Source organism: Ochotona curzoniae, unplaced genomic scaffold (assembly GCF_017591425.1).
Source record: "Ochotona curzoniae isolate NIBS_2020 unplaced genomic scaffold, NIBS_Ocur_1.0 patch154, whole genome shotgun sequence".
NCBI classification, from domain to species: domain Eukaryota; kingdom Metazoa; phylum Chordata; class Mammalia; order Lagomorpha; family Ochotonidae; genus Ochotona; species Ochotona curzoniae.
The window spans coordinates 29,316-159,033 of NW_024466700.1; the positions used below are offsets into that span (position 1 = coordinate 29,316).

Genomic DNA, 129,718 nt, shown 5'->3' on the forward strand with positions numbered 1-129,718 from the left:
AGCTAATTCACAGAGGTCCTATGCCTGTCTGGTCCTGTGGGAGGCCACTATATCCCTGCCCAGCTAGGAAGAATGGCTGAGCTGAAGGCAGCGTGGGGATGCAGTGGCAGGAAAACCTGGTACCTCCATCCTTCCACCAAAAAGCAGACATAAACATACAAGAGGAAAAGTATCCTGACACCCACCACCAGGGAGAAGAAGGGTTCTCTTCGGCACACAGTTGGGCTCTGTGCTGTCTGGATGATGCTGCAGGAGTCCTCATTACAAGCCTTGCTAATCAGCCTCTATCTGCCAGTTATCCCAACTCCCCAAAACCATCGCACATATTCCAAGTTAGTCTCTTCTGTCTTGTAGCTACTCTAAAAACGTTTTATTTTTTGTTTAAGGTGCTATATACACTGAAATTAGCCATTCACTGTGTGAATGTCTTTCATCTTCATATATAATGTATAGATTTTTAAAACTCTGTTTACTTTTTCTTATCAATCACCTGTTGAAATAAGTGTCCATTCTAACTGGGAGTCTAACCCAGTTACATATTTCCCCTGCAACTCATTTTTCAACCCAGAAGCCAACACTGATAAACACATTGCTATTTCCTAACTAAACTCTAGACTTTCTTCCAGTTTCAACCCTTCTCCATTCCAGGTTCCAACGCAGGCTATAATACTACATTTGGTTATCATGTGTCCTCAGCCCCTTCCATTTGGTGACAGTTTCTGAGTGGTCTTGAGAGTCTCAGGGAATATTGGCTGGATATCCTATAGACGGGCCAGCAATCTGTGTTCACTGCTTTTTTCTCACGACTATCCAGCAGCGACAGGAAAATTGTGCATGTGAATTAACCTCCTTGGGTAAGACCAGCAGGCTCATTGCTATTCGCATGATGTCACTAGTGATGCTGTCATCACCTGGCCAAAGCAGTGCGTGTCGATTCTGCCCCTGCTGTCCTGTGAAAGCGGTCACCAAGTGCAGCTCACTCCCAAAGATGGGGCTTGAATTCTCCGTAGGAACTATCTACGGGTGTTATCTGTAATGTGCATTTGCTAGCCTTCTGCTGCGTGTGGTCTATCTGATTCAATTGCTCGGCTTTGATCACTTGCCAGTGATGTCACCAGTTAGCTGATACCAGCAGGAAAGGCACACTGTTAAATTTTCATAAATTTTACATGTTGCATGATGCCATGTTGGTACTTTGGAATCAACTATCATGGGAATATTTACTCCACAAAAAGAGGAAAACCCTGCAAATCAGCATTGTGTTTCCTAAGCGGGTTGGTTCTGAGTTGCCAGTTCATCCCTGCGTTTGACATGTACCAAATGAGTATGAATTGCCCCCCCAAAAGGCAAAGGAAAGCAATGATGAGATATTGCAGTGGGTACTTTATTTTTTTCCACGAGAGAAGAAGTTAGAACATTGCCCTGCTCTCCACGTCACGCCTACATCAGCCACTACAACACTGAAGGTGAAGAAGGCTTGTTAAGACAAAGCAATCCCCTGCTGTTGTCCCCGCCCATGGGTAAAACAGCCCTCGCTGCAGGCTGACACTCTGAAGACTCCCAGCTGCCAAGTTTTAACATCTTCATTTATGGGTGTGAGTGCAAACATGAGGATTCTGGATCGGGGCAATCGCTCTTACTAACGGCAGCAGCTGTGCCCAGCCTCGATTCCCACCGCTCCCCGACTGGAAAGCTGGACTAAGAACAACTCCTGCAGAAACAAGGAACGTGCCCAACCTCTGAGAAGCCCCAGAGATGCAAACCACTGGGTCTGCAGAGACCTGTCCCCCTCCGCCCAGACCTGCTCTCCTTCCTGTGCATGTAGTGAGAGCGAAAGAAAATGGGAAAATCCCTGGCTTCTTATGCTTCACAATGTACAAGGCTCATTTTGGAGGCTCCATCAGACAAGCTGGAGTTTACAATCGGGGCTTTTGTCTCCCGTTTTGAAATGTAAACCCAGAAAGAGAAAGAAATCTTAACCCTTGTAATGTTGCCTCTTGGCTTTAATTCATCCTTAACTTGCTGCTTGTTTCTTTAACCCAAATCCCACATTCCTTTGCTCAGAAAGCTTAACCACACAGAAACATGAAAACCTTTCCTTCAGGGTGTCACATCACACAGTGGAAGCACAAAGTAGGTGCCTGGGGTGTGAGTGATGGCCCCCGCAGGACAACGCTGCTGCTGCGTCCCTGTCACCAGGCATCACCCACCACAGTCCTCCTCGGCTGGAGTCCAGAAGTCTGTTGTTTTACGTTTTCCTCGGGCAAAGGGGCACGCTGGTTGTTACCTGCTGCTTCAAGTTTCCTCCCAGCACCAAGATGGCATGCTTCTGGGAGAGGTTGCAGCGCCATCTGCAGGTGATGCTTGGTTTTACAGCAACGCTACCTGCGCCTGGAGATGTGCAGGTGAAATAACGGATTCGGTTTTCCAGGGTGATGCAAACGTAAAAGCCAGAAGCGCTTTCTTGTCTACAACTGCTGCCATCTGTTGAACTTGTCAGGTTGTCCTTTCAAATTTCTGAGGGATATGCTGGGAAGAATTCATAACTTTCCAGACACATTCAGCTTCTCAAAGTCCAAATCAGTTTAAAACTGACTCACTAAACCTCATGTCCTACAACACTGCCGAGTTTGAGCCGGTGGCGGCGTAAAGGATTCCAACAGAAGTCTGAGGCATGACCTACGGTATCCTCACCCACCTCGGACCGTCCCTAGTGCAATCAGGGAACAGTCATTGGGAAGCATAACCCTCCCGCTCTTCCTCATCTCACTTTGGCTTTCTTGTTGGCAAGAAGCTGAGGTGGGAGGGGAGCACGTTTCCTGGAGTGAGTGGTCTGTGGAAGACACCTCCCTGTGTAACTACTAATGTTGTGATGTGGCAGGTTAGACAGACTTTCTCAATGGCAGGACCTGCCTTTGTCCTGACAGCCCACATCAGCGAGGCCTTATCAGGGAGCTACCCACCTGCCACCCCGGTGCTGCCCAGGCATCTCTCTATTGCCTCCTTTCAGAGCCAGAGACCTCCAGGGGAGCTCCCCCGACCCCCGCTCCGCTCCTCCTGTCCCTGGAGGGAGCCATGAGGGCTTGGGGCGGACAGGAGATACTCTCATTCCGTGCTCCCCACCGTGTGCTAAGCACTGTCTGTCCCACTTGTCTCGCTGGCACAGAGGGGTCTAGGCAACTGAAGGCTCTGTGACAGCTTGGCAAGCCTCCAGGAGGGAGCGGGCTGGCAGTCTGTCCTCTGCACTGACACCTGCAATCCCCACACATCTCCTCTCCCATTGCCTTGGCCACCTCCCACTGTAATTGTTGGAAAGTAAAATACAGAACTGCTTTTGTAGCCTCTCTAACAGCTAACAGTAGTTGTGGGACAGGACAAGCTTTCTAGACTGGAGGGAAGCCTCTGGGAACGTTTCACTCCCCCAACTCAAAAAGAAGCAAAAAACAAAGAACTGGTGCCAGCCCTCCTCCTGCCCCCTGCCAACCCTCCTCCTGCCCCCTGCCCCCTGCCAACCCTCCTCCTGCCCCCTGCCCACCCTCCTCCTGCCCCCTGCCTTGGGTGTGGACGTAATGGCTGAAGCTGTGAGCAACCTTTCTACAACCACGAGGAAAAGGCCAAAATACCTGCAGATTGTTACTCCCCAGTGTCACAGTATGCATCTCTATTCCCAAATAAAAGGAGGACTCCCAATAAAACTGCTAAATATATCTTGACAATAGGATACTAGACTCGCTGCCATTGTCTACCCCTGCAAAGCCATGATGCACTTAAATAGCAGAATAATGGACTTGTGACTGTTGCTGAAGGACCGTACTATTGTAATAATATGGGGGGAGACAGAGGGAATCACTGTGCCTACAAAATCATATCATGAAAAACAAATACACACACATATATATATCTTGACATGTTGACATCCTCAGTGAATACAAAACTCTGTATGAAATTGTTAGTTTCATTCCCGGCAATCAGTTCTTCAGGGTTTTACAGTTAAACATGTTTGCAAATGAAACTTTCAATTGCATAACTGTAATGATTAGTATGTGTTAATTATGTATATATAATAGAGAGAGAAACTCATTAATGTTTAGGAATCTTGGAAGAATTAAACAACATCCAAAATTGAAATCACTTGGAAGGCAATAGTCAAGCCAACAATCACATTGGCCATCGTAGTTTTCCATTCCTGTGGTTCCCACTAACAGCCCAGCAGCTAGAAGTGATCGCAGAATGGAGAAGACACAGACTTCAAGCTGCCAATTTGGTTTGAAATCCCATGTCTGAATTTATTGATCCAGGACAAGTTAATTAATCACCCATTAGCCTTGGTTTCCTTATCTGCCACATAACATCAGCATCAGAGTCCAAAGGAAATCTTTATAAAAGTCCTTTGCTTAACACTGTGCCTATCACATAATAAGCAGTTAACTGATGGCTGATAGTATTCTAATATGTTAGTGTCAAGAGAACTGGGGCCATGTCTACCTTCTTGACTCACTGGGTCCCCAGCACCTGACACAGAGGAAGTGTCCAGTCTGAACGGGCTCCATGAACACACAAATGAGGGGAGGCTGTTGGGAAGTGAATACCACTTTTCCTGTTGACTCTTGTAGCCCCGCATTTGAAACTGAACCCAGAAAATGGTGGAAAGCCAGAAATTCATTTGTTGAGTAAAGTTTGGTCTTTAATCAAAATGAGTCTCCAATTAAATAATGAAAAGCACTGAAAGATATGATTCAATATGAGAAATTTGGTCTGAGGGGCAATTCAGGAATGCGTGTATTCCTTTTATTTGGAGGTATTCGATTTTGATATGCCTTCCTTAGAAATTTATACGAGACGAAAACTGTCCCATGAAGCTGGTGGTGTCAGTCGTCTGCACTTGCTCTTAGCCAATAGGCTGAGAAGTGATTTGTGAAACTCATGTCAGTCAGCCACATCATGTTCTCTCCCTCCTTTGCCAGATAAATGACCCCATGGGATGGCCTGAATGTTTAGACTTACACTTAAAAACTTGTTTCTCAACTTATTTAACTGCATTATACTCTGCGTTCTATAACACAATCCTGTACAAAAGACTTTCCAGATTCAGTAGAACCACCTGTGAAGAAGGAATGACCTATCACTAACATCTCTGTTCACTATTTATTTGAACTGAGTTATTGCTGATGGCTTTTAAAATATACCAAGTTTTTCATGATGTTGAATTTTCCCAAAATTGTGTCTTTGTTTTAACATAACCGATTTTTCTTCCTAATTTTCCAGTTCCCAGATAAGCATATTTTGTTGTCTTTCAATTGTTCTGAATTTAAAATATTAATGATTTTCCATAAAATACCCTGAGAATAATTAAGAATAACTTTATAGCTTTCTGCCTGAATAAGTGACTATTTTATTTAAGAAAGACTTCTGTTATCGTCACTTCTAAGAGGTCAAGATATTTGTTACTAAAAAGAGAGAACACGAAAAATCTGGAACTTAGAGTTTGTCATTAAATTCTTAATAATCAATATCATAGTTATACCCACATTTATATTATTATTTGAGTTTAGAAAAAATAGCTCTCCCATTCATCATCAAATCTCATCAGCAGTACCACTCTGTGAAGTGAGCAGTGAGTCACCAGTTGGGATAGGAGGGAGGCGAGGCTCAAAGAGGGTGAACCAAGCCAATTCCAGCACCAGCTCTGGAACTCAGCCTGTAGGCTCAGACTCTGCATGGATACCAACGAATGGAGGGACGTTAGAGATAAGGTGATAAAGGGAAATAAAATTGTCACTGGAGTGAAGAGACTTGGGGTTGAAGTTCACTTACTTATTCCACAAGAACTGACAAGATGCATGCTAGGTTTCATGCCATGGTACTCAAGTTGAGATACAAGGGTGGACAAATGTGGCCTCTGCCTCCAAGGAATTCACTCTCAAGGTAAAAAGAGAAACTATTAGATAAGCTTTCTCGGTTGGAGTTCAAGGTGCCATGTAAGAGGAAACACATTGTGCTTTGGGAATCCTTGGAAGAAAGGGGTGAGCCATGTTTGGAACTCTTTTCAAATGAGGCACAGGGTTAGGGTTGGGTAGAACATCCAAGAGCTCTAAGAGGTGCAAAAACGAATTAATCTGGGGACCTGTTCTGGAGAAGAGACATGAAAGACTGCGTTGCCTGGCTGAGTAGCAGGGCTCTAATGCGAGTGCAATGGTGGGCCCAAGACTCTGAGGAGGGCAGTGGTAGGATGACAAGCTGCATTGCAAAAAGCACTAGCACTTACTGTGTGGCTTTTGCCTGATCCTTTCAGACAAGGCCTCAGAAACAAGCCTGACATGGATGGGTGATTCATAATTTGTAGTTTTGTCCACCACCTCTGCCTCACAGGCCAGCTTTTCCTTTCACTTTTATCCTCATACCTAACATCAAGACTAAATGAGATATTCTTAAAACACAAAAGTGTCCTTGACTGTTTGAGAGGAAACTTCCAGAGGTTTGTGGGAAATGAAATTAAAAGGTGCATGTATTTTGCAAAAGCTTCTGGAATCCTTGCCTAAGTTTATCGTAATATGCATTTTCCACACACTTATTGAAGGTCCTTCATATTAATTAGAGTTCTTCAAAAAAATAATATATTTTATAGAGAGAAAAGCTTTATGCTGAAGAATGAGCTCACCTGATTCTGGCAGCTATCCCAAGGTCCACCGGAGTGTTGCCACCAAGCTGGAGACCCAGGAAAGCCTACCGGGCAGTCCCCGTGTGAAGGCTCAGGCCTGGGACTCAAATGCTTCCCTCTGAGTGCAAAAGCAGGTGGAAAACAAGCAAGTCCTGTGTCCAGGCAGTCTCACAAGAGGAATCAACTTCTACCTAAAGGAGTGTCAGCCTTGTTCTATTCATATTTCCAGCTGATTGCTTAGCATGACACATCCTGCAAAGGGCCAGCCATTCAATTCATCTATTGACTCACATCCCCCTACCCAGAGACTCACGCTTGACACACCCAGCACAATGGCTCAACAAATGCCCAGTGCCTCATGGCTCAATCAAGCTGAAGTAGAATTAACCATCAAAAGATTAAGAAAAAAGCTTTCAACTTGGTTTGATTTTGTTTAAGATTTACTTATTGTTTGTGAAAGGCAGAACAATAGAGAAGGAGAAGGGAAGGGGGGGGTGAGGGAAGAGAGAGAGAGAGAACAAGATCTTAATATGACTGAAACAGCTAGGTCCAGGCCAGACCAGAGCTAAGTCAGAACTTTATAATCTGTGGGTGGGTTTCTGCATTCAGTCACATTGGCAGGGAGCTAGTTTGACAGTGGGACAACCAGGACTCCACGTGGTGCTCCGATTGGAGATGCTAGCATTGCAAGTGACAGCTTAACTTCCTGCACTAGCCACTTAACTTTCTTTGAAAGAGACAGACATTAAAATACTCACATGCATACGTATATTGTATTGCCTTTTTTATTCTTTATTTTTGCTACATGCCCATGGACGATGCACTGTGGCCTGTCTTTGATACAGCGACAGATGCAGCAGACCCCGGCGATGTCATCATGTCGGCTACATCTACACGGGATTAGAACCGGCACCCATATGGGACCCTGGCGCGTTGAAGGCGAGGACTTTAACCACTGCACTATTGCGCCAGGCCCATCAAATAAAATATATATAAAAAAAAAATAAGAAGAAACACTTGACATGGCCCAATTCCCTGCTAACAGAAGCCCTTCTCATGGTGGTGTCTGGACTGGGCTCTTCTTACCAACAAGCACCTTGGATTCCAATCAACCACATGGATTTCACAGAAACACAATGGAATCATGTTACTAGAGACTGGGAAGGGAAAGGAAGAGGGGAAAGGAAAGAAGTCCGACTAGGAACACCAGAAGGACCAGTGTTGTGGCCCAGAGGATTGGCCAGCAGCACATGGCATTGATTCAGTCGGAAGTGCCAGTTCAAGTCCCAGCTGCTTTGCCACAACCCAGCTCCCTGCTAGTGCACCTAGGAAGGCAGTGGCTGAGGCCCAAGCACATGGGCCCCAGACTCCCATGTGGGAGACCAGGGTAGAGTTCCTGGCTACTGGTTTCAGCCTGGTCCAGGCACAGCTTTGCCAGCATTTGGGGAATGAACCAGCAGATGGAAACTGTCTACCTCTGTGTCACTCTGTCTTTCAAAAAAATATATTTTAAAGAAGAGAGAGCACCGAAACTCAGGTAAAAGAAGCTGGCTTCAGTGTTTGCTGGTCTTGTAGGCTAACTACAGTCCACAATCTAGGATATAGTTCAAAATATCTAGAAAAGAACATGAAGGTCCCCGACACAGAAATGATTAACGTATGAGGATATGGAAACGCTGATGGTCCTGACTTGCTCGTTACACACTGTAGACATGAATGCAGTTGCATACTGTAGCATATAAATATGCATATGCTTGAGTCTATAGGAAGGTGTTTGGCTAGGGAGCCATTCCTCTTGCTGCTCCAGGGGTGACCTCAGCTGGCTTGGCCATCTGCCCCCAGGACAGTCATGACACTTCTCTTCCGTTCCTAAAGGCTTTTCCACCAAGATCTTGTGAAGAGCTAAAGGTAGTACTCATTTTCCACAACCCAGATCAACTGCCTCCTCTTGGGAACTAAACCAGCCCGGTTCCCTCAGCTCACGGTGATCATCCTACCCAGGACCTTCTGCGTCCTCTCCCTCTGACCCAGACTCATGGCTACCTGCTGAGGGCTGAGCACCAGGCACAACATGACTGGGACCATCTGCCTGTCTCGTCCAGGACCCCTGGCCTTCTGTGATCACTTGGAATAACCTCTCCACTCAGTCTACAGACGAAGTTCTTCTAGCCCACTTCAAAGAATCTGTCCAAAGTCCCCATATCTTTTGTAGCTTTTCTGGGGCCGTGGCTCAACAGGCTAATCCTTCACCTTCAGGTGCCATCATCCCATATGGGCACCAATTTGGGTCTTGGTTGCTACATGCCCGATCCAGCTCCCTGTTTTTATGGCCTGGGGAAGCAGCAGAGGATGCCATAAGTTTTTGCATCCCTGCACCTGTTTGAGAGACCTGGAAGATGCTTCAGGCTCCTGGCTTCAGATTCGCTGTTGTAACCATTTGCAAAGTGAACCAGTGGATAGAAGAGCTTTCTCTCTGTCTCTCTTTGTTTCTGTAAACACATTTTCCAATAGAAATAAGTAAATCTTTAGAAATAAATAAAAATTTCTATTCCTGACAATTCTATACACTCTTATTCTTTTCTCTTACAGCAAACTAAAAATTTGTGTGGCACCAAGTCTTTCTCTAATTAACAATACAAACTTCTCCAGTTCTCAAACTTCTTCAGTAAGTTACTTTCTTTTATTTTCTCCATGATGTTCTCAGCTTTCCCATATTCTTCAACCCATGGTCACGTGGCAGCGTCCACAACACTCCATGGAAACAGTTGTTGCTCAGACTGCCAATAGTCTGTGTATCACCTGTCTTTAGACCCTTGTAATTGCTGGCCTTTCTGGATCTCTTGGCTGCTCTTCCCACACTTTGAGGACTGCGCTCTTGAAACTTTCTTCCTATGGCTCCTGTGATACTGTACTCTTCTTTTTTTACTTTAATGAATTTATTTATTATTCCATGAAACAGTTTAGTAGGCTCTTGGATTTCCCTTACCCTCCCCCCAAATCCCCACACCTTCCCCCTGCTAGTTTCCCCCATGTCATTATAATAGTATAGTTCTTCACAATCAGTCCTAAGTCCTTCATTCTGCTATTTGAGTGCATCCTGACATTGTAGGCATGGATAACGGGCTGAGTCCAATATCCTATTGTCAATAGGCATTTAACAGTTTCATTGGGAGTCCATCTTTGATTTGGAAGTAAAGATGCACACTGTACTGCATCCTTACGTCTGTATGCGATGGTCTCTACTGCACAGTTACTTTACATTTCCTTAGATGAAAAGCCATGAGACAAAATCAACCACACGCAGAAAAACAGAAAATGTACAACATAAAGTTAAATGGCATGCTACTGAATAACTAATGTGTCGCTGAAGAAATGAAAAAGAAAATCAAAGACCATCCTGAAGCAAATTATGCAATTGTGTGACCTATGAGTTTGGGGGGAGATATTAATAAGAAAAACAAAAACTTTTTTGAATGAATGAAAATATAAACAAAAATATTGATCCCCTTGAGATGCAGGTAAAACAGTCTTGAAAGGGCTATTGCTCTCATATTTTGCATGAAGGTTGTCTTGGGTCAGAAAGAACATATGATATTGTCCTTTTGGAATTGACTTGATTCACTGAGCATCCATCCCCCTCCTGGGTTTATAGTCAAAATAAATGAAATCTGAAACGAGAAAGGGTTCCATAAGCCAATATTTAGAGCTGCACAATTTACAACAGCAAAGACATGGAAACAACCCAGATGCCCGTCAAAGAGGAGCAGATAAAGAAACTATGGTACATTTACTCCGCAGAATACTACTCAACCATTAAAAAGAATGAAATTCTACCATTTGCAACCAAATGATACCCCACTCTTCTGGTTTCTCTCCCTCTCTTGCTCTCACTCTTCTGGATCCTTCTGCCATTTATTTAAACATTTTAAGTATTCATCTCCTCTCCGATCATTCATCCTGGGTTCATAGCGTCCTCACTTCCCAGGGCTTTAATTTCCCTCTGGATTTCTAGGCCATATAGGCAGTACTGATCTTCAAGCCCACATATACAACTATGCAACGACAACTACATGATCAATTTTTCATTTTGGCAATTTTTCAGTCTCAGAACACCATCTTTTCTCAAAATCTGATGCTCCTTAAGTGTTTCTTCCTCCCAGCAAGTGACTCAATTGTATTCATCTCCTCCGATCAGAAACATAAGTCATCCTTGTTTCTGCATCTCCCTGTTCACAGCCGGTCATCAGTCAGGGTGGTCACCCCTCCACACTTCCCCTCATCCCCGCCATCATCCCCTAGTCCAAGTCACCACCATTTTCCTTGAGAACCCTGACTTTCCTTGAGAACTTCCTGGAACAACTTTTCAAGGTGGTCATCAACGACCCACACACATGGAGTGATTTTGAACAATAGAAATTGGTTCCGTCACAGTTGTGTGGGCCAGAAGGCTGTCGTCAAGGTGATGGTAGGATTGTGTGTGCTCGCTCTGAATCATCTAGAGAGCAGTCCTTCCTTCCCTCTCGCAGCTCCTGTAGCCCTGTGTACTCCTTGGCTTGGGGCTGCATTGCTCCCGTCCCTGCCTCCTTCTCTGGAAGGCAGTTTTTGTTTTGCTCCTCTGTGTTACTGTGGCTGTACATAGTGTCTCTGTCTTCTTTGCTTATAAAGCCACCAGTCATCTCAGACTAGGGCCCACTCTTGCTGAATACTGCCTCATCCTACCTGAATTACACCTGCCAAGACTGTTTCCAAGTCACATTCACAGGTACTAAAGGTCTAGGAATTTGACATAGTCTTTCAGGGGAAACAGTTCCACCCACAATATTTCCCTTCACGTTCTCACCAGAGTCAGCTTAGCACTGGGAAGTTGTGTTTCTATAGTTTCGTTCTTGCTTCTCATTTCTGTTGCTGAACATGACAGGGAAGATAGTCTGGCACAAATAAGGTCGAGTGTTTTTGCTTCCTGCAATTTTCCACAGGACTTTTCATTTTTCAACTGAAAAGAGTTCCTTAGAGAGCACTGAACTGCTTATCTGCCAGTAATGGGGACTTGTACAACTTGCCTGGATTCAGTGATATTTCAGTGGGTTGGGATTTTTCCAGTGAGTTACACACCTCTACACTGAGAAGAGGATGTCTTGACAGCTGCCCTGCACAATACCCCAGGAGGTTTAAAGCATTGTTGTAATTATTTTCTTGGAATTTTGGGTTATTGGCTATTAAAGTTTGACTTTTTCATTTATTTTCAATTAAAGGATTTGTTTTTAAATCCATGTTCGCATAATTGGGTTGATCATGTTTGGTTCACAAGACACTAGCATCATTGGTCTGCCCATATCTTCCATTTACTTATTTATATTTATCTATTAACTCCATTCTCCTAACATGTGATTAATCCCTAAACACTCATCCTCCACAAGAACTGACCTCTTGCCTGTTGATTCAGATCTACCCAGGCATTCTTCTTCTAACATAAATTAATTATGCTCTCTTAAGAAGCACAACCAGGAATGGAGCTGTAGAGTCTCTTGAAACTCATTCATTTCATAGGTAAGCAAACTGAGGCCCTCAGACATGGAAAGTGTCCTCCAAGAACATCCAGACAGATTTTCAGAAGTCTAAATGAAGAATTTAAGATTATGGGCCTAGCATAATAGTCTAGTGGCTAACTCCTTGCTTTGCATATACCAGATCCCATATGGGTTCCAGTTCATGCCCCAGTTGCTCCACTTCCCTTCCAGCTCCCTGCTTGTGGCCTGTGTTGTAGAGGACAACACAAAGCCTTGGGATCCTGCACCAGCATGGAAAACTCAGAAGAAGCTCCTGGCTCCTGACTTCAAATTGGTTCAACTCCAGCCATTGCAGCCACTTAGGAAGTGAACCAGCAGACAGATCTTTCTCTCTGTATCTGCTTCTCTCTGTATATCTGTCTTTCTAATATAACAAATAAATCTTTTTAAAAAATGAATTCAAGATTACTAACTTCTAGCATTTAATTAGCAATGCATAAATGCCATTTCAGAATCATCCAATCATAGAGCAAAGAAAAGAGAGACTCAAAGAACATTGGAAACTGGCATTGTGACACAGTAAATTAAGCTATGGCCTGAAACAATAACATTCCATATGGGTACCAGTTTGAGTTGCAGCTGTTCCACTTCCAATCTGGTTTCCTGTTAATGTAGCAAAACTTGGAAAAGTAGCAAAAGTTGGCCCAAGTAATTGGGCCTTTGCGCCTAAGTGGGAGACCTGGGTAGAGTTCCAGGCTCCTGGTTTGGGACTGGCCCAGTCTCAGCTATTGCAGCCATGTGCAAAGCAAACCAGAGGATAGAATATTAATCTAGCCTTCTTCCCTCTCTATGTAGCTTCACATTTTGAATAAATACATAAATGCTTTTTAAAAATAGAAGTAGAATTCCTATTTCATCTTCAAGACATATAAGGATACAGCACACCCTACCTATTATCACAGCTATCCTCATTACAAGGGCAGAATTCAACTGTGACAGCAGCTTATGGCCTGCAAGACCCCAGAGGCTTATTGACTTGAAAACTTTTCATGACAGTTTTTACTTAACACGTCTCCCTCCTATGTAGTGGTGAAAGAAATCACAGGTTGGAGTCGGAAAAGAGTAATTTTAGTCCCATTCCTGTCTCTTATTAACTATCAGCTGTATCCTCGAGATAGTTCTCACCTACCCTATATTCATGCTCTGATCTTTCCAATAAACTATCCATGTGCCATTTCATCGGGTAAGTTCTCTAGGATATGATGATTACATCTCTTAGGAAGAGTGTAACTGCAGCTTCTGAGTCCTAACGAGGACTGTTCTAAACACAAGCCTATGAGCAGCCCATGTCCAGTGCAATGATGTGCTTAAAGAACCAGGGATCCTCTCCTTCAGGTTTTAGCAAATCTTAATGCCTATTCCTTTTGTGCTCAATAGATGCTGTCCCCTTTTGTTGCAGGAACCAACCCTTTCTGCCTAAGATGCTTTATCTGGAAGTGCTTTATAAACTGAAGCGTCATACAAATGTACAGTTATACTGTTGTCATTGTTTGGTAAACTTCCTTTAAATAAGCATGTTTAAAATCATACTGGGGATAAAGAATAAATACAATGCCCTGATTTCTTGGATATTTGAGGTGGTTATTATTTATGCATCACACAACGGTATCTTCAATCATGCAGTTCAAACACTGTGCCGTGGGCTGGGATGCTGTCAGGACAAGGAGATTGCAGAATGAGTCACTGATAAAAGCACATTTACTGATTTCTCTTTAAGTAGTTCCACCCACTTCTAAAATTCCTCTAAAAGTATTTATATTGAATTTAGAAATTAAGTGAAGTTAACTGAAATTAAGAATCCCATGAGTTAAAATAAATAAATAAATAAATAAATAAATAAATAAATCCCATGTGTTAAGGTAAACCATATGACCATTTCATTGGCTCAAACTGTGTTATAAATACTAGACTTTTCCACATAATGATCCAGAATTTTGCCCACTGTGCTAGGCACTGGTCTGGATTCAAGCAATGGCTCTGTCCTTAGATGTGTCTTCTTCCATCCTTGGGTTATAGCATGAACTCTTCAAGACGCCTCCAACACTGCTTTCCACCTCCTGGCCTGTATACTTCATTCATTTACAGCCCTTTGCCGGCCCCAAGGGACATCACAGGACTGGTGCTATCAGGTCAAAGCGAATTGGATCACCATGTGTTCAATGAGCTTGTCATTGGGCATTAGTGGCTTTTACCCTCCTGAAAAACAGAACTCAATTTCATATTTTGATGGTAGAACTAAAAATGTGCGTAACACGAAAGTTGACAGGATTTGGAACAAAGGCTCAATGACTAAATCCTCACCTTGGAAGAACTAGGATCCCAGATAGGTGCCAGTTCATGTCCCAGCTGCTTCATTTTCCTTCCAGTTCCCTGCTTATTGCCTTGGAATGCAGAGAAGGATGGCTGAAAGCCTTGGGATCCTGCATCAAAATTGGAAACCTAGAAGAAGCTACTTGGATCCTGGCTTTGGACTGGCGCAACTTCAACTGTTGCAGCCATTTGGGGAGTAAACCAGCAGACGGAAGATCTTTCTTTATCGCTCCTATCTGTAAATCTACCTTTCCAATAAAAATGTATAACTCGTTTTTAAAAGAAAAAGCTGATATGCAATTTTAGAGTGTTTCATGAACCCCCAGGTAAAATTCCTTTGGTGTGACAGCTGTATCACTTGGAAGGGTTTTGACAGGCAGGAAATCCACCTGGAAGTCCACTTGGGCCTTTTGTGATTGGCTGACTTGCTCTTCTCACCCACCCCAGATATAAAAGTGCAACTTCTGACTTCTTCCCTCCTCTACCCCCAAAGTGACCGAAGTGACATGGCCTTGAGACATAATTATAATTAAATGAGGTCATAAGAATGAAACCCTAATCTGATAGGACTGGTTTAACTCTGTAACGAGAGGCAGGAATGTCCAATCTATTTCTCTCTTCATGTACATACAGAGAGCAGGTCATGTGAGGACATCGGGAAAGGCTGCACGGCACTGCAGTAGCCCCCACCTGAAACGAAGCCTGCCTCCAGAAAGGGAAAGAAATGAAATGCCCTACACCTAAGTCACCCAGTGTATGCTCTGCTGGGTAGCTCCAGCTGACCATTGTATCTCCAATATTGGCAGGTTTCCTGTGGCCCGGGATGTGTAAACCAAGCATGACGTTACTATGGCCCTGATTTGGACAGTGACAGGAAGTTGAGATGTCCATTAATAATAACATTGCCACTGATGCACACTGAGAACTGGTACATCCCAAGGAACACACATCGTGCCTTCAGTTACTCACACTAGCACAAATGGCTGTCCTTGGCTGGAAGAAAAAGGAAGCATAAGCTATTTACACAAAAGGCTGTTCTCTTTCCCTTATACAGGGTACAGTAGGACCCTGAAGTATCCTCAAAGATTGCATGAAGGGATCCTAAATGTATAGTCATCTTTGATCTCATATTAAAGCAACTTCTTGGGGTGTTTACAGCAGATTAGGCTGGTGCTTGGGACACCTGCAAATCGTACCATAACACTTTGATTCAAATCATGCCTCTATTTCTTGTCCAGGTTCCTGCTAATGTGTCTGGGCCATAACGGCTCATGGCCCATGTATTCAGGTTCCTGCCACACACACGGGGCTTAGGGATGAAGTTCCTGGCTCCTGGCTTTGGTCTGGCCTACCCTTGCTTGTTGTGGGCATCTGGAAAGAGAATCTGTGGATAAAAGATCCCTCATTCTTTCCGTTTGACTCCCTCTCTCTGTTCATCCACCATTCAAGTAAACAAATCTCAGGGGAAAAAAATCCTGGATCAGAAGCAGAATAGCCAGAACAGCTAGTTTTCATGGATTCTAGTACCACAGGTGATGGCGTAACCTATTGCACTACAACTCTTTTATAAAAGTTCTCTTATAAAATAAGGCTAAGTCTCTGGCTGTTGGCTGATTTGTCCACCGCAAATTCAAATATTTTCTATAATGCATTTACAGTGGATTACAGAGAGAGAGATTTACATTTCTTTGTCAGCATGTGTTGTCTGTTTGCAGGCTTCAAGTATCAGATTAAAGGAGGAGGAAATGCTGAGGGGGTGAGGAGCATGAGACGGATCACTTGTGCTGTTGAGTTTTTAAATAAAGCATGCCTGGACCAATCACAGCTGGAGTTTATATTATTTTTCTATTGCCCCAGTGGCTTCACAACCATAACGCCATCCAAAGGAAGGATATGGAACAAACTGAATCTCTGGTTTCGAGCCTCGACGTGAGTGGGAGGCATGTTACTACCGGTCCTTAGTGCTGCCATCTGGCCAGGGCTTCCGTGTGATTAATGAGCCACCACTGCACAGCATTACCAGAAGGCAAACAGCTCCAATTACCATAGAGCTAAACCATAATTACCATGCAAATGATCTCAATAATGTAATAGGATGGAATAGCTGATCATTATGGGACAAACAATCCACAACGTTAATTGAGGTTAGTCTGTTTTTGGAGAGTAAATAATATTAATGGTCAAATAACCCCCAACTCATATTAGATTAGACTTTGTAATCAAGGGGAAGAGTGTACTTGGGAAATTATATTTACATTACCAGGCCAAGCCCTACTTGTCCAGTCTCCATTACAAATAAAATGATTTGCAGTGTAAATATTGGGGAAACGAATGACAGCAAGCTGAGTTATAGGACAGGAGAAGAGTGGTCAACAATTAACATCCGTAAGCCACAACAGAGACAACCTCTAGTTCACAGAGAGCCCAAATAGTCTAGGGCAAGGGGTTATGGTTATGAACTCATAAATAAAGGAGGGACCAACACTGAGGGGCAGCAGGTGAAGTTGCCACTTGAGAAGCCAACATTCCATATCCCAGGACCAGCTCAAATCTTTGGTGCCCTGCTTCCAATCTGGCTACCTGCTGATATACCTGAAAAGGCAATAAAAATGGCCAAAATACTTAGCCCCCAGCTACCCATGAGGGCAACCTAGGGAGAGTTTCTGGCTCTCAGTTTTGGCCAAGCCCAGCCCCAGCCATTGCAGCCATTTGGGGAGTGAACTAGCAGATGGAAGATGCTGTCTTTCTCTTTCTATTTCTGTCACTTTCCCTTTCGAATAAATAAATCTTTTTTAGAAGTGAGAATAAAGAGAAAGAAAATTGCTGATAAGTCATCCTCTTGAGTCCTATTTTCCCTTCCCATTCTTGCCTCCCTAACCCAAGTGTAAATTGGGTATCCCCACCTCATAGTATAAGACTTTCTAAGTGATCTCCTCCTCACTCACTCACATTGCCCTACCTCCAATCTGTGCCATTCCAGCCATGAACCATGACTTTTGCCATTGTTGTTCCTAAAGTCTACTGCTATCAGGGGCTCGGGCCACCAGAGGCTTCCTCTTACTGCTCTGCAGCCAGATAAGGATGCATGATCTCGCCTTGGCCATTTCCATTCCTATTCCTATTCCCAGAATTCTTTGCAGTAACAGCACTGGGATTTTCAGGAGCTCCTATGCAGACACAGTAGACCCCACCTCTGTTCCTGATTCCTCCCATCTGATTCTCCTTTTTCCGAGATTAGACGAGATCGGGCACGTTCAGGGTGGTATGGCCGCAGACTGATTCTCCTTTTTAAGCTTTATTTCATTTTTATTGAAAGCTGAGACAATCCAACTCCATCTTAGCCACAGGTCAAGATCCATAACTTCTCCAATTTTGCCCTGTAATGACTCCTCACCAAATCATGCTGCAGTTAAAGTTGGTTGTCTTAGTTTTCCGCTCTCTGCTTTTGGGAGTTTTGCATTTTTACTTAATTATATATACATATGATTGATTATTGGAAAACAGGGTGACAGAGAGAGACACAGAGATTATCTGTCCACTGAGTCACTCCCCCAGATGGTCACAACAACTGGGGTTGGGCCAGGCCAGGAGTCAGGAGCCTCATCTGGGTCTCCCAGGGAGGGCCCCAGACTTGGGCCATACACTGCTACTTTTGAAGGTGCATTAGCAAGAAATTGGATCCCAGGTGGTGAAGACAGGACTCAAACTGATGCCCATAGGGAATGCCAACGCTGCAGACCACAGATTAGCATGTCCTGCTGCAGCAATGGCCCGGGGTTTTTACGTTTTTAAATAATACAAAAAAAATGTAAAAGCAGAAATACAGAAGCACGCAAAGTAAAAATTGGAAAGTTCTCTTACTTCAAGTACTGTTTGTATTTGTTTCACAAAGAACTTTACTTTCCTTTTTACTGCAATATTTTAAATGTTTGTCTTGTTACCTCCTCCAACTGTTAGGACCCATTAGGCCACTGAGACATGAATAGTGAACCGCAAGCCCTCTGAAACCGGGAGCAGATAGATCATTTAAAGGCCAACAGAATGTTAATTACCTGGCAAAGCCCCTCACCTGGAACATTACAAACTGCTAATATGTTGTAAAGGAGCCTTCGCACATCCCCACCCACCTTAGCGGGATCCATGTGGCACTCTGGACATTGCCCTGACCATGCAACAGGCAATTTAAGAAGGGACCCCTCCTACTGCCTAAATAAGATGAGGCCCGATTTCCAGCTCTCTGCCCTCTGACACCTGGCTGAACCCCTACCCTCTGTATTGACTGTTCTGTCCCTCCAAAACATGTAGTCCTTCTGGCTTGATTGCTCATCTCTGCATTGAACATCAACTACTTACAAGTTCATGGGGAAAAAAACACATAATGTATCATACTGACGTATGGTCTACTTCAGTTATGGGAAAACTTGAGACTTAATTTGAGCTTTGAAGAATGAGTAGGTTTTAACAGATGGAGAGGACACAGAAGACATTCAGGGCTAACATGGTGAGTGACATGTAGTGACATGTAGGGTAAAGATCATAAATAGTTGATGAATGAATGCAAGGTTCAACTTCTGTGAGAGTACAGTGATGGACTGGGATAAACTGGGGATTTTAAGAGAGTATCAATATGGTAGGCGTTTAGCTCAGTGGTTAAGGCCCCGGTTAAGACACCTGCCTCCCTAACTGGAATACCTTGAAAGTTCAACAACTAGCTCTAGCTTCTGATTCAAGCTTCCAACTGACATACACCCTGGGTGGCAGCAGAGTTGGCACCATGGAACAGACTTATATTGAGGACTAGAATGAGTTCTCAGCTCATGGCATCTGCCTCAACCCAGCCCCAACTCTTACAGGCCTTTGTCTCTGTCCCTCAGAAAAGAAGGAAGGAAGGAAGGGAGGAAGGAAGGAAGGAAGGGCAGGCAGACAGGCAAAAGGAAGAGAAGAATGGAGGGAGGAAGTGAGGGAGGAATGGAGGAAGGAAGGAAAAAAGGAAGGAAGGAAATTATAATTAGAAATAAATAAATAAAAGATATGAATGAAAGCTTTCTTGAAAGAAGTAAGTGAAAAAATTGATTCAATGATTATATGAATTCAGCAATGCTGATTTGGTTTGTCTGTATTTGGGGGTGTTGTATTTTAAAACAAATTTTTAAAATAAAAATGGAAACAATGTAGGAATGCAAAAAGGAAAAGCTGAAAGAACTAAAAATTTAAACTTAATAAAGCAGTAATTTAATATTCATCATTTTCCAACTTTAAAAAACCTCCTTCAGACCTCTACTTTTTTTTAAAGATTTATTTATTTTTATTGCAAGTCAGATAAATAGAGAGAGGAGGAGAAACAGAGAGAAAGATCTTCTATCCAGTGATTCACTCCCCAAGTGACCACAACAGCCAGAGCTAAGCTGATCCGAAGCTAGGAGCCAGGAACTCCTCCGGGTCTGCCACATGGGTGCAGGATCCCAAGGCTTTGGTTCATCCTTGACTACTTTCCCAGGTCACAGGCAGGGAACTGGATGGGAAGTGGGGCTACTGGGATTAGAACCAACGTCCATATGGGATATTGGTACTTTCGAAGCAAGGACTTTAGCCACTAGGCCACCATGTCAGGCCCAGACTTCTCCTTTTAAGATTTATTTATTTTTCTTGAGAGTCAGAATTTGAGAGAAAAGGGGTGGAAGGATGGAGAGAGATCTTCTGCCTGTTGGTTCACTCCCCAAATGGCCACCACGGCCTAAGCAGATTCTTCTGGGTCTCCCATATTGGTGCAGGGTCGCAAGCACTTATGCTGTCCTCTGCTGCCTTTCCAGGCCATTAGCAGGGAGCTGCATGACAAATGTAACAACTGGAACACCAGCCAGTGCCTACGTGGGATGCTAGTACCACAGGGAGATTAGCGTGCTATACTACTGCACCGCTCCTATTTCCCAACTTTTTGTTACTTTCTCCTTTTTTAACTACCAAATGTTGTTCACAAACCTAAGTTGCTGATTACACGTACAACATTTTATTTAGAATTTCTGAAACAGGTATCTTTAAGGATAATCTATATTTTCATTTTTCATATTGTCCTTGTTTTATTTCCAAGAAGAGATGAGCTTCATAAGATGACCATCCGAGTTTTCTCTTTTTTCCATCACTGGGACAGTTTGTATAAACTAGAGCATTCTTCCTTACAGTATACTATGCTGAGTCCTGGAAACTGTCTGATTTGGGGCAGCGCCGTGGCACATTCCACATCAGAACATCAGCTCCCTACAAATGTGCTCAAGTGCTTGGGCCCCTGTCACCCACCTGGGAGACCAGGATACAGTTCTAGGCTCCTGGTTTGGGCTTGGCTCAGCCCCAAGCTGAGTGAACCACTTGTGGAGTGAACCAGCAAATAGATCTTTTTGTCTCTCCTTTTCCCTCTCTGTACTCTGTCCTTTAAATAAGTACATATATTTTTTTTTGAGTGGGCACTCTTATTAAGAAGAGAAAAGTGTCTGCTGGCGCTGGAGGAGCACAGATGTATGCGTGTATCTTTACTGTAAGAATGCTCTCCGGATCATTTATGAACTCTCAAATCGTTTTTCTTCACTTTGTGCTTTTCTATAAGCTGAATGAATTACTTGCAGACTTTCCAGGATTTAGTTGTTTAATGTTCCCATCACTCTCTAGCAAGTATAGTAATCTCTTCTCTACCTGTGGTTGTAATACCTCTTTCATCCCTGATAAAAATTATCATTTACCAGCGATAAGTGATAAATGACACGTAATACCAGCTACCTTGCTGAAAGTGTTATTATTTTATAAAACAGATTTCATGGAGATTTCCTGTTTTCTGGATAATCTTACCTGTACCGTTGCTTTCACCTAAAAAACCTCAATCATTTGGGAGCATTATAATGCTGATCAAATTTCAAATATAAAAGTAAAATCTAAGATCAGCACAGTCTTTAGCTTCCCTGTTGTCAAACCTATGACTTTCACTAGATGGCAGCATTCAATAACAAATACTGATACCGCACGGTTATGAATGCTAAAACTGTGAAAAGCTGTTTTAGCGGTAAATGCCAAGATGCTAAAAGAACCCACAGAGCTTTAGTGCTTTCCCAGCTTACCTTCAAAGGACAGCAGATCTACCAAAGCTGACACATTCACACATTCTATTTTAAGTGTAATGGAGAATAAAGTGTAATAGACAGCAAGACTGGGTTCTCTGAGACTTTCACTTCAGCATTTAATTAAGGGAAATACACGCACTGCTAAGTAAAGAGAGGTGCAATAGCCACAAACAACCAGTCACAGTTAAGCCCGTCTCTAGGTCATGTTCCAATCTGTCAAGGTCCGTGTCATGGTTGATTTTATGGTGTGAAGCTGAAAAAGCCTTGTGTTTGGTGTGTCTGTGAGGGTGTTTCCAAATAAGATTGGCCTATGCCTCTGAGTGCACTACATGGGAAGACCCGGCCTTGAGGTGGGCCGTGTGGACTGGCATCACCAGTGGGCTGAGGGTCTAGGGAGATGAAATGGGAAGATGAACTGGAGCGCTCACGAAAGGAGAGCCAGGCTGCATTACACCGCTGCCCCGCTCATCAGTTGCTGGCCTTTGGACTCCAGGACTACTTAACACCTGCCATCCCTTGGCCAGCACTCAGACTGTTCAGCCTCGACCTGAGACTTCTGCCTCACCTCCTCCCTTGCACTTGAACTGAGTCGTGCGACCTCCACCCAAGGATCTCCAGCCTACAGAGGACCTGCTGTGAGAATGCTCACATGCCACAACTGCGTGAGCCAAGCACTTTCTTTCTTTTTTTTTTTTTAAGATTTATTTTATTTTTATTGGAAAGGCGGATATACAGAGAGGAGAGACAGAGAGGAAGATCTTCCATCCGATGATTCACTCCCCAAGTGAGCGAAACGGTGGATGCTGTGCCAGTCCGAAGCCAGGACCCTCTTCCGGGTCTCCCACGCGGGTGCAGGGTCCCAAAGCCTTGGGCCGTCCTCGACTGCTTTCCCGGGCCACAGGCAGGGAGCTGGAAGTGGAGCTGCGGGGATTAGAACCAGCACCCATATGGGATCCCGGGCCTGCAAGGCGAGGACCTTAACCACTGCGCCACCGCGCCAGGCCTGCCAAGCACTTTCATAAGCTCTCCTTCACATAATTCTATGCATGTCCTACCAATACTATGTCTCTAATATAGTCAGGGTTTCATGTGGCAGTTAGAGAATTAAAGATTTTAACTCTGAGAGTTACATACTGAGAACCTGAAGTCCCTAGTTGACAAACTGGCTATTATTACAAATTTAGGGCACAAGTATGTTTTGCGTGCGTGCGTGTGTGTGTGTGTGTGTGTGTGTGTGTAAGAGAGAGAGAGAGAGAAATTACCCATTAACAATCTGATTCTACAATGAGTTTGCAATCTTAAGTGACATAATTTGCCTATTTGTGGGAAAAAAGAAAGCAAAGTTGATGACTTGCACTGCTTCATTTCAAAACTCACTCTAATGCTGCAGGGACCAAGCATTGTGATGTTGTTAAAAAGACATTTCTAAATCAGTAGAACAGAATTGCCTATGTAGAAACAGCTGCTAATATGGATGGTTCTTTGCTTTATGTTGAGAATGGCAAGATAAATCAATGGAAAAAGTCTTTTTTAGTAGATAGAGCTAGACATTTGAATATCCACGTGGAAGAAGTGAACCTCAATTCCTAACTCACAGACTACATCAAAATTAACTGCGAATGGATAGGATCTAAATATAAAGCTACAAACACAACCTTCTGTAAGGTAGAGAACAGCTTCAAGAAGAGAGCATGAAAAAAAAACCCTTATAATCTTGGAGCGTAATCAATTCTGGTTTTTTTCCAGATAGACACAAAACAGCAAACATAAAAGAATAATTTTTTTTACTGCTGTAAATATAGGATCACAAATCCCTTTCTCATATGCAGATTCCATTTCCTTTGGGTATATTCCTAGGAGCAGGGCAGCAGGCCATATGGCAGGTTTCTCTGCAGTTCTCTAAGCACTCTCTGCTGACTTCCATAGTGGTTGTACTAGCCTACACTCCCACCAGCAGTGACACCTCCTCCCCTCCCCCCCCCGACACCACACCAGCAGGTGCCATTAGCAGAGTTCTCAATGCAGGCCAACCTCAGTGGAGTTAGGTGGAATCTCAATGTGATTTTCATTTGTATCTCCCTGACAGCTAGGAAGCCTGAGCATTTTTCCATATGTCTATTAGCCATTTGAATTTGTTCTTTTGGAAATAAATGTCTGTTCATTTCCTTTGCCCATTTCTTCACAGGGTTGTTTGTTTTGCTGTCACTGAGTTTCTGAAGCTCTTTGTAAATCCTGGATATTAGTCCCCTATCAGTTGTGTAGTGTGCAAAGATTTTCTCCCACTCTGTTGGTTTTTACTTCACTTTATTGATTGCCTCCTTTGCTGTACAGCAGCTTTTGATTTGATGTGGTCTCATTTGTTTATTTTGGCTTTGACTGCCTGTGCTTTTGGTATCTTTTTCAAGAAGTCTTTCCCCATTTCTATATCTTGGAGAGTGCTTCCTATATTTTCCTCTAATAGTTTGATGGTTTCTGGGTGCAGATTTAGGTCCTTGATCCACTTAGAGTTGATTTTTGCATTAGGTGACAACAGCAAAGACATGGAAACAACCCAGATGCCCGTCAAAAGAGGAGTGTATAAACTGTAGTCCATCTGCTCTGTGGAATAGTACCTAACAATTAAACAGCATGAAATTCTACCATTTGCAACCAAATGGTTCCAACTAGAGACCATTATGCTCAATGAAATAAGTCAGTCCCAAAAGGACAAATACCATATGTTCTCTCTGATATAAAGCAATCTTCATGCAAATTATAAGATCAACAGGTCTTTCAATACTGTTCTTGCGGCAACTCGTGAGTTTTGATAATTTTGTTTTTATTTTCATTTTTCTCTTATTAAATTTTTCATTGACTCAAAATCCTACAGTAGTATCATTTTCTTTAAGAAGGCTTTTTGTTTTCTTTTTCATTTCTTCATCGTCACAATGTTTATTCAATAACATGTGACTTAACTCCATGGTGTTGTAAAATTTTTTAAATTCCATTCCTGTTGTTGATTTTATGAATTTTCATCTAAACAAATGTATAGCAACTGTGTAATAGAAATTATCATATCCAGATGTGGAGATGCAGTGCAATATGCAGCTGCTCAAATCCAAACATATAAACACAGTGAATACACTTGCACTGAGTTCATCTGGGTCAGGTCAAAGTCCTGTCAGCCACCAGCTTAAGGAACCAGAGCCTGGACCAGAAAGTTGAATTGCCATAAAAATTCAGTGCAGAGACCAACATAGTTTTATTGGTAAGAACAAGATCAGGCTCCCAGACAGGGAGAAATCCTGGAACCCTGTTCATGGAGCCAGGAAGACAGAGGCAGCAGTGTTTTCAGGAAGGGCTGTGCAGGTGAAGGCCTTTTGACTATAGGGCAATAGGCAAAGGGGACCAAAAAGAGATTCATGTATTTATTCGGAAGCAGTGTTATAGAAGGGGAAGGGAGACAGAGAAGGAGTGAGAAGGAGCTCTTCCATCTTCTGGTTCATTCTCCCAAAAGGCCCCAACAGTCAAGGCGTGGTCTCCCACAAGTGTAAGGGCCCAAGGACTCGGACTATCTTCTACTATTAGCAGGTAGCAGGCACATTAGCAGGAAGCTGGATCAGAAGTGGAACAGGAGGGACTCAGTCACCCACACAGGATCCTGGAGCCTTAAGCAGGTTTTTAACATGCTGTACCACAGTGCCGGTCCCAAACATCCTCTGGTTCTATTTTTGCATGAATTCGCTGAAGTTCCCTCATATTCATGCAAATCACATTAGTCATCGCATGATTGTAAGAGCCAGTAGGTGTTACTGTGTTTGCGTTACTACATTTGCTGGTCTGCTTCTTTCTGGTTTAACATCTCCACCTACAGCCACTGCCCTAGGAGCAATCATTTGGCCACCCTGGCAGCTTTCTCTTGGACATAGATAAATAAGGAGAAAATAATTCTTCAAGTCTTCTTATATGATGGCTTTGGTCTCCCTTTGGGTAGGCCACAGAGCCCAGATAATTTGCTAATATTATTCTGAGCATTTCTGTGAATGTGCTTTTGATGAAGTTAATATTTAAATTGCTGGGTTTTGAGTAAGGCAGATTGCCCTGTATGCTGCGGCTGGGCATTATCCAAACAGTTGAAGTTCTGATTAGAACAAAGGCTGATGACTTTCACTTAAGGTAACAGAAGGAAGTCAGCCAGGAGATGGCCCTTGAACTTGAACTGCCTCTCAGCTCTTCCCTGAATTCCCTACCTGCCTACTTACAACAGATTTTTGAACTTGCCAGCCTCCACAAATATGTGAGCCACTTCCTCAAAGTAAAGACAGAGGATACACGATAGATAGATGTCAAATAGTTAGATGCATGAATGGAGATAGATATGATAGGTAGGTGGATAGTTGGAAAAATAAATACATCAGTAGACAAGAAGTAAATGGATAGTTAGGTGACAGATGAATGATAGATGCAGATGGAGGCAGCAGTGCTATGGGCTGTGTGGGCTGATGTGGTGGCATGATAGCCTAAGCCTCCTCCCTGTAGCACCAGCATCCCATATGGGCACTGGCTCGTGTCCTGGCTGCTCCACTTCGTATCCAGCTCCCTGTTTGTGACCTGTGAAAGGAGTATAGGATGGTCCAAAGCCTTGGGACCCTGCATCCACATGGGAGACCCAGAAGAAGGCTTGGTTCAGCTCCAGCTGTCATAGACATTTGGGGAGTAAACCAGTGAATGGAAGAGCTTTCTCTGTCTCTCCTTGTCTGCAACTCTGCCTTTTGTGCCCTTGTGTACAGATGAATGCCAGCTTTATAAAGAACTTGCAAGGGTGGGTCCACTCTCCCATCTCTTGCCCTTCTGCCATGTGAAGATGCAGAGGATGACCCATCTCAGATACTAGCCACTCAGCCTTGGGCTCACCGGCCTCCAGAACTGTGGGTCAGAAAGTTGCTGCTCGTAATAAATTACTCCATTTCAGATATTCCGTTGAAGCAGCACACAACAGGCTAAGGTGGGACGTCACGTAAGCTAAACACCGGATAGATCACAAGCTGTTGTTAATTAGCTTATACAGCCTTTTCGAGCTTCCTTCATTTGGAAAAGAACCCACACATATGCAATCCCTTCCTTGTATGTCCTAATATTTCCTAATTCTAAACCCCACAGATGTCACCAAAATTTTTATGATACCTAAGATATGAATAGAGATCTTAAAAGAACTACACAAAGGACTGCTTACATCTCGATTTGTTAGTAGCATTTATAAACATAATGCAGAGCCAAGGGTGTGTTTGCTCTCTCACTTCCCCCTTGATCTTCAAATGCATTGCTTTAATTCATGATGAATTCATTAATTTCTACTGCAGGATTTCTAACTTGCCAGTAATAAAGATCACTGTCAGGGTGGTTTTTGAAATTCAACCTTTTTTACTTGAGAAATTTGCTTCAAATTTAAAAAATGACTAATACTGCATTCTGAAGAGCAGTAGCAGCTAGGGCTGATGTGATTGGCATCTCACCCACATATTTCCAAAAACAGCCCACCTTTTACAGATCTGTGATACAATACTAGCACTGCTCTCACACGGAACCGCCAGGGTCTTCTCTTTGCCCCAGTTCTTTCAAGCAAAATAACCTTTGTTTAGGGTAAGAAATTACTTAGAGAACTGTTTATGAAAATATTTCAAAAACTTCATGGAAAAAGTGAGGCTAAACATCTACATTTATTTTTGTGCAAAAAATGTTTACTTCAAAAGATACAGAAAATAGATTCTATGAGGAAACTGCATTGCTTTCCATGCTTGTGCACCAAAACGAACCCAGGTTTTTAGTTCCAGTAGTCCACAAAGTTTGCAAAGTACCCTCACATCTAGAATATAATCTATCTCCTTTCACTGTGAGTTACATAGAATATCATGCTGATGGCTGAGTTGCTTCAAATCCGAAGTCCCAACTTAGCCAGCGCAGACACTGAAGCAGTGATGGTGGGTAGCACTCACAAAGTTACCCCTGCTCTGGTCACTCCAGGGATCCCCCAAGGCCATCCTACTACTTGTAGGCCAAAGGATAGCACTGGACCGAATGAAGCCCTTTAGGAACCTCGCCTACCAATGCCGCTGTGCCCATTCCACTGTGTCAGCATTCATGCCTATGGATTCTTCCATGTTCTAAATCTCACACATGACTGGAAGGGAAAGTTTCTGAGTGAAAAATACACAGTCCTTTAATTTATTTTTGTTGAATACTAAATGACCAAATAAGAAACAAAAGCATTCTTATAGCAATGTGTCCAATGTATGAGCCAATTCAGCAACTGTTTATTGAGCCCTGCCATATTCCAAGTACTGAAAATGGCTATCTACACACACACACACACACACACACACATACACTTTCTATCTTCATCCATCTGGTCCATCATAACATAGGACCACGAGGCTGGAGAAGTCACACACAGCAAAAGTTAATTTCTCCTGGTTCTAGCAGGACTGGTGTCTGCCAAGGGCGTCCCTCTGTTTCCGGGATGGCACTTGTCACCAGGTGCTCTGGAAGGGACAAGAGCTGCATGACGGAAAGCACAGAAAGCAAGGGAGTGCTCCCTTCAACCTAGAGACACAGCAAGTGGGCAAGTGGGCAGGCATCCCTCCATGGGGTGGGGCCTTGCGACTTCATTGCCACGAGGGACATGCCCTGTAATGCACTGGGGATCAGAATGAATTTTGGAAGTCACATTATTCAGACAACAGAGGTCGTCATCTGCTCCTCGTGACAATCCTGTGACTCCAGGACTATGATAGCCGTTTCAACTAAAACTCATGTTGCTTCGAGCTAACCTAATTCTACATGCTGGATTTCATACACTGTGCTAAGTATTTTACAAGGGTTTCTTAATTCAATCAACAATACTATTATGAGACTTAGTCCTATTTTTTTTTTCTTCCCAAATGGGTACATGCGTTAACTGGGATTGGAAAAAGTTTAGTCACATCCTCAAACTAAGGAGCTAATGGAACAATGCATGGCTCCTCCTCCAGGTTCTCCAGTTCTGACTTTTCCACAGCTTTCACCCTAGCTCCTCACTCCCCTGTGGCAGAAGCTGATATTGGCAGGAATTCTGAACAATAGAACTATTGTAATTTCTAAATGGATAAAGTACTTTGAGCTCTGGCTTTCAGCATTAGTGTTAACATCGCCTCTTTGCAATAAAATTAGAATAATGACAAATTCCCATCCCAAATCCACCAGCTTCTAGAAGAAGCTATGCCCCAGTTTCTCCTCAGTAATTCTTACATTTAAAGGATAGGCATTGTGCTAATCTATAGGGTTGGTGACTCTGTTTTTCTAGCCACAAACCAAGTACCCAGAGCATGAGAAAATCATGAATATTATTTGAATACATGAATGTGCTTCATTGGGAGTCAGTGCTTTTCAAATATCTTTTCAAATATCTTTTCAAATATCTACAAAAAATATATACAGCTGTCCCAAGTGCACTATGCTCTAACACCCACAGCATACTTCCTGCCCGGTCAGGTTAAAAATTCACTATACCCAGTGTATTGCATCTGGCACTTGGGTCTCTCCCTGTTTTGTTTTTTGTACAACTCTGAAACATTCATTAATTTTCTTAAAAAAAAAAATACATGGTCACTGGGTACTCTAGGAAATAGGTTGGATCCTAGCAATACATTAGTGCACAGGAAGATAAACAAGGTCCCCTCCTCAGAGCTTGCATTCTAGTCAGGAGAATCCAAAAAAAAAAAAAAAAGTCAAAAACTAACTACCAAGTAGATGAATGGCTATGTTGAAAGCGCATGTGTAAAAAATGGAGTTGGGACCACTGCGGTGGCAATACAAGTTAAGCCTCTACCTGCAGCATCACAATCTCATATAGGCACCAGTTCGTATCCTGGCTGCTCCATTTCCAATCCGGCTTCCTACTGATGACCTGGGAAATCAGTGCTGGATGGTTCAGGTCTTTGGGCTCCTGTATCCAGGTAGGAGAATCTCCTGGCTCCCAGCTTCAGATTAAGTCAGGTCCCACTGCAGCTGTTTGGGGAGTGAACCACGGAATGGAAAACCTCTATCTTTCCTTTTCTCTGTAAATCTGCCTTTCAAATAAATATAAATAGATACATCTCTTGAAAGAAAGACAATAGTCATGCTTTAAAAAAAAAAAATGAAGTACTGGAAATACTGCTAAGAAACTGGCCTTCCAGTGGAGATCTGCAGGATGAGGGTTATCCAGCCAGTGGAGAGTCACGGGAAAGGAGCCAGGCAGAGAGAAAAGCAAGCACAAATGCTGGGGCTGCTGAGAAAGAGACGGGGGGTGGGTGGGGGGGTGGACAGTGCCGCCCAAGACCAGTAACTGGGACTTGACCTGGTGCACACATGCGATGTCAACACCGAAGGCATGGCTTAATCTCCTGGCGACAATGCCGGCTTCTCTTCCTTCTCAGCCCCTCCCCACAGCAGAGGAAAACTTTCCATTCCTCTTCTTTGGTCTTATATTTTCCTTCCTGGAGCCCTGTGAGGCATGACTTCTCTTCCCTCTTTGCTTCTCAGCTGCTCCACTTCTGATCCAACTCCCATCCGATGTGCCTGGGAAAGCAGAAGAAGATGATGCACGTGCTTAGGGCCCTACGCCCTTGGCTTCTTGGGTTCTGGTTTCAGCATGACCCAGTCCTAACCATCGTGGTCATTTGGGAAATGAATCATTAAATGGAAGTATTCTCTCTCTTCTTCTGTTTCTCCTTCTCTGTGTTACTCTGCTTTTCAATTAACCTTAAAAATTAGTAAACAGCAATAGTGATTTGGATTAATAAGGTGGTAGAAATGGGGGAAATTATGGATTTCTGCAGGAACTAGCAGTATTAAATAAGGACAACTCAAGGAAAGGACTTGGTTAGGCAGATGAGACCCAGAGAGTAGCAGAAGCAGGTTGTAACCAAGAAACTCCATATTTTCATTGTTAGTTTTCCATTGCCTATTGAACCCCCCAAAACAGTATCAAGTCAGAAATACAAGTCTTGAGTTCAGGAGAGAGAGACCACAAGTGGTTAATTTGGGTTTCAGCCACAGGTAGAAACTATAAGGACCAAGCTGAGATACACTGCGTTCAGCTTATTCAGGTTCCATTTATAAACTGTGTAAAGACTAAGATCTTGTGCAAACAAGGTTTTCTTACCTCCATTTTCTCAACTGGAAAACAAAGGTGGAAATACTGGGTTATTTTTTGGGGGGGAGGGGGGGTTGGTTCTTAGGTTTTATAAAATACTAAATACATACCAGAACCTGCTAAGTAGTCCATGAGTGTTAATGCAAGTGGTTTCTATTTCCTCTCACAGTGGCCTTCATACTCACTCTGAGTATGACTATTTACAGACAACCAATGCTGGCATACCTTCCATGGGGTCTGCTCAAATGTACTCCCTCAAACTCAGGAAGGGCTGGCTGGTCACTGCTGTCCTGTGTTCTCACCAGGCATCACACACAGCTCCTGATAGCGTGACACCCTGTGAATTCTCCAGACAAGAAGAGGACACCACTCTCACGAAAGGATAGGTCAGTAACTCCTCCTGGCAGACAGCTCACTTTCAGGATTGCCCTAATTTGGCATAAGGGGACACACCCTCTTTTCCTCCTCTACAGAAGGGAGTTGGGACATGCCCTGATGCTCTTTTTATCAATGGCCTTTAAAGCACCTTCCTTATGTAGTTGTGGGTGGTCCATGGAGGTGACAAATGTTTTGTTGGTCATCTCCCAATGAGTCCTGCATAAGTGTCTGCAGTCCCATTTTCAATAATATATGTAATTTGTCATCTGTTGCACCCAGCTTTGGGCTTCAGCCAAAATTCCCAGAATCAAGACACATCCCATTTCCTATCACACACAGTTTGATTTTTTTTTAGTGTCAAATTAATTAGCCCATGATAATTTCCATGAAAATAAATGCTGGCCAATGAACCTGAAGTCTAAATAAATCTAGAACAAGTAAGAGTATACAAGTATAATTTTGCCTCTTATTTTCATATGTTTATGATATTGAATCACACATACAAATAAGACATAAACATACATTTTAAGAAGTTTGTTCCATGGGGGGAGGGCAAGAGAAGGGGAAGGGGGAACATCAGAGCCTATGAGACGTTGTTATAAATTAAATGCAATTTTAAAAAATGAAAAGCAAAAAAAAATTATTAAAGGCATAATTTGGGTAATGTCTGAGTTTGAGGAAAGGTGAGAATGAACTATTCCTCTTCCAAGCTCAAAACAAACTTTGAATAAGAGTCAGATGCATGAAGAGCAGCATATCAGCATTATAATTAGGAAGAGTAGGTGGAGAACATAGCACAGCCCATAAAAATGAAAGTCTCCCACTACTTCCCTCCATGACCAAGTCAGACAGGCAGGTGCCATATTCAGGAAGATTAACACCTGCCCTTGTACTTCTCCATCAGGCAGGTAGAAGTCATGCTTGCACGCACTGTTCACAGGCAGAACTACACAAGCTCCTTGAAGAGAGGGACAAAACTCAAAGTTGGAGCTTTCTTTCCTTCTGAACCAGCAGAGTAAAAGCAGGTATTGATGCCAGAATGTCACTTCCATCTTTTCCTTCTAAGTGAAGGAAGAGGTGGGAACGGGGAGTAGAGAATAAAAGTATCACCTTGGTGGGCAGCATGAAGGGCCTACAAACAGAGAGGACAGAAAGATCACCTACAAGTGGAAAAACCCAGCAAAGCAGCACCTGCAGATGCTCATCTGCTCTGAGTCTCCAAGGTGTGATTGCTTTAAGGAGAAGGTGTGCAGGAAGCATTCCATTCACAAGGAACGTGTGAGCAAAATGCAGAATGGGGGAGACAAATGTGCCCAGGAATGGTAAGGTGGCCACATTGACTTTAAAAAAAAGGGGGAGAGGGTTAATGGAAGAACAGTGGGATACAGTGAATATGCCATCTAGAGCCAGGTTGGGGAGGGTCTTGGTTCTAAGCCAAGGAGTTTGTGTATTATTTGGTCAGGACTTGGAAGGCAGTCAAAGTTTTTGAGTAGGGAAGGAACATAATTATGGCAGTGCTTTAAGAAGATTAAGTGGGCAGCAGGGTGCAGAACATATTATCTGGGGAGAGTTTGGAAGCAGGAAGATTAGTTAGCGGCTGCTTCACGAGTTGGTAGTGGAAGGTACATTAATTAGTATTATCACAGTGGGACTGGAAGGCAAATGACATTTGGGTAGTGCTTTAGAGTTTACAAAGTTTGTGACATATTAATTACCTCATTTGGTACAGTGCTTGTGGGAAGTAGGTGGCTCAGTGATAAACACACTGGAGACAGTTTGCACTGAATAAACATTAATTGAATAAACACAAGGAATACTGTAAGGACTTGGGAGCGATACACAAGAAGGAGCACAAGTGGGAAGTCAGAGGTGATTCAGAGCCTTCAGGAGCCAGAATCTTTCCTTCCTGCAGCAAATGATATACTTGTATTTCAAAACATTTTACACAAAAAAATTAGCTTTGTTTCCACTTTCCACAATCTTTTGGAAATATCCTTGTATTTTTTGAGTTCTTGTTATGCACTGGGAACTGTCCCAGAAAATGAGATCACAGCAAAGGACATAATAAATCTCACCCTTAAGGAACTTGTACATTAATAAGAGTTCCACACATCTCTAAAAATATAAAGTATTAGAGGGTGAGGGAGAAAAGTCCCCATAGGAGGTTAGAGGAACTGAAAGAGCCATTTCAAACATGTGGTCAGAAGGGCCCTCTTTGTGGAAGTAACTGCTGAGCAAAGATCAGAGGAAGCGAGGTAGTGAATCATAGAAAATTAGGGAAGAGAAGAACAGGAGAGAAGTTGTGAAGTGGTTGTCGAGGTGGTGTCGAGCAATCAGCAAGGGGGCCTGCATCAGCAGCCAATGCGGAGGTGGTAGAACATGAGTCCAGAAAGACAGCCCAAGGCTATATCCTGAAGGGTCCCAGATGTCAGGCTCAGACCCCTGGGCATGTATGTAATAAGAATCATCTGTAAACAGAGGGCATTGTAGGATTCCAGGCAAGGGCCAATGGTGCTTGGACTATTGCGGAATTATTAGAAAAGGTAAAACTGGCTGGATTCAGATTTGTGGGAAAGTATACATTATACGATTTTGTTTATTGGATTTTAAGAAGAATAGAAGAAAGGGGGGAATTAAAACTGCTTCTGTCAGCCATTAGGTGAATGGTGGTTCCTTTGCCAAGGTGTATCAGAGTAGGCAAAGGAATAAAGATTTTTCCTTAAAACCTATTATACTTGATCATGCTGAACATTAAGTAGAAGTGCTGCACAGAGGCCACGACTCTGAAGTTAGCGGAAGAAGTCAGGGTTGGAGGTGTACATTGAGACACTTGAGATGGCCTGACCATCATTGGAATATACAAGCCAAGGAGAGAAGTGGTGCACACACTTATTCAGGTTCATTAAGTTTTCTGCTGAGCCTTTTTCTAGGCTCTGATGGTGAAGAGATCAAAGCCATTGTTTTTCCCTCCAAAGGGAATCCCAGTTGAGCCAATCCCAGCTCAGATTGGAATGCCATCACACAGACAGCCACCTAACCCACTGTGTGATGAACTCCATGACAGAAGCTTCCAATGGGCTGAGAGCTCTGAAAGTCAACAAAGAAACGTTGAGGCCAAGGGTTCAAGAAAGCCATCCTAAAGAAGGTGATAATCAAGGCAAATGTTGAAGGTGGATGAGGGGTGTTTGAGAAATAAAATTCAGATCTAAGGAGAAGGGTATTCAGGTGGAGAAAACATACTTTGCAGCAAGATAAAAGCATACAACATCATGGCATGATCATGCAACTACAGTTATCCAGCTACAACTCAAAAGACATCTTTTTGTGATAGTAGCACAAGACGACACTAGAATCAAGAGGATCTCTTTAACTGCTATGAAATAATTTGTTAAGAAAAAAAACAAATTTAGTTTTAGAAATGCTAAATTTCAAATACAAATGAGACATATCTAGGAGGTAAACAGAAATGAAAATCAGAATTCCAGAGACACTTGGGAATAGAATTATGTTTTTTCTTTGACAGTAAGTTTATTCTTTATTAAGACTTATTTTCCTGCACTGAATATTCCCTGAACAAACAGTGGTGTATTTGAAAGCTCATGCGTTTCAAAGTAATATAGAGCAAAGTGTTTACATCAACCAGAGGATAAAATGTTAGACAATGTAATTAATGTGGAAATTAAAGTGAAAGTTCTGACTAGGTTTTAGATACATCAGAAAAACAGTACTCAACTACTGTGAGCACGACTGGACATGGCACAAGAAAAGTGATAATCACTGGTGCAAAGCATTCCAGGCTTTTAAGAGCATTGACGTTTAGACTATATGATGGGTACTAACAAGGCATGACTGTGTGGATACACACAGAGTATCCACATCACTTGTAATGTGTTGTCTCTTACCATGGTAACATAAATAATCTAATAACACTATCAACTTTTGGTCCTAAATCTCTTCAGTGGGTCTCTATCATCACATATGCTTCCTAAAATTCACCTAAACTGGGCCCGTCGCAGGAGACCAGTCACCAAAGTCCTCACCCTGCATCCATCGACATCCCTTACAAGCAACGTTTCTCATCCAGCTCCCTGCCCATGGCCAGGGAAAGCAATCAATGATGGCCCAAAGCCCTTGGACCCTGCATCCACATGGGAGACCCGAGGAGGCCCCTGGCTCTGGCCATTGGGACCACTTGGGGAATGGAAGATCTTCCTCTCTGTCTGCCCCCATCCACATCTTACTTTCCAATAAAAATAAAATATTCAAAAAGAAAATTCACCTAAGTTTCTTTCCATGGTTATTCTCTCCTTTCATCAGACTTCATGAATGAAATTACTTAAATGTATAATAAAGAATTAACATACAAATTTTGAAAAAATATTGATAATGAATATTTATGTACCTTCAGTTCTTTAAAAATAATCATAGTGTATGAAAAAATTATGCTTTTCCTGATATCTATATCCACATTATTCCATTATTTCACTGAAGCCCTTCCAAATGAGTTAAAAAGCCAAGAAATCTACAATGGCAAAGAAGAGGCATGAGACACAAAAGTTGGAGGCAACAGAAGACTGGAAGAGGATGAAGAGTTAGGATGAAAGCCAAGAAAAGAAAGTCAGAGACATTTGAGAGTAGAACAGCATGTTGTCATGTTGGCAATGTAAATCCTCAGGAGAGGCAAAGGAAAGTTAAGTCGAGAGAAAGTCAACAAATGTCATGACAACATAGTCCTTAGTGTTCTTTAGGAAATTTAGTTAGGAGAAGGCAGAGATAAAAATCAGCAGCAAGGGGTTAGAGAGACCATAGTTGGCCTGAGAAAGCAGGAAAGTAGAGTGATGTACTTCCACACCTTCATTCTCAAATTGTCACATTTTCCTGCCTAACATCTATGTTTTTATACTCCAACTTGATCTGGACTATCCCTATTTGCCATCATATCTTTCTTTCCCTCTCTCTGTTATCCCAATGTAACGCATTTCTCACCAGCAACCATTCTAGCACTTAGTCAAATAGTAAGCTACAAACTAAATCATCAAGTAGATGTTATCGGATGAAGAACTCTGGGAAGGGTCTCCTCGATAAGTATGTGCTGTTACAGATTCTGTACAATGAATAGAATCTCTTCAAGGATTCCTTCCACTGGAAGAAGCTAGTCTCCTCCTCCCCCAGCCCTGTCAGTCTTCAGCAGTGGTTATCCTGCAGAGTCCTGGACAGCAGGAGGTTACAGAGAAAGATGTTGTCATCTTTACATTCTACACCATTTCACTCTTCTAAGTGATTGTTGTTTTATAGCACATCAAGTGTTGATTTCCTGATCCTAAATAATTTGGTTTAAAAAACAAAAGACCTGACTCTGTTCCTTTGACCTTTAGAGGTGCCATTTGGCTCAGATCACATATATTTCTTCTTCTTCCTTATGTCATCCTCACATAATCCTTTGCCAAAATTAACTCAATGGAAAGGTTGGCAAACTCTTGCATCAGATGCTTGTTCTCTGGAGAGCCATACCATAGCCAGATGACTGTTCTCCTGTATCAACTGATATCTAGCTTTTAATGAAATTGGATCTTAATATATCCAAAAGCCACTTATGCAAATTAAAACATGATTTTACTCAATAAACTGGGAATGATGGCCATGGTCATTATGAAAGTAAGTGAAGCTAATCAAAGCCCCATCTTCATAATTTTTTTTCTAGATACCAGCAGCTGAAACATGCGAAATCAAGAAGACAACAATTGGCCATTTAGTCTCGTCTCTGCTATTTGTAATAGTAATAAACAGCACAACAGAAAACTAATTAATCACCACTCTCCTCAAGCCAATTGTCAAGTTATAACAACTTTACCTTCCACTCTTGAGCCTTTTCGTTCATCGCTGACTCATTCAGGGCCTCCTCTCCCCTCCTGTGGACCACGTAACAGCATCCAGCTTATATTCTACTTCCTCTTACATATATCCACTCTATTGGCCTCTAGAATGTGTTCTCTAATACAAAGACCAAGCAACGGCCTCACATAAACTCCTCCAGCGGCCTTTAAAACATCAGGAGATAGCCCCAGCCTTTCTTTGCTGTCTGCAAGATCATTGGCATCCTGGCTTCAATCTGAGCATGTTCCTAATTCAGATCCATACTATCTGAGGGCTGCTGTAGGAAGTTCAGGTCACTGCCAGACACTCCTTCCCTTGTACAAGTAAGTACTCCTTTGAGTCCTTGGTTCTCCCTTCTTCTTGGGCAGGACCACCTGTCCACTGTGGCAGGCTTTCCTTTCCAAAGGCTCTTAGGATCCTTATGCAAACACACCTACTCCCTTCCCAGACCTTGGGAGATTTTGCTAAACCACAGGATTTGAAAATGTTAGTTATACACCATCTTCCAAACTCCAGACATGCTTCAACTATCCTCTAATAAAGGATTCTGCTCAAATACGATATGATTTTCATATGATCACCTCTAAATAAAATCTCACATTAGCAATCACACTCTACATATTGAATTTATATAAAATTCAACTCATTATAAACACCCACATGCATCTTAAAGTTTTATATCTCTGCTTGGAAAATTACTTTCTTTTAATAGTATTAATATTGTTTTATAGATGACCTAACATATAACCCTCCGAGATCAAGAACACTGAGATCAGAACTTGCCCTGACTTTAACCAGAGACCAAATCAATGAACTTCCTCAATTAACAGATTATTATTTTCCCCTGCATTAATCTTGCACAAAAAAGAAGTTAATGGTTACAGATTTGTCAGAGTCCATTTCAGAAGTGTAGAACAGGCATCTGCATCTACAGACACACCAGGGTGCATGCACGCACACACACACACACACACACACACACACACACACACACATCTATAGACATTTTTTTACATTTTATTATTATTATTATTATCATTTTATGATACAGTTCCATAGGCTCCTGGCATTTCTCTTATCCCCTCCCCAATTCCTTCCGCCCCCCCCGCCCACCTAGTTCCTCTGTATCATTACTAACATATAGTTCTTCATACTCAGTCATATGTCCATCATTGCAGGCATGGACAATGGCAGAGAGTCCAGCATCCTATTGTCAAGATATAGTGAACAGTTTCATTGTAAGTCCATCTTTGTCTGGAAGCAGAAATGCATACTACACTGCATCCTCACATCTGGATGTTAGTCTTCACAGCTACTGTACATCTCCTCAAAGGAAAAGTAATTATACAAATCAACAATAGAAAGAAAAATAGAAATCTACAATGCCATGAAGTTAAATTACATGTTCCTAGATATGACAGTCTCCATTACACAGCTACTATACCTTCCCTTAAATGAAGAGCCACAAAACAAAATCAATATCTGAGAGAAAAAAGAAATTAACAACACCATTAAGTAACATGCTACTAAATGACTAATGTGTAGCTGAAGAAATGAAAATCAAGAACCTTCTTGAAGAAAATGATGCTACTGTATGATCTACAAGTCATTGAATGATTTAATCAGAAGAAAGTGTTTTGAAGAGATGAAACTAACAGAAAACAACAAAACCCATGCGATATAGTTTCCACTGATTTTTGTTGGTGAAGTGTGTCTCTTCTAGACAATAAATAGATGGGTTTTGTTTTTTAATCCAGTCTACTAATCTATGACATTTGATTGAGCTTAAGCCATTTACATTCAGGGTTTAATATGTATGGGTGGTACTTTGGTCCTGTCATTTTAGGAATGGGTTGTTCATTGGTTTAGTCTTCTGTTGTCATTTTACTGGGATGTTCTTCCCGTTTGCCTTTGAGGGTTTTTTGGTGCTATTCCTCTTCTCTGTCAAGAGAACATCTTGAAGTATCATTTGTAGGGCAGGTTTGGAAGAGGCAAATTCTTTTAGCTTTTCTTTACTGTGGAAGAATTTTATTTCATTTTTAAAGACAAAAGAAAGCTTTGCTGGATATGTTATTCTAGGCAGACAATTTTTTTCTTTTAGAATCTAGAATATGTCACTCCATTCTCTTCTTGCCTGTAGAGTTTCCTGTGAGAGATCTCCTGTGAGTTTAATTGGCATTCCTTTATATGTCAACTGATTTTTTTCATGTGCACATTTAAGGATCTTTTCCTTATGTTCAATTGAAGAGAGCTTGATGATCATGTGTCTTGGTGAAGATCGCTTTTGATCAAGCCTGTTGGGAGTTCTGTGTCCCTCCTGGATCTTGTTTCCCAATTCTTTCTCCAGATTAGGGAAATTTTCCTTGATTCTTTCATTAAATACGTTTGCAAACTCAGCTTCTCTTTCTGCATCTTCTGGGACTCCCATAACTCATATTTGGCCTCTTAATAGTGTCTTTCAATTCTTGAATACTTTTTTTGGCCTGATCCAGCTCTGCTTCCAGCTTTTTGTTTGCTTCCCCCTGATGACAGGAAATATCTTCCAATTCTGAGATTCTTTGTTCTGCTTGCTTCATTCTATTTTGGAGACTCTCCACTGTACTTTTAATTTGCTCTACTGTGTTCTTAATTTCTGATATATCAGCCTTGATTTGCTTTATTGCTTCCTTAAATTCTTTGAACTCTTGTATGTGCTTCTCATTTTTTATCAGAATCTTTAAAATGAGTTTTATGAATTCTGTGTCCCCCATTTTCTCGATGTCTTCCTCAGTTAACTCTGAGGTTGGCATAGGGTTTTGTTCCTTTGCAGGGGAGTCTTCAGTAATATTCATTGTGCCACTGTCTCTTCTTTTGCTCTTGGTCATTATGCTTCTCTTTAGTAGAATCTTCTCCTTGGGGCAGGTTTCCAAGCTGTGTCACCCACCGGTCTACAATGCGATTTTACTTATTTCAGTTGGTACTTTTTGCTTGCAGCCACTTGTGCCACAACCTCCAGTGAGTTCCAGGTCTGGGTTCTTATGTTAGATTTCCACCGTGGTCTCTGTAGCCCCAGCTCCTGGCTCACCACTCTCCACCTCCTGTGATACCATGCTGAGGCTGCACCGTTGTCTCTGCAACCTTTCTCCCACTTCCGGTTGGAGCAGGTCCCAGGATTAGAGAGACACCAGGTATCCTATATAACTAGTTTGTTGGTGGCGCTGATCTTGCTGGAACCTGTTGCCACATGGACCTATTTTGACCCATACAATGCCACAATTGGTATTATTTTCCTGTGGGACCAGTGCAATCCACAGAACTCAGTGAGTTCTTGTGAGCTCAGCACATGCGCAGTTCACTGTTGTCCCCTGCAGTCCTAAAGCTATTGCCACAGTGTACAAAATGGCGCCTGATATGCCACTACTAGAGTTCTTGATCTGCTGGCCGTCAGATCCCAGGTTACCCAAACCTATCTTGGGTGGAACCTGTAGAATGCCACGTTGCTGCAGTTCACTGAGTCAGAAGTGAGTTTACTCTGAGCTCAGCGTATGCTCAGTCCTTTCCCTTGCCTTTCCCTCCTTACAAAAAAATGGCGTCCAATTCGGCTCTAGGGGGCTGACTGGGCTGTGAAATCCACCCTGTTCTTGTACTGTTCATCTGGGATCTGCTGCTCTGTCTCTCCTCCTGGCCAAATCAAACGAACCAGCAGGACAGACAGTTCTTTGTCTAGGTTCACCTCCCAAGTTCCCACTAAAAGCCCCTTCCCACCTGGTTGCTGGTGGAGTTCCGGTTGCTGGTGGAGTTCAGATCGCCATTAGCTGAATGCTGCTGGAATATCAGTCACTGCAACACCACACTGCTGTGCCCGCTGCTTTCCTGTGTTTGTCAGTCTCCAGGTACCCCTCTGCTGTTGTTCTGTCCTTTCTTATTTCCTGGAATGTGTCCTCTCTGCTTCATCCTGATTAAATGTTTTTCCGTCTGTTTAAACGTGTCCTTACCCTATTCTGCCATCTTGATTCTCCCTATAGACATTTTAAAGGGCAAGGTATTAAATGTGCTCTATTCAAGTCCTTTTACCGCTTCTGTATTCTAGAAAATTCTGACTTCTCATTGATGCACAAGTGGGAGAAAACTTAAGTATAATCCTGGACCCAACAACAATAGTAAAAATACCTGCAGGTTCAGTAGACAGACAGCTAACAAGCCACTGAATGTTTTAAATATCCCTAAGCATGTGAACATACAAGAGGCAGCCACATGTATGTCTTCAAGTCCCCCAACTTTCTGAGGTCATCTGTTCTTAAAAGTTCAAGTTAAAGCATAAAAGTTATAGGGACAATTAGCAACTCTAGAACCTATGGAAAGGCATTGGAGTCATTCTGGGAAGCCCCGCCCAGCCATAAGGAAGATCAGGTTATGTGGAGAATACTGCCCAATTAGTGTAAGATTATTGAGTAAATTGTAAAAGCGCTAGGCTCTTCTTCACATAATATTTGTGTTTTTTTTCCCAAGCACTGAAAACCTTATTGCACACATCTTAGTCCCATTTTGCCTTAGTTCTCAGAGAATCAGACTTCTCCAACCAAAGGACTTGACAGGATCTGCTCCCCTTTTTGATTCACCTTGCTTATATAGGAGTTGGTTTTACAAAACCAGGGCAGAAATTTTGAATAAATAGATTAAATAGAAAACATATCACAATAATTAATTGGTGCTAGACTGAGATATAAATAAAGTCTGGCCATGGCCTGTTGCATATACTCAATTCTCAAAAACCCAATACCTACTGTTTGACTTTTATAAAGTACATCTTCTGTAGTCACCATCCTTTAATGATCCTAATGAGATTACCTAACCCTCACATTATATTCATTGAGAAACAGTGAGTTCCTATTCCCAACAGGAAGTCACACATGCAAACATCACATGACACACTTCTTCAATCCTCACGTTAACATCTCCAGAATATCCCAGAGATACTATTTCCCATAGTTAGCCCATTCACTGAGCTGCCCTCGTTCCCTGCTTGCTTGGTCCAGGGTTATTGATGTGGTGAATGCTTGTGGTCAGCAACTTTTGTTCTGAACTCCCTCATCTACCTTCCAAGGAGGGAAGCAGTACAAAAGGGGACAACAATCTCTTGGTGCAGGAGCTTCTCAGAGTTTTGACACCTGTGTTTCTGAAAGTTATTGAAAAACACAAGGGACTATCACATTGGCTCAGCTAACTGATTCTCCACCTTCAAGCACTGGAATCCCATGTGGGCACTGGTTCATGCCCAGGTTGATCCATTTCTGATATGGCTGCCTGCTTGTGGCCTTGGACAACAACAGAAGATGATCCAAAGTGTTGGGATTCTGCACCGGTGTGGGGGACCCTGAAGAAGCTCCTGGCTCCTCACTTTGAATCAGCTCAGCTCTGACCATTGCAGCCATTTGGAGTGTGGACTAGAAAATGGAGGATCTTTCCCTCTGTCTCTCCTTCTCTATCTAGATCTGCCTATCCTATAAGGAAAAATGCATCTTTAAAAAAAAAAAAAAAGAGGAACTCACAACATAAAGACCAGATCATTCAACTCATATATTCAATGATCCCCAAACTTACTTCCTTCACTTTGTTTCTCAAACATCCTTATCCATAAATGAAAGAACATTCGTTTCCTTTAGGTGTTCCTCATTTATTAGGAACAAATGACTCAGACTACACACCCATAAAGGCTGCACCATGGCAAGTGCACTGAACTTGAGGGTGCACGAACTGTCATGGGGTTGCAGGAGAGGGAACAACCAGAATTACCTGGTGATGAGGAAGGAGAGTCAGCAAAGTTTTTCTGGAGCATAGGACAATCTAAGTGTCCCTGAAGGAATAAACAGGTTGCCAAGCAAAAAAGGAAAAGCAGGGATGTTAGGGGAGGAATCTCAGGCACAGAGGCCCCCAAATCACAGAACAATGGATGCAAAGGATCAGATGGCCACAAATACCTACAGAGCTGGGGCAGCAATGAAGCTGGAAGAGGAGTTGGGAACCTCCCTGGAAGGGTGCAGAGGGCCATGGAAGGTGTTCCAGCAGGAAGCACCTTGTTTGTGTGGGTTATGAAGGCTAATTGGCCCAGCTGCATGGGAGGGACAGGTTGGACAAATGAGAAGGTAGGCAAACCAGTCAGGAGGCTTTCAAAAGGCACCAAGTGCTCACTAGGCACCATTCCCAGCACTTTATAAATGTCACTTCACTTAATCCTCACTCTGAAAGTGACAACTGGTCCCAGACACCTCAAATGGCAGGAGGAAACAGAGGCCCAGGAGGCTAAATGAGATGTCCAGGTGTCAAAGCTGGAAGCCATAGAGCTGTGCATCAGAGCAGGAAACTGGACTGCTGAGCTGGCTGGCATTCCTGGTACATCTGTTCCAAAACCCCCCAGAGGAAATGGTGAGCATGAGCTGAGAGCAGTAACAGCTACACTAAAGAACAAGGGACCAAACCCAAGGCACCTTTGGAACCACCTAAGGTTTCCAGTTTCACTAAGCCAGAAGGAAGAGGTTTGGATTGGCGAGAGCTAGAGTAGCAATCGGGGGTGAAAATAACACCTTTAACTTGGGACATGCCAAACTGGCAGAGATCAGGAGAGCTTCCTGGTGAATTGTGCAGCAGTGTTCACATTTTTTCCATCCTGATCTTTCTCCCTTAACCCCTCCCTCCACAGCTCGGGATCTTGTATTTGTCCTATGCTCCCTTGATGTCTGCTCTCAAGCAATACCAGGCTGTATTGTTGGCTGGAAAAAAACTGTGAAAATGTATCAGATTCCTCATCCATGTGGGCAGGAAGCCATCACTCCACCTACTAGTTCTAGAAACAGTTTTTCAAATAGTATCCCTAACGGTGTTTGCAACCAACATTTATAAAGCCTAATACAGCTATTGAGAGGATCAGCATCCTAATGCAAAAATCTGAAACTCAAAATCTTCAAGATCCAAAACATTCTAAGCACCAACATGATGCCTACAGTCAAAAATTCCATGGCCAACTTCATGCAATGGGCCCCCATCAACACTCAAACCTACTAAAGATACTGTATAATCTTATCTTCACACTGTTGTGCAAAGCAGACATGAAACAAATGAATTTCATGCTTAGACATGGGTCCCTTCCCAATAAACCTCATTATATAAATGCAAGTATTCCAAAATCCAAAATGTATCTGAAATCTGAAACACTTTTCATGCCAAACATTTTGGGTAAGCAATGCTTATCTTGTAATAACAAAAATAGTTTCCTCAAAGTGCTGGTGGTTTTATATCATTGACAAATGTGAAAGAGCATTTCTGTGACTTTATGTACAGCAGCAGATCCAAATGCTTACTGAGAGGGGAATCATAAACTATGACAGATCCACATGGTCCTATCAACTCAGCATTGAGGAAGCACAAGGAACTGTCTAAACATCAAAAAAGAGTGCCCTCTGCAATAAAATGTCAGCCATGAAAGTAAGAGACAAATGAAGGGCATCACTGGGCAACCTTTGTAGGTGCATATTTGCAAGAATAAATACTGAAGGAATACATCCATGCACACACACATGCATATAGTACACATAACGATATGCTGACACATGTCTTTGCTTTTCTAAAAGAATATTGGAAGAATAAAGCAGACTCAAAATGAGTTACCTACAGGCAGCTTGAGGCAAAGGCTCTGAAAGGCGGAAGAGGGATGTGTGTGTGTGTGTTGGGGATGCAGGGGTCCTGGTCTCTTGTCGCTCCCTGCAAGCCACACTTTTTGAATCACATTGGACCGGGAGCTGAGTACAGAGCATCAAACTGAGAGCAAGAGTGTCTTAGGCATAATTGCATAGTTTTGACTTTTGAATAAAATAAATATTATTATATTCAAAAGTAAAATCAATTTTTTGTAAAGATACTTATTTATTTGTTTGAAAGCATGACAGAGATAGAAGGAGAGGCAGAAAAGAGAAAAACAAATTCCACCTGCTGATTCACTCCACACCTGACAGCAGTCCAAGTCAGCAGCCAGGAATTCCATCCATGTCTCCTATATGGGTGGCAGGAGCCCAAGGATTTGGGCCATCATCCAGTGCTTTCCCAGGTGTATTATCAGGGAACCAGATGGGAAATGGAATAGGCAGGCTTTGAATTTGTGTTCTCATGAGATGTCAGCATTGCAAGCATAGGCTTGAACAGCTGCACAACCATGCTAGCCCCATAAATTAAATTTTAAAAAGCAATAGAATCATCTCATGCAGCAACTTAAAGGTAGTATCTTATATCAGCAAATTTACTGGAAGAAATTGAACCCAGGCATGTGGGCCTCTGACCATGCTCTGACAGTAGAGTAGCCAGCCTGCTGCACCATCAGCTTTCCAAGGATGGGGGAAGGGCAAGAGTGAAGGTCAATGGCAGGGGTAAAAAAGAACGAATAAAAAAGGAAGGCAATGTGGTCCAAGAAGAGTGGCTTGCAGGGAGTGACAAGAGACCAGACATGAGAAGCTGCGCAGAGGATCCCTCTGTCCCCAACTCACATACACCCCTCACCCTTCAGAGCCTCTGCCTCAAGTTTGCCAGAAATCTTTACAACTTGGAAATGTTTACATATATACACCCACAGATGTATATTACATATTTTGGAAATATTTGTTCTGGCAGTTCTAGTTGTTTGGGGGCGTTTCTCTTCTTTACTCTCTCTTGCCTGTGTAACAAGAGTCCACTGTGAGGCACTGACCAGAGTCCCTCCTTGCCCTGCTCCCTATTTGAGCATGCAGTCACCTCGGGAGATAATGCCGGAAGTAGAGCATAAAAGCCTTTCTGCCTAACAGTCCCTGCTTCCCCCAAGTCCTGCCCTTGGGAAGGGACGGGCGGAGGAGACAGACCACTTGGGGTATCTACACTTTCTCACATCTTCCGCACAGAGGGCCCAGGAGGCAGCCTTGCACCAGCTTGTGCTCCAAAGAGCTTGCAGAGAAACAGAGAAGAAAAATGGGGTATATGCAGAGGCTGTGAAGACAAGAACCTGCGGGGTTGGGGGACACCGGATGTGAACCTCCACGAGACAGACCCTGCCCATTCTTTGATAGAGCACAAGATTGCAGAACTACAGGGCACAATGGGGAGACAGAGAGCACTGGGCAGGAGTGCAAGCTTGTTGCCCTATCTCCCAGGAGCCCACCCTAGTGGACACCCAAATCCACACTAGGTTGGTGCTTGTGGATCAGTTTCATGTAGTATATTTCACAAGTCAGTCTGCAGGGTGATTCATGCCCAGTATTTGTGTTTCTTTCACAATCTAGGCAAACACTCTCTGGCTCAAAGGACAACAGAGGCTCAACAGGGAAACAAGCATAGGAGTCTCTGACTTTCCCTCTGGCTCTCCATGCGCCCTCTCTCTGTAGGGTGCCTACCCCCATGGGACACCAGTGTGAAAGTTACAGACAACAAACATCAGGGGAACCAGGAGCCAGCCGGGTGAGAAAACCACAGAGACTCAGAGTGTGTCGGAGGGAAGGATGCCGAACTGTGATCACTCAGCCCATTTTCATTTTAATCACGTGCCCAGAACCCAGTCCCCTAGAGGTCAAGCAAACACACCAGACTCCAGAGCAGCCGACTCAACTGTCCTGCACTTTGTCCTGAAGACAGAAATACAAAGCAAAACCAAAAAATGTTCAGGGCAGAACAGGGCAGAAGGGATATCTGCTAAAAATATAAAGGAATTGAGACAGAACGTCCTTTCTTCCATGTCCTAGAGATCTGGTGGCTGAGGTTGGCTATGACATAAGCAGACAAGTTTTCTTTAAGGTAAGGTAAATTGCAGGCCTGGAATTTGTCCAGCACCATAAAACAAAGTTAACCTTTGGAGCTGTGTGAACTGGCAAATGAAGCAATGACATGAGACAAAGGAGAGGGCGCTTCAGAGGTTCACCTAACCTAACAAGATTGCTAATGATTCTATGGGGGGCGGATCAGGAGCAGTCTTCCTGCCTCTGCTTACCTGGATTAGTTGGCTCCTCACTGTGCCCACCTTGCACATAGTGTTGCAACAATAATTCACTCACCTGCTGTGCCAGGAGCTCCCTGATGACTGGAGCCATGTCTCTTCATGTTTTAGTCCCCCTTGTCTCCAAGAGCACCTGGTTCTGAGATGAGCTCAAAGATACGGTGATGTCAGGTGAGCTCTCCGGAGCCCCCCGCAGTCTGTCTGTGTCAGTGACTGCTCCCATCTTGCGGAGCATCCCAGCTTTGTTGCAGCTTGGTGGAGGTCTCAGAGCAGACGGAAAGTGCAGGGTCATAGGAGAGGGTTTGATCTGGTTTGGTGGGACCTGTGGGTGTTGGTTCTCAGCAGAGGGAGTAAGCCCTACCTCACAGCTGGCAAACCGTGGTATCAAAACAGGACTTTATCCAAGTAGTAGCATCCAAGAGATTAAGAGCAAAGATAAGATCCCCTTGCCAGACGACTGTGTTGAGTGATAAACAAGCCATGAGGGCAGTTCAGAAGAAAACTCTAGGGCATGGGTGAGGAATCAGAAATCTCTGGGAAATCACAGCAGAGACAGACGTAGAATGGTGACATTCTGCTGGACACGTGCTTGCTGAGGAACTGCGGGATATGGAGGTTCAGGACACAAAATGTCTGCCAGATCTGACATGCTGGAAAGGACTAGGGTCTTAACGTGTGCCTCAGCAATCCCATTCCAGCCACACCATCTGTTCACGCTCACCCCTGCAACCAACCAGCATCTGCCCATGCTGGAGTCTCTGCTCTATTAAAAGAAAACAAATGGCACCAATGTTGTGGGCTCCAGTAAGTTAAACCGTCACTTGCAATGCCAGCAGAAGCCCCAGTTCAAGTCCCACCTGCTCTTCCTCCCATCCGGCTGCTTGCTAATAACACCTGGGAAAGCAGCAAAAATAACGCAAGTGCTTGGGGAAATGTCATCTGTGGGCAAGACTAGGGTGGTGATCCTTACCCCTTGGAATTCAAGCAAGACACCCCATGTGGCTTAAACCACTGGAGCTACCACCTGCTGCCTCCCAGGGTGCATACTGCACGTTGGAATTGGGCTTAAACCCAGGCTCTCTGATAGGACAGTGGACATCCCAAACAGATAACTTTAGCTGCAGGCCAAACACTTTCCCCAACATGGTAAACTTGACATGATAAATACAGAAGAGCTAAAAAGAAACTCACTATGGAAAAGCTGTCATCCATAAAACTTTGGCAAAGACAAGTTGATTAATCAAGTCTTCATTTTAAAATGTACACAAGAAAGATGTTATCCTGATAGAAATAATGTTAGCAACATACAAATGCAAGTGGAAGCAATTGGGAGAAAATTTAAATATGCCATAAAGAAAATGAAATGAGAAATTAAATTGCCTTAATGCAGTTTAATCTTTGCCACAAAATTCATCATTGTTGATATCACCCTGACAGAAATGTTCATATTCAGGAAAAAAAAAAAAGACTCAGGAGGGACAAAACATACATGAACTCAACACAATGAAGTCAAATTTTCCTATGTTGCCACAGAACGGGCTCTGCCTCTTTTCTGCTACTTAATGGAAAGCCACAAGTTCAAGTTGGGGGCCGTCACAGTGGTGGAAGACATCACACACATGCACAAAGAGGGAAAGAAGAAGAGGAGGTGCCACACTCTCTCAATAACCCACCCACCCAATTCCCATGGTAAGAGCAACAATGCACTCTGAGGGCAGGACCCTCATTTCCCTTCTCATCTGTAGCCTTATCTCAGACAAGAACACCATTATTCCCAAGTTAAAATTCTGTGCATTTCCCCTTGAAATTTCTGCTTCCTCCCTTCCAACCTGTTTGTTCCCTTCACATGCCCGCCTTTTTTGACTCCTCAGTCTCGCTCAGTGGTTTTCTCTGTCCTGTTCCCACTTCAGTTCCTATTGCTTGGGCCATGGTCACTCTGGGCTACAGCCTCTTCACTGGTCTGATTTCTTGGACTCACAAACCACTCCACCCATGTCCGGGGAAGAGACGGGGTCCACAGCACACGTCTGAGCCTACATTCCTCGAGATCCTGACATCTCCAGCAGAGCCCTGCAGTTGAGCTCGTGCCTGTTTCTCTCTGTGACAGGGACTTGCCGCCTACTCTGGCTCCAAGGCACTGCACACACCTCTTCTACCTCAAATCCCACCGCCTCCACCCCAACCCTTAGAACCCCTGTGCTAATGACTCCCTACTCACCCTTCGAGAATGACACTGCAGTTGTTTCTTTCCTAGTCTATGTCTTCCACCAAATTATAAAATTTTTAGAGCAAAGTCATGCCTTTTTCACCTTTATTTTGTTAGTAGCAAATACAGTAATACTTGGAATTACGAATAGGTAATGAGCTCTCTTTACGTATGTGTGAGTTGGATTGAAGAAGGAACTATTTTATTTTTTGCATCCTGGACACAGGTATTATTATCCTCATTTTTAAAAATTCAAGGAACTTAAATACCTCGCCCCAATTTCCAGAGAAAGAAAGTAGCAGTTGGGATTTCACTTGCATCATTTTAACTACAACGTTTATGTTGTGTCTTTCAATTGGAGAGAAACCCAAAGGCAGACATTGGAACACAGTTCCTACAAATGTGGCATTGATAGTCAACAGAGGAAAAGAGTAGCATAAAAAATTAGTTACAAGTCCATGTAGCTTACAATTGCAGCTGCGCCACGGTGGGTTTATTCCTTGGGAAAGCAGGAGGTTCAGGAGGACTGTGAGGGCGATATTAGTGCCAACCCAGAGCTTGGTCATGTCAGAAGAGAATCCTAGAAAAATACAGAAAATCAGTTTGGTTTTCTTATACATCAGCTGTTGCGTTAGACCAAGCTTCAGAAATTAATATTCTGAGTGTAGTATAGATGACGGGAGCTGCAAATGCCAATATTTTGACATTTTAAAACACCGAAATGATTAAATGAACAAAGGTAGCCATGCCAGCAAGGATGATTTCTCAGAAGCACTGAGCATTACACAGACAACATCTTTCTTGGATGCAGCCACAGTCATCAAGATGCCCATTAGGAACGTATTTCTTCATGTCTTGGGCCTCATCAACATATTCTGCTGCATGCCAAGTGCTAATGAAAACTGCATGCCAATTGCCAACAAAAAAAAAAAGCAGAAGTTCTTACATTAGAATAATTAATGTCTTAGCTAGATGGCTCAAAGGAGAGTTGCTGAATCCAAGTTGACGCACAGTTCTTGCCCTACTCCAAAACTGTCCAAGGAGAAAGCTGAGGCTCAGAGACAAAGTTGAATAAATTATCATTCTTTCTGATATGTGATTAGGTCTTGATTCAAAGTAATCCAGAACTTTGAAGTCACTTCTTGAGCCATCATTTCCTTAAACCCTTTCAACAGACTGAAAGAGTTGGATTTGGGAGCTTGAAATTAAATGTGCTAGTCTATATGTAAAGAAAATACTATTGTTAAAATGTATCTGTAAATTAAAAAAATGAATCAGCTCTGTGTATGATTCATCGTCTTACAGCCAAACAAAAATAATAAAAACAAAAGTTTTTTGTGCAAATGTTATGCTGAGATAACTTTTCAGAAAAAAAAAAAAGCCAAAAAGGATGTTGATAAAATCTGCTAACTATATACTGGACTAAGACATTTTATGTAACATTTAATACATAGTAAATACTCAAAAAATAGACACTAATATTCTATTTGTCTTACCCAACAATTATGAGTAGATGCGCACTCATATCTCAACATAAATTAGCTAAAAAATGCTATAAATTATTTTTCCATTTATGGAGAAGGTTGAGAAGCACAGTTGGCAACCTTTAACTCTAATTCCTCAGCCTACATCTAAGCCTTTCCCACCCATTCTTCTTTCTGGTCAATGCCCAGTCCTATGCATTATGCGATTCCTTTGATTCAGCTCTGGAAATCCACCTTGAAAAGGTACTCAACTGTTGACATTGTCGTACTTGTCATTCTGCACTCGCTGTGACTTCCATCTCTCGGAACTTCAGATGCCTTCTTCAGCCCTGTTTTCCATCTAGCAAACACATCTTTCCAGAATTAGTCAAATGCCACTCCCTTCTAATCAGGATACCTGCAAAACAGAATTAATGAACTCTCCTTAGAACTCTATAGTGTCACTTCATTCATTGCTCTGCTGTGTTACTTCCTGCTTTGTGGACAGGAAACACATCTCATTGATTTTGGATACCCTGGGACTTTGTGCAGTCCCTGATACATGAAAAATGATTTAAGAAATGTTTTCTGAAAAAGAAACACTAAATTGAAGGAAAGTAATTTAAGGTCAATATTCTGGTTTAGAACAGGGAACTGGAAGTTCATCAGAAGAAAAGTCCTATCATACCTATGACGTCAGCATGTAATGCCTGCTTAAAATAACCAAAGGCACTTAAAAGTCACTGATTCATGAGCTGAAAGAAGACTTTAAGGTCATCTGTTCTTCCATATGCTTTGTGGGTCAAGAAAGTAAAGCCCTGGATACATCCCAGGCTTCGTGGCCAGCAAGGGGTAGGCCTCCTTGCCCAAGACTCCTGACTCCAACTTCACACTCTCTTTGATTATCTTCAGCTACCCCTCTAAAGGCCCTTTCTGACCGTGGCCATCCATGGAGATAATGTTCTATTGCCTGCTCCCAGACAAGTATTTTACCCATGTTGACATAGAAGTAAAAGAACAGATTGTTTTTGAGAAACTCACTGGTTAGCTAAAAAGCAATGCTTGCATGGGTGACTCCACCTGCGTGTTTGTACTTATTTCTGTAAGATGACTTTAGCTTAATAAAAATATGTATTGCAGTCTGAAGAGAAAATCCTTGCTTGATAAGTTTTGTTTTAAGAAACACCCTTGGTAGAAAATTATTGGCATTCAAAGGCTGAAACCAATTGTAGAATCCATCTATCTTGCAGAACACAACCTGTAAGACACCAACTTAATCATATTAGTTAAGCTCTGCAAGGAATGGCACTGAAATGTGAGTGGGAACAAATGGGCAGATTTGAAGTGGACATTCAGTATCCCAGTCAATGAAATCCACTTAGCTTTGTACTTTAATTACTTAACATGAGATTAATTTGATTGGTTATCTGGAGATAAACTAGCAACTACGTAAGGGTTAGCCAAGCTTGTAAAAGTGAAATCAAATTGCAAGAAACCACCATCATTCAGAAACAATCAATTGAGTCAACTATCATTTATACCAATATTAAAAAGTGTTTGGCGGGTGTCAGCACTGTGTTGCTGCCTGGGATGTGGGTATCCCTTCTCAGAGATCCTGGTATGAGTGCCGATTACTCCATGTTTTCACTCAAGCTTCCTGATGATGCTCTTGCAAGGCAGCAGGTAATGGCACAAGCACTGGCTCACTGCCCGAACCTGTGCCAGGGAGGACCAAATGGAGCTTCCGGTGTCTGACTTCAGCCTGCTCCAGTCCCAGCTCTCTCTCTCTCCCCCTCGCTCTTTCTCTCTGCCCTGACATGCTGCCTTTCAGATGAATAAATAATTCTTAAAAACGAGTAAATGGTTTACAGCATGGGAAATGAACTTTTACTTAGATAATTGGTGTTATGACACGGTAAATATAGAGATGAAAGTCAACAGTGAAAGTTATAATAGGTAATGATCAGTGGCTGAGCTAGCCTCAGTTTTCTTTGCAATCAAATATTTATGTGTGGATTATGTATAGCAAAACTTTAATCCCAGCATGTATCTGTCATCAGTGGGCATATACTCAGAAGAACACAAACTGATGGTACAGCTAGGCAAGGTATAATTAAGGGGACAAAACTGTCCCAAGAAAATAATGCCTGTTAAAAGCCACAATAATGGTTTCTTTTTATTGATGATTAATTTGAAAATTAATCACAATACTGTTGTTCTTGAAACCATACATCTGAGTTATAGTACTTCTTAAGTATACATATGAAATACAAGCAAGTAAAAATCTGTTCATTGTTTGAACTTGATACTAAGTTGAAAAATGTTAGAAACAATGGGAACATACCTCAATATAAACACAGCACTAGAATTAAAGAGAGGAATCAAACAGATGCATATGAAAAAGCAATTTGAAAATCTAAGGTCTGCAGAGAAGGTCTACCCAAGAAGCCATTGAACTTATCTGGACAATAACATGCTGGACTCTATGCTGGGTATATGCTTGCAATGAAGGAATCTCAACTGAACTTGAACTGTGGTTACTCAACAAGGTGGAGGAATCCACCATGGGGGGAGGGTTATGGGAAGGGTGGGGGGAATCCCAGTACCTATAAAACTGTATCACATAATACAATGTTATTAACAATAAATAATAATAATAATATGAAAAAAAAGAAAATCTAAGGTCTGGAAATCATATGCATTTCTAAATCCTGGAAAGCAGAAACCAATAGTAGAGTATTGTTTGAGATTCTGAAAATGTAGGGTACATTTATAATAATTTTTAGTAATCAAGCCAAAAGTAAGGCAAATATTTGGGTTTGTATAAGACGAGATAATGGATTAATAACCTGTGTACGATCCGGAGAACACATTCACATTTCAGTATCTCAGAAACAAGGAAAAGAAAATATTAGAAGGGAAAGGCTGATTAATGGGCAAAATCAAAACTGATTACAAACTTGCAGCCACAGTCCAAAAGAACTTAAAGAACACAAAAAAGGAAAATTAAATATTTATTCCACACATGTAAAAATCTGATTATACACTATTACTTGATGAATGGTTAAAAGAAGCCATAAGTAACTCTCCACGAGGGAATAAGGAAAACAGGAACCAAACAAATAAGAAAATTCTGACAGGCAATTTCCCAAAGGGCTGGCAATTGAGCTGGGTAGTTACCAAAATCTGCTCTGGAAGCAGCCCCTGGCGGCTGGGGTCACACAGGCTTTCTGACAGCTATCAACTAAATAGATGGATGGTCTGAGTCATTCCGCAAATAGATTCTTACTCGTGGAATGGATTCAATGATTAAAACATTCCTAAACATAGCATGTCTTTTATTTTGTTCTCAAACCATGTTAAGAAATGAACAACGCTCTGAGAGAAAACCTTGTCATGGAAAGCCTGCTATGTTATCACCAAGGGCCTTTTCATCAGTATTTGGGAACTCCCCAGAAATTTAAAATCCATATAAAACATATGTATGCGAGTGATGCATGGACTTACAGATCAGTTTCATCGCATTAACAAAGCCTACTCAAAACAGAACAACTCTTAGGAAACATTTTTAAATAAGCCCTGTCCCAATGATTCCGGTCATATCGTCTCGTGCCAGAGAAATGCCTGCAGGAGTAAGACTTTGCTCAAGACTGTTAGTTAAGCTGTGACAGGTACGTTAGAACCAAGACGCATGTGATTCAATTTGTGTTACATCTTCCAGAAACAAGCTGAGATGATGTCCTTTCAAACTCCATGGACTAAAGCCCAGAGAGGATAAAATGCAAGGAGTTACCAGTCCAAAAACAACTGCCAAGGATAGAAAATAGTATTACCGAAACCCAGAGATGCGATAAACTCGTAAATGCACAGCGAAGTCTTCCTCTGAGCCCACAGTGTGTTTTGCTTCATTAGAACATCAGCTACAGTGCTGTTGAGTGTTTAAAATACTTCAACTCTTTTCTCTGAGAACAAAATGGTGAATGACTTGAATGCAGGACTAGTTTGCGAATCTGACACACAGCATTTGCAGTTCAGGAAACAGAAGTCAGAGCTGAAATACATTCTCAAAAGAAAAACAAGAGGTGATTAGAACTGCTCTTCAGTGCCTGGATCCTACTTTTCAAATGAGCTCTGTAACAGTGGTTATCTCAAACACCATTTCAGATGTGCTTAAATGTGTTCTTAGAATCACGGTCTTGGACTTTGGTGTGGATGGGAACAATATGGGAAATCTATTCACAGTGCAGCAATTCTGAGTGGGCAGCACAGCCTCAGATGGGACTTAGAGCCCTTCAGTTTTGTAAGAACCGAAGCACAGAGTGCAAAGACTGATGCACCGGGGTGAGGTACCCTGAGTTTGTAATCTCAATTCCCCACATGTTGATTTTAGATTCAATTACAAAGTGACTTTTTGATGAAAAATTTTATACTTCTCCGTCGATCTTGTCAGCCTGTGTCTATACAACTCTTTTTAAGGAGTCTTAATAATCTAAAAAGGGGTTGACATGGAGTTGGGGCCAAAATTTTGGAGCTAGCAAAGGCATCAGCTCATCCGATCCTCTCGTCAGGAAAAGGAAGCAGGGAAGCTAATCTGTGTTCTAGATCGAGACGCTCCAGTAGGAAGGAGGCTCAGAGCGAGTTGAAGCCTTTCGTGGGGGTTACTCAAGGTCTCAGACTAGCTGCCGTTTTCATCACTTAGGAAAAGTGCTGGGGACCCATTTCAAACATTTGCAGGGCAATACACTGGGAGGGCTATGAAGAGATAAACTCCTGCCTAGTTAAAAGTGTAAACACAATGAAAAGAAGCTGAACCACAGCACAGCATCCCATTCTTTGCAGAAATAATGCTTAGGATGAATTAGGGTAGCTCACCATCCAAACCTCAGGCTTACCTCACAAGTTAACTCTGTCTCTTTAATGGAGAGGATGGTTAGGTTTTTAAAAACATAATTCATCATGTTCTAGGCAGGAAGTTCTACCTATAGCTTTTTACAACTGATGTAAAGAACATTATATTTTGACTGTTTGTTTTTTAGAGACTGTTGGCTCTTCTGCACTGTGTAAATTACTCATCTTATTTTTGTGTCTTGATATTTTAAGGATTTTTTTTTGAGGGCAGAGGCCCACAGCAGCTGGACCCCAAGTGGAGCAGCTGGACTCTGCTGGTGCCTGTACAGGACGCTAATTTCACAGTGGTGGCTTAACCAGTGGTGCCAAAATGTCGACTCCCCCCAAACATATATTTGAAATAGCTCTTTTTTTCTTGATTTTTAAAAAATTAATTTGAGAAACAAAGAATACCTACCTACTGGCTTACTCCCCAAATGCTCACAATGAATGGGCAGGGTGAGGCCCAAGTCCAAGGCCAGGAACTCAATACAGCTCTTCTATGTTGTGTGTCAGAAATGCAATGACCTGAGTCATACCAACTGCCTCCCCAGGTCTGCGTTAGCAGGAAGTTGGAGACAAGAGCCAGAGCAGAAATGGAACCCAGACACTTCGATATGCATCTCGGGCAACTTAGCTGCCAAGCCAAATGCATTCCAAAGTGCAATAGGTTTGAATTAATTCAAAGGAAACAACTTTCCAGATATAATGCCATTTTATTATTTAATTACCAATACTTACACAAGAATTCTATTAAAGAAATTAATATTTGTTTTGACAATGCATCTTAGTGTACTGACTTCAACCTGAGCTTGTCTGAGGCCAGGCAGTTTCCAAACATGTCAGAGAAAACAACACAGCCCAAGCGAAAAGAACTGTCAAGTTACAGTCCCCCCAGGCTGACTGCGTTTCTCATCTGCCCCTGTTGTCATTACACCTCAGTGCCCAGCCTTGACGTGGCTGCTCCTTCCTCTCTTGAAAAAGCTAAGCACAGTCTTCGGAATACAGTGCCAGAGAAATGCATTCCTACAAGGGACCCCTTAAGAAATCTCTAGGGCAAACACTGTGGCACAGCAGGCTAAATCCCAACCTGGGGTGCTGCCAGCCCATATACCATCCAGACATGCCAGGTGTCCCAGCTAGCTTTTCCACTTCTGATGTGGTCCCTGCAAAAGCTCCTGAGATGCAGCAGACGATGGCTCGAGTGGGATCCTGCCACCCATCCCAAGTTCCTGACTCTTCTTCAGCTTAGACAGCCCTGGCTGCAGCCCGGGAATGAATGAGCAGACGAAAATTCCCAGTGCTGCCTTTTAAGCAGATGAAAATAAATCAGTAAGTAAGCATTGTTTTTAAAGAAACAAAATTCAGGGGCCCAGCGCGGTGGCGCAAGTGGTTAAGGTCCTCGCCTTGCACGCCCGGGATCCCATATGGGCGCCGGTTCTATCCCGGCAGCCCTGTTTCCCTTCCAGCTCCCTGCCTGTGGCCTGGGAAAGCAGTCGAGGACGGCCCAAAGCTTTGGGACCCTGCACCCATGTGGGAGACCCGGAAGAGGCTCCTGGCTTTGGATCGGCATAGCATCAGCCATTGCGCTCACTTGGGGAGTGAATCATCGGATGGAAGATCTTCCTTTCTGTCTCTCCTCTCTGTATATCCGCCTTTCCAATAAAAAAAATAATAAAAAATAAATCTTAAAAAAAATATTTAGGATTCTTTTCCTTTCAGGCTTCTGAGTGAAAGGCAGGCGTTGGGGCCTCTGCTGTGACACAGCAGGTTAAGGTGTCAGATTCCATATGCGACCTGGTTCAAGTCCTGGCTGCTCTGTTTCTGACCCAGCTTCCAACTAGCGCACCTAGGAAGGCAGCGAAGGATGGGCCAAGTGATCCAGCCCCGGCAGCCATGTGGGAGACCCGGAAGTTGCTCCTGGCTCCTGGCTTCACTGCAGTCATCTGGGGAGCGGACAGGTGGATGGATGTCTAGCTCCTCCTATTAACTCTGCCCTTCAAATGAGCTGAAAAAAAGAGGGGGGGGAGGCAGGAGGAAACCAGGCCATGAATGTGCTTATCCAGTTAATGGGAACTCTGGTAAACAAAAAAGAGGACTTTCTAATTGACATTCAGTACATAATCGAATGGGCATGACTTTACCCTGTAAGTGACCAGGGATGATGGAATCTGACCTGGAAAGCACCATAGAAGCCCTAAAACGTCACTACTTTCCGATTCTCCTAGTAAGTGGTTATAATGATTTGACTGGGACATTTGTTTTGATTGGCACAATCTCTTTTATCTAAAACAGAATTCTATGGAGGACTGTCATTGGAATTGCCTGGAAATGTATTTACCGTGTCTGAGGGTGGGGAGGGGGTGAGGCTCCTGTGCAGGCGTGCGCCCACCTGTGCATCCTTCCCAGTGAGCCTGTGTAACGGCGCCCTGTGCAGTTGTCAGGCTGCTGCCCACATGCGGTAAACCTGCCCGGACTCTGTGGTCAGGGGTCCACCGAACTCCACCCTCGCAGTCTGATGAACACACAAGAGCCCCGGCCAGGCTGGATTCTCTGACTCCATAGGGTAGGTCTAAGGACCCACAGATCTGCGTTACAGTCAGTGTGGCTCCTGCTAAATCAAAAGGCTCCAGGAAGAAAAGTAAACTAGCAACGTTGGCACACGGTAAATGGAGGGGGGTCACGTCCCATCCCACTGGAACAGCAGCAAACGGGCTGCGGACGACAGCAACTGCCCTGGGGCCCATGCTCGGTGCCGGGTCGCAAGCCAGAGTCCGAAGAGCACACAAGGTCCAGCCCCACGGACAGCGGTCGCCCAGGTGTCGCGCGAAAGACACCGTGGCAGCCAAGGGCGGTCTCCAACCCTAATCCCGAAAGACCGTTTGCAAAGTCCGCGGGCGCGAGATAGGCGCAAGGCACCTCGCCCGGCGCGCCGTCCCCAGGCCAGCCGCCTCGCCTCCGCGCCCCACCTGTTGGGAACCTCCTGAGCCTTTCTCGCCCAAGTGCTTGGGAAACAAACTATCGAGCGAGCACCAGAGGCCCGGGGATGTGACAGGCGACCATAAGCATGCAGAAGAAACTGAGCCAAGATAGCGGACACACGGGTCCAGAGCTCGTGGGAGTCGGGCATCCGGAGCCTGGCCCCAGCCGCGGCGCCAAGGCTGCCAAGGCCGGCCGGGCGGCGCCGGCGCACTCCGGGCACCGAGCTTGCAAAAGGGACCCCGGGCGGGCGGCCGGACAGCTCGCAGACGGCGGGCAGCGATCGCCGCTGCCACTGCCTCCGTCACCCCGAGGCTCCACAGCCGCCGCCGCCGCGCCTGGCCCGATCCCGCCGGGCCCTCCACCCGAGCCCCGCAGGCGCTCGCTCTCCCCGGCACTACGGTCCGACCTCATGGAGCCCGGCGCCGCGCCCCGGCCAGCCGAGCCGGCGGCGACGAGGGAAGCCGCCGCGCGTCACGGCGAAGGAAGGAAGAAGATGGCGGCGGCCGTGGCGGCGGCGACGGCGGCGGCGGCGGCGGGCTCGCACGCGCCTCTGACGCCAATGGCGCGCGCCGGCCGGCGGGCTGCGGATGGCGGCGGCGGCCCGGGCTCCGGCGAGGGGCGGGGCGAGGCGGGGACGGGGCCGGCCGCAGGCGGAGGCCGGGCCGGAGGCTGGAGGGAGGCGGCGGGGACGGTTTGTTGTGCTCGGAACATGGCGGGCGTCGGCGACGCGGCCGCCCCGGGAGAAGGCGGCGGTGGCGGCGGCGCGGACGGCCCGGAGCGAGACCGCCGCGGCGAGGCGGAGCAGCCGGGCGGCGGCCACGGGCCCGCAGCCGCGCCTCAGCACACCGAGACGCTGGGCTTCTACGAGAGCGACCCGCGGCGGGAGAGGCGCCGCGGCCGCGCAGGTGAGGCGGGCGGGCGGCTCTAGGCCGCGGCCGGGGGCTGACAGGGGGCCCGGGGCCGCCGTGGGTCCCGGCTCGCGAGCCTCGCGGCCGCCGCTGCCCGCCGGGATGGCCGCTGACAGCTCCTCGGGCGGCCGTGGCGCGCGGCCCCGAGGCCCCCGGGTGCGCCGGCTGCGGCCGGGGAAGTGCTGTCCCGTGCCCCGGCCGCTTAGGTAGCGGGCATCTCCCACTCGGAGCGAGCGAGCGCCGACTGATTTCTGAATGACAGTCGCGGTGGCTTGTTTGGTGGCTCCGTGTTTTCAGCGAGGTGAATCCTTAGAAACCTGTGAACTTGCTCTCCCGATAGGCTTGTCACAGCCACAGCCCACGGCGTGGCGATGAGCCTCAAGTTTAGTGTAGAGTTGCCCAGAATAGAAACTAACTCCTCCAAAATGTTACGCTTGAACTTTTGCTAGACTGCAACTTAAGCCCCCCCCCCAAAAGTACCCCATGAAAACATACGTACACTTCCGAGTCCCATTGATTTGAGCATGTTCTTATATAATATTACTATTACTTAAGTTCTTGGCTGTTTCTGTGTTTTAAGAAACTACTTCGAGTTGTAGTTGTGGGAGGCTGGCTGGGTTCATTGGATACCCTGATGATAATGTTTTCATTTTTTTATAATTCTGTTTTGAACAGCAGCTCCATTTCATTTCTGACAACTAAAAATTGCTTCTGGTGTCGCCAGGGACTGCGTTAGCGCACACTCCCTGAGGGTCATGCTAATAAATGTTTTATTAGTAAGGCTTACTGCTTTAGTTGTAACTCGGGTGTTGAAATGCTAGAAGTAATTAGAAGACTGTGGCCGATCATGTGAGACCTTGATTGATTTATTCACTCGGAATTGGATGCAGATCTTGAAGAGGTGTATATGTTTGAACTATTAAGCAGACTTTCTCGGTGAAGCACTGAGAAGTGCTCCATCTGGTTTCATTGTCGGCCGTTGGCAGGAGTGTTTGCTTTCTGAATGGGCAGGCTGGAGGTTCAGTCCTAACTGCCTGGTCACTCTGCGTATTGAAAGCATTCTGGTGCACGTAGAAATAGATGTGACCAACGTTTCAGTCTCGTTTCAATTCTCGTTTTCCTGAATTTCAGGAAAGCCAACATTTTAATAAGCCCTTTTTGTTGTTTTTGGCCTGGGGAGAAAATGCAGTTGTCAGAAGCCCTTGGTGAGTCCAACCCAACACTCCCTCCCTGGCTTTCCCTGGCCGGGTCTGGCCTGCCCAGGCGCTACCCCTTGCACCAGCCTCACCCGCGGCTCCCTGGGCGTGCCTTACTGAACCCGCTTCAGACTGAAAGATGGTTGCAGCTGTAACTCTTGGAGAACTTGTTGTGTCCTTATCCTGCCAGCCTTGTGTGAAGGAGGTGGGTTTGCCACTTCACGCTGGTCTTGGCATCAGGACCCAGGTGAGCGTCCCAGGGAGCAGTGCTGCTCTGCCGGGAGCGCCGCCTTTGCCCTGGGCTGTGGTTTCACAGCTCCCGGCCTGCCAGTGCACCTGTGACCCAGAAGCCTTTGCTGGAAGCTCCTTCACCAGAGATCACAATTATTTGACTGTTTTGCCACCACTGCCTTCCTTTGCTGTGTAATCTTTCTTTCCTTACCATTTCCAGAGTTTGAAAGCTTTGCCCTAAAGGCGGGCCTGGCCCTGAGGGCCATGGAGTGACACCACCTAGTGTCACAGAAGCATTTCTACCGGCCTCAAACTGGCACAGTGCTTGGTGCTCATCCGTGACAGCCCTGCCCCAGCTCTGCTTCCTCCTGGCTTCACGTTGGCACAGCCCTGCCCCAGCTCTGCTTCCTCCTGGCTTCACGTTGGCACACCTTGGTGCTTCTTTTCTAACGGTCATGATCTCAGTGGCCTGACCATCAGTCAATGCCAGGGTGCCCTTCCTCCCTTCTCCCACGGAGTCGGGGCTTCTGGAAGCAGTGTGTGGGCTGCCCAGTCCTGAGCGCCCGGCGTCCCCTGCTTGCCTGTACACAGTACATGTTTATCCCCACTCTGTGTATCGTGTATGTGTAACTGCATCATACATAGTGTCTTTTTCTTTCCAACTCCGATCGCATGCTTCTCAGAACTTGCTTTTGACTTGGGTGTCGGCCGGCAGTAACCTGAAACTCGTCCCAGGTGTGGTGCTCACACTTGGCATCATCAGAGAAGGATGGGTATTCTGTTCCTCGTTCCTGTTTTCTTTCTCTCTTTCAGCATGAGCAATGTGTATTCCACTGTTCTCTGTGTGGTCCCTAGACTCTGCGTACCGTGGTTATCAATTCTGTAGGTTGTCCTTTTGAAGTAAGACTGGAGAAGTAATTCCTTGTGTGACTGTTTTTGTGCATATTTCTCTTCTTGTCTCAGCCACACAAGCCCTAGGTGCAGGGCTTGCTGTGCAGTGATGTTCTCTGTCAGGACTTTTGGCCTAGCAAATCAACCTTAAACTAAGAATTAAGCAATCTGAGTGCTTGGCTTGACTCACTTGTTAAATTGCTCTAAAGACTCTGAGACTGCTTGCCCAATCCACCTGACTGTTCCATAAAGCCACCACCAGAGAGTTTGGGATCCACAATACCAAGGTTAGGTCTGGTCACAGTGAGGGCCTGGTAAGTGTCGTGGCACATCCCCACTGAGCATGAAGCGGTACCTGTATGATGCGGGTGTGCAGGTGCCTTGGGACAGGTGCTACACCTAAGAGCCGGAAGTAAGGTCTTGGGGAAGGATATTGTTCCTGGTGGTGATGTTATTTTCTCCCTTGCTTCATGGCTTCTGGAGTCCTGGAGCTCATCCTTTTGCTTGTCTTCTCTGCTTTTGCCTATTTGCCCACTTGGCTTGACATCCATGAGAGATCGAACAAGGGCAAGAAGAAAGACTGAAACCCATAAAAGCCCTCTGAGCTCCTCTTGAAAAACTCTCATGAAAATTTTCCACTGAGGCATGTTCTAACTTGCCCCATTCCATATGCTCCACTTCTTGTGTAATTGAAAATTTGTTACATTTTTCTTACAAATACCACATTTTTATTCAAATATGTTTTCCTTTCGTCAGTCCTTACCCTTCATAGAATATATCACAGTTACTGCTCTGATCCCAAACTCAGACATTAAAGCTGATCCTGAGCTGGTAAAGCAAAATGAGCTCCTTCTTGTGTACCAAACCATTGCTCTGCTTTGGGAATTCTCCATTGCTTTCATTGGTTCGCATTTATGAGGGGGGGTCTTCAGAAAACTCATTAGAGGGGTTGGCGTGATGGATCCACAGGCTGATCCTCTGCCTATAAGTGCTAGGGTCCTATATGGGCACCAGTTCATATCCTGGCTGCTCCACTTCCCATCCACCTCCATGCTTGTGACTTGGGAAAGCAACAGGATGGCCCAAAACCATGGCACCTTTCACCCATGTGGAATACCCAGAAGAAGCTCCTGACTCCTGGCTTCAGATCAGCTCAGCTCCAGCCATTGTGGCCTCTTGGGGAGTGAATCAGTGGGTGGAAGAATCTTTCTGTCTTTGCTGCTCCCTATAAATCTGCTGGTCCAAAAATAAATACATAAATACATCTTAAAAAATCAAAGAAAGATAGCTCATTAGAGGGTCCAACATTGTGACACAGAATTAAACCACCACTTGAAATTCTGGGATCCTGTTCCATTCCCAGCGGCACCACTTCTGAGCTAGCCTGGAAGGCAGTGGGTGACAGCCCAGCTCCTTGGGCTCTGCCACCCACAGTGGCAACCGGCTAACTCCCCTGGCTCCTGCCTTCTGCTTGATTCATCCCTCATTGTGGCGGGGATTTAGGAAGTGAATCAGCAGGTAGAAAATCTCTGTCCCTCCTCTGCCTCTCTGATGCTATGGCTTTCAAATAAATTAATCTTTTAAAAAGTTAATTGGAAATATGTAGTATGAAAAAATTGTATGGGATTTTTCAAGATTTGTTTTGGAAGATCTTCAATGTGATCATTTACTCGCCAAAAAACCACAACAGCTGGGGCTGCACCAATCTAAAGCCAGACACCCAAACCCTCTTCCAGGTCTCCCGTATGGGTGCAGGGTCCCAAGGCTTTGGGTCATCCTTGACTGCTTTCCCAGGCCACAAGCAGGGAGCTGGGTGGCAAGTGGGGCCACCAGGATTAGAATTAGTGTCCTTATGAGATCCCAGCACGTGCAATGTGAGGATTTTAGCTGCTGGGCTACCGCGCTGGGACCTCAAGATATCTTTGTACCAAAATTAATTTAAGAAGAAAAAATGCTTAAAGGATAGATCGTCAGAGAGAGAAACAGATCTCTCCTGTGTTGGTTAACTCCCCAAATGCCAACAACAGTCAGACCTGGGCCAGGCCAAAGCAAGAAGCCAGGGGTTCCTTCCAGGTGTCCAGCGAAGCAGCAAGGGGCCCAGTGCTGAGCTCTCATCCCCTGCTTCCCTAGGCTCCTGGGAGAACGCTGGCTTGCAGGTGCAGCAGTTGGCACTGGGATTCGGCACCAGTGCCTACCCCTAATTCATCTGTTAATTCCATAAGCTGTAGACTTTGAAAAGCTCCCTTGAGAATTAAACAGTGAAAGCATATTCATTCTGCCCTTTAATCTGCTCAGTGTCTTCGCTTTTTAGACTGTGTTACTTCAGACTGACAGCTCCTGGGTACTCCAGTTTAGGAAATATTTTTTATGATAGAAGTCATTTTAGATTATATGGTTCTGATAGACCATCAAATGAAAAATTCCATTCTCATTTTTAAAAAAATTTTATTTTAAAAAATAGTATTTGATAGAGACTGACAGAGTGGCCAGAACTGGGTTGTTCCTAAGCCAGGACCACGGAGCTTCTTCCGGGTCCCCACGTGGGTAAGCCTTGAGCCTTCTTTAGCTGCTTTGCCTGGCACATAAGCTGGAAGCTGGATTGGAAGTGAAGCATCTGGGACTCAAACCGATAACCATACGGGATGCCAGCACCACAGGCAGAGGCTTGACCTAATATACGCCACAATGATGCCCATCCCAGGGGCACAGGCATCTCAGTCACTAGGTTAAACACCCACTCCTTGTTGCTATTTTTAATCCTTTGCTGGTTTTTTAAAAAAGCTTTGTTTCCTTGGAAGTTAGGTGGTCCATCTGGTGGTTCACTCTCCAAATGCTTGTGACGGCCAGAGTAACCCAAGAGTCAGGCACTGCATCCTGGCTCCCGCTGGGGTGGTGGGGGCCGAGGCACCTGCACCGTCTTCTGCTGCCTTCCCAGAGCCGTTGGCAGGAACGTGGATGAAAAGCAGCGCATCCGGAGCTGCGGCCAGCAGTGCCTTCAGCTGCTGTGCTGGAAACATCACCTCAGACGCTCCACTGTTTAACCTGTGACCTTGGACAAAGACATGCTCTTCTTGAACCCATTCCATGTCTATAAACTTGTGCATATTCTACTGTTCCTTTACTTCCCTGCATGAGTGTCCACACTTTTTCTTTAAGTCTTAAAAACTCAAATATACTGTGTAAAATAGTTCCCCTACTTAGATTTGACTTAATACGGAATTGCTTGTGCATTGGTTCCCAGAAAAGCTGAGTCCTAATTGACTTTGTATAAGAATGTCTCTCGGGCCCAGCGCGGTGGCGCAGGGGTTAAGGTCCTCGCTTTGCACGCCCGGGATCCCCTATGGTCGCTGGCCCGGGAAAGCAGTCAAAGACGGCCAAGTTTTGGGAACCTGCACCCGCGTGGGAGACCCGGAAGAGGCTCCTGGCTTCGGATCGGCATAGTATCGGCCGTTGCGCTCACTTGGGGAGTGAATCGTCGGACGGAGGATCTTCCTCTCTGTCTCTCCTCTCTGTATATCCGCCTTTCCAATGAAAAAATAATAAAAATAAATCTTTTTAAAAAAAAAAAGAATGTCTCTCTATATTTGGATAGTAATCTTACATTTAATATTTTGTTGTAGTCTTAGTAAAGCTTACTGAAGTTTTATGTTGTTTAAGGTTTTATTTTCCTAAGTGTTGACCAATATTACTTTGTACTTTTTAAATGTTCACTCCTATTTTAAGAAAGATATATTTAGATATATTACTGAACATATATTTTTGATTACTCATTACAAGTAATGAGTAATCACAGATGTACTCATAGTTGTGTTTACTGCTTTTATCCTAGATTGCTATTTCTAAAATAAGTTTTCTCAGAAGATAATTAAGCAGCCATTTCTTCTTTCAGGAACAAGAAGAAGGAAATAATACTGTACGTTTCCCTAAGTTAAGGTAGTAGATCAGAGAGCAATTCTGTGATAGGAGATAAATATTGATTACAGATTTGCCAGAGCAGGGCTAGCATTCTGGATATCAGGTTAAGTTGCTGCCTGCTATGCAGATATCCTGTGTGGGTGCCAGTTCGAGGCCCAGCTGCTCTGCTCTGATCCAGCTCCTTGGGCTCCTACACCCATGTGCAAGAGTCAGCAGAACCCCCCGTCATGGTCCAGCCCGTCATTGTGGCCTCTGGGGGCGCGAACCAGTGACGGAGGGCTTCTCTCTCGGGATCTTTCTTTCTCCGTAATTCTGCTTTTCGAAGAAGTACAATAAGTCTTTAAAAACTATGCTGAAAGAATTAAACTGGATTTATTATAATATTTTCCTTGTATTAAATCTTTACAGTTGGCAAAATTCGTTTCTTACACTATAGAAACATTTGTTTGTGTTCTAATTGCGTAGTAATGTACATATGTTTATAAAAAGACCCGGTGAATAATACTTCTTCTTGGTAAGAGCTGGATAAGTAAATTTGCTGGCATCTAAAAAATGTCATGTTCAGAAAATATATATTTGAGATATAGGTAAACAGATATGTGCATATATCTCACAGACAAACTATTCAGAGGGAACTAGCATACTGGGAAGTAAAGACACTTTGCGATATGTGTCTCTACTCCCGAATAAAAGTAGGACTGCTAAAGAAACATTTAAACATGTAAAATTCATTTTACAATATAATACTGGATTTTTTTTTCCTAAGATTTATTTATTTTTATTGGGAAGGCAGATTTACAGAGGGAAGGAGAGACAGAGAAAGATCTTCCATCCCCAGGTTCACTTGCCAAATGGCCACAGTGGCTGGATCTGCACCAATTAGAAGCCAGGAGCCTCTGCTGGGTCTCCCTGTGCATGAGGCTCACAGGGACCGGGCCCTCCTCCGCTGCCTTCTCAGGTCATTGGTAGGGAGCCGGACGGGAAGTGAAGCATCCCTGACATAAACTGGCACTGCTAGACCAGTGCTTGCAGGTGACGCCTGTTGAGGCACCATGCCAGCCCCGATACTAGATTTTCTACCTTTGCCTATACTTACCATTTCATGGCATATTAAAATAGTAAAAAGTTGAAACCTGTAACTGTTACTTAGGAGCTGTATACCGTGATAATTCACAGGAAAATGACTGGAGGAGAAATCAGAGAGGAAGGGGTAGAGCTCGAACCCCTATACCTATAAAACTGCATCTTGGAAAATAATAAATTCACCCAATTTGGTCCCATTAAAAAATACATCATCACATGAGGAATAGTAAACATCAATGACTTATAAAATCAAACATATATATATCTTGTACTATAAGAACAAAATGTTCTTTTAAAATATTTATTCATTAAAGACAGTCTGTGTCTCCCACATGGGAGGAAGGACCTCGGTTAATGGAGCTGTCACCATGGCCTCCCCGGGTCTGAGCTGTCAGGATCTGATGTCCATCAGGTATTAAATACAGCTGGACTAGCAGGTGACTGATCTGCTGGACTAGCTACCCACTCCCTATGGCATCTTTTAAAACCATCTGTTTTAGTCCCAGCTGTTCTGATCCATCTTCCTGTTGGTGTGTCTGAGAGCAGCGTATAGGCCAAGTACGCTAACCCCTGCTACCCTGCGGGAGACCCGGATGGAGCCCCTGGCTTCAGCCTGGCTCAAGCCTTGGCTGTGGGAACCATTGTTGGAAGATGGGTCACTCTGTGTCTCTTGCGTGTGCTCTATCTTCCTGCCTTCAAATACATAAATCTTTGGAAGAGGAAGCTCAGCAGGTGATATCATTGGGAGTATGGGCTATGTGGAGCTGCTGTTAAAAGGTTCGTGGTTTTGCAAGGCAGCTGTTGACGGTGTGGCTTCCTCGAAGTCAAGCTACAGTGCTGTGAGGATATGAAGAGCAGAGTTCCGGTTTTCCAGAAAGGACATATTGGCCCACTTACAAAAGCGCTTGAGACGGTGATGGACAAACCGCTCTGGTGGTGACAAGCATACGTAAGGGGAAGTGCTTAGCTTTGAATTTTGGCATGACCACTTGCTTCTCAGTGTCTGTGGGTACCTCTAGCTTCGCCCCGTGCCTTCATTTCTTTATCTGCAAAATGAGCATAAAAATAGATGTTCCATGTTTTTGAGGTCTGTGTACTCAAAAAATCATTTGATTCTTAAAATTCTCCATTGTAGGTTCCAGCTTGGTAATTGTATCTAAAAATCTTATATTTCTAGCTGTCAGACTCTGCACGTTATTTTGTATTTGTAATACAGTTAAAATACTTTCATACATTTCTGTTGGATGATAGTTTGTTTATAGTAAACAAGTTGCTTAGCTTATATGGTTTGCTAAGTATATTATTGTCACATTAGTTTCTAACTACAGAACCAGGATTGCAGAAACAGCATTAATAAAACCAGGTAACAGCAAACCAAGTGTTAGTGCTAGAGAACACGTGAGATTACAGCCAGTAGCTCACGACATCATGTCCTGCTTTGCAGTATCTCTGAGCCTTCGTACAGATCCCCCCTATGCCTCGGTGACTGTGTGGGCCCTTCATACAGTCCCCCCCATGCCTCGGTGACTGTGTGGGCCCTTCATACAGCTCCCTCCTAGGCCTCGGTGACTGTGTGGGCCCTTCATACAGCTCCCCTCCTAGGCCTCGGTGACTGTGTGGGAGGTAAGCAGGTCACAGATGTTGGAGAAATGGTGTAAGCTTCAGTTTTCTCTCTTGTGAGTTTGAGATCTGTGTCTTGACTCAGGTCATAGGGTTAACATGCGAATGCTGCTGCTGGGACCTGCCTCCTGTGCCAGCCAGGCTCCTGTGCAGCACACCAGCCTCTGCGGCCGCTGGAGGAGACACTGTGGGGCAGAGTGTTCTGAGTAAATGGGGGTGCGACTTGCTATACTTCTTCATTTACTTTACTGTGTGCCAACCTGTCTGTGTCTCTTTAACCCAGATGCCATTCTTGGGGGCTGTGTGAGCTCTCCCTTTTGCTTCCTGGGGGCAGTGAGACACTCCTGGCCCCCAGCCGGGGCACTCCCTGGCTGGGACCACATCCTGGCACCCTGCTCTTGAGTCTGCTGTGTCACTCTTTGCCAACCCTCAGCCCCGCTTACAGCCGAGGTTCCTGGGTCGGCCACAGCTGGCTGCCGAGTGGGGCGCTAGGCTTCTCGCTCGCCCCTGCTGACGCCTTCAGTCTCAGAGACGCCGTCTTAGTGCTAGGTTCTATTCTCTTCTCTTGTGCAGAATCTCTGTATCCTGTTCTTTGGCCACTTGTGATCCGGATTTTTGTTTTTTATTGATATGTGTAGTTTTTACGTAGTGCAACTAATGTTAAATATTTTGGTTCCTTTTACCTTTTGTATTCGTGTAGATCGTTATGTGGAATTTCAGTGTTAAAAGAATGGGAAAATAGCAGAACTATCAGAAGGACAAGTCACCCACCTGAAAAACTAGCCCAGTGTGCCTTGTGTGGGCACTTCCTCAGTTTCCTAAGCGATTTGGGTTGTCTTGCAGCCTGCTTCCTAAGGAGACGAACACTGGCTACTCTGACCTGTTATATTTTGATAATTCTTACCTACTCCATTTATCTCCTATGCCATTTCTTTATTTGGCTTTCTACTTTCTGATTGTGTTTTTGTGTTTGTTCTTTCTTGTCATAAACCTTTCTGTGATTTTCTTTTTCCTTCTCTGATCAAGGTATTCTGCAGGCATTTCTTGAACTTCTTTGTGCTGGGTCCTGGGCTGCAAAGGTGAATCAGCAAGGCAGATACGAAAGCGAGTGTAATTGCTGCTGAGAGGCAGGTGCAGATGCTGTGGGAGCCACGTGTGAGAGCAGCCCGGGAGGTGCTCCTGGGACACTCACAGAGGATGGCCTCGGAGCAGGCTCCCTGGCAGGGGGCAGAGAGGGCAATCGTGGGCCAACGGGCAGTGTCCAAACTCAGAGGAGCGTGGAAGGCAGAGTTGGCACAAGCTATGAAAGCACCTTTGGCAGGTGGCAGGGGATCTAGGTGAAGACAGCTGCTCGAGGGTTCCTTCAGGTTTCAGCAGAGTGTGCCTAGGCTGTGTGGGTCTGCTCACTGCCGGCCAGAGTGGGGTTAAAGGGAGGAAAGAGTACAAGAAGGACACATCATCAGGAGGTTTGTGCAGGAGCCTGGTGAAAGGGGAGGACCAGACTTGGATGGAATAAAGGAAGAAGAAAACGTTCAGGAGTGTTTCAGAGAAAGGCTCTGCAGGACTTGGTGAGAGGTGAGAGATTATCCCCATGGGCCCTGTGCTTTCAGCAAAACTGTCTGCACTGCTGACTGAATCAGGAAGACTGGTTTGGTTCTCCAGGTGATAAGGCATCCCTGTGGGAAGCAGCCGGAATGTATCTCAGGAGTCAGACCAGAAGATGTGGAGACTGTAGGATAGAGGCAGTTCTTTGAGCTTAACTGAAGAGTGTACAAGGAAAGCCAAGGTCGGCGGAAGGCACCTGGGCGAACATGAGTGTGAAAGGAAGGCTAATGGTTTTCTTAACTAGCGTCTTGTTAGGGTGTAAGCTGTAGTGGATGGAGCACTTGGGGGTCACAGATGAGCAGGAGCCAAAGAGGGTTAGGTCCGAAAAGGTAGCCATTTGGGAGAAAAGAGAGCCTTAGATCAGAAGATTTGGGCTGGCGAGGAAAAGGGGAGGCCGCAGGGTCAGGTACCACTCAGTGACGGGGAGGTGACCATGAGGCTCCAGGTGCTCATACTTCACGGGTCAGTGAAAGGTTCTGTGCTAGAAGCTCTTGTGTTTTCTAAATGCCATGTTGCTTCTCAGTTGTACATGAAAGAATTAATGTTGTGGACATTAACCCATCCAAATACACCCTTCCTTCTGATTGGAAACGGAGCCTGGGCAGAGTTTGTGATCTTCCGCTGGGCTTGGCTCTTCTTGTTCATGGCTCCTAAGGCTTTCTTCTCCTCAGAGAATGAGTTTGTTTTTTTTCCCAGCCAGCCTAAAGTGTATCAGCAGGTTTGTAATGAACAGTTTTATTCTACATGAATTTGGTTACTAAGGCCCTTGGATCCAAGCATCTGTTACTGTGTGCAGTAGAGGTCACAGCTTGCGTGCATTTCACTTGCAGGACTTGGGCAGTAAATGTGCTGAGTGGTAGGGCAAAGGATGACATAGCCAGTGCACTTGCTTCCACCTGCTGCTGCTCCAGGCTGGAGTCAGTGGAATCCTGCGTTCCTCTGTCAGTCTCAATCCCAGCTATCTCGTGGTGTCACTGATTGTCCAGATTATGAACCTGGTAAAGAAGTGCATGTGTGTACACACACACACACACACACACACTGGTCTGTGCCAGTGCTAGAAGAAGACAGCAGATTTAGGTCCATGGTTAAGTCCTTCTGAGTCTTGCCAAGGGCTTTTGAACAGGAAGTGTAAACCCTTCCCCTGCACACAGACTTCACTTCCTGAGTGGGTAGACCCGGGTCAGCCAGCCTGTGGAGTAAACTTCAGTACCACATTTGGTAGAGAGCTCACACACATCACTTCTCTGCCTTTTGGCTAAGATCAAGTGTAGAGAGTTCACACATCCAGCTGAGGGCAGGAGAATGATTCTAAACCTTGGGGATCCCAAGTTCTGGGGCGGGTGTAGGAAGGGGCAGTACGGGGTGCTGAGGAGTCTGGGTAGGTGATGGCTGTCTGTCAGGCAGGCTGACAAGTGGGGGAAGCTGAAAGCAGTCACTCACCATGGCTTCTGCCCTCCAGTCCCCCGGGGCAGCACAGAGGGGCGTGTGTAACCTCCTCTGGCCTGGCTGTCAGCTGAGGAAGACAGCTGTGGGCGAACTTGCTTCTGGGAAACAGGAGACATGCAGGCGGATGGAAAGATCTTGGGGCAGAGGGGTTTGAGCTCTTGCAGAGGTCTGTTGGCATCACGATCGTGGTTATTAGGTGCTAGGGGCCTTCATGTGGGCAGTGAGCATATAGCCATACCAGCCTGCCCTGGCCACGTGCAGTGCTCAGGGGCATGCGGCTGCACCAGCCTGCCCTGGCCACGCGCAATGCCCAGGTGGTGCCATGGCTCCTGCTGCTTGGACCTCTGACACAATCAAGCAGCTCCCCTTTTCTCTGTGAAATTCATCAGTGTGGGTGCCGTGTCACCTGTAAGACCCAGGACTGACTGAGCTCTCAGAAACCACTGTTCCAACTGTTATCTCAGTGGTCGTGCCCCTCCGTGCCCCAGCGCCCTCTTAGCGCCACTCTGTGTCCCCACGTATTCTTAGCCTGTGCCACTCAAAGCAACAGAATGTAGCCTGCCGTCAGGGCACGGAAGTTCCAGCTCCAGGACCGTAGGTTGCTTTGCTTTGTCCTCTTTTTGCTCTATGTGAGTATTACCTGTAGCCCCGGGTGGCATGTGAGTTCCTTAATAAAAACTGTTCTTTTTGTTTTGTCTTGTTTTCTTTTTCTGTAGAACTTTCGTTGTTGAGGTTCCTCAGTGCTGAACTCACAAGAGGGTACTTCCTTGAACATAACGAGGCCAAGTACACAGAACGAAGAGAAAGAGTATACACTTGTATGCGAATACCGAGAGAATTGGAAAAGGTACTATTTTTTTTTATTCCCAGACATCATTTTGAAAGTTATGCCAAAGTGTTGATTGTGTAAAAAACAAAACAAAACAAAACAAAACAAAAAACCCACATTGTGAGCTGTATTTTTAAAATATTGGAAATAATGTAAGTAAAGCTGTAGGCGCAGCAGGAAATGATGCTCAGTTTAAGAGTTGGTGATGGTGTATGTGCAGATTTCATAAAAACCTGAAGCTAACTGTTTTGCTTCCCTGTGAGCCACTTCCCTAGAACTTTTTCCTAGGACGTGATCTCTCTCACACTCTTGCAGTTCTCCCTAGCCTTGTTTAACTTTCAGTATGATCAGTGATTTCATTTCAGTCTTTTTTAAGGTTTCAGTTTCTCAGAAAGCCCACATATTTGAAAACATAAATCTCAGTCTTTCAGAGAAGAAGAGGATTGCTTCAGCTGTCAGCACAGGAGTCAGCTCGTAGCAGATCAGCACAGTGGGCAGCCACGGTGCCAGCTGGTGGCGGGCCTGCCTCCTGTGACAGTCGCCTCTGCAGACCCAGCAGTCGGGGAGCCAGTGACACCTGCTGACTGTGCTTGTCGGAGAGTTGGCTTTTCCGGTGTGCTGTAAGCAGATGTGGTGAAGGGCCAAGTTGGGCAACTTGGCTTGGCTGTGCTGTTTGGGTTCTGATCATCTGTTTAGAAGCAGGAGGAGCCCGGTGCTGAGGTCGGTTTCAGAGCTGTTGCTCTGTGGGTTTTGATGGAGCGGGACTTGCTGCAGCCTTGGGAGCTCTGTGAAGGAACGGGCAGCCAGCGTGTGGGGACGCAGGACAGTTGAACGGTGGTGGAACGCCTCTGATGAGGAGGGTCACGTGTGCTCAGTTCTACAGGCAGTGGTGCCTGTCTCAGGAGCCCGAGTGTCCCTGCAAGAAACCTGAGGGACCTGAGGGTGGGATGGGAAGAACAGGTGCTCCCGCGGCTCTTCCCCCCAAGGGCAGTGGCACTGCTCCAACACCTGGATTTGTTGAGACTGGGGATGATTTTCTGGTTGGAAATAGGATAAAATCAACTCCTCTCAGTTGCTCTCAGAGCTGCCCTTTGTCTTTGCATTGATGGGTGTGAGAATGTTGGGTGCAGGCAGTGGGCCAGTGTTGAGGCAAGGCAAGCGCATTGGGGTTGTGCCTGCCTGGCAGCAGCCCTCACACTGAGCTCCTGGACTCCTGTTTGCCTCTGTGGAGCATGGGGAATTTGCATGCAGCCTGAACCTGTGGGACAACCAGGGGACTACTTCAGAGTGGGGTGCTGTCTGTCCGTCTCCTGCTTATGTTGGGGCACAACTAAGGAGCAGCGGCACTACCCACTGGAAAGCCTTCTGGCTCCGTGTGTACAGCCTGTGCTTGCCACTGAACTTGACTTCCTGACACCCATCCTTCTGAGACTGCTTACCCCATTGAGAAAGAGCCTCTTGGGAAAGCCGTTTGGTCCTGCCTCCCCCATTTTTAAGCCAGACTGTAGTGGATTGGAACATTTCCCTCGTTCCTGACAGACGTAGCTGTCAAGATAACGCACCCTGTCATTTTCTGCTGGACCTTCTGGAGTCGGCCTTGGGGCACTGGTGGAGCCTGCAGTTAGGGCTTGGACAGAGTGAGCTGAGGGCGGGGACCACGGCCTTCCTAGAGAGGACATTTCTGCTCAGGCTGTTCCCACTGCACGCCCCGCCTAGTCTTGGCCGGCTGTGTCCCATCTCAGTGTCCGTTCCTGTGCAAGGACAGCAGGTGTCCGGTGAGGTTTCGGTGCTGTGCTCTGAACTGAGCACTTTGAGTGTGTTCACGTTAATCCCCTGACCAACCTCACGAAATATATGGTCTGTTTAAGTTGCATTTCTCCCTCCTGCCTCCTTAAGGGAGCTCCCTGTGGACTTCCAGACCCACCTCGCCTTGATTGGAAACAGGAGCTGGCTTCTGTGCAGGGTTTAGACCTCATGATAACACTGCAGCATAGGTCAGACAGTTGTCCCCAAATGTTGCAAATAGTGAAGGACTGCCCCTTAAGCATTTTCCCAAGTTTCTTCATATGTGCAAACACTAATGAAAAGGAAAATCCACTAATTCCCTGTTCATTTGCTCCATCAATTTTTGGAGCAGCTTTTGTTCCAGGCACCTTTGTAGCGCTGAAGAACAGGGATGAACTTAACACTCAGATCTTAGCCAGGAAGGAGAGGGCAGGTACCTAAGTAATTTCAATGGAAGATACAAAGTGAAAAGTACCATTAAATCATTACCGGCAACGTGAATTTAGAAAAGGTGAAAGTTTGTTTAGAAGACAGGGCTGAGGAAGAAGGTCAGAAGGGGACTGGGAGGGAAAAGGGGGAGATTGCTCTGACTACTTTGCCCGGGTGCAGTGATGTGCTAGGTAGATTTGGAGCCTCTTAAGTTTGGACAGAGAAGTACTCAGACCTTGTGGAGAGAAAGGCTAGGCCCAGGGCGTGTTAAAGAGTAGAGTCTAGGAGATGAATATTAGGAGTCCTTTAGCTGTGTGTTCCAGAAAACCTAGTTGATGGTGGATTAAACAAATAGGACAGTTGTTTGGTTGTTTTTATTTATTTATTTATTTTTACCAAATGTAGAGGAAGGAGGTCTTGATTGTTCTGTGAGTTAGTGAAATCAGCATATATCAGGCTCCTTATCCACCCTCACGCTGACTGGGCTGCCTCAGGAATGGTACAAAGGCAGGGTCTGGGGAGTACCACCTTTCCGGACCTTGTCCAAAAACTATGAAGTCCTCCTGGAAGTCCCCGCACGAGTACTTCCATTTCTCTATTGGCTGCATTGGGTTTTTGTGTGCAAGGGGGACCAGGACAGGAAGAGTAGGTTCTTTGTATTGCTATTATTACTATTTTAAAGATTTTATTTATTTGAGAGAGTTAGAGGGAGAGGTAGAAAGAGATCTTCCTTCTACTAGTTCATTCCCCAAATGGCCATAGTGGCCAGGGTTATTCCAGACTGAAGCCAGGAGCTGCATCCGGGTCTTCCACACTTGGGCCTTCTCCACTGCTTTTCCCAGGCCGTTAGCATGGAGCTGGATTAAAAGTAGAATAGCCAGGATGTAAACAGGTGTCCATATGAGATGCTAAGCCACAATGCCAGCGTCAAGAGTATATTCAATAGCAAACCAAAGAGGACAGATTAGTCATTGGGTTCTCCACTGCTCCTGAAGGTGCCCATGGCTGTGGTCAGCTTGGGTTGGAAGTAAAGAGAGCACTAGACCCACATGTGTAGACTTTCTAGAAATTTAAATTGTCCAGAATTTGTTTACTAACTTTTGTGACAGTGACTCCTTGTGTTAAATAGATGCTCCATGTACGTTGTGGTTGTTACAAGGCTTTATTTATTTATTTAAATTAAAATGACTTATTTTTCCTGAATACATGCAATCGATCACATTACCTTCCTGACATAAAAAATGGAACTAAAATGTAACTGATTTTTTCCTACTATGTAATTCTTTGCTGTATAGTGATTCTTTTTTTTCATTGCTTAATAAATACATTTTTTGAATGAATTCAACTGCTTAGTATTAAATCGGTAACTCATTTTCTTAGTATTCAATTAAATTTTACACGTCTTTTTTGAAGATTTGCTTATTTTAAAGTCAGAGTTACAGAGAGACTGAGACTGAAAGACCTCCCATCAGCTGGTTTATTCTCCAGATGACTAGTCATCACAGCTGAGCCACACCAAGCCAGGGGCCAGGGACTTCACCTGGCTCTCCATGTGGGTTACTGGGCCATTCTCTGTTGCTTTTTCCAGGCCTTGAATATGGAATTGGATCGAAAGGAGAGCAGCTGGTATACAAACCAGCGGCCATAGGGAATGCCAGTATCACAAGTAGGACTTTACCACTACTTTCAAAATAACACATTTAGTTAAAATATCATATATTCATATTAAGACTTTTTGTTGATAGCAGGAGTGGTACATTAAGTTTCCTGAGTTTCATTGTGAAACTAACAGACCCATGTTACTGGCTTTGGGCTCTGGGCTTGCTGCACCCTGCGTTGTTCACGCCCTTGCTCAGATGTGCCCTGGGAGACCTCAGTGAGAAGCAGGAAGTCCTGGTGCTTCTTTTCTCCCAGGTTTGCTGCCTCCTGCCTGTGGAAGTGGAAACAGCACCTTCTACATTATCATTGTTGGGTGTCAGGTTAGCAACTGAATTGACAGCCCCTTCAGAAGCTGAGTTTGAATGTGTTGGAGGAGTGGTCCCAGAATCCATGGCCTGCTTGACAAGGTGTAGTTTGCTACTCATTAGGCATATGGAACCCATCAGATAGTTTTGGGGACAATCCAGCAAAGATCAGGCTTTTATAACTTTGGTGACTTTCTTTTTTAATTATGTTTTAAACAATGTTTACATAGTTGATCAGAGCAGGAAGAATCCAGGGTTAGGGAGAAGTGGGTATGATCATTGTCTCAAAACTTATTTCTTCTTCCCACTTCTGGGGGTGAGGGGAGAGATAAGAGGAGAAGCCATACCAGCCTCCCAGCCAGGAATGGGGAATCGTCACCCAGTGCCAACCCAGGGTCATAATGTGGTGCATGCTGCAAAGGTTCTGCCCAGGTGGATGCGATAGTTCTGAAATGCTGTCCATCTTGCTGATCTATGGATGAGGAATCCCTTCCAGTGTCCATTGGCTGACACAGTCCACCTTAGAGTCTCCATTCGCCCAGATATTTGCTGTCATCATTTGGCTGGGGTAGTTGTCCATATGTTCTGTTCTCCATTCTCTGCTATGGTACCAGATGTCCTCTGCAGGCCCCAATGAGCTACCATATCCTCTGTGTGCACCATGGCCTGCCATCCAGCACTCTATCCTTTACACTGAGGAGGACCAGTTCTCACAGGTAGGCTCATGGACCCTGGTCAGGGAACCTGAGCCCCACCGAAACTCCAACCCTGGGGCTCAGGAACCCGCCACCTGCCATGCAGGCAGTCCCAGGGACCTGGGTCAGGAGATCCAAGCCTGCCCCTCCAGACCTCCCACCCCAGGGGTTTACGGATCCAGCACCTGCCACATTACACACACACACACACACACACACACACACACATTTATTTCCTCTCTCGTTCTCTATTTTATCTACTGGTTCACTCCCTAAATGGCTGAGCCTGAAGCATGCCCCGACCCCATCCCGCCCACCTTCACTGCAACAGCAGCTGAGGCGGGGTTCCTGGGTGGCTATCAGCCTGTCAGCTGCCAGGAGCCCCTGGAGCATGCTCACTCTTGTCATCGCAGCCTCTTGGCAGGAGCTGCACAGCAGAACACCAAGTAATAGCACCTGCTTTGGGGCTTGTTCTGAGGGCTTATGTTCCAGGGGCTGAGCTCATGGAAGATAGTGATATTCAGTACAGGTTAGAAAGGAGAGAAGCAAGAAGAGCTCCAGGCTCTTCCACGAGCAGAGCGTGTCTGCTGATGAAATCTTCAGATGATTGGGGTGTTTACCTTTTATGCCTAGTCCTTGTGTTGAGTGTATCAGATGTAAAATATGACTTAAGAAATGGTTGTTTTGTTGGGTGACCTTCGGGATAGACCTTTGCCTGTTGTCAAAAACCCTGGCCATTTCCTGGAATGTGTAGACTCACTGGGGGCATATTTGGTTTTATTTTGTTTTTAATTTAGGGGAATAAAAATGATTCTGCCTGGAATGACCTTGAATCTACAATAGCACTTTTCGGCCAGTTATCTGTAGACTTAGAAGATGGTGGAATCCCCCTCCAAATTGGGCTGACAGTGGATCTCTTCCTGTGGGTTTGTTGAGAACTTCTGGACTGGGCGAACCATCTGGACTCTTCTGCAGTTAGCTGAAAGCTCCTGTTCAGCCTCCCAGCCTCACAGGGCACCTGTGCTGGCTCTCTGCTTATCTTCCTCTTCTCTGTGCCCGACAAAAACTCATGCCCATGATGTCTCCTGTGGGAAATCTGTTGACTCTAGCTCCTCCCTACCCCAGCTCCCCAAACCCACAGTCTGTGGACCTGATCTCTTCACCAGTGGGTACCAAGCGCGTGCCTTCTCAGTCACCGGAACAGCATGTGCCCAGCTTATGGACTGGGTTCCCCGGGATAGGAGGGGCTTTTTGCAATGGGTCTTGCTTCCCCCAGCATATGGCCAAACAAGATCTGGTCTCTGCTCTTGCAAGAGTAGACCCAGAGACTGGGGCCTGGAAAAGGTTCTCTGGTTTCCACACTGTGAACAAGTGAGTCCCTGCCAGCACATGCTGTGTGGTGGCATGGAGGAGACGGCCTGCAGTTAGAGACTGGCCCCAGTCTCAGTGCTGCTTTCATTTTGGTCGTCATGCTATTTATTTTTAAATTTTCAAGTGGTATTTAAAGGAAGACAGAAATGGAAAAATGTCAAAAATGGAAATAAAAAATTTAATAAGAGAAGGTTGCATCCCCCACAGAGAGAGCCTGGCATTTCTGTTTGTTTATGTCTTTTAAGGTAGTATTTTTCAAATGAATGAGAGCAATAGTCATAGATACATGATGAGATGAATATGATGAAAGCAACCTGTAGCTTTTCACAATTATATAATATTTTATTGATGTACAAGGTCACAGAATCATTTCCATTTTGTAATATTCTTAACTCTAAAGTTCAGTTGGGATAAATCCATATTAAATCTTTTTTAAGACATCTAGTAGGGGCTGGTGCCATAACGTAGCTGGTTAAGCCCCCGCTTATGGTGGCAGCATTCCATATGGGATCCAGTTCAAGTCCTGGCTGTTCCACTTCTGATCCACCTCCCTGCCAATGTGGAAAGCAGCAGAACATGCCACCCTCATGGGAGACCTGGCAGAAGCTCCAGGCTCCTGACTTGGACCTGCCCTGATCTGGATATTGCAAAAGTTTGGGGAGTTAACCAGGGGATGGAAGAGCTCTCTCTCTCTCTGTCTTCCTTCTCTGTCTCTCTATAAATCTGTGTTTCAGATAAAAAAAATAAATAAATGTAAATCTTAGAGGGGGAAAAAAAAAACAAGAACAGAATCGCAGATCCAGCGGTGCGTGTGAGGGTGGAGGCTGAGTAGCAGGTGTTGGTAGTGGAGGTAGTGCCGGGGCTCCTGCGGGCCGGCTGCAGCCCTGCTCCTGCAGTGGAACTGGGTGAGCTCTTTAGTGTGGCCTGCCTGCCAGAGCGGGGTGACCAAGGCCAGGCTAAAGAGCTCACCCAGAGCGAGGTGCGCTGCCGGCTGTGTGCCAAGGCCCTGGGGAGGACTTCTCAGGCTCTCATCGGCCTCCGGAGACCAAGGGGCAGTGAGCAGACTGGCCGGGGATTGTTGTCACTGATCATTTTTAATTCTAAAGAGGAATTGAGAAAATGGCATTGTTAACTAAACAGGAGATTAATTGTGGTTTTCGTGTGCATTTTGATAACATCTCTGCTCTAAGAATGAATTTTCAGAGAATATTTTTTAAATTGAATGTCTGGAATTTGTTACTCAATGCTCTAAATTAATTTTTGATCAAACAGCTGTCCAGAGCATTCTTCCCTCCCTAGAGCCAGTTTGGTCCTCACTGTGCAGAAACCTGACTCTCACACTGGAAGTCACCTCCTGCCGATGGGGGAAGACTTCAGCCTGTGTCATGGAAAGCAAGTGCTTCAGCAGAGTTTTTCTTTGTGTTTTTGAGGGTATCTACAAGTCTGTGTGGTGGATCGCAGTGTAAAGTGTATTTGTGGTGGCCAAAGCATAAATCTCTTCCTGTGTCAGTGGCCCCTTTGTGGAGCTTTAACTTTTTTTTTTCCCTTTGAAAGGCAGAGTTGGGGGGGGGGGGCACTGCAGAGAAATTTTTCCATGTGCTGATTCATTCTGCAATGGCCAGAGCTGGGCTGGCCCAAAGCTGGGAGTCATGAGCTTCTTCTGGGTCTGCTACATGGGTGCAGGGTTCCAAACACATGAGCCTTCCTCTTCTGCTTTCCTAGGCATATCAGCAGGGAGTTGGATTGGAAATGGAATAGCCAGGACTCAAACTGACACCCATATGGGATGCTAGTGCTGCAGGTAAAGGGTTAGCCCACTACACTGTGGCACCGGCCTCAGTTTGACCCTCTTAAAGCAGGGCATGTAACTTTTATGCACCTGTCACTGTCTGCCTTATCAGAGCTATACCGTGAGTACTAAAGGAGAAAGGAGGGAACGTATCAAAGGATGAGCTGCTGCAAGTCTGTCACCGAATGGCAAAGAGGTAGAAACCCCGAAGCCAGAGCATGAGTTCTTGTATTTCTACCGTGTCCGGGTTCTTTGCCATATTTTGTTTTTTTACATTTTGTTGTGTCAAGTCAAAGAGATGACTTACTCATTTCAGGCCTTCTTGGTAGAGTGAAAGAGAGGAGAAGCCTACTGTCTTGTAAGGTTGCTCAGTTAGCCAGGACCAAAGGGGCAGTGCTGGGAGATGAGGGAGGAACGGGCGTGTGGAAGAGGGTGTGACAGGGACCCAGTTCTCAAGGCGCATGCCCGTCAGCTGGCGGGACAGAGTGGCCCCAGGACTGAAGGAGGTGAATTTCAGAGTCACTGTGCTGCCTTCTTTTAAGCCACACTGTTAGTTATTTGTTTTGAAATTGCGAACGACAGTTAAAGGAAGGCTGGAGATTTCTGTGTGCCCCAGGGAGGAAACCGTGCCCTTTACGCTGCACTGCTGTTGTGACGCCACATCTTGGGTGGTCACAGAGGACCTTTTGCTGGTCATTTAAGAGTGCTGGAGAGGTGGTTAATTGTCCCAAATAGAAACGCAGTGATAGTCAGGTATCCTCCAAATTGCTGGATGACAGGGAAGCATGCATTATTTGAATATATAATAGCATCAAATTTAAATATGTAAAATGTTTAAGCTGTTTGTAAGTCTGATTCATTAAATACCTATTATTTAACTGTTTTTCATAACACTAGGCAATTTGGCAATAACAGCTGACACAAGGAAAACTGCCTTAACCCCTTTGCCTTGTTTTGTTTTGTTTTTGTTTTGCTCAGACTTCTTCAAAGGGAAAAGGTGGGGCCTTGGGCCTGGAGTGGCAGTTACTGTGCTTGACCCATATTCTCAGGCAGGAGTTCCTTCTGTGGCACTGGGGTTGCCCAGGGGGTGAGGGCAGAATGGTAATTCCCGCAGAGCCTGTGAGCCGGATACAGTAGTGAGAACTGAGCATCAGACCCGAGTGCAGGCACAGGGCAAGTCTGTGCAGCGCGGCCTCCGGAGGGCTGGCCCGCGGCAGTTAAATGGGGCTGCAGAGTGTGCCCGCCCTGCCTAAGCCAGGCCAGCAGGCACTGGGCACCACAGGGGAGCCTTTACAGCCCCCACAGGTGGGGGTATTCAAGATCATGGCCTGCTCATTCTTTTAGGAAACATCCTGAGTTTGAAATGTAAGAAATTTCAAAAAATTTTGTGCTTGATGAGGAGGTGTGACATCAGAATATTAGGTCCAGTTGTTGAATCATGCTTTTACTTTCTTAAACCCTGAAAGACTTTGAAGCTTTTCTTTTATATTATGTATTCCACAGATGTAATACCCTTTTTCCCATTGGAAATTCCTTTAGATTACAGTAACCACTTGCTTTTTCCTTGTTAATATCATGACTCACCATGTTAACAGTTACAGGTAGTCCCAGTACAGGGCCAGTACTTGGTGTGAAAGATTAGTGCCTGCCCACCAAGTTTATGCAACCATATTAAAATGTGTTCGAGTTAAACCCATGTTACTGTTTATAGTAATGAAGAGTCCAGGTTGAGCATCCCCAATCTGAAAATCATAAACCCAACACTCAGATTCTGAAATCCAAAACACCTCTGGTTCCAGTGTTTCAGGTAAGAGATGCTGAAATGTAATAGATCCCTCTAAGTCAAAGAAAAATGACATTGCATCTTTTATGCTAGCAGAAGGTTGTAGTTTTCGTAGTTATTTTTCAGCTCTGAACTCCAGCCCAAGCTTTGTCCTCCTGGCAGGTGTCCCTCCTGCACCCCGCCCCTCTTCTGTCCAGCCCCTCCTCTCCTGTGTGTCTTCTTAGATTCAGGGCAAGGGCCTCCCTCCCTGCTGCCTGCTAACACTGCCTGTCCTGTGACCTGTGAATAATCCCTCCAGAGGACAGAAACTGCACCCCAGGGTCCCGTTTGTCTTAGCGGCCTGCTGGGCTGAGCATGTCTCTGCCAGTGTTAACAACTTCCTGGGGGCTGCCTGAGTAAGGAGGGGTTCATCCCTACTGTAAGCGCCTGGCAAAGGGCACATGACACTCGCCCCCAGCATCCCGCAGCCTTTTGCAGTCCACTGCCAGGTTCTGGCTGTCCCTGTGCTTGGTACTCAGCCAGCAGGCCAGCACAGGGAAAGCCCCTGTGCCTACGGTGATGAGTAAAAACCATTAACTGGGGTGGAACTGGGGCAGTCTTCAACTACATGCCTTTGTTTATAAAAGAAGAAAACAGGTGCAAAACCACGACCAACTGACAGTAGAAACAGGATGACTGACTGCAGTAGAGGGGAGACTAAAAGTTATGCGCTGGGGCCAGTGTTGTGGCATAACATGTAAAGCCACCACCTGTGCTGCCAACATCCTGTGTGAGCACTGGTTCGCATCTCTGCGGCTCCCTTTCCAATCCACCTCCCTGCTAGGGCCTGGGAAAGCAGCAGGAGACGGCACAAGTGGTGGGCCCTGCCACTGTGTGCGAGACCCGGATGAAACGCCTGTCTCCTCGTTTCTTGCTCCCACAGTCCTGACTTCTGTGGCCACTTGAGGAGTGAACCATGAATGGAAGGCTCCTGTCTTTTCCTCTCTCTAACCTGTGACTCTCTGTAACGTTTGTCAAGGGTGTGGTCTGCAACACATGACCTAGTAATTTACATTATATTCTTATTTATGATGGATCTTAATTATTGAAAGTCAAGAAGGCAATAAGGGTTTGTATATTTGGAGTAAGAATTGTGACATGTATACGGACTATATTCCTAATGAATAAAACACGTGCTTTTATTTAAAGGTGTGCAAGTGTATTTGCTGGGGCAATTTAGACAGCAGAAGGTCCTGCCCAGCCAGGGAGTTGGCAGGGCTTTCTTGGGAGGCCTCTCCCCTTGGCATCTGGGTGCTACCTTCTCATATTGGCACATCACCTTTCCTCTGGGTCTGTCCAAATTTCCTCTCTTGACTTTCGACTGTGGTCCTATTGTGATAGGGTCGCCTAATGACCCCATTTTAACTTGAGTTGTCTTTAAAGATACTATATTCAAATGCAGTCATATTCTCTGCTTCTTTGACTGTAAGTACAGCTTATGAAGTTGATGGAGGACACAGTGCAGCCTGTCGCTGGTTTTAGCTAGTCTGTGGAGAGAGGGCAGTTTATTGCCTGCAGCCTTACAGTGTAGTGATGTGGACATGTGTGTTAGACACACGCCTCTCCTCTGATAGTGTTTGGTGGCCTGGATGTGGCTGCTTCCCCAAGGCATCAAAACACTCCACCTTCCTGTGAAATAAGTCCTGAGTTTAACAGATAAGAACGTGCAGTGTTACAGGAAAGAAAGGGCATGGCAAGAACGCTGAGAGGGGAAGACAGGGAAAGGTGGTTCCCGTGGACCTGCGGTTGTGTTGAAGTGAACCATCAGTTCATATGGTTTTAGTTTGCAAAGTGTGTGGATTCCTAACCTTCCCATTAATGAAATGTGCTGGTAAACAGGAAACAGCAAAGTGCTAAGCGGGAGAGCTAGAGGTAACAGGTTTTAGCTGAAAGGTTTTTATGAAACAAGTTTAAAGTTTGAGGATGTCCCCAGATAAGCCCCATCAGCTGTGGCACAGCTGTGGCCAAGAGCAGCTTGTGTTTGGAGTAATTGACTATGGGCAGTAAACCAGAGACTGAAAGAAGTGCAGACTTGCACTTTGAAAAAGAATTTTCATTGAAGCATAGTTGAAAAAGGAAGATAGAACTGCCATTTTTTTAAAAATTTCCAGTGACAAGTTAGAATTTCCTGGAAAATTCAGAATTTTTCTGCTCGAAATTTTGTACTTAATTTTTGAGACTATTTCCCTTGTTCCTCTCGCCTCCCGCACGCAGCTCATGGTGTTTGGCATCTTCCTGTGCCTGGACGCCTTCCTGTACGTGCTCACGCTGCTGCCGCTGCGCGTCTGCCTGGCGCTCTTCCGGCTCTTCGCCCTGCCTTGCTACGGCCTCAGGTACGTGGGAGACCTGCACGGTGTGGAAGGCGGAGTCTACTCATTCTTTCTATTATTTGTGTCCTACAGATTAAAGATAGTATATAGTTTTATTCACTCTTTGGCCCACAGTACAGACGTTCTGTTTCTCTTTTCAATGAATGTTATATATTTATATAACATTTTTTATGGGTTCTTTTTTTTTCTAGAATGGTTTAGAGCGGGAGCTTTGCTTCAGCATGACAACAGTGCAGCAAGCTGTCACAGAGCAGCCAGGGTTGGGGCTCACAGACTTATCTCAGAATCCTTGGGCCCCCCAGCAGTCATCTGCAAGTGGGCGGGGCTGTAAGCTGAGGTGTGCTGTGGTAGTGCCAGCGTCACTCCCAGCACCCTGACTGCAGGGCCTCCTGTCCTGCTCCTTTTGAGACTCACCGGCTCAGGGGCTGTGGAACCTTTCTAACCCTCTGATGGGGGACAGCACCAGGCTCAGACAGCCTGGCCAGTACTGGGGAGTCCACATCTGGTTCCCCATCAGCAGAAAGGGGATGTTGCAAAGTTTTTTATCACAAACACCAGGTTGGGGTGGGGTATGGAAAGTGACTCAGCACAGGACCTCTTTCTTGGTCCATCGTGACACAAAGTAGTTCCTTGCTTGCTCTGCTAGGCTAGGATGAGCAAGGTGAAAATGCCAGGGGGATTTCAAGGGCACAGCAGTGTTTCTCTGTGCACTGTTACCTGTCACAACGTTAACTAGTTATAAATGTTCCAAAGACATTTCTAAGTGCAACAAAGCCCTTCTAAATACATTTAATTCTGAAAAAGTTAAAACTTGCTTAAGAAGAACAATAATTCACAAAATTTATTTTCACTATAGTGAATATTCCATGAAATGTAATTAGTAAGATCATTTAGTCATTGAAATTGAGTTAGAAAATCTTTGATCTGTATTTTCTAAAGACAAAGTCATGAGATACTTTCTTCTAAAATAGTGAATGAGTATGTACTTAATTTTTTTAAATCATTTTTCTCAAAGATTTATTTATTTTTATTGCAAATTTAGATATACTGAGAGGAGGAGAGACAGAGAGGAAGATCTTCCATCCAATGATTCACTCCCCAAGTGGCCACAACAGCAGGAGCTGAGCCGATTTGAAGCCAGGAGCCAGGAACTTTTCCAGGTCTCCCACTCAGGTGCAGGGTCCCAAGGCTTTGGGCCGTCCTTGACTGCTTTTCCAGGCCACAAGCAGGGAGCTGGATGGGAAGCAGGGCTGCTGGGATTAGAACTGATGCCCATATGGGATCCCAGCACATTCAAGATGAGGACTTTAGCCGCTAAGCCACCACGCCGGGCTCTGAGTATGTACTTAATACTTAGGAACCCATGGGTGCCAAAACGAGCCTAAGTTTAGTTAAGGAAGAATTTCTTCCAGTATATAGTAGAATAATATAATGATCATAATGATTATGTCGTAAAAAGGATATTCTTTGCAAGAGTGCATGAGGTAGTGATAATTTATATCCTATAACTAAATTCACATTTTAGACTAAGAGTGATTATGTTACAGATTGTATTAATTACAAATTATAATCAGCAGGAATGAACAGTTTAGGAATCTTACATTGGCAGTAAGATGTTTCAGGTCTGTCTTTATTCCTTTAAGATTTAGAAGGTCTCATGCATACTGGCAGCGTCTCCACCCAGTGCTCTGCTTTCCTTGGAAGCTCAGTAAAGCCTGGCCGTTCGAGTTACCTTCTCACAAGTCCAGAGTCCAACCTAGTGAAGCAGTACTGGATATAAATCTTCATGTGTGGCTGCATAAAGAAAATGAATATGTGGGAGGAAGCTACCTGTTGTAACATAGCTGATACAGATTAAGGATTGTCACATCTGCGTTGAAATCTAGACTGCTCTTTGGCTGTTTTTGATCAGCAGGATTGGGCGGGGGGTTGTCGTCCATCCACTTCTGTGCACATGGTTTTTAGATGCCATCCCATTCAGTGGGACTGTCGGCATGAAGAGAGGACACAGCCCAGGGAGTGTCTTCCCTCTGGGCCAATTCCTTCTTGGCTGTTTAGCGCATGGATGACACCGCCTAGTGGCCGACCCGTGGTGAGATGGTAGTGTACCTGAAGGTCTTTGCTCAGGCTCGTTGGAACACCTGTGATGCTGTGCATGTGTGGCAGTCCTGTGACGTGGGCAGGCAGGGCACCTAAACAGGGCAGGAATGGCTTTCCGTGTGTGTTCTGGGAAGTGAGGAGTTGGAAGGACCGTCTTCAGCCCTGCCCTTTGCTGCACTCTGAGTGCCTGGTGGTTCCTAGACCAGCGTTTTACAAGCATTTCAAGATTTTTTAGCACAAAATAATGATTTCTTTTGTATTGATTTAAGATACCTTTCAATTTAAACTAATTTGAATAGTATTTAGAATGAAATGTTTTGTTTCCCAGGTTGTATGGCTAAGCAGACACCAGAGGACAGTCTTACTACATTTAAGACACCACTATTTGTATAACTTGGATTCCTGAGAAGTTAGGTTCATACTGTCACTGATAAATATTTATATGCTACATGAAGCATGAAATACAGTTAAGATTGCACAGCAGGACTCCGGCAGTGTTGGCTGTGCTGTGGGAGGGTCGGCCAGGTTCCACAGGAAGTAAAGCAATGCCTTGTCATCCTCACGGCTCAGGTGAGCAACTGGTGCACAGCGTAACGTGGGTCTCCATTTTCTTTTTTTTTTTTTAATTTTTTTTAAGATTTATTTATTTATTGGAAAGTCAGATATACAGAGAGGAGAGACAGAGAGAAAGATCTTCCGTCCAATGATTCACTCCCCAAGTGAGCACAATAGCCGATGCTATGCTGATCCGAAGCCAGAAGCCACGAACTTCCTCCAAGTCTCCCACATGGGTGCAGGGTCCCAAAGCTTTGGGCCGTCCTTGACTGTGACTGCCTTCCCAGGCCACAAGCAGGGAGCTGGAAGGGAAGTGGAGCTGCTGGAATTAGAACCGGTGCCCGTATGGGATCCCGGTGTGTTCAAGGTGAGGACTTTAGCCTCTAGGCCATGCCGCCGGGCCCCTCCATTTTTATTTTCTTTTATGAGTTTTGAAAGCAGTATCTCTTGACATTAGTGTTAAAGGCACCAAACTTGAAATAATATAAAAATTATGTTAGACCTGTTGTTGAATCTAGAACCTGTTAGGTGTTTTAGAAAGATAAACATACATTTTATCTTTACTAAATGTTTATTGAGAAATAGCAAATTCTTCATTGATAGCTCTGCTCCCAGGACTGTTTGCTTAAAGCTGATCCAGTATTCCTGCCTGCAGATTCCATCTTGTTCCTCCTCCTTCAGCCAGCAGGAGGTGCTCTTCCCTCCGGTGTGACCTGTTGTTTTCAAATGGATAACAAACATTAAGAAGACCAGAAAATTGTTTTTAGCTGATATGTCGTATTCTGTCAGTCTTCATTTCATAAAAAAATCTTGCTGTCTCCCTCATCTCTTAGATTTTTGAAATTATTCCCAGAAAGGGAAGGGAAGGGATTTGTCCAGCCAGTCAAGATGCTGCCTGCCCCTGTCAGCTGTCTGGTGTGGGCACCCTCTGGTCTGCGTTGCAGCAGCACAGTGTGAGGGAGTGTAGCTGGGTTGTAGGCTCGCCTCTCGGCCTCCAGCGTGTTGTCTGCTCTGGCGTTTGTGAGAGGGCTGGGAAACCGTGGTGGCTCTGGATGTTCTGCTTTAGGCTTTAGTCTTTGAGCCTGCTTCCAGAGCTGCTGCAGACTTACCATAGCTTTGGGCTTTCTCCAGGGGCCAGGACCTGGGTGATTGTGCAGCCTCCCCACTGGTGCTCGGCCAGTGGAGTGTCCTGCCGGCCTCTGCTCCTGCTAGGATGCGGTTGGACTGACCTTAGGTCTGAAGTGGTGTTTGCAGGGGCACAGCTTGCTCAGCAGTGTGCCTTAGTGTTTCTGATGGATTTACCCTCTTGACACACCTGTCCCCAGATGTTCTGAGAGACGTCTAGATTCTGTAAAGTCAGATTCGTTACGTATTTCCTTTTCTTCCCCCAGACAGGATAGTGTCATTTTAGAAAAATATTTGAGAAATTTCCAAAATTAGGATAACCTTTTTCAGCTTGGGAATTAAGTTGTGACTCATTGTAGGAGATATCTGTGTATCTTGGAAAAATGGTAGGATTTTGCTTTGTAGAAAATTATACTACTCAATATTCAAATGAGATATCAAATACTGTTTTTCCATATTTGCTCAGAGAAAAAATAAAGCATCACCAACTATGTGAGTCTTTTCATTTACCTGTAATTTTTGTGAATCTTCCTTCCTGCTTAAAATTGTGACTGTAGGTTCTCAGTCACATTTTAAAAAAATTGAAAGGTGGTAGTAGAGAAAAATGATGCAGTCTGGTGCCGGACACTGTTAGTCGCTGTGGAGAAGACCTCGCTGAAGCAGCCTGGGCAGTATGAATGAGTTGGATCGGTGTAAGTCATAAATGTGGAAGGATCCTGCTTTTGCTATTAGATGAGTAAAGTCATGCGAGTCGGTCCAGTTGGCCCAGCTTCCCAGCTGGAAGCGTAATTTTTAGCCTAGCCACAGCCTTCCACACCTCCTCCTTGCCTGAAGAGGCCAAGGTGTCTCCTTTCTTTGAGCTTACTCAGTAGGTGAGCTCTCAGCTCAGGGGAACCAAGTTTCAAATGTTTTAGGATTTTGTAACCTTTTGGATTGCCTCCCAGTGTCTTGCCTCTTCTGAGACAGTTCTGCCAGCATATATTTCAGTGTTGTACTTTTTCCCCCTTGTTAGCGAAAGCTGAGCCTTGCTTTTGGCCTAAGTGATTAATGCCACCACTATAGCCCGTGTAAGGAGAGCTGTCAGCATTTCTCTCCAGGGAAACATGGAAGCCTGCTAGTTCCTCTTCCCGGGGCTGATCCGTGGGGCTTATTTGTCGAGACCAATAGATGTTATTTTAGAAACTCCTTGTACCATCAGGAATTGTCGCCCCATTTCCTCACCATGGCGCTCTAAGCAGCGTGGCGTCATTACAACCTTCTCTCTTTCTTTCTCTTTCGTAAATCAGACCGAAGGGAGGAGCACTTTCACTTCCTTTATAGAATGGAATGTGGTGGCACAGGGACTCCTTGTGGTGAGTAAACCCTGATTTTTCCTTCTCTACTCTTGGCCAAATTGACAACACGAGCAAGTACTAGATATGATGCAAAGGTAACAGCATAGGCAGTTATGCGCACTTGGGGATGGAAACGCAGTGGAGAAAATGTAGCTCCTTCTCCGTTTTCTTAGCAGTGCCTTTACTTGACCTTAAGGCCTTGTCCACGTTTTTTGTGTGTGAAGGGTTGGACCATGGTGTCACCTAACGTGAAAGTCACCCCTGCAGTGACCAGTCCTTCATCTTTAAATGTGTTGTTGTAGGCCTACATCTGAACTACCTCCTCAACACTGCAGCAGTTGGCTGAGCTTGGATTTTCCCTTATGAACAGTTTTTGTTTTGTATTATTCCAAACACTAAAAATGGCTTTATAGAGCACGTTGTTTATTTTTGTAGTGTAGTTTGAAATTATTTAAAGTGGAAAGTGTTATGGTTTTTCTACTAACTGTCAGACTTAAGATTAAGGAAATCATTGATCCCTCCACTTTGTTCCGATTTAGTTTATAAGAGATTTTGCTGGGCCATGCAAAAGCCAGGAGCCAATAACTCAAACCTTTTCGCCCAGGTGGGTTCCAGGGACCCAAGTACTTGAGCCAGCACCTACTGCCTCCCAGCGTGCACTTCACCTGGATGCTGGAAGCAAGCGCAGTAGCCCCGGTGAAACTGAGGCACTCCGAAAGAGATGCAGTTATCCCAGTAGCGCCAGACACCCACCCTGGGAATAGTTCACATTGTAAAAAGTTCAGTGATTGTGTTTCTTTTCCTTGGATTACACCACAGTTACTGCACGTGTAGAGAGAGAGAGAGAGAGAGAGAGAGAGAGAGATCCAGTCCGTGATTTTTGCAGTGAGATAACTCTGTCCCCTGGCATGTGGCAGCACGGGTTTGAAGTCATTACACGGGGCCTCTTCCATTCCTCTTGCTCATTTCTGTTGCTGCTGCTTTCTTCTTTTTTTTTTTTTTAGATTTATTTTTATTATTTTTTTATTGGAAAGGCAGATATACAGAGAGGAGAGACAGAGAGGAAGATCTTCCGTCAACGGGCTGATACTATGCCGATCCGAAGCCAGGAGCCTCTTCCGGGTCTCCCACGCGGGTGCAGGTTCCCAAAGCTTTGGGCCGTCCTCGACTGCTTTCCCAGGCCACAGGCAGGGAGCTGGAAGGGAAGCGGGGCTGCCGGGATAGAACTTGCGTCCATATGGGATCCTGGGCATGCAAGGCGAGGACCTTTAACCACTTGCGCCACCGCGCCGGGCCCAGCTGCTGCTTTCTTCTTGCTCTTCCTGCCTGGTCCCAGTTTTTGCTTTAATAGTATTATCTTCTGCTAAAGAGGAGGAGGAACATACCTTCTCGGGATCACCCTTCTCTACTTTCCTGTGAAACCCATGAGCCCTTCCAAGCAACTGGAGACATGTCGGCTGGTAAATGTGTGTGATCTGTGTTAAACAATGGGTAGAATACAATGGAAGCACTTATAAGAATGAAAGATTTAGAAAGATGTAGAATTTGACTTCTGTGAGGATGGTTTAACCTGAAAGCTTTTAATTCTGTTGACTGTCTTACTTGAAAAATGTTCAAACTCTGTTGGATCTCTTATCTCATATTTCAGTTCTGTGATGGCACACAGCTGCAACAGTGTGCCTCCCTTGTTTATATGCGTACATGAGGGATTGGCAGCATTTATAGGATGAATTGCCAGTGACTGACACTTCATAGCCATTTACAACACAGAGCTCAGCTTGGGAATACTGTTCAAAAGCCAATTAGGGCTTGATTGGCAGGACCATGGATAAGCTTCTTAAATAATTTGAAATGCTTGTCAGATTGCCATCTAAAAATATCTTAGCAGAGGAAAGAACAAATACTGTGATTGACTCAAGTTGTTTTAACCAAGTAGACCAAATTATAAGTTACATCTGTCTTAGACTTTATATAATATGTACAGATGTCTTATAAGAGGACACCTAGGAAACCACATTTTATTATAACCATGCATTTCTAATAGCAGGGATGCTTATTGAAAGCAAGATCCTTTCATTCCTTATTTTAGGAACAGCCCTTGATTTGTTGTAGGCATGCGGTCAGCTTTGTCGCAGCAGCACTGTTTAGAGTCATGCTGTAGAGATGTCTGCAGTGGGTATTGCACCAAACGGACTGGCCGGCGCCTAGAGAGACCTGGATTTTGTGAGTGCTATTTGGAAAGAAAAGAATCAAGTAAAAGATAATCTTGTTTTGTAGCACAAAAGTTTTCCAAATAGTAAATTAAATGCTAAGTACTAAGTTGTTGACTCTATGTGTTTGGAGATTTTTGATTTTTTCAAAAAAAATTTAGCATTTATTGGAAAGGCAGAAAATCAAAGAGAAAGACCCCAATAACCTGTGCACCGGTATGGATTTGGGAATGGTGTCAAATACCCCCAGCAGCTGGGGCTGGACCAGGTCAAAGCCGCGAGCCAGTTCCTCACTTCAGGTCTCTCTTGGGTGGCCAGGATGATTAGACTGTCACCTGCTTCCTCCTAGGGTGTGCGCTGTTGGCAGGAAGCTTGAAAGGAGAGCAGAGGCAGGCCTCAGGCTGTGTAATATGGGATGTGGGTCCGTCAGTAGCATCCTAACCACTATACCGAGCGCTTGACTCCATTTGGAAGGTTTTAAGTTTAGAATGTGCATGGCTGTAATGGTGTGGTCCTCTGGAGTTAGACTTGCAGGGTCAGCTTCCTGCTTGCCAGCCAGTGACAGATGCTCCGCGCAGCCGCACGCACACGTGACTACGCCCTGCCACACACATGGAACTGAGGCGGTGATGGGATCTTCCTCAGAGGTTTGTTCTGAGTGGAAAATTAGTAATTAGGCGTGCCTAATGAGTGCGTACAACAGTACATTCCACAAAGTAATTGAATTTTAATATAAGGAATTTCTGCAGTTTTGTTTTGTTGCAATTCTAGCTAAGGTAAAACTGGATTCGTCATTGCCTCTTCTTCTAAGAAAGAGATTTATTTATTTATTTGAAAGGGGTAAGGGAAGAGAGAGAAATTTGTCTTCCGTCAGGTGGTTCACTTCCCAGCTGGCCTCTACAGCTGGTACTGGTCCATGCTGATGCCAGGAGCCAACAGCTTCATCCAGGTCTTGCACACAGGTAGCAGGGGCTCAGACACTTGGGCCGTCTTCTGCAGCTTCTTCAGGTTACATTAGCAGGGAGTGGGACTGGAAGTGGAGCTGTGGGGATTCGAAACAGGTGGGACGGTAGCATTACAGTCTGTGACTGTATCTGCTATACCACAGCACCAGCTGTAAATCATTAACCCTTAATTTTTCTGTTTTAACCTACCTGGTTCAAAAAGTGTGATATTATATCACTTTAATAGACATTTCCAATATTTGGTAGCTCTAGTTTCTAATTATGTCTGACTAACTGCGGTGTTCCTTCTATATACAACAGTACTGCGTTATTCCTTTGTTGCAAGCATGTTTATAAAGAATGCAGTTGGACAGTAGCCAGTAAGTCCTTTATCCAAGCTTTTCATTAATATAAAGAGAACAAATTTGATTCAATTCCTTTATTCTTTTTTTAAATTGTTTTTAAACGATTTATTTATTTATTGGAAAGTCAGACATACAGAGAGGAGGAGAGACAGAGAGGAAGATCTTCCGTCCGATGATTCACTCCCCAAGTGAGCGCAATGGCCCATGCTATGCCGATCCGAAGCCAGAAGCCAGGAGCTTCTTCCGGGTCTCCCACGCGGGTGCAGGGTCCCAAAGCTTTGGGCCATCCTCGACTGCTTTCCCAGGCCACAGGCAGGGAGCTGGAAGGGAAGTGGAGCTGCCGGGATTAGAACCGGCGCCCACATGGGATCCTGGTGCGTTCAAGGTGAGGACTTTAGCCGCTAGGCCACGCCGCCGGGCCCTAATTCCTTTATTCTTAATTAAAATTAACTTTGCCTTTGATTACTTAACTAGATGCCATTATAATACCAAAGGCCTTATGTATAGTTTTCTACTATAACTAGCTGTCAAAATCATTTTGTTTTATTTATTTATTTATTTATTTATTTATTTATTTTTATTGCAAAGTCAGATATACAGAGAGGAGAAAGGACCAGAGACGAAGATCCTGTGTCTGATGATTCACTCCCCAAGCGGCCGCAATGGCCAGAGCTGAGCCCATCCAAAGCCAGGAACCAGGAGCCTCCTCCGGGTCTCCCACACGAGTGTAGGGTCCCAAAGCTTTGAGCCATTCTCAACTGCTTTCTCAGGCCAGAACCATGGAGCTGGATGGGAAGCTAAGGCACCTAAATTAGAACTGGGGGCCATATGGGATCCCAGCATAAGCAAGGCAAGGACTTAAGCTACTGAGCTATTGTGCTGGGCCCAGTGTTTTGTCATTAATAAAAGTTAATTAGTACTACCCTAGTTATTGTTTTCATAGAACACAACCTTCAGTTCAATACGGGCACAAAGGCCCGTGCCGAGGGCTGGGTGATCTTCAGCACAGCCTGCGCTGTGCCGTGCTTGCAAGGGGCAGGTATTTGACCTCCTTGCTGAACACCCATTGTTTCTTCCCCACCATCCCAACAGAGATGTCTGCATACAGGCCAGGAGCATTCAGAGTGGCTGCTCTTCAGAGTGTTCGAATTAGGAATGTGTGTACGTGAACAAGACCGAGTGATTGACGACTGAAGTAAGGGACAGATGTCACCCGGACAGTGGCCGTGGTGGAGATCTGTGAGCTGAGCTGGGGTGTGGCAGATGGACAGTGCTCTGGGTACCACAGGGAGAGAACCAAGTCCGTGCAGGAGGAAGGAACAGCGCTGGAGGAAAGGAAGTCATGGGACAGAGAAGTCACAACAGGAGCAAGCCGGTTTGTCCTTGTACTCTTACCCAAAATCCTAGCTTAAACCGCTAAGAATAATTTCAATCTGCTTTCCTTTCTTTCTTTTTCTTTTTTTAAAAAGATTTATTTTCCCTGGAAAGGCAGATTTACAGAGAGAGGAAAAGAAACAGACAGAGAGAGATATCTTCCATTAGCTGGTTCACTCACAAAGTAGGCACAATGGAACTGAGCCAATCCAAAGGCAGGAGCCAGGAGCCAGGAGCCTCCTCTGGGTCTCCCAGGTGGGTGCAGGGTCCTCGACTGCTTTCCCAGAACATAAGCAGGGCGCTGGATAGAAGTGGAGCAGCTGACACATGAACTAACACCTATATGATCCCAGCATGTGCCAGGAGAGGATTTAGCCTGGGCAGTTGCACCGGGTTCTCAGTTTTTTTGTTGGTGTGTGTGTGTGTGTGTGTGTGTGTGTGTCCATCTCAATACATGAAAGCTGGCTTAGGCCACTTCTGACCTGTCTCTAGTTGGATTCCTTGGGTCAGCCCTGTATCTCGTCATCTTCTTCCAGCCTGTCCTGGGTACCATCTAGAGGATTCGCCCTCGACACTTTTGCAGTGTTGTCTCGTGCTCTGTCCATAAACAGATCAGTCAGATCCACGGCTAAGTCAGGGTTGCATTTTAGGAAACAAACATGAGGTCCTGTTACAGCAGCTCAAAGAATGGGCTTTGGCCATCTCATAAGGTAGTGCTTCAGATGGCATTTTGCAAGATTTATGTATCCCTTGTTGAACTCTGGAAGGATCTTTGGCAGAAAAGAGCCGCTCATCAGCACGGGCACAGGCAAGAGCTCCGGAGCTTGGGTAGGTGGGGAACAGAGAAGGGGAGCAGGGTGCCCAGGGCCATGGAGCCCCTGAGCTCACCTGAGGTTGTTGCTCAGGCGAGTCCACAGGGTGGCCGTGAAGACGCTCTGCGCCTCCTGCACAGTCATTGCATCGCTCAGAGAAGCTGCCGGGACAGGAAACGAAGCAGTTCTCTGTTAAGGAATTACTTCAGTCTTTTCCAGCCTCACCATCATGCACAAGTGATCAAAATCATAAATGTATTTACTTTTTGCTGTTTCTTTTCACAGTTTAGGTTTAACCTGTTATACTCTCAGCCCTGATGTAAAACATAAAAGACCATTCCACTCTTACTAATTATCAAAAAACCTGAATTCATGTCACAGAGGACTAAGTTTTATAATGTAAAAATGATTCTACAAATCAGAACTAGATATGAGGGCAGCATTCACAGGAAATACAAATAACTCTCAAATATGCAGCTGGCCTCCTGACAGTGCTCCAGGTACAGGTGTAAAAAGCTTAGCATTTCTGTCTGAGTGGCAGGCAGCTGTAACCCTGCAGCTCCAGCTGTCGGAATTCACCCCAGATACCCACTCAGGTAGGAAGGTGGCATGTGCGTTGCACCCCGGCTGTCTGCACAGCAAAGTACTGCACTGCCATAGTGTGAGCGCCTTATAAATCAGTATGCAGAAAGTGCTTTAAGCTTTTATGTGAAGGTGCAGAACCATGTGCCTGGAAGGCAACCAGTGTGTAAGAAGGGCCTCATGATGAGGTTCCAGCTCATGCCATAAGCCCAGAACGCTCTTCCATAGAGCTTGTTTGGTCAAGACACCTGCACTGGGCCTTCACCTGCACTGGGCCTTATTTAAGATTGCCAGGGTTTTTTGTTTTGTTTTTAAGATTTATTCACTTATGCATTTATTTATTTGGAAAAGTTACAGAGAGAGAAAGAGAAGCAGAGAGAGATCTTCTATCTGCTGATTCGCTTCCCAAATGGTTATAACCGGAGCTGGGCCAACGCAAACCCAGGAGCTTCATCCAGGTCTCCTGTATGAGCGTAGGGGGCCAAGCACTTGGACCATCTTCCATTGTGTTCCCAGGCACATTAGCAATGAGCTGAATTGCAAGTTGAATAGCCAGGAATTGAACCGGTGCCCATAGGGATGCCAGTGATGCAAGCAGAGCTTTAGCCTGCAGAACCAGCCCTGAGATTGCCAACTTCTGTGGGCTACACAGTGGTTTAAGCCTTGGCTTTCAGTACTAGCATCCCATATGATCCCAAGTTTCGGTTCCAGTTATTTCACTTCCAATCCAGCTTCATGTTATAGCACCTGGCAAGGCAGCAGCAAGTGGCCTAAATATTGGGTCCCCAGCACCCACTAGGAGCCCTGGGGTGGAGCATCTGGCTTCTAGCTTGAGCCAGTCCTAGACCTGCTTGCTGCAGCCAGCTGGGGAGTGAAGCAGCACGTGGAAGATCTCCCTCCCTCCCTTTGTTGTTCGGCTTTTCAAATAAATCTTTTCTTAAGTTGCTGACTTCCAGTGGTAATTCTGATTTGATGTCTTTATTGTATTTGGGCAGAATGTTTCACAATCAGTGTAACTTTCCTTGTCAGTTTGGAGTTTTTTTTAAATTTTTAAATGAATAATCTTAAAAGTCTGTAATCAAGTCATGATTTATCTGTTTATTTGAAAGACAGAGGGAGAGACCGACCGAGATCACCCAGCTGCGATCAAGGGCTGGATCAAGCCAAAGCCCAAAGCAAGGACCCTGGGGTGTCTCGTGGGTAGCAGAGACCCCGCCGCTTGATCCATTTCCTGTTTCCTTGCACACTGCACATTAGCAGGAAGTTGGAATGGGGGCAGAGCTACACTTGAAACCAGACACGCAATATAGGGTACAGGTCTCACCCACGTTTTTTGAAAGAGCAACCTCATTCTCGTTGTTACCTTTGTGTGCCAATATATGTCGAGTAATGATGATTTATTTTTGAGATCCTGTCATGTGAAACTTACCTTTTTATCGCTTCTTGTATATTTTAGGGACAGACGTTTGCTTCAGCCAGCCCAGGTCTGTGACGTTTTGAAGGGTGTTATTCTGGTGATCTGCTATGTCATGATGCACTATGTTGACTACTCCATGATGTACCACCTGATTCGGGGCCAGTCTGTCATCAAGCTCTACATCATCTACAACATGCTGGAGGTAAGGACGTGCACCCGCACCCCACGTGCCAAGGCTCGCAGCGTCAGCTCTTCAACAGGGACGCCACCTGCAGGCAGGAAAGTTGGTCTACTGACAAATGACCGGACCGCCATCACTTGAGGCTACTGTTAGAATGTAGATTCTGATATAATGGGTTAGGGGTGGAGCTGTTACTCAGGTACCCGATCAAAGGACACACTTGGAACTACATGTACTCACAGCCCGGTGGCTCCTCAAGAATTCAGAAACGGTGACTGCTGGCCTGACGGCTTGGCTTTAAACTGTCAAGTTCTTGGAAAACGGTTGCCCATAAATTTGTTGAACCCATGTGTGCTTTTCTTGCAAGAGCTTTAAAAATTATAAAATAAATGTTATATGTTTGCTATAATAGATGTACATTTTAAATTGCCTTGAAATTTTTGCAGAGTTTTCCAATTTAAGTACTGAGTTTTAATACAGTGTATTTCACTTAAAAGCAATCAGCATGTGAAAGTCTACATTTACACAAAGTAAATTGAACAATTATATAGTCAACAATTATATATTCTCTTTACCAAAAAGGGCCTTGCTTGATAGGCAGAGTCTTTTTTATTGTTAGTAACATTGTATTATGTGAAACAGTTTTATAGGTACTGGGATTCCCCCCACCCCTCCCACAACCCTCCATCCATGGTGGATTCCTCCACCTTGCTGCATAACCACAGTTCAAGTTCAGTTGAGATTCCTTTGTTGCAAGCATATACCCAGCATAGAGTCCAGCATCCTATTGTCCAGACAAGCCCAGTGGCCACTTGGGGCGACCCTCCCTGGTCTGAGGGCAGAGCTAGCAGAGTAAAGTCCCGGTCAGTTAAAAGCCCCAACAAAACATCAGCAACAATATACAGTGTCATGGAATTAATTGACATAGTATTGAGTAGACAATATGTTAGAAATAATGCAAGTTCAATTTTTCAAAACACATGGGTTGAGACAGTATCAATGACAGGTTCAAAAACAAACAGACAAACAAAAAGAAAAATTATACAGGTTAGATTAAAGCAAACATGTGGTATCTAACCTTTTGGGATAGGCAGAGTCTTAATCACTTTAATGGTAAACAACTCCGAGTTATTTATAAATTATGAAATCCAGGTTACATTTCCCTGTACTTCTTTCTAGGGACACATGCAAGCTGAATCTGCCTTTTGACTTAATGTAGAGAGTTCCTAGTGAGTGGGCAGGTGGGTCGCCGTGGGGCTGCAGGCGGCTGTGGTGATATGCTGCTGTGGGAGAGAAGGCCTTTCAGTCTGAGAAGCTGTTGTGGTTGTGCCTAAAACCAACACCAGGAGGCGCTAGAACCACACCCCAGCTTCCCTGGGGAGCCTGGCTGCGTCTGCCAGGGGTTAATGTGGATGAAGCTCACCGAGTGGGGCAGCCTGCTGAGCTCCCCCTTCCCACGGAGAGCCGTCCCCCTTTCCTCCCGTACTGGAGCGGCTGGCCTGCTAGCACCCTGCCAGACTCCTTCAGCTGCCTTTCTCTTTTAGGGCACCAGGGCGTCTCCTGCCCTCAGACTTCATGTGTGTGCCTCCTGACTTGCAAAGCCCTCACTGAAAACAGACCACGGAAAAGAGTCTAAAAACTGCTGATTAAAATAACTGAAATACTGCTTCACTTTGTAGACTGATTGATGGTGTGGCATAAGCCTAGTAGACAAAAATCTGCTCTAGCCCGGAAACAAACTTCCTCTGATCCAGTCCTGGCATCCTCCTCTAGTCCGTTATGGCCTGGTTATTCTGAACATGAGTGCTGGTTGCCCAGTGTCTATCCCTCAGTTTCTCATCGGAAGGTGGAAGGAGCTACGAGGAAGAAATGAGACAGTGTGTAGAAGGGTTGTTGATGCAGGTGGGTGGGTAAGTGGAGAGGGCCCCCAGGTGCTAGCTGCCATTCAGCATGCGTTTCATCGGCGCTTCCTGTCTGGTCCCTGAAGATGCAGAGGGAGACCAATGGTATGTGTTCTTTGCAGATGAGACAACAAACAAGAGATGGTAGGAAATTATACTCTGGTGAGAAAGAAGAGGGTGAGGTGGCGGACCCTGGGCCCACAGGGTTAGGGTGGTGTGGGGGATGGCAGACCCTGGGCCCGCAGGGTTAGGGTGGTGTGGGGGATGGCAGACCCTGGGCCCGCAGGGTTAGGGTGGTGAGGTGGCAGTGGACCCTGGGCCCGCAGGATTAGTGTGGTGTGGGGGATGGCAGAGCCTGGGCCCGCAGGGTTAGGGTGGTGAGGTGGCAGTGGACCCTGGGCCCGCAGGATTAGTGTGGTGTGGGGGATGGCAGAGCCTGGGCCCGCAGGGTTAGGGTGGTGTGGGGGATGGCAGAGCCTGGGCCCGCAGGGTTAGGGTGGTGTGGGGGAATCATGCGTGCAGTGTTCCACATCCAGCGACTGCTAAAGGACAGGCACCGTCTGTGTCTCTTTCTCACATCCTGTTTTAGTTGTTTACTGATTGTGTTTTTAAGGAGTCCGCCTGCTTGGTGTACTCCATAGGGAAACCATTTGTGGAATTCAGCAGCTGTTACATATGGCAGGGTTTAGGAAGTTGTGCCACATGATTTATCTGTCCTGAAGAACTAGGCTTGAGTCCTAAGCCTCAGCAGTAGTTGAAACCACGGCAACCACCATATTCTTTGCCTACCCCTTTTGTGTGTCCCGTATGTAAGACATTCTTTGTCACAAACATAGCTGATTAGGCAAAGTCTGGCTTAAATTCTGCAGTGCTTGACCTCTGTGTGCCGGAGAAGAAAGCGCTGGGAGTGGTAAGTGCCCCAGGTCCCTGCTCTTTTCCAGGTAGAGACTGTTGGGTTGCATTTGGAGTCTCGGTTACGTATGGAAGAGGACTGAGAAGCACTTCCCGATCCTGTCTTGCAGGTGGCTGATCGTCTGTTCTCATCGTTTGGACAAGACATATTAGATGCTCTCTATTGGACGGCAACAGAGCCGAAAGAAAGAAAAAGAGCCCACATCGGGGTGATTCCTCACTTCTTCATGGCCGTTCTCTACGTCTGTATCCTTTCAGATTTACTGGAAATTCCACGACTAGGGGTGTGGTCCTCATGGCATTTAGTCAGCCGTTTCACTGGTTTCAAGATAATTTGCTTAGATGTGTTTCCTAAAGATGAATGTGGGATGTCTGCATTCTTTTGAGAAATTGATTCTAACCATAATTATAAGTTGAAAACTTTGTGTGTGCACAGCCCTTTGAACTGTTAGAAAGTATTCTAGTCTCTGTGATTATATGGAAGGACTTGAGCAGTTGTCATTTATAGGTCTGTATAACTTATAGATCCAGATAGTAGCATAGCTCTACAAAACACTTTTATATTTATATCAGATTTTTTTTCTTGACACTAATTCTATGAATTGTTTGTTATAATCTTGAACTTAAAATGTATAGAATTCATCTTGAAATAAGATGTGAATTTGGTTAGGGGAACTTGGCCAGATGGCTGGGTGGGAGAGGGTGGGAGCTGTGTGTGTGTGTGTCCATGTCCCTGACTTAAAAGCTTTTCCTTTGGAGAATAAATACTTCATACTGTATAAACAGTGGGCACATGTGTGCGCCATACAAGGATATAAAGAGACTTGAAGAAGTCCGCGGAAAGTTTGTACTATGAAAAAAAAAACATATGGATTTCTTATTTTTTACCCAGATTAACTTTCCTTTATATTTTTCACAAAACTTTTGAAGTCTCACTATTAAGTTCCACATGGAATCAGCACTCACTTATTGGAATGTATCATAATAAAGGAATTTGTTTTGTTTTTTTTTTATACTGCCTTTGAGACTTGAAACCATTTGGCTTAGTATCTGGGAAGTTAAGGCAGAGAGTAAACTTGCTCCACTTTATGTGGAGTGAAATAGTTGTCATTCTAAAATATAAATTAACTATTTCATATGTGCTCTGCATATAATTCTGTATAACTCATGAAAAACCTTAATTATCAGAGAGATCCTATCAGCATTCCATATCTCCTGAAAAACAAAGCAAACAACTGCAGACTTTCCCTTTGTGTTCGTTTCATTCTTGAAATGCAAATGATCATGATTTAGACCGAGTGCTCCTAAGCCTCTTCTTTCAGTGTTAATGTGCCTTTTCCCATGCATTGATAACCTTTTGTGAGGAGCCTGTTTCCCAAGCGCGAGTGCCAGAGATGCAGAAAATACGGACACGCACGCAGAGAGGCTCATTTCTGCTTTGGTTTGTTTCAGCTTGTCAGCCTGATCAGTTAACAGAGGGAAATTGTGCAGAGAATAAAATACTAATACTTGTTTAGAAGGTGTGCTCTTTTAAGCTTTCAGAATTCTTGGATTTTTCTGTTAAAAACAATGTAAAATAAACTTTCTCCTTGACATACTGTTAGTTTTGCATGCGATTCTCATCATGGTTCAAGCAACCACTCTGAATGTCGCCTTTAATTCACACAACAAGTCCTTGCTTACTATCATGATGTCTAATAATGTAAGTGGGAGACCTCACTTGATATTTTTGAGCTTATTCAGGTGTTGCAGCAGCAATATTCTGGACTAGGCGCAGTTCTTTGTTCTGTGTATTACTAGTTATCCAGGAAGATTTGTATGTAAGAAATCCATTTTGACAATATAAGGGGGCTGGTGTTTTGGCACAGCAAACCAGGCTGCCACCTGCAGTGCAGGCTTCCCATAGCAGAATACCAGTTTGAGTCCCAGCTGCTCCACTTCCAATATAGCTCCCTGCCAGTGTGTCTGGGAAAGCAACGGAAAATGGCCCAAGTGCTTGGGCCCTTGCCACCCATACAGAGACCTGGGCAGAATTGCAGGTTCATGGCTCTGGCCTGGGCCAGCCCAAGCCATTGCAGTCATTTGAAGTGAACCAGTGGTTGGAAAATCATGAGATAGAGTTCACTGTCTCACGTGGTCTCTCTCTCTCTCTCTCAATCTCAATATAGCCCTTCAAATAAACAAAGAAATGTTTTTTAAAAAACTGATATTGTGATAAAGATAGTATTTCTCTTTACCCTTCCAGTTTGTTGAAATTAAAGGAAGTGTTTTCAAGAAGTTTGAAAAGAACAACCTCTTCCAGATGTCAAATAGTGGTATGTAACGTTAGGTCCTGCTTGCGGCTCTGTGCAGTATTTTGCAGTTCATTTGGAAATGTTAATTTATAAATCCTGTTTGCTAATTTCTCTTGAGTTTAGCTGTGCTTTCTCTAAATACCAACAACATCTTCCTGAGGTTTCCTTGTTAACCTTGTGTTAAGATATTTAAAAATATGTTTAAGATAATAAAAAAAAACTTAGATGTGTCTTAAAAAATTAATGTGTCTTGCTAGACCATATTTTCAAAAGCTTTTTGCTGATCCAGAAATTTCTCTGAAGCATAATATACTATTTTATTTTATATACAAGCATCATCTAAAACACAGAAATTTATTTGCCTTGCAATCACTCAAATAGCTACTAAGAGGAAAAATATGGCTATAAACCTTCTGAGCTAGTCAGCTTTTTGTTATTGCAAAACAGATCTCCAAGGGGGGCTGTTTAGAAAGGAAGGAGTTTGGGCTTATAGTTTGGGGTTCACAGTTGAAGGTCTAGCAGAGCCTTACAATGATGGCTGATGAGGGTTGGGAATGTTGGGTGTGTGCAGAGGGAGACGCCCTTAGCAGCCAGGAGGAGCAGACTCCTCCAGCCCAGGAGGAACAAAGCTGCCATCCCTAGCACGCCCCCAGCAGCCTCTGATCCCCCCCAACAGGTCCATCATTAATCCATGGACTTACACCATGAGGATCAAAACTTTTATGCCAGAGCCCTTGGGGAACACACACAGTTTTCCAGGATGTAAGGCATGGAATGTCTGTTGTACCTGCAAGAAGTCCTAAATATGAATTTGCAGGATTTACCCATGTAGGCTTCATCTCACAGCAGTACAGCAGAGTGGATCTCAAAGTGGGATCCAAGAGCCCTCAGGAAGGGTCCTTTAGCCCCTTCAGGGAATCCTGTTTCCCGAAGAAGGTAGAGACATGATCTGCCTTTTCCACCAGCAGATGTAAGACGACAGGACATGTCGCAGGACCTGGCTTGGTGAAGTCCTGGGGCAAGGGGAGCAGCACGGGGTCCTGGGCAGGCAGTCGGGGTGAGCTCAGGGCAGAGCACACATGGCCGTCTCTGACAGCACTTGTCCTGCCTGTCCTACCTGTCTGGGGACCCTTCTATACTCTTAGAAGTTACCATGATCCCAAAACAATTGTTTATTGAGTTATGTCTATCTTGGTTTACCACATCAGAAATTAAAATGGAGGTTTTTAAATAATTACTTATGTAACATGTTTATCAAAAGCAGTTGTATTTTCACAAACATTCATATATTAGTGAGGACATTATTTTTTCAACAGTGCTGGAATATCTGAATATTTTAAAGAACTTCGGCTTTCTACCTCCCCACCCAAGATAATAATTTTAAGCTCTAAACATAAATACTTGGATGATAAAATGTCAAATATAGGAAGATATATTCACAATGTACATGCAAACATTTTTGGGTACTATATAAAACACCATAGAAATTATATTTCTTTGGAATCAATAACTGTTCATTTAAAAAAGAAACTGAACAGATTAGTCACATCACCTAAAGATTTGATGTGTTCATCCGGTAAGATTCTCTTATATGTAAGCAGTTCCCTGCATCGATGATGGAAGGACAATCCAATTTTAAAGACAGGGGCTTGAACAGTTATTTTAAAAAGGATCAATGCTCAATAAGTTTCCCAAAAAGGTGTTCAGTGACACTAGGGGAAATGTGCAAGAGGCCACTGCACACCTACTGGAGGGCTGCTTCTGGCACGGGCAGTGCCAGGGCATTGGTGAGGACATGACACATGCTGGGCACAGTGAGTGCTGGCTGTCAGTACTGCCCCAACTGACAGATGCTTATTTATTTGATTAAAAGCTCACCTACCCTTTGGTTCAGGCCTGAGAATGTATAGTTGTACTTCAAAGAGATGCTAGAAAATGGAATCAAAAGGTAAGCTTATTTTGCTGCAGAAAGGCTTAGAAGTGCACGCATGAAAGGCCCCTCGTGAGCACATTACTGATAGATTGAGACATGAGATCTCAGAAGCAATGTGTTGAGCAAAAAGAGCCGAAAGAAACGATTGTGGTGAGCAGACTTCATTTACGTTGGCGGAAGAGCAGTTGCCTACTGGGTATGGCACCGAGGTGAGAGCATGCGCAGAGCTTGCTAGGTGAGGATCTTCCACATTTTATTGAGGAGTCTGGTGACACAGATTATACGTTAAAACTCATCTGAATGAGTCCAGGAGATGAATGCAGTTCACTTAGCAAGTTTGTGATAAACAAAAAAGATGACATTTGGGAGTGGTTAAAACAAACATGTTTTTATAGCTGTAGGAGATTTGTAACCTAGCCGAGGATCAAGAATAAATGAGGAAGTTTTAACAGTAAAGTCTGGGCTGTCCTGTGAGTCCATGTTGCACCTTCAATTCCAAAGCCCTGCGAGGCAGTGCAGCTGACCCCTCTGTGTTAACCTTCCCTTCCTTTCCTTTCAGAGGGCTGCTGCCAAGCGTGTGAATTCAAAATAGGAGAAGGGGGAAAAAGAGGCTAAATTATGTAATTTATAGCAATTTTATTAGCTAACCAGAGAACATTTGAAGATTCGACTATTAGAATTCACGTGTTGGAGAAGGCACTTTGATGCTGTTGCCTTCTATTAGTATTTAGTGTAAGTTGGATGCTGTTTGTAAAGCTTTAAACTACACATGCAGAACTTACATGTCAAGGGTTTTCTGTTTGTGTGCAACAAGAACCAGGTGATTGTGAGTGGTAGTGAGCCTATCACCAACAAGGTGAACCTAGTTCATGTCCTTTTTCCCCTTTGTATACAGATCCCCCAAGTTAGAAAGATGAGGGATGTGCTATTTGAAGTGTTAGAATACTCTGGCACTGCCGTTGTGCTCCAGTGCGTTAAGCTACCACTGTGAGAACGACAGTTCAGTGCCAGTTTAAGTCTCCACTGCTCCTGTTCTGCTTCTGAGCTAGCTCACCTCTGAGGATCCTGGGAAGGCAATGGAAGACAGGCTGTGTGCTTAGGCCCCTGCAAGCAAGTGAGAGCTGGGGTGGAGTTCCTGGCTCCTGGCTTTGGCCTGTCCAGACTCAGCCGTTGTAGGCATTTATGCAGTGAGCCAGCAGATGGAAGATTGATCCGTCCTCTCTCTCTCTCTTCCCTCTCCCATTCTCCATTACTCTGCCTATCATATAAAGAAATAAATCTTGAAAAAGAAAGCAGAAACTGCATGCTGATTAGGTATTGTTAGGTCACAAGACGTTTAAGATTTTATTTTGGCATAAATTAGTAATTGGCAGTTATTGTGGAGTTTTGTTGTTGCTGTAGGTAGAAATAGTTCATGTTCTATTGCAAGGTGATTTGCATTGTACACTTTAGGTTTTATGATATTAAATTCAGGTTGTTTTTAAATTTTTTCTCAAGGGCAAAACATTCTGCTAGGCAGTCTTCCCATGGCTTCTGGCACTTAGATGATAGGGTGAAGGAAGAGCCCTCCTTTGAGTGCAAATGGCAGCACCTTGCTTCCTGTGCCTCCTGCAGCAGCTGTGCCACGAAGAGGAGTCTGCAGGGATGCAGTGTGAGGGTCAGTGCCTCCCAGCAAGTTCACGTGGAAGTCGGGACATCAGAGTGACCTTGCTTAGCAGATGGTCTAACAGTTGTTTAACTAGCGCTCCCTTGGTTTGGGGTGATGTGTGGAGATGATCCAGGACGCACAGTAGGTGTGCGCAGGTTATCAGCAAACACCGTGTCCTTTAGTGGAAGGCACCTGAGCACTGCAGTTTGCTCTTCTGGGCGACCTGCCACCAATCACACATTGGCAGGATGCAAAGGCACATCTGTATTTATTTCAAAGATGTTTATTCACACCTATAGATAATTTCATCCTGCTCTGACTAAGCCAGTATATATGCATTGTTACTATATTACATATATGCACTGTGGTACTTACATATGGATTTTTTTTTCAGATATTAAGGAACGATTCACAAATTATGTACTTTTGCTAATAGTGTGTTTAAGAAACATGGAGCAGTTTTCTTGGAATCCAGGTAACTAAACCTTAACAACTACTGTATCTTGTAATTGTACTGTTAAAGCTAAGTTGTCATTTCATATGGAATAGGATGAATATTGCAGAGGGACCTTGAATGTTCCACTGTTTGGCATCAGCAGTACTTGAAGCAGTAGATGGATTGAGCCAACATCCATGAGCTTTTCTGAGCACCTTGGATGCATAGATTTCACATTCCTCTGCACTGAAATAAGGTTTTAAGTGCACTTCCCAGGACCCTTCTGCAGTCCCCTGGCTTCCACTGGGGATGGGAGATGCCGTCATTCCCCGCAGGCTGGCAGCTCACTGGTGCTGCCTGCACGGTGGTGTGTGTTCCCTGCTGCGCACTGTGGCCCAGCCCTCCGAGGGTTTCAGAGAGCAGTGTGCTGCACCTGCCTGTGTGCAGTCACGTGACCTGTGCTCTTTGCTGACATGGATCTCTTGCCCATTCACTATTTGGTGGTACTTGACGAAAGATAAAGAAATACAGTGTGAGGCATTAGAGTGTGTTTCAGACGTGCCTCTCTGAATCTGGCCTGATGAAGTCACCAAGGCTCCGTGACTTGTCATCACCCGGTCGGTGGGCATTCAGTGGGCCTGCACTGTGTGCCAGGAACAAGGCTGTGCTGTGTGGCAGCTGTGGAAAGCACTCAGCTCCATGTAGGACGCAGGGTTAATTAATTGGAGAAATAGATGTTTACAGTGCTGCCATCAACTAGGTGGGATGTGATCAACTACACAGACATGTTAAATAATTTAGAGGGGCTTTTTAAATGCCTGGTTTACTTACAATTAAAGATAATTATATGTTTTTCATTTTGAAGTAACTTTTGTTTGCTCATTTTTCTTCATTTGAAAGGCAGAGAGCAAGGCAGGCCAGGACCTTAAAACTCCATCCACATCTCCCACACAGGTGGCAGGAAGCCAAGTACCTGAGTGAGCACCTGCTAACCAACTCGTGTGCATCATCACAGGAGGCTGGGTTGGAAGCAAAGCCGAAGAGGAGCACAGGTGTTCAGATAGGGGTGCAGCTGTCAAAGCCGAGGGGAGCGCAGGCGTTCAGATAGGGGTGCAGCTGTCCCAGGCAATGGCTTTACTCCTCTGCACAGCGCGTGCGGCTGTTCTGCATTTTAATACTCCCAACATCAAACATGTTATTGATGTTAATAACTTGCTGGGTTTTTGTTTTTGTTTTTTGTTTGTAAAGCTTGTTTTCAAGTACATAGGAAAAATAAGTGAGATACATGATCTTGGAACTGAATTTGCAGAAGTTAGTGTCTTGTAGAAACTATGAGATCAAGTCTTGTCATTGTGTATGCTGCCTTCACTTTCCTTCTGAATAGGTACAAAGACCCTTGGGCAGAAAAGTGCCTACACACACACACACACACACACACCTGGATTCTTTGCATGCCTGAATTCCACTGATGCATAGGATATACCTTTCTTTGTAACTGAGTTGGCTAGCAGGGTGTTCACACAGGGCAAAGTTGGCATTTGTGATGGGTTCCCTTGGAGCTCAGCAGTCCCAAAACAGGGTTGTTAGGCCCGATTGCAACCAACCCTAAGCCTCCTGACATCTCGCTGTTTGAAGTCATTTTCCCATCTCTGCTGTGACTTCCAACATAGTATCTGCAGTCTTTGTAACACTACTCCCTTGGAGCATGTGGCAAAACATCAGCATTTTAGCTTTCTGAAGTTTTTAAAAATTTTCTAATTTTAAAACCAAATTCCAAAACCTCGCGTATGGTTGAGGTTCTGGCAATCAGGCCCCCTTTCGGTAGTAATCCTGCCACTCACTGCCACCTGTTCTTGCATCAGTTTCCTCCTCTACAGAAATAAGGCCAATACGCATGCCTGGAGTACTGAACAACTTGTATTAGTGACTACTGCTAATGATCCTGGCACCTCGGGCAGCACCCCAAGCTGGAGCCCTGTGCCCGGGCTCTGGCCCTTGACATTGTGAAAGCCCTGAAAGATGCTTGTGGAATTTGTTATCCTTCAGTTTGAATGACTCAAAAAACAAAACTAAAGTGTCGTTCATTGATTGCTAATTCCAACTCTGTCATTGTTTATTACTGAAGTTTTGCTCCGTGGAGATTCTGTGATGACAGATTCTGCCATTGAGAGCTTTCACTGACTCCCTGTTCTCCACTCTTTGCAGATCATCTCTGGGTGCTATTTCCAGATGTTTGTATGGTGGTTGCGTCAGAAATCGCTGTGGATATTGTGAAACATGCCTTTATCACCAAATTCAATGACATTACTGCAGACGTATGTATATTGATAAGCAGTTTAATTCTTAGAATTACCTATTAAGGTTTTTAAAGTTATAAAATAGTAAGTTTGGGTTTACTGCATTTGTAAAGATAATGCAAGATTACTATGTTTAAAAGTTAGAATTGTAATTTTAGGTATCTGAAAATTTTTATACCCCTGGAAATGCCTATTGGAGTTAAAAAGCCTTAGTTCTGTGCTTCAAAATGAAAGGATAGGTTGGTTGGTAGTTCAGCTAAGAGTATCAGTAACTCAAAAATTATTGTAAATTGTTAAGATTACCATTGTTTAGCTCACGTGCTTTGGATTATATTGTTTCTAGATGATATTTGAAAGTTAAAGCATCAGTACTTACTTTCTGGCTGTTTAAAATATTTTGTATGTAAGCATTCATCTTCTGTGATTATAACTTCTTTATGTTTTAGAAAAGTGATATAATTATCTGGTGAAAGTCTTAAAACTTAGTAACCAGAGATTCCATAGAATTTCCAGACACTGTGTCTGTAGCTATAGACTCATTGGATACACAGATGAATCAGCTTTGGTTTTCCTATAGTCGAAGGGCAGTGCACAGTCGGTAAATGCCACGCTTCTGCGCTGGACCTCTGTGTATTCCTGGGCAGTGCAGTCCCCTCGTGCTGACAGCGTCTGCCGCGTGGTCAGCCCCACCGTCATGGGGACGGCACGCCCTGCCCTGCACTGTGTTGCTGAGCCAGGATGCTTTATGATTGGGGTAGGAAACGCATTGTGAACTCAAGGTATTTTCAGCTGAAGATGGCTGCGTCAGGATGCAGCTGCTCAAGGTCCTGTAGAAGGGGGTCTCCCGGGGCGTTCCTGACGGCTCCCTCCCCAAATGACTGCAGGTTCAGTCTGCTGTCTCACTGCACTGGAACTTTATTAAATAGGGTTACTCTGACACTTGACAGCTTATCCCAAAAGGCAGCAAAGATTTAAAGTTGAATGCAGTTCTAACTGCAATAGTTTGATGAATTAATAATGGGTTTCTCGATACTTCCATGGACTTAAATACAATTTTACATACTTTTGTAAAACATTAACAGATATTTTACCATTTTCTCTTTCAACTTCCTCCATACAAAGTGGTTTCCTTTCTAGGGATCATTTTACACCATCTGGTGTGATAATTAGGCTGGAATCAGGTGTTCAGTGGTTTTAAGGAGATTTTTAAGTGCCCTTGTCGCTATGTCCCCTAGCTTAGTTTGTTTGTTAGAATCCGTGTCTATCAGATGGCTAAGTGTAAAATAATAATTTTTAAACTGTCCCTTTGCTTTATAATATCAAAATTGTACATAAGAGTACTTCAGAAAATTTCTAAGAGGTGCACGTTGTCTCTAAATTTTATTGTTTGTGAACTTCTCAAATATGCTTTGAAAAAAGTATAAAATAGCCATTCCTCGGGCCCAGCAGGATAGCCTAGAATCCTTGTTTTATGGCTGCTGGGATCCATGTGGGTGCCAGTTCCTATGCTGGCTGCTCCACTTCCCACTCAGCTCCCTGCTTATGGCCTGAAAAGGCAGTAGAGGGTGGCCCAAGGCCGTGGGGCCATGCACCCATGTGCGGGGCATGCACTCATGTGGGAGACTCAGAAGAGGCTCCTGGCTCCTGGCTCCTGGCTTCAGATCAACTCAACTCTAGCTATTGTGGCCACTTGGGAAGTGAGCTAGCAGATGAAGGGTCTTTCTCTCTGTCTTCCTTCTCTTTGTGGATCTGCCTTTCCAAGCCATCCAGAGAACTGCAGCCACGTTTCCCCCTTACGCGGGAAAACAGGAAACACACCGGGTGTCGCTGACCAGCAGCACTCACTGCTGGTAGTGTTTAACCGATAGTCGTTAGCCACCTGCGGAATTAACGGCAATTCACGCTCTCCATTTGCACTACGTTACTCTGTTTCCTTGTTATTTGTCTTTAGGTCTACAGTGAATATAGAGCCAGCCTTGCTTTTGACCTGGTCAGCAGCCGACAGAAAAATGTGAGCATTTTATAATGGCATCATCTGAGATCCGCACCTAATGATGGCTTGAGCTAGAGTGGAAAACTGCGTAGACTTCCTCTGTACCTGTGTTCTCAAGACTAAATGTTTACAAACTACTAATAATACATTAAATAGTGAATGATTTTTTACAGTTAGAAATCATACAACCTTGTGTATAAAGTTCTCATGAAAAGATTTCCACATTGTATCGCCAGACTGCGTCCTGGCCGCCATGTTGTGTACCTCGGGCACAGGTGTGGTGCTGTGTGGGCAGCAGGCGCAGGCACTCACTGCCCGCTCTCTCTGCAGGCATACACGGACTACAGCGACTCGGTGGCACGCAGAATGGGCTTCATTCCTCTCCCCCTGGCTGTCCTAGTAAGTCCCTTCTTTCTTCCTGTAATATGAGATAGTCGTATTTATAGAATTTTGGCAAATGGATTGTCAGCAAATTTGTTACAAGAGGACTTGATACACAAATAATTTGAGAGAAGCTTCTGTTTTCTAATTGTGGTATCATTCTTTTGAAGTTCAAAACATCCGATAGATACGTGACCTGAAGGCACTGTTTTAGAAAAAGTAACTGTCCTGTTAATGAGTATCCCTTTCTGGCTTATTCATTTGGTAAATAGCTTTATTTTTTATGTCATAACTGGTGGTGGGGTTGGCATAGCCACTGTCACACACACTGCTGGCATTTCCAGCAAGTAGTGTGATGCTGTAATGCAGTAATTCCAGTTCTAAGGAAACAGTTACAGAAGCCAACAATGATTTATGGGCAAGAATAAACATTGCAGTGGCAGCTCTAGTTGCAGAACTTTAGGGAAATGAAATACGTTAAGTAAATTATGGTTGCCTAAATGGAAACATAGTGTATCCATTGTAAGTACAGCTTTTCAGAAATGTTTCCAGAGTTTTTACAATAAAAATTCTATTATCTTTATAACATACGTATTTTTAAAAAATAAAAATAACATTTGAGGCCAGTGTTTTTGTGCAGTGCTTTAATCCACCACTTGTAATGCCACAGCCCTGACTGCAGCGTGGTCAGTCCCAACTGCTCCACTTCAGGCCCAGCTCCTGCTGACGTACCTGGTGGGAGCAGGAAGGCACAGGTGCTCGCTTCCTTCCAGCCCCTGGGAGAGCACGATGGAATCCCGGCTCTGGCCTGGCCTCCTGGCTGCAGCGGCCCTTTGGGGAGTGAGCTGCTAGATGGCAGATCTCTGCCTTTCATAAACAAATACATCTTTAAACATGCACACACACTGAAATATAAGTCACTCCCTCCCAAAAAGTTACAACTTTGAGAGAAAAAAAAAACTTTGAAATTTTTATTTATTTGAAAGGTTCTGTTAGAGAGAGGGATAGTGGGGAGAGTTGGAAAAAGAGAGAGAGAGAGAGAGAGATACCTTTTATCTGCTGATTCACTCCCCAGGTGGCTGCAGTGGCTAGGGCTGGGCCAGACCAGAGCCAGGAGCTGACTGGGCCATCTTCACTGCTTTCCCAGGTGCTTCAGCAGAGAGATGGAGCGTAAGTGGAGAGACCGTAACTCAGACTGACACCCACACAGGATGCCAGAGTCACAGGCGGCGGCTTTACGTGCTGCACCGCAGCGCCAGCCACTCACTCTGAATCGAACAGCTTTGGGAAGGGTTTCTGTCTTCATCAAGGTGTAATCATGTTCATTCAGATTTGCTGGCTGCATCTGTGTTTGACAGGTTTCTTCTTTATTGCCTAGTCCTACGTTAGAGCAAATGCTGCAGTCACCTGGAAAGTACTCCCACAGGCCTGGGCAAGTCAGCTGAGAAAAATATAAACAAGTTACCAGCCATACCACTCTATATCAGACCAGCTTGCCTCCTCCCAGTTGTTTCTCTATTAAAACCCATTTTTCAAAATGTCTTTTTAAAGTTATCTTTTACAGTATTTAAGAGTCCTAATAGACTCCTATCTTATGACTTGGTGTTACTAGCCAAGCCTAAGTCCTATCCCTTCCCCGCCCTCATAGCTGCCGCCTAGCCCTCGGTCTGGGAGTGCCACTGCACCTGTGGTGGGCATGCTCCCCAGCTGATCTACCTGGCCTGCTTATTAGGCTTACAAGGGGACTCCAGTCATTCCTGCAGTTCTTGGAGACAAATGACAAATGAGAAAAAAGCTCATTAGCCACAACTGTGTACAAGTGAGAGGGATTTTCTTACCTTTAAATAAATAATTTTTCAGTAATATTCTTCAGTTTCTTCTAATAGTAAATGCCTCTTGAAGTTCCTTTTCTCTTTCCCTCTCTGCAGGGCATTGGGGCTCTTTAAAAAGTAGAACGAAGGGTAGGAGAAAGCAGGAATAAGGAAGATGGCTGAGTGGTCCTAGTTCTGCTGGGAGCATGTGGAGCAAGAGTCATTCACGTGTATATTCCAGATTAGTTTTTCGTTCTAAAAGCCTCTGGCTTACATCTCTCAGGTCGATGTATCTGAGGCTGTGGAAGTAACCATAGACTTGATGAATCTGCCTAAACAAACCTAGACCTACCTTGCAAATAGTACAAATGGGCAGATTTTAACAGGAATCGGTGATTCTAAAACCGCTGTCTTAGATTTAAGCAGAGGCCGTCGGTGGATACCTGAAGTATTGCCGTTGCCTTGGAGATGTATTTAGAACATTAGCTAACAACTGCTGTCATGTGCTTTGTCTGTGTGTCTTTTGGTTTGTTCCTGGCCAGCTCATCAGAGTTGTAACAAGCTCAATCAGAGTGCAAGGAATCCTGTCTTACGCCTGCGTCGTACTCTTCTACTTTGGGTAAGATGAACCATTTCTGAATATGTTTTGGGTTGTCTGGTAAAGTGTAAGCGTGCAGTGGAAGGGAGTCTTGTAACACCCAGGTCATACTCTGTCCGCTCTGTGCTGGGAGCTCCCTTCCTGCTGTGGGCTACTGAGAAATCGTGTCTCAGCTCCATACACTGCTTTTTGGTAGCAGTAGTCATACTTTAGTTTTCATTATAGTCTCTTACTTAAAGATTTTATGAGTGTACACTAGTCATGTTTTCTTTTATGAGGCAATGCCTGCCATTACATTTTTTTTTCCAATACTAAAATCATCTTTAATCTTCTCACTTGTTTGCCACGTTGAATCTCCTTTCTGTACTCTAAGCTGTTGGGCCGACACACAGGCAGCACAGCAGTGTAGCTTCCCTGCCAGTGACAGGCTGAGCCCACGTGCAGAGCTGTTGGCTGATGCAGCTTGCGCTCTGCTCTGGGGAGACAGCAGTAAACATGCAGCTGAAACAGCCTGATGCACGGCTCGGTGGTGGCCACCAAGTAACCATGGGAGCTGAGCGTTTGCCATTGTGGGTTTTGTCAAGACAAGGATGGATGGTGAAGGAGTGCAGCCTGCAGTTATCACTTTACTGGTGGACAGGGCAAGGAGAGTTGGCCAGAGGAGCCAGGCTTTCTCTAGAGCAGGCGTGGGAACGAGACGAGCTGTCACGGTCCTGAGGTCAGCAGTCACCAGGGCACCAGGTCTGCTCCCCAGTCACCCGCAGTACTGCAGTGTCGGTTGGATGTGCTTCTGCTCGAGCCCAGCGCATGTCCTGCCACGTGGCAGGTGCCCAGGAAGCGTCTGCCCCAGCAGCTGAGGAGCAGCCTCTTGTGTGCCCTGAGGAGCCAGTGCTTCCTTGGTCCCCCACCCTGCAGAGCTGGGCTCAGGCATGACAGCTTGTTTCGGCAGTGCCACAGCAAGATGGAGTTCCAGCACATCACAGATCACTTCCTGTTTTCCATTTGAGTGAACACACAAATGCTTTACTGGAGTAAGCTGAGCCCAGTCAGGTTTTGGACGTTAAAAACATGAGCTTCTCCTTTGATGGTACACATTTCCATTCCACCCCTTGAAGTGCTAGCACAGAACCACACTTACCAAGTGATACTGCCTTACTTGTTCCATTGATGATAAGCTTTTTATCATAATGTTTTGCTTTTGGCATGAATCAGCAGGCAGATATATCGCACCCGAAGTCTTTCTGTGGTTATAATTGCTTGTGTGTGATTCACCAAACGGGCTGTGCTTCATCTGAGTTCATCTGAGTTACTTAGAGTTTACACTCTGCATCCCTTGTCCCACTCTGCATACCCGTCCACCCAGGTAGTCCTCCCGACACAAAACTCCCCATGAATGTCCATGTTCGACTCCATTATTCTATGTCAAGGTCACGCTCAGATTGTCCTCTCCTACAAAGTCTTCATTCCTCGAAACCCAGACACCTGCCTTCCACAGAACAGATCGGAGTCCCCTGGATCTCCCAATGTGAAATGTGTGTGTAGCTTCTACACTTGCCCTGTCCCACTGTGATGAGAGTCGCTGGCCTCCATCCTGCCAGGTCCATTCCATACTCCTCAGGGAGAGCAGACAAGTCCCTGTGTGGGCGACAGTGAAATCCAGACAGCTGGTTTTCAGGGGACCGGTGGTGTTGAGTAGTATGAAGAAAATCCCAGTGATGTGAGGGAGTGCCGTGGACAGAAGCAATGCCTAAAGGGACTGCCCCAAGGAGCAGCCACCACCAGCAGTCCTCAGATAACATGGTGGGGGCATGCTAAGGGGGCAAGGGCCAGGCTCTCTTTCATATGGAAACGGACAGCAGGTGGCAAAAGTGGCAGTCCAATGAGGAAGCTTTCCTGACCCCAGAGGCACACGTGCCCGCCTAGTTTGATGCCTGGGTGTGTGTTACTCTTGAATTGATTGGCTATAGTGTGGAGAGTGGGGTGCTGAAGCTGCTCCGGGATTGAAAGGGGCCACCGCAAGATGGCGGCTGGCCCAGGGCCAGGAGGCAGAGTTGGTCTCGCCAGCAGGTAAACAGGAAGTCACAGGGATAGGCTAATGCCCCCGCTGTGATTATGTCATTGCTACTGGCCTATCAGATAGCACCAAGTGGACCCATGGGGAGAAGTGATATAAAAGTAGGTGGAGAACGATATAAAAGTAGGCAGTAAAAGCAAGGCAGAAGACAACTAGGACGGACAGACAAGACGATGACTAGGACAGACAGATAGACAAGAAAGACTGGGGGGTGGGAAGAAGGGTGGCAGAAAGGAGACAGGGAAAGTACAGGAAGAAGAAATATGGGAAGAAGGGTGGCAGAAATTAGGGCTAGAGAAGCGGCAGAGGAAAGCTTAGACCAATGGGGACAGGAGCAGCAGAGAAATGCAGCCACTTTTGGCAGTGAGGGGTCCGGTTCCGGCTTTTCCCAGACCCTCAAGAGCGTGCCTCGTCGTTTTTTAGTGTCACCGCTGCTGGGCAGCAGCGACAATATAGGGCATGAGGGCTAAGAAATCAAGTTTGAGACCCCAAACAGTTGGAGTGATGGAGTGGCCATCAGTTGTGATGGGAGTCTATTAAGAGAAGGGCAGATTTGGGAAAATGGAGATGAAATCTGGACCTGGGATGTCAGTTTTGTGAGTGCAGAATTACGATTAGGCATCGCTAGTCAGTGTCGAGGAGTAAGCGCAGAGGATGAGTTGGGCTCAGAGGAGAAGAAAGCCTGAGAGTTAAGCACCTGGCAGCGGCGGGTCTGAGTGGGTACTGGATGTTGGCCGCCTTAGTCCTGCAGTGAGAAGGCTGGTTTGCTTCCTGCTTGGTCTACGCCACCTCTCTTCACCCTCACTGTCATCTAGTATTCCTGTCAGGGTCTCCCCTCAGACACAGAGCCATGTCCCACCTCACCCCTCGTCCCCTGCCTGGCTCTGTGACCTTGGCCATTAAACATGGCCCACCTCACCCCTTGTCCCCTGCCTGGCTCTGTGTCCTGGACCCTTGAACACGCCACCTCACCTCTCTCTCTGACCTAAGCCCTTGATCTTTCCCAGGTTAGAGGATGCCCGGGTGTCTTGTGTTCCAGACCTTTGCCAAGTCTGTGTGAAATGCCGAAATGGGTATTCATCTTTTGACCCAGAAATTCTACTTCTTGTAATTACTGGCATCTGAGAAATGCAGATTTAATGTTTTCTTAATCAAAAACTTTAATTGAAACAAAATACTGTAAATTCTGTCTAGTAACAGGAACTTCTTTGGGGTTTGTTAGCTAATGGCCCGTAGCATGAGAAGTCTTAATAATATCCCTTGGGGACTTTAACTGGGAGAGTAGATGCAGAAGACTCAGAGATAAGAAGACGATGCCAAGTGCCGCAGTGACCTTCACTGGGGAGTGGAGTTACATGCTATTTTATGTTACTTGTATTCATCTATATATATTGAGTGTCTTTGTTTTGCAACAAAAATAAATGTTAAGAATGGTAGGAAAAATTTCTAATCTTTTGTAGTGAGAAATGAGGAAGTAAGCAAAAACTTTGTCTTATGGTCCAGACATCTTGGAAAGCTTGGGCTTCACGGCACATTTCATGGCCCTCCAGTCCAGACCCTCTGACTTGGGCCCAGCCCCAGCCCCTTGCCTCACCACCCCCTGCACAGCAGTTAGTGGCCGCCAGTGGCCCAAGTGAATCTTCCTTGCTTATGTGTTCTGTTTCTTCATTAAGGTTGGTATCCCTGAAAATCCTGAACAGCATCGTGCTCTTAGGGAAGGCATGCCAGTATGTCAAGGAGGCCAGAATGGAAGAGAAACTGTTTAACCGCCCACCAGCCAGCACCCCCAGCCAGTCAGCCAGCAAAGCTCAGAGCAAACGCAGATCTTCCCCAGGTAAGTCTTCAGTCTTTGGTCAGCAGATGCTAAACGCTTGTCACAGGACAAGCCAGGAGTCCAGCAGAGGGTCAAGGCAGGATGGCTGCTCTGGGAAGCAGAAGAGAAAAATGCAGACCCTGAGTCAGTGACTGTGAGCACGTACCACTGGCAGAGAGAGGGGGTGAAGCGCATCCCCCAGCTTGGGGTACTGTCACGTAAAAAGATGTCGGCAAAGGGCCTGAGGGTGTGAGGTGAGCGGCCTTCCCCGGAGGCCGATCTCTCAGGACTTCCAAGCAGAACTGTCAAGCAGGAAGCTGTTTGACTGGTTCAATGGCACTAATAACCATGGCTGCACCAAAGCCCGACTGGCTGCATTGACCCAGTCCCAGGGTAAGGGGCTGGCCAAGGGATCCTTGGGCCCCAGGGCTTGCTGTGCACCAGGGCCTGCTGTGTACCAGCACTGCAGCTGACCTGAGGATTTGGGCCTTTGTCGGACTTCAACTAACCACTTGTGGACACAGCTGTCATTCTAGAAGGATCCTTCACTGGCTTTGTGGGAAATAGGCTCTGGAAAGCAAGGGCCAGGGACAAGGCTGACTGGCTCAGGGCAGGAGAGCAATGATGGGCAGGGAGTTGTGGAACTAGACGGTGGGGCTGAAGGAGTTACTGATGCGCGTGTTGTGTAGTGTGAGAATAGAGGAGCTGTGGACGATTCTGAAGTTTCTGGCATCGAATCTGGAAGAACTGGATGACTGAATTTTTGTCACAGGAGGACAGGTCCTTGTTCCTGTCTGTGTTTGTCCATATTACTTCTAGCTTGGCTTGTTTTTAAATGTGTGTGGAAACTGAGTGCCAGATGGTAGTGATGCCCTTCAGGGAGGGGCCAGCAGGAGCTCTGGGCAGCTCGATGTGTGTGAACCCGGGGCTTGCTGGGAGAACGCAGTATGAACCTTGGCCAGAGTCCAGTCTGACGGGAGGGCCAGGCCTGGTCTTGGGCTTCACAGGGAGTTAAAATAAAGTAGCATAAAAGCGTCTATAATCACGCGAAGGTAACTATACTTTTTATTGTAAGGAACAACATGTAAATACTGTTAACAGTATGAGCATTTGGTTGCATGTGCTGCGGTACAAACATGGTCAGTGTGCCTTTAGGACAGTGTCTGGAGGAGGCCTTGGAGGCCAGGAGACCATGGGGCACAGACCATCAAGGGGCAAGTGGAGGTCAGGCTGAAAGAGGAGTGGACAGTGTGAGGACAGCACAAGGAGGAGCCACCAGGAGCTGGGCAGCTGTGTGCGTTTCCTCTGTCCTGGCCTGGTTCTGGTAGGTGCATACACGAGGCAACACTCCTCAGAGTGTACATACAGGTAAATGCAGGTTTTAGTGCAGCATTTTTACCTCAGAGCTGTTCATGCAAGATTGAATTTATGATTCTGAGACTAACAGGTCTAGGCCTCAGCCTGGCTGTTCCCAGGAGCGGATTCTAGGATTCTTGGATCCTGAAATAAACTTCCAAGAGTTGGTCTTTACCCCTGATTTGTGTTTCCGGAGAGGTAGTGCTGAGTCAAGTCCTGCTGAAGTGCCTGTGCCTGAGAGGTGGGATGCTCTGGAGGAAGCTGAGCAGGTGCCCTGGGTAGAGGAGCCCAGGCCAGTGTTTCAAGCCTGGCAGTAGGTATTAGGATGCAGTCATGTAGAAGAGGCTGTAGCACAGGAGAGCCCAGTGTGGTGCCATTTTGATGAGCTAGCAGCGATGGGGTGGTCTGGAAGGTTCCCTGCCAGTGAGGGCAGCTGCCATTCTGGTTGGCTCTCAAGATGGAACTGTGTGACGGGATGGTGGATGCCTCTGCCATGTCTCTGTTGGTAAGTTCACGCTGCCTGGGTGTGCGCTCACCTTCTGAGTCCGTGGATCTGTTTCCCACAGGCCTTTCCACGGAAGAAAACCTGTCTGCCTCGGTCCCCAGCCAGCCCGCTCGGCCGAAGGATGATGTCATACCACTACTAGTGACGAGTAGTTCGGATCAGTTTCTGACAACCCCAGACTGTGACGAGAAGGACATAACACAGGACAATTCAGAATTAAAGCACAGGTCCTCAAAGAAAGACTTGCTAGAGATAGACAGGTTCACGATTTGCGGCAACCGTATTGACTGAGTTCCGGCCCCGTGTTGACGCTGCTGGGCCCGGGACAGCGGACGCTGAGCCACCGGGTCAGACAGAGGCTGAAATGGCACTTAACTATTTATTTAAAAATTTTAAGTTATTGCTGGCAAGCAGGTCTTAGTGTCTTTCCTCCAGTGACGTGGTCCGGCTAATGGGCTGGACCGTGGAGCAGCAGCCTGGCCTGGTCCCTGGAGGCTCGATGACCCAGGCCACCCAACCCTACCCGGCCATGCAGCTGCACTTCCGGGCCCAAGAGGGCGAAGCAGCTTTGTGAATCGGGCTTCCGGAGAGTCACGCTTTGCCTCGAGGCCTCTTCAGTATACGGATGTACCTGGAAACTGTGAAGCTTTTACCGTGACGTCACCTTGGCAGTTTCACACTATTTTCACAAACAGTTTCCAAACTCTACTTCATCTGCCAAAGCATTAAAAAAAAATAATAATTAAACATAAGATAAATGTTCTCACCACCAGAGTAATCCTTGAAGATACATCTGAATTAATCAGAATAAATGGCTACCTTAAATAAGACATCATGAATAGTAGCATTTTGTAGAAAACAAAAGCAAAAACAAAAAAAACAAAACCTCAAATTGTTCATTTATTTAAAGCAAAATTTATTGAAGGTCATGCATCAGAAAATGTTCCATACTTTCTCAGTTTATTCTTTTCAAGGTAAATATGAAATGTGTGTCATGTAACTACAGTGGATGAAAGAGAAATTTCCTGACAACAAAAGCACTTTTGTACTGAGAGCTTAGACCCTTGTTAACTTTTTGGTACAGTGAACTGGTTTTGCTTTAAGACCACTTGCTTCATAAGTGGTTGCACCTGCAAGATCTGTTGTTGGATAGGCTAAAAGTTGTCACCGTACAAAATTGAAAGCTGTCAATTTTAACTGGATTTTTTTCAGTAAGTTGTAAAGTAAATCTCCCAGGTTGGACAGATGACAGCCTCTCCTGGGTTTATGAAAGGCGTGTGGGTGCTGAATGCCCATGCCCACCCCTCCGTGGCCAGAGCATGGTGGTGGCTGTTGGGCCTGCCCACGCTGGGCTAGCATGCCTGTGTCAGGGAGCACCTGTGTGGACGCAGAGGCGCTGTCTGGGCGTGGAGAGCTGTGTGTGTGTGTGTTGTGCGTGTGTGTGTTGTGTGTGTGTGTATATGTGTATTGGGGACAGCTTTCTGGTTTGGTGTAAGGTAAGGTGAGGATTTCCATTTCTGCTCCATTACTCCTCTGGAGGTATTTTCCACCTCATTTTATCTTGAAAGTCCTGCCTCTGTTTGTATAAAAATTTTACGACTTCTGATTTCAGAACTGTCTGGAAGGGTGGTTCTCATGCCAGTCATTTCCCAGGAGGCCGACTGCAGGGGTGTCTGTCTCCCGTGAGAGCCGGCTTTAATGCTGGGCTTGTCCATTGGAGATCTGAAGATTGGTGTTGAGGAGACTGTCCCAGCAGGCCTTTAGGAAGCCGCAAAGTATTCTTAAGTAAAACATGCAAATTTTAATTGCCTTGCTTTTGTGTTTCAGGGGAGCCCCATTCTTAAATTATTGTTCTATTTGCCATCTCCTCTTCACCAGCAGTGAACAGGAGTGGTTGGGGAAAGCTTTGGCACGCCTTGCACTGGTCAGAGCAGGCATGCCGTCGCCATGGAACCCGGTCCCGCCCGCCATGCTGTCCTGGGGAGGGGTCCCCTTCCTGTGCTGACGCTGTGGGGAGGTGGGGCTGTGCTCACTTCTTCTGTCGTAATGGCATTCAGTACTAATTTTATAAGTGCATCTTGTGTGAAACTCAATAAATTCAATTTTGTAATCTTTTTTAAAAAGGTCACTGACTTTATTTTAAACCTGCTTGCCATTGTAGTTGGCAGAGTGAATTTTCCACTAAGAATTTACTGCTAATATACATTCGGTCAACTCTCTCATTTGAATTCTTCCTTTGTTCTGGCTGGTAGTAAATACTTAATTGTGTCTGCAACATACAGATGGGGCCTTGGTTGTAGGCCACTTAGTATCTCCAGCAAGTCAGGGTGGTTGCATCTTACTGGGGTTTTGCATGTCACACAATATGCTTTTCAAGGTAGTGTCAAGGAACCTGTTGGACCCTCTTGCTCTTCCTTTGGAATAGAGATACCATGCCATGTGCCCTGCCCAGGTTTGCCCACTGCGACCATGGACCACGAGCAGCGCTCCAACGTTGCCTTGATTAAAGCCTCGGAATCTACCCTCCGCTCCTGGTAATTGAGCAGAGGGAGAGATTCACGCATCACTATGTTTTGGTATGTCTCCACTCCTTGTGTTTGTTTTCACTGTGTGTGTTCAGGACTGTGCTGACAGGAGCCAGCTGCGCTCAGGCCCATGTGCTTGCTGGAAGGCCACAGACGCACGCCTGCTGCTGCAAGCTCCCGGTGACTGAAGGATCACTCAGGCTTGTTTCCATGTAAAAAAAAAAAAAGAACAGGTGCAGTTCATTAACATATTTGTGTAATTTTGATTTTTTTGTTTTGGATTTGTTCAAAATGGGATAATTAAATTTTTTACCCAACTCCTGAAAAGCAGACATAAGGTCCTTGTCACTGTCCTCTTCGTTGTCCACCAGAATTCGCTGTCCTGGAATGGAGGGTGCTGGCTGGGTGTACAGTTGCCTGGGCGGGGCCGCCTTGCCCAGCCCCTCCTGCTGTTTGTTACATGTGGCCAAGCAGCTGATTGTCACCCATAGATCTAAATCAGAGAGGTGTTCACCTAAGGCAGGTGGAGGGCACCATTCGCCTTACGCACTTCCTGCAAGCTGGAAGCCAGCCGAGACCACGGTGGCCTTAGCCCATTCCTACCAAAGGCACCAGGCCACGCCGGAGCAGAAACCTGGGTCCCCAAAGGCTTCTACAAACCAGAGTTGCCAATGAATTGGAGAACAGTCCAAGCTTCCCCTGGGGGAGATAAGCTCGTGAAATGCCTCGGCTTGTAAGCCACCGAGTCGGGCAGTTAGTGCAGTTACCCCCACGTTAAAGCGCCAGGGAGTCTGAGCGGGGCAGTGGGGAGCTGAGCCCCACCTCTGAAACTTGGACTCCTGAGGACGTGCTCTTCCAATGCTGTGCTCCTTTCTGCGGTTTGGAGGGAAAGATAAAGGTTATGCTACCACAGCTTTTCCAGGATCTGATTTGCAGCGCCATCAGCCAACTTCAAACTTTAAAAACTGGCAGGGTCTTATTTGTTCATATATTCTGTTGAGCAGATATCTCTCGCTTGTTAACTGTTGGGAAGTGTGTGCAGTAGGAGAGTAAATTATAAGTCCGCTCTTAACAACAAGGAGGAGAGGAGCAAAAGGAGTCAGTCCATTAAGAGTGGTGAAGGGGTAGAATGGTCCCTGGTCCCTTCCAAGCGGTGGGGCCTGCCCTGGCAGTGGGATGCTGCCCGCTTGGCAGGGGGGATGCTCGTTGGTTGCCCCCAGGCGGTGGGATCTGCCCTGGTGGTGGGTTGGTCCCTGATGCGTCCCAAAAGGTGAGGCCTGCCCTGGCAGTGGGATGCTGCCCACCTGGTGGGGGGATGCTCGTTGGTTGCCCCCAAGCTTTGGGGCCTGCCCTGGTGGTGGGTTGGTCCCTGGTGTGTCCCAGGCAGTGGGGCCTGCCCTGGCAGTGGGATGCTGCCCGCCTGGCAGGGGGATGCTTGTTGGTTGCCCCCAAGCTTTGGGGCCTGCCTTGGTGGTGGGTTGGTCCCTGGTGCGTCCCAGGCAGTGGGGCCTGCCCTGGCAGTGGGATGCTGCCCGCCTGGCGGGGGGATGCTCGTTGGTTGCCCCCAAGCTTTGGGGCCTGCCCTGGTGGTGGGTTGGTCCCTGGTGCGTCCCAGGCAGTGGGGCCTGCCCTGGTGAGAGTTCAGGGAGTACCTGCAGGCTCAGCCTGCTGTAGGTGCCATTTGTTTCACATGATCAGGGAGCAATGTGAACAGTAGGGAAAGGGAAGTTGTTAAGAAGAAATGGGTTTGTGAAGGGCGTCTGGGTGATTGTAAAGACTTATTACAGGAAACAGCTAACAGCATTGCTGAGCCAATCAAGCTCTGCTGGTCCTGATTCAGCAAGGAGGAAGCAGAGCTTGGGAAGGCAGCAAGAGGCACATTGTCACATAATGCAGCAGACTTGTAGCTGCAGTGGAAAGCAAGGGTGGGCTCAGCAGGCTTTGCACCACAATATACTCAACAGCATTTTCCATGAACCTGTGAAGTAGCTTCCTGGTTAGCTTTGCATGTATGATTTCTTTGGAAATGCTGTGACTAGAGAAGCATTCCAGAAAAGCCAGGCCAGGGGACTATAAAAGGATAAAGTAGCACAACTCCAGTTTATAAGACGAGTTCACTTACTTTGAGAATGGGTTTGCATCGTCTAGTTCACATCTTAAAAGGCTGCAACAGCCAGGACTGGGCCAGAGCCAAAACTGAGAGCCAGGAACTCAGTCCAGATCTCTGACTTGGGTAGGAAGAGCCTAATTACTTGAGCCTTCAGTGTTGCTTTGTAGGGTCAGCATTGGCAGGAAGCCATTTTTCCACATCTATAATCTGAGCTGTTTACACCGGCTACATAATCTTGTGTTTGGGCTGCGATGGCTCAGCTGGCTAATTCTCCTCCAAGTGCCAACATCCCATATGATGGGCACCAGTTTGTGTCCCCTGCTCCATTTCCAGTCCAGCTCCCTGCTTGTGGCCTAGAAAAGTAGCAGAGGATGGCCCAAAGCCTCAGGACCTTGCACCATCATCAGGCAGCAGGATGGGAAATGTAGGCCTGCTCAGTGCCTGTGGACCTTGGAAGGAAGCCCAAGGAGGATTCTGGAAGCATCTCCAATGTGATGGAGCGTGGAGGAAAGGACGCTGTGATTGGAACATAGCAGTCCTACTCCGGAGCTCTGGTTTAGGGCTCCAAGCTCTCAGAGAAACCCCCCTGGAGTGCGAGGCTCCCCTCACCGCCCCCCCTGCTTCTAATGTCAGAATAGATGCTTGAATGCACTGCGAGTCTGGTGGCGGTGAGACTGTCATCCTGTCTCATTGTAGCATGGTATGCATGCTACTGACTCTGCACTCCCCACTCTGCCATGGAATAAGCTCCCTGGTCAGTCACAGCAGTGCAACATTTGGGACTCTGGAGGCAGCTGCTTACTCCTTTTCTGTCTTAAGAGTCACTCCAGGAAAGGACCGAGACTTCCTGCAGACTGGTGTTCTAGAAGAGGCACAGTGTCGGGGAGAGAAGGTAGACACTGCTAGAATGGAGTTGCACCTTCCCTGAGCAGCAAGGCTAGCTCACCGTTACGGCCTTCCAGTCCCTTCAGCCCTAGGAAGCCTCCACCTGGACGCCGTTGAGGATGTGGAGCTGAGGGGCAGTGGTCCTCTAACTCGTTCTGTGCAGCAAGGGACAACCCAGACAGTGACAATCTTGGTATCCTCAAAAACAGACTCTTGGGGCTGGCATCGTGGGATGATTGGCAAAGCCACTGCCTATAACACTAGCGTCTCAAGTGGATGCCAGTGCTGCAAGTCCTGGCTGCGCCACTTCCCATCCTGCTGCCTGATGATGGTGCAGGAAAGCCACAGAAGATGACTCGATTGCTTTCCAAATTGGAATCCAGTAAAAGCCCCTGGCTCCTGGCTTCAGCCTGGCCCATCTTGACTATTGTGGCCATTTGGGGAGTGAAGCAGTGGATGGAAGAGTCTGTCTTGGTCTTTTTCTCCCTATGAATTTTCCCTTTCAAATAAATGTCTTCAAAACAAGGAGCCCTTTGGAATCTGGAAGATGGGGGTCTGAGAAAAGGCATCCTGTGTCCCCCGATGCCTCATGTGGCCTCTGCTGAGGGTGACAGACTTGGTCTCTGCGCATGGAAGTGAGATGCTATTGGATGATGGGTGCTGAGTGTCTCAGTGACGATTCTGCCTTTCTCCCCCTTTCCCAGACAAGGACTACACAGGTTTTGGACTTGTTGTCAAATTCACTGTTTACTGGCAATATTCAGAGCTCAGTGTTATCAGTAGTGGACAATGCAGAGGTAAATCAGGTGTGTGCCTGAGAGTATGGCAGACAGGTGGCTGCCACATCCTACATCAGAGTGCCAGGGACCAAGTCCTACCTCCACTTCTCATTCAGTGCCCCGCTGGTGCACACCCTGGCAGGAGGTGGCAGATGATGGCCCACACACTGTGTTCCTGCCGCCCACGTGGGAGAACAGGGTCAAGCTACAGGCTCCAGGCTCTGGTTTGGCCCCAGCTGCTGCAAGCATTTAGGGAGTTAGCCAGAAGATGGAAGGCCTCTCTGTCTCTCCCTTTCCAACATTCTTCTAAATGAGTAAAATTAAAACGTCGTGAATAATTTCACTATGTAAGAGTCTTGTGTGTTCCATGCAGTCACTGCCCTCTCCTCTCTGCACCCACCAACCTCAGTTATCACTGTAGCTTTGCCTTTGCCGGTTGGATTTGTAGGATGAGCAGCTTTTTCAGACAGGCCTATTTCACTTGGTAATATGCATTTAAGGATCCTTCCTGTCTTTCCATAGCTTGATAGTTTATTTCTTCTTAACACTTAATAATATTCCATATTCTGTAGGCACCATAGTTTATTTTGTTGCTTCTAAGCTTTTGCAATTGTAAACAAAACTGCTGCAAACACTTGAATGCAGACTTTTTCGTAGATATAAATTACTATGATTTTACAGTATGCAGCTTTATTGCATACCATACAGTTCAGTTGATAAATGAGTATATTTCAACATTTCATAGCATATTCTCAGAATTCAGCAGTCATCATGTTTGGAATACATTCTGTGTTCGTTAACAGTCAGTCACTCCTCATCCCATCACCTAGCCATAGGTAACCCACCCTCTGTCTAGTGCGAACTCTTCGTCTAAGTGAAGCCCAACCACACACGGCCTTTTGTGACCAGCTGTTTTGACATTCTCCTTGCTGCCTAGGGTGCATCACTCCTTTTCACTGAATCATACTGTTCATTGAATAAATATGGCACATCCTTTAAATGTGCATTGATTTGTTCACTTGAATGGTAGACTGGCTGAGAGAGAGGGGAGGGGGCTTCCAAATACTACTTCACTTGCTCAGACACCCACAGCACCCAGAATTGGACCGAGCTGAAGCGAGGCGCCCAGAGCTCCGTCAGGATCTCTCACGTGAGTGACAGGGTTCTGGGAAGTTGAGCCATTATCTACTACCTCCCAGGAAGTATTTACAGGAAATTGGATCAGAAATGGAGCAACCAGGACTCAAACCAGTACTCCGATATGAGAAGTAGGTTTCCTAAGAGGCTGCTTAGCCTGCCGTGTCCACCCCGTCATCTCTGTTCACCAGTTGATGAACGGCTGGGTTACCTCTGCCTGTTGTCTATTGTGAGTAACGCTGCATTAAACGTGTTATGTACAAGCTCTCGTAGAGACATGTATTTTCACTTACCTGGGGCGTATCCCCAGGAATGGGATTGTTGGGTAACACACTGTAACTGCTCAGCCTTTCAAAAGCAAAGCAGTTGTACCATAAGCCTGCAGTATATGGCAGGTACAATGATCCTGTGTCTTAGTCAGTGCCTGTGTTCTGTCCCTTTTATGTGTGTGGTGACAAATTTCCATACCATGTGCATTTCTCTCTTTTACAATGATTGTCCCTTTGGTACTTGTGAGGCATGTGCTGTCGAAATGAAAAGTCAAATTCCCCTCAGTGGGATTCCATTGGCGAAAGTACATACACGTGTGGTTCCAGGGACGGGGGTTGGGAGAGAGGGTGTACAGGAGAACGGAGCTTTGTGGTCTACCACTGCTGCTATACTGCAAGGCCCTGGCTCTCTGCTCTTATTGCTTGCACTTGCCTTCCTGTCCACTGCTTTGTCCATGTGGTGATCAACCCTCCCTGGATAGATTTCAGGTCTGTCCCGGGTTTGAGCCTTCTAAAAACTTTTTCGAAATAAAGTTACACAGGAAAACAGAGACACAGAGAGAATCTGCTGTTTCATTTCCCAAATGCCCATAATAGCCATGACTGACCCATCCCAAATCCAAGAGCCTGGAGCCTTCATTTAAGTCTTGCCTGGCAGTGACCAGGTACTTGAGCCATTGCTTGTTGCCTAAGCACAGGCAGGAAGCTGAATTGCAAGTGTAGCATCTCCAGTCCAGACGCTCCAGTATGGGACACAGGCTTGCCAAGCACCTTCTTAGCCACCATGACAAATACCCTGTGGTTGAATCTTGCTTGCTTTTATCCTTGACTCGTAGCTAGCAAATGACATTGCACATGTGGAAGAGCTCTTCAAGCATCCCAAAAAACAGCTGCACATGCTGTGGGGACTTTGTTGGAGGCAATCTGCCTGCCAGTCCCTTGGCCCCTGGCAAGGCCCAGTCCCTCGTGTGAAGGTAAGGATCCGAATGATCCCTTATCCCTAAGAATACTCTTTTTCAACCTAATGGTGCACTGAGCATTGCCATAGTCCCTGGTGTGATCAGCCCAGAACTCCTGGCTACTACTGTTCTATGTACCCCAGTCTCCAGGATCTGCCTTTTCCTTGAAGTTCTGACCTGATGGTGTACTCATGGTGTGTGAGTCACATCTACAGGGTTCACAGGCATAGGACACTGTGTTGCAATGGTGGCTGGGAGCTGGGAATGAACACCCTCTGCTCCACAGGTGGGGCATGCATGCATTGTCTTAGCCCAGAGAGGCAGCAGCTTCCTGAATCCCTGAGCGGGGCAAAGCACCATTCACACACACAGGTGCCCTGTGGCCCATCCCTGGTGGGAATGACATTTTCCTATCCTGCAGTTGCAGTGCTTGAACATCCTGGTTTTTGCTGGCACTGGAAGGCCCTCTATTTCTGGAACTAGACACTTCCTAGGAATGGCAGGTTTCTGGCCTGTGAGCAGCCAGCACTCCTATTCTGTACAAACCATCCACCCCCTTCTGCCAGGCTCTCACACTGGGCCCCTGTGCACATGTCCTAGTCATCCTGTGTCACCTTACTAGAAATAAAAGCCCTGGCTGCCCTTGAGACACTCCTGGGGACTCTATCTGGAGTCGCCAGCTCCCCAACAGCCTTCTGGTGACTTTGTCATCTCCTAGTTCCCTCTATTCATTTTGCTGTTGTTTTTTAATCTAAAACCACCAACAAGTTCCTGTTTCCCGCACCTGTCTTGATAGTAAGGTAACTTAGCTGACTGCACAGCTCACGAGGAACAAAGACCGACACTGTCCGCCAAGAAGCTGTGCTCTGTTAACATTGGCACCAGTCCTGCAACCGACGGTTACAAAGGTTTGCCCCTCCCTGACAGCATTTCCTGAACCCCGTGTTGTCCTGGACAACCTCCAGGGAAAGCCAGAGCGAAGATTTTGAAGGTCTGAGCAAAGGTTTTGAAATTCCTGAACGTCTGGATCACTTTCCTTCAGCAACTTGGGTCAAGTTTCAGTCCTAGAAGGGTGCGTTCTTTTCTCTGGCCGAAAACCCAAGGGATGGGCAGGAAAAGCATCATTTTCTCCCTGCCCCTTCCTCCCAACCCATCTCTCAGCCACGCAACCACAACCTCCAGCATCTGCAGAAAGTGGCTCTAGCTTCCCATGGCGCTTAGGAGAACGTGTGGGCTCAGCGGCCACCACTTGTGTCTGCCTGGATGGTTGTGGTAGAAGCAGCTCAGGCTCCAGGGGGTCCCAGAACTTTGTCCTTTTGAGGTGGTAAAATTATCCAGAGCCCCTGAGATCCTTATGTATTTTTTTCCTTTTCTGAGGGTTTTTTTTTTTTTTTTTTTGGAAAGACAGAGTGATTGAGAAGCAGAGGCAGCAGAACCTTTCAACTACTAGCTCACTCTCTCCAAATGCCTGCTATAGTTGGGTGGGCCAGACTGAAGTCAGGAGCTGGAAGCTCCATCCGGATCTTCCACTTAGGTGACAGGGCCCAAGTACTTGAGCTACCAGCTGCTGCTTCTCAAGGTGTGTGTTACCCCAAGCTAGAATCAGACGCAGAGCTGGCACTCAAAC

At 45.4% G+C, this 129,718-nt stretch overlaps 1 protein-coding gene and 1 long non-coding RNA gene across 2 annotated transcripts; one reads left to right on the plus strand and one right to left on the minus strand.

Annotated features, from left to right (window-relative positions):
• Positions 1-49,320: 49,320 nt before the first annotated feature.
• LOC121166508 lies at positions 49,321-54,758 on the minus strand. Its single transcript, XR_005885426.1, has 3 exons — positions 54,529-54,758; positions 50,969-51,113; positions 49,321-49,812 (listed from the first exon to the last, which is right to left on the minus strand). It is a non-coding gene; the product is annotated as an uncharacterized LOC121166508 (long non-coding RNA).
• A 4,515-nt stretch (positions 54,759-59,273) lies between these two features.
• On the plus strand, positions 59,274-121,544 carry LOC121166509 (transmembrane anterior posterior transformation protein 1-like). The gene is made up of 14 exons (XM_040995672.1): positions 59,274-59,469; positions 72,179-72,309; positions 84,361-84,479; positions 97,334-97,496; positions 100,399-100,534; positions 101,893-101,990; positions 102,534-102,603; positions 106,558-106,638; positions 108,805-108,914; positions 110,848-110,907; positions 111,220-111,288; positions 113,624-113,700; positions 117,427-117,587; positions 119,489-121,544. Exons 1-14 carry the CDS (start codon positions 59,274-59,276, stop codon positions 119,716-119,718), a joined length of 1,701 nt encoding a protein of 566 aa, XP_040851606.1. The 3' UTR covers positions 119,719-121,544.
• Positions 121,545-129,718: the final 8,174 nt, after the last annotated feature.

What these genes read in the sequence shown, in the direction of transcription:
- LOC121166509 (XM_040995672.1), top strand. Translation starts at nt 59,274, where the DNA reads ATGGCGGGCGTCGGCGACGCGGCCGCCCCGGGAGAAGGCGGCGGTGGC. An exon ending in CTTCCAGATGTCAAATAGTG is followed by an intron (nt 102,604 to 106,557) that starts GTATGTAACGTT and finishes TTTTTTTTTCAG; the next exon opens with ATATTAAGGAACGATTCACA. An exon ending in CAAACGCAGATCTTCCCCAG is followed by an intron (nt 117,588 to 119,488) that starts GTAAGTCTTCAG and finishes TGTTTCCCACAG; the next exon opens with GCCTTTCCACGGAAGAAAAC.